The sequence below is a fragment of the Amblyraja radiata genome, chromosome 14, assembly GCF_010909765.2.
Source record: "Amblyraja radiata isolate CabotCenter1 chromosome 14, sAmbRad1.1.pri, whole genome shotgun sequence".
NCBI lineage: Eukaryota > Metazoa > Chordata > Chondrichthyes > Rajiformes > Rajidae > Amblyraja > Amblyraja radiata.
In genome coordinates, this window is record NC_045969.1 from 11,972,584 (window position 1) to 12,116,762 (window position 144,179).

The window sequence follows — 144,179 nt, forward strand, 5'->3', positions numbered from 1 at the left end:
AAAATGTCACCCATCCTTTTTCTCCTTAGACACTACCTGACCCAGCATGTTGCGTTTATCCCAAGGTTCGGATGTTCCTTATACCTTAGACAAAGAAGTCACCTATTTTTGACTCTTATAATGTAGGAATAAGAAACTCCCAATTGTACAGAGCAAGCACCCACAAGCTGTTATCTGATAATGGGCAGATAATCATGCTTAGGGTTTTAACAGAAGGATAAATACTAGCCCCATGAAGCACTTAGAGTCAGAGGAAGCACTTAGACAGAGGAAGCTTGGCCTTTGACCTGCTCTTGCAGAGTGACACAGTCATAGAGTAATTCAGCATGGAATCAGGGCCTTCAGCCCAACTTGCCCACATCGACCAACGTGCCCCATCTACACTAGTCCCACTTACCTGCGTTTGGCCCATATCCCGCTAAACCTGCCTTATCCATGTAGCTGACCAAATGTTTCTTAAATGTTGCAATAGTACTTGCCTCAACTACCTCCTCCGGCAGCTTGTTCCATACACCCACCACCCTTTGTGTAAAAAAGCTACCCCTCACGTTCCTATTAAATCCTTACCCCCTTCCTTGCTGATCTTATAAAGTGGAAACCGATGGATATTTGAATCTACCTGACAGAGCAGCCCGACAATTCCTCAGATTGCCGTCAAGGCAGCACATGCAACAGTGCAAACTCGCTTCGGACTTTACTAGATTTCTCCTCTCAAGCCTCTTGGCATGAAAAGCCAATCATCAGCCCCTCCACATAAAGTTAAGCATTCTGTACAAAAGGGCCACGGCTGCCACAACATAGCAAGCAGATAAACGAGGGGAGCACAACGAAAAGTGAAAGGGGGTGAGAAGTTTTAAACTCTGGGCCGGGCCATTAATGAGGACAATGATGAGAAAGAACCCAGCCTAGATGGGACAGGGTGGCATGAGGTGTGGGTTACGAAGAGTGAGAATGAAATGGCAAGTTACACCAAGATGGCACCAAGGGAAGCATCGATACTTACCCAGTAAATGACTGATTCCTTATACGTGTTGTAATTTCCGGCTGGAAATTGACATTTGCATTAACTAATCCTTTATGATCTAAGGCAGCAGGTGTATGTCACAATGGGAAATTGAGGTCAGGTGGCCAGTGCTACCTTCAATCCCCACTCGCTGCTTCAACTCAAGCGTGAGTCCCGTCAATGTAACTAGGCTGAGGTCACGAGGTCTTAGTTCAGAGGTGATAGGAGCAGAATTAGGCCATTCGGCCCATTGTCTACTCTGCCATTCACTCACGGCTGATCTATCTCTCCCTCCTAACCCAATTTTTCCTGCCTTGTCCCCATAAACCCTGACAAGAATCTATCTATCTCTGCCTTACAAATATCCACTGACTCGGCCTTCATTAATAGCACATTAATGACAGCAACTTCAATGATGACAACTCCCGAGGCACAGTGCCCACCTGGAAGGCTCGGCAGCCAATGGGACCTCACCTGAAGGCTCGTCGGTCGACGGGACGGGAGGGAGCTGGAGAGATCGGGCACTAGGATTGCGCCCGCAGGCAGGGTGAACCTGGCTAATGCCCACCAGCGCTTTCAAGGCCGGCTGCAGGAGGTGCCCCCGGGCCACAAAGATGGTCGGACAAAGCGAGTTGAGGGACGTTTGTTCGCAGGAACTGCTACCGTACATCGAGCGCGCGGGCTGACCGGACTTTGGACTTTGAATAACGGGGGTGCCAGCTTATGTTTTATATATGCAAAATGAATTTCACTGTGTAGTTGCATCTGTGACAAATAAAGCGCCATTGAACCATTGAACTGACTAAGCTTTAAAAAATGACATTTACTGAACTTTATCTTGCACTAAATGTTATTCCCTTTATCCTGTATCTGTACACAGTGGAAGGCTTGATGGTAATCATGTACAGTCTTTCCGCTGACTGAATAGCACGCAACAAGATAGCTTTTCACTGTACCTCAGTACACATGACAATGAAAAATAAAATAATCTATGATTTTTTTCTTCTTTATCTGTGAAAACCAAGGAATATCAGGAGTATTTTGAAAAAAAAGAGGAAATTATTTTCCACCCATTCTAATTACCAACCGATTGTCAGCATTAACTAGGTTTTATATAAATGGGGTGATTTATATAGAAGATAGACACAAAAGGCTGGAGTAACTGAGCGGGTGTTGCAGCATCTCTGGAGAGAAGGAATGGGTGACGTTTCAGGTCGAGACCCTTCATCAGGCTAGTCAGGAGAAAGGGAAACAAGAGATATAGAGAATGATGTAGAGAGATATAGAACAAACAAATGTAAAACATGGTCGGAGAGCAGGAGGAAGCACAGAGGGGGAGCACTGAGAGATGATGTTGCAGAATTCTCGTCGGAGAGAGCAGGAGAACGTCTTCAAAGTAGGCACACCTTGAGGGGATTTTGCAGTGGAGCAGACGAAATGTGTAGGAAGGAACTGCAGATGCTGGCTTAAACCGAAGATATACGTCCTTTACGATCCCAAGGTACATTAAAGTGCTTTGCTACCAAAGTGCTTTTGAAATGCTACTAAGCAGCAGGCAATTTGCAAACAACAAGCTGCCACAAACAACAATGAGATGATAGGATAATTGCTCGGAAATGCAATTACATAATCCAGTCTTTTTGGAATTGGAGGTAGACACAAAATACTGGAGTAACTCAGCAGCATCTCTGGAGAGAAGGAATGGGTGACGTTTCGGGTCGAGACCCTTCTTTGGTACTGGTTTATCATTACCACGGCTACAGAGATACAATGAAACACTTTGTTTTGCATGCTGTTCAGGTAAATCATACAATACATGAACACAATGAAACTATGTATGAGTACAATATCAGAAAGGAACAAGAGTGCAAATTAGAGTGGTACCGCTGTAGAGAAAGTGCAGGTATAAAAGAAAGTAGAGGCTGACAATGAGGTAGATTGGAAGATGCTTAGTTTATGAGAGGTCCATTAATGTGTCTGATAACAGCAGGGAAGAAGCCGTTCTTGAATCTGGCGGTGCGTGCTTTCAAGCATTAGTATCTTCTACCCAACCAGAGAGGAGGAGAAGAGGGAACGGCCAGGGTGTGACTGGTCCGTGATTATGCCTGCTGCTTTCCCGAAGCAGTGTGAAGTGTAGATGGAGTCGCTGTGGGGAGGGGGAGGAAGTGGTTCGTGTGATGGACCGGGCTACATCCACAACATTCTGCAGTTTCTTCAAAGCAGACAAACCATTGAGGAGATTTCGCAGTGGAGAATTCCGCAGTTTCTTGTGCTCCTTGGACAGAACAGCTGCCAAACCAAGCTGTGATGCCTCAGAATGAAAGGATGTTCCTTTAAGAAGGAGATGAGAATTATTTTTTTAATCAGATGGTGGTGAATCTGTGGAATTCTTTGCCATGGAAGGCTGTGGGGGCCAGGTCAATGGATATTTTTAAAGCAGAGAAAGATAGATTCTTGATTTGTACGGGTGTCAGGGGTTATGGGGAGAAGGCAGGAGAATGGGGTTAGGAGGGAGAGATGGATTAGCCATGATTGAATGGTGGAGTATACTTGATGGGCAGATTGGCCTAACTCTGCTCTTATCATTTATGACCTTATGATCCCGATAAGATGTTTGCCATGGTGCTTCTTAAGGCATTGGTAAGAATTATTGGAAACATGCCGAATTTCCGTAGACTTCTGAGAAAGTAGTATACTTCTGAGAATCGGTATACTTCCGTAGCCTTCTGAGAATCGGTATACTTTCTTAACCAGAGCATCAATGTACTGGGAGATATTTACTGCTCGGAACTTGACGCTTTCAACCATCTCCACTTCAGCACCATTGTTTCTGTGTTATGTAATTGAGAGAAATACAACAGCAAACATTCCCAGATTATTCTGCTTCACTTGAAATGTATTTGACTATTTCTAAGAATGAGTTCATAAATTCGTAAGTTCATAAATTATAGGAGAGAATTAGGCCATTCGGCCCGTCAAGTCTACTCCGCCAGTTAATCATGGCTGATGCTGGATCATGGCTGATCTATCTTTCCCTTTTAATCCCATTCCCCTGCCTTTTCCCCATAAAACCACCAGGGGGCGCCGCACGATAGCAGTCTCACCAACAGTCTGTCTATCTTTTTGTCTTTTTTTGGTTAATTTTAACGTGTTTAAAAAGTTTGTGTTAATGTTCTCTGGTTTGTTTTATGTGGGGGGTGGGGGAGGGGGGAGGGGGAAACTTTTTTCAATCTCTTACCTTGCCGAAGATGCGATTGTTTTCCGGATCGTATCTCCGGTCGCTCTGCGGCCTAACATCAAGGAGCTGGAGGCCTTGCTCGGGACTGACTTTGAGCCCCATCACAGGGACGTGGACTTACCATCGGTGCCTGTGATCCCTTGCCTGGAGCTCGCAGTCTCGGGTAGAGACCGATGTCGGGAAGTTCCAAACAACGCAGAAGGTTTTGACCAGCCCCGACTTGGGGTCAGATCACCCGGCTCGGGGGAGCTGAGATTCCCCCCCAATGCAGGAGCATGATCGCCCTGACGCGAGGGCCCAAACGCTGTCAGCTACACGAGCCAAGATCATCCTGTCAACGGAAGACTCGATGCCCCTGACCGCGGGAGAACAAAGAAGGGAAGAGATTTAACTTTTTTTTCACCTTCCATCACAGCGAGGAATGTGGGAGAGTCACTGTGGTGGATGTTTATGTTGAAATGTATTTTGTGCATTCTGTTGCCTTTTTATTGGTATGAAGAATGGTGGAGTAGACTTGATGGGCACATATGAAGAAATTATATAAAAACACTCGCTGGGAGCAAGTTTGGATCAGAAATATTGCTTTCTGCTTTGAATTTCCTGCTATTGAATTGCGCACTCCCATCAAATTTAAAATGAGTTGTTTTGTTGTGTTATTTTAGCGGCCACACCTTTCGATAATATACCCGATGGTGTTCCAGTGTCCTGAGAAACTAGTTCTATTGGAATATATTTAACAATGAGACATTGTCTGGACATGTTGAAGTAGGCTCGGCGTAATTAGAAGGGAGATTTCAGTGTGATTGCATTGCTGCCATTGACATTTTACATTACAAAGTACAGCACAACTTGCTCCAACTAATCCTTGCATGAACTAAACTGGGTGAAGCGTCGACACTGTGTTTATTTTTGGTGTTGTTAATCTCTCCCCTTGTTACCATTCCCATTTCCCTGGAGACTCCAAACTCACACTGACTGACGAAATAGACACAAAGTACTGGAGTATTTTGTGTCCATGGATGGATGGCATTTCGGGAGGGAACCTTTCTTCAGACTTTGAGCTTTACAAGTAACGTAAGTCTGAAGAACGTAGTTCACTAATACCCTTTTGCAGAGCAGATCTAATGTCTTGTCCCAATTTAGTCCACAAATGTAACCAAGTTGTTGACTCTTAATTGCCCTTCAACAATTTAGTTAAGTTTAGTTTATTGTCATATGTACCGAGGTACGGTGAAAAGTTTTTGTTGCGTGCTAACCAGTCAGCGGAAAGACAATACATTACAATTGAGCCATTTACAGCGTGTAGAGACAAGATAGGGGAAGAATGTTTAGTGCAAGGTAAAGCCAGCAAAGTCTGATCTTGGATAGTCCAAGAGTCACCAGTGAAGTAGATTGAAGTTCAGGACTGCTCTCCGGTTGTGGTAGGATGATTCAGTTGCCTGTTAACAGCTGGGAAGAAACTGTACCCGAATCTGGAGGTGTGCTTTTCACACTTGTATACCTTTTGCCTGATGGGAGAGGGGGGAAGAGGGAGTGACTTTGATGTGACTTGACCTTGATTATGCCGCTGGCCTTGCCGAGGCAGCGTGAGGTATAAATTGAGTCAATAGAAGGGAGGTTGGTTTGTGACAGTCTGGGCTACGTCCACAATTTGCTGCAATTTCTTGGATGGAAGTGTTCCCAAACCAAGCTGTGATGCATCCTGTACAATACTTTCTATGGTGCATCTGTAGAAGTTGCTGAGAGTTGTTGGAGATAGCCTGCCTTCTTGCTGAAGGCTCGCGATGCCGTTTTCAGATCTGGTGACGCTGAGGGATACAGCTCATCCAGGGCCAACCTGAAAAAGGGAATCAGGAGCGCAAAACACAAACACAAGCTGCAGATCGAGGAGCATTCTCAAAACAACTCCGACCCCAGATGCATGTGGCAAGGCATCAAGTCCATCACGGACTACAAAGTTAACACCCGCCCACCCCCCCAGCCAACGACGCCCCCCTTCCTGACGAGCTAAACTATTTCTATGTTTGTTTTGACCGTGACAATAAAACACCAGCCAACAAAGCTGCCCCACCCCCAAATGAACAGCCCCTCAGTCTCTCCACCTCTGCTGTACAAGGCGCACTGAGCAAGGTGAATGAGCACAAAGCTGTCGGCCCTGATGGCATCCCCGGGCATGTGCTCAGGGCATGTGCTGGACAACTATCCCTGGTCTTCACCGACATCTTCAATCTGTCACTGGCCCAGGGTGTCGTCCCTACATGACTCAAGACCACAACCATCGTGCCAGTGCCCAAACAGTCTACTTCAGGGAGTCTCAACGACTTCCGCCAGGTGGCACTCACCCCCATCATCGCGAAGTGCTTCGAGAGACTGATCCTGGCTCACCTCAAATCCAGCCTCCCTCCCACTCTGGACCCCCATCAGTTTGCCTATCGGCCCAACAGGTCAACAGAGGATGCCATATCAGCGGCTCTTCACTCTGCCCTGACCCACCTGGACAATAACAACTCCTACATCAGGTTGTTATTCATTGACTTCAGCTCTGCATTTAATACTGTCATCCCCACCAGTCTGATCACCAAACTCAGCGGCCTTGGCATCAACACCTCCCTCTGCAACTGGACACTGGATTTCCTCACTAACAGACCCCAGTCTGTTAGGATTAACAACCTCACCTCCTCCACTTTGACATTGAACACTGGCGTGCCACAGGGCTGTGTGCTCAGCCCTCTCCTCTACTCCCTCTTCACCTACGACTGCGTCCCTATGCATGGCTCCAACGCCATCATAAAATTCGCTGATGACACCACAGTGGTAGGACTGATCAGGGACAGTAACGAATCAGCTACAGGGAGGAGGTCCAGCACCTGGCAGCTTGGTGTACCAACAACAACCTTGTCCTCAACACACAGAAGACGAAGGAAATCATTGTGGACTACCGGAAGACCAGAGGCGGCAGACACACCCCCATCCACATAAACGGGACTGAGGTGGAGCGCGTCTCCAACTTCAAATTCCTCGGGGTACACATCTCTGAGGATCTGTCCTGGTCCCTCAACACCGCCAAACTGATTAAAAAGGCGCAGAGGCTTAAGAAAGTTCACCTGTCCCCCCAGATCCTGCCCAACTTCTACCGCTGTACCATAGAAAGCATCCTGACCACCTGCTTCACGGTGTGGTACAGCAGCTGCACCACAGCTGACAGGAAGGCACTGCAACGGGTGGTGAAAACCGCACATAACATCATCGGTGCCCCGCTCCCTGCCATGGCTGTCCTTCACCGCACACGGTGTCTGAGACGGGCTGGGAAAGTCATTAAGGACCCCTCACACCCCAATCATGGACTGTTTGCTCTCCTCCCATCAGGGAGGCGGTACAGGAGCCTCAGGTCTCGCACCAGCAGGCTAAGAAACAGCTTCTTCCCCAACACCATTACCCTGCTGAACTCACAGGCCCGGCGCTTGCCCCCCCCCCTTCTCATCAATATTATTTATAGTTTATATCATTTATAGTTAAGCTCTTATTCACCAGAATATAGCACATGCCAGTCTTTTGCCCCTTAACAACTATCTGTATATATGCACATGCCTATGTACATACACCGATATATCCTCATTTGTATATATATTGTCTTAATCAACACTTTACTACTTTGCACCCCGGTTAGATGCAAAACTGCATTTTGTTGTACTGTACTTGTACTATGTGCAATGACAATAAAGTTGAATCTAATCTAATCTAAAAAAATAAGCCAAACCAAACATTGACCTCAAAGGATAACTAAGGTTGACCATTGAAGCTTGCTAGTGAATAAGTGAAAAATAACTTGACTTCTGATGTTAGGTTAAGCCAAATGTTTTAACCTACCTTTATGTTTCAGTTGAATGACTAACCCATTGTCTGTTTACGGTATGGTGCACTGCTGATTTCCAGTATTTGCAAATTTATCATTTATCTTTGCAGTTTTCTCAGATCAGATTGTGAAACCAGATATAAGCCATAACACATCTGAACACCTTGATGCCCACGGTGTTATGCTTGCAACTGATAGTGAGGATTTAGACAAACTTGTCATCGCATACATACCATGGATGCTGAAAATTTGAAATAAAAACAGAAAGTGGCAAAGATCATCAGACAGCAGGTTAGGCTAGTATATAGTCACAGAGCAGATCTCCCAAACATTTTAACTCTCCTTTTCATTCCCACACTGACCTCTCTGTCCTGGGCCTCCTCCACTGCCAGAGTGAGGCCCAGCGCAAATTGGAGGAACAGCACCTCATATTTTGGTTGGGCAGCTTATACCTCAGCGCCATGAACGTTGACACCCCTAATTTCAAGTAATTCTTGCATCCCCTGCCCTTCACCTCAAACCCCTCACCCTTCCCCACCCCCCTTAGTCATCTTACCAGTTCCGCTGTTCACATCCTTGTATCCATCTTGTCATCACATCTTCCCCAGCCAACATTGGACCATTGTGGGCTCCACCCTTCCTGAGATCATCTGTTGCCAGCCCTGATTTGTTCTGGCCTTTTGTCATCTCCAGTTTAACCCCCCCCCCCCCACTCTACTTTCAGCCTGAAGAGGAGTTGCAACATGAAACATCACTTATTCCTTCTCTCCAGAGATGCTGCCTGACCCGCTGAGTTACTCCAGCATTTTGAGTCTATAAACCAGCATCTGCAGTTCCTTCCTCCACATAAACAGTTAATGACTGTCAGACCTATGCAGAGAGAAGCCCATTTACATTTTAGATAAAAGACTATTTTGGGTTTTCACTGGAAAACTGGTAATTGAGAATGAAGAAAGGAAAAGTGAAATAGAAAATCACCTTTATTAAGTGAAAAGTGAGTGAAAAAAAAAATGCAGATGCGGGAAATTTTAGTTTTAGTTTTAGAGATACAGCGCGGAAACAGACCCTTCGGCCCATCGAGTCCGCACTGACCAGCAATCCCTGCACATTAACACTATCCTACACTCGGGACAATTTTCACATTTATACCAATTCCAAACCAATTAATCTACAGTGCTGTACGTCCTTGGAGTGTGGGAGGTAAAAGATTCTCGGAAAAAACCCGCGCAGGTCACGGGGAGAATGTACAAACTCTGTACAGAGAAGCGCCTATAGCCAGAATCAAACCCGGGTCTCTGGCGCTGTAAGCGCTGCAAGGCAGTGACTCTACCGCTGCGCCACCGTACCACCCTAAAACGAAAATAGAAAATGCTGAAAATACTCAGCATGTCAGGCCGCATGCATGAGAAGAGAAACATATCAATAGCTCTTTGTCAGAATTGAAATAAAGTGGAATTAGATTGCTGCATCGTAGGGAGAGATTCAGCTCTCGAGGTTAAAGAAGGGAGAGATCAGGCAGAGATTTGGAGACACAAGGAAAGACAGTTGCAGGAATCTTGAGGAAAACACAAAGTACTGGAGTATCTGAGCGCGTCAGTCAGCATCTATGGAGGGAATGGACAGGCGACGTTTCAGGTTGGGATCCTTCTTCAGACTGATTGGAGGATGAGCGGAACGCTGGAAAAGAGGTGGAGGGGAGTCAAAGCCTGGCGAGTTTAGGGAAACAGCATGGAAACAGGTCCTTTGGCCTGCCGAGTCCACGCCGACCATCGATCACCCGTTCACACTAGTTCCATGTAAATCCACTCGCATCCATTCCCTGCACACTTAGGTCTATATACAGAGGCCAATGAACCTACATACCTGCATGTCTCTGGGATGTGGGAAGAAACCAGAGCACCCGGAGAACGTGAAAACTCCACAAATACAGCACTCAAGGTCAGGAGCGACCCCAGGCCTCTACCATGTGCATGAAAGAACTGCAGACGCTGGTTTAAATCGAAGATAGACACAAAATGCTGGACCGGCAGCATCTCTGGAGAGAAGGAATGGGCAACGTTTCGGGTCAAGACCTTCCTTCAGTCTGAAGAAAGGTCTCGACACGAAAGGGTCTGACGAAGAGTCTCGACACGACACGTCACCCATTCCTTCTCTCCAGAGATGCTGTCTGTCCCCTCCTGCCTGACCTGCCTGAAGCTAGAGAGAGAGAGAGACAGAGACAGAGACTGAGACAGAGAAGACTCCTCCATAACTGCTTGGTTCACTCACCCTTTCCCACCCAAACCACCCCCTCCTCAGGTACCTTCACACCTGTACCTACACCTCCTCTCTCACACCCATCCAGGCACCCGAGCAGCTCCTCCAGATAAGTCCAACGTTTCCCGAGCATCTCCTCTAACCTCATCTACGGCATTGTGCTTCGCTGCTGATGTAAGTTAATGTTATAGTGTCATTGTCATACATCAGGGAAACAGGCCACCTTCAGACAGAAAAGTGCTGGAGTAACTCAATGGACCAAGTAGCTTCTCTGGAGAATGTGGATAGGCAACATTTCAGGTTGGGACCCTGCTCAGACTGCCCCATCTAAGATAGCACTATTTGCCCACTTTTTGCCCACTTTTGTCCCTCTAAACCTTTCATATCCATGTTAATGACAGAGCCCTGTTCATTTATGTTTCACAATCATTTAACTCATTTACTACATCAACAAAGGTGCATATATAAAATGGATGAGGATGGATGTGAATGTATTGTGCTCCCAGTTTGGCAAGCATGGACAAGTCATTCTCTTTCTGTGTGTGTGTGTGTGTGTTGTGACAGTTGCTACAGCGCTGACGACACATTCTTGATGGGGAGATATGCGGAGGACAAAAAGCTCTTGTCAGTGGGTGGACCTGCCACCTGGACACACAGTCGCACATGTGTGCTGCTCGACACGCCCTTTGGCTATTCCGCCTGGGTTCAGTAAGTGCACTCTGCAACTGAAGTGCAGTGATCATCAAAGAGGACTCCTTTCAGAAACAGGCAAACTCTTTGCTTCAGTGGTGCCAAATCCAGGGTCTCTGTTGATGTGTGTAGGAAGGAACTGTAGATGCTGGTTTACACCGAAGGTGGACACATAATGCTGGAGTAACTCAGCGGGTCAGGCAGCATCTCTGGAGAAAAGGAATAGGTGACGTTTCGGGTCAAAATCCTTTTTCCTTTTACCCGAAACATTGCCTATTCCTTTTCTCCAGAGGAAGAAGGAATTCGACTCGAAACATCACCTATTCCTTTTGACGTGTTTGAATCAGGTTAAAAAAAATGGAACAAGGTGTTTGTATATTACATAATGAAGCCAAGTGTGTTTCTTACACATTCATAAGTAATTATCAAATTACATTAAAGACTTAAGATTCTTCAAGCTGTTGGATAGTGTTAGCGTGCGGAGATTACTTGTCGAGACGGACTCGGTGGGGTCGAAGGGCCCATTTCTGCACTGTATCTCTAAACTAAACTAAAACTAATAAGTCTTTGCCTTCCATCACAGCGAGGAGGAGATGCGCTGTGATGGATGTTTGTGTAAATTGTGTTGTGTCTTGGTTCTTTCTTGTGTGTATGACTGCAGAAACAACATTTTGTTTGAACCTCAATGGGGTTCAAATGACAAATAAATTGTATTGTATTGTATTGTATTGTATTGTATACTAAACATGGATGAACTTGGTGAAGGCAGTTGATTGATTTATTCAGCCAAAATGGAACTACAAAAGGCTTTTATCAGTATGATTCTTGCTCCAGGATATGACCTGCAAATGAGTGTGATGGTATCACTCATTGTGCCAGGGCTTTCCATCTCCTTCAACCACATTTTACACAGAGACACAATGAATAGAGTCCATTATAGGGCCTCATACCCATCCTGAGGAGATCAAATGTGGTTTTATTGGCCAAAAGGATGTCTTTGCTATTTAAATCGGGCGTTGCTGTTTGAGAGGCACGGTGGCGCAGCGGTAGAGTTGCTGCCTCACAGTGCCAGAGATCTGGGTTCAATCCTGACTACGGATGTTGTATGTATGGAGTTTTTACGTTCTCCCCACGACCGTGTGGGTTTCCTCCGGGTGCTCCGGTTTCCTCCCACACTCCGAAGGCACACAGGTGTGTAGGTTGGTTGACTATGGTAAGTTGTAAAATTGTGTGTGTAGCTGCATGTATGGGGTGGTCGTTGGTCGGCACGGACTCGGTAGGCCGAAGAGCCTGTTTCTGCGCCGTATCACGGAAGTCTAAAGAATAGCAAAGCCACTATCCGCCAATGAAATTCCCCACTTAGTTGGCCTTTTATTTTGTTTGTGCACTTAAGGACTTTTAGTTCTACAGACTTAATGACAGCATGTACAGTAATAAGTACTTAGCATGCAGTAGACAAAAAGAAAACTGGACTATCAACTTTCTACAAAAGATTGAACCGATTGATACGATCAGCTGGAGCCACGATTGAAAACTTTGCTGAAACAAAGCTCTATTCAAATCTCATTGCAAAGGATTTAATTACCCTGAAGGCATCATGCTAAAAATAGGGTATTGGCTTTAACATTGTACTACAACAATAAGATTCATGATGTGCAATTTGCAATGTAGAGCTTGTGGTGCAGAAATTCTTATTCACATTTTCCTCAACATTCATTAATGAAAAAAAAAATTATATGTCATCATTGCCTGTCTAGTTGTAAAACATTTTTGTTGGGACCCGAGACGATGGATGCTGGATTTACTTTAGTTTAGTTTAGAGATTCAGCGCAGAAACAGGCCCTTTGGCCCACCAAGTCTGTGCCGACCAGCGATCCCCGCACATTAAAACTATCCTACATCCACTAGGGACAATTTTTACATTTACCAAGCCAATTTACCTACAAACCTGTACGTCTTTGGAGTGTGGGAAGATCTTGGAGAAAACACACGCAGGTCATGGGGAGAACGTACAAATTCCGTACAGACAGCACCCGTAGTCGGGATCGAACCCGGGTGTCCGACGCTGCATTCGCTGTAAGGCTGCAACTCTACCGCTGCGCCACCATGACCACCGGATGCTGGCAACAAAAAAAACTGTTGGTGGAACTCGGGTCGGGCAGCATCCGTGGTGGGAATGATCAGACTTTATTGGCTCTACCTTGAACTAAACGTTATTCCCTTAAGAAGATAGACACAAAATGCTGGAGTAACTCAGCAGGACAGGCAGCACATCTGGAGAGAAGGAATGGGTGACATTACAGGTCAAGATCCGTTTGCAGACCTGAGAAGGGTTTCAACCCAAATCTATGGAGAGAAGACGGGTACAGGACACTGAGTTGGATGATCAGCCATGATCATATTGAATGGCGGTGCAGGCTCGAAGGGCCAAATGGCCTACTCCTGCACCTAATTTCTATGTTTCTATGTTTCTATTACCCATTCCTTCTCTCCAGAGATGCTGCCTGTCCCGCTGAGTTACTCCAGCTTTTTGTGTCTATCTTCAGTTTAAACCAGCATCTGCAGTTCCTTCCTAACACCTTCCTTTAACATGTATCTATACAATGTAAATGTCTCGATTGTAATCATGTATCATCTTTCCACTGACTGGTTAGCATAGAACAAAAGCTTGTCAGTGTACCTCGGCTCACAATAAACTAAACTGAAAGGCATTGTCAACCATTCCCTGAGCTATAAATCACAATCACCTTTATATAAATGGAAAATGGTGGCATTAACAATACACAATAGATAATAGACAATAGGTGCAGGAGTAGGCCATTCGGCCCTTCGAGCCAGCACTTTGCAATTCAATGTGATCATGGCTGATCATCCCCAATCAGTACCCCGTTCCTGCCTTCTCCCCATATCCCCTGACTCCACTGATTATTCCCTGAATCTCTGCCATATCCCCTGACTCCCTGATTATCCTAGATATGCGGCCAGCGGCAGATAACCTGGAACTTCAAAACACATAACATAAAACACGTGCCAACGGGTGATCGATGGTTGGCGTGGACTTGGTGGGTTGAAGGTCCTGTATCCATGCTGTATCACTAAAACTAAACTAATTTGCTGACATGCAATGTTTCACTACTCACGGAGAGAATGCAATCATTTGAAGCCAACTCCAGCAGAACAATGAGCTGCTAGTATGCATTGATAGACACAAAGTGCTGGAGTAACTCAGCGGGTCAGGCCACATCACTGGAGGAAGTGGATGGGTGACGTTTCGGGTTGGGACCCTTCTTCAGACTGAGAATAGGAGGTTGGTGGGGCGGTTGGGGTGAAGAGGACAAATGTTGAGTGCCGACTCCAGCACTTTGTGTCTATCCTTAATCGAACATGAACCGCAGTTAGTAATTACTTGCTAACTTTCCTGGATTCTTTAATTATTTTGTGTTCCTTGATTCTTTAATTATTTTGTGTTCCTTGATTCTTTAATTCTTCACTTTGGAGATTATCTTTCTAATACTCTGATATGTGAGGTCTGGAACTGCAGCAAACTGTGTATTAACTAGAAGATAGACACAAAATGTTGGAATAACTTTTGGTAGGCCAGGCAACATCTCTGGAGAAAAGGAATAGGTGACGTTTTGGGTCGAGACCCTTCTTCAGACTGAGAGTCAGGTGAGAGGGAAACGAGGGACATGGAAAGGCACAAAGAAGAAATGAATGAAGAATATGCAAAAAGACAAATCAAAACCAGTAATAATGAGACTCAGTTCAATTCTTTCAGTGACACATTAGCCTACAAAAGAAATTAGTGTGAACATGTGGAAATGAGTTGTGGCCCTGAATTCATTGGAACATGTTATATTTCTGGTCAGAGTTTGCCTAACCTTGTACAAATACTTTTCTCGCACCTTGTCGGAGGCTAGAGGCCGTCTCCTACCAGAGACAGGGACACAGAGACTCACAGGTGGGATAAAACCTTGATCCTCGACTTCCTCATTGACAGACCTCAATCAGTGTGGGCCATTGACAACATCTCTTCCACATTGGCCACCAATGTGGGTGCACCTCAGTCATCCCCTGCTCAACTCTCTTTATACCCATGTCGGTGTGGCTTGGCACAGCTCCAATACCATCTAGAAATTTGCTGACCACCCCTCTGGGGTTTTAGTTTTCGATTTTTTAATTTTAAGGGATACCGCGAAGAAACAAGCCCTGCGGTCCAGAGTCGGCACCGACCAGCGATCCCCATACACTAGCACTATCCTGCACACTAGGGACAATTTACAATTCTTACCCAAGCCAATTAACCTACAAACCCGTACGTCTTTGGAATGTGGGAGGAAAACGGAGAAAACCCACGCGGTCATGGGGAGAATGTACAAATTCCGTACAGACAGCGCCCGTGGTCGGGGTTGAACCCGGGTCTCTGGCGCTGTAACCCTGGCGCTGCAAAAGGCTTCGCCACCGTGCTGCCCGATGGTGATGAGTCAGCATCCAGGCGATAGATAGAACATCTAGTTGAGTAGTGCTGCAACAATAATCCCTCGCTCACTGCCAACAAGTCAAGGAAACCGATTGTTAACTTTGCGAGCGGCAAGGTGGAGCAGCGGTAGAGTTGCTGCCTGACAGAGCCAGAGACGCAAGTCCGATCCTGACTACAGCTGGTGCTGCCTGTACCGAATTTGCATATTCTCCCTGTGACCACTTGAGTTTTCTCCGGTGCTCCGGTTTTCCTCCCACAGTCTAAAGACGTACAGGTTTGTAGGTTAATTGGCTACCGTAAAATTGTCCCTAGTGATAGTGTTAGTGTATTGCTGATCGATGTGGACTCAATGGGCCAAAGGGCCCTGTTTACATGCTGTATCTCTAACATCTAAAGTCTAAAGAAAGGGAAATTGGAAGAACATGTTTTTATAGGTGGGATGGGTGCGTGGAGAGAGTTAACAGCTGCAAATATCTAGGCGTTGTATCTCAGGTGACGTGCCTGGACCCAGCACAGTGATGCAATCACAAAGAAGGCAACTGTACACTCATAGAATTTTAAAGAGATTTGGCATGGCTCTGAATACACAACCAACATTTACAGGCATACTGTTGAAGGTACCCTGACTGGGGTGATTTTACACAACAATGCAAGGGCCTGCAGAGTGATAAACAAAGCCCGGTCCATCATGGGCACAGCCCTCCCCTCCATCAACATGTTGAGATAGAGGGATATGGGCCAAATGCAGGCAGGTGGAACTAGTGTAGATGGGGCTTGTTGGTCATTGGGTCAAGTTGGACCGAAGGGCCTGTTTCCATGCTTTATGACTATGTCAAGATAGAAAACGGCAAGTAGCTAAAAAAGCCATGGAGTTTTTGATTATAATTCCAGCGACAATCGTTTCCATGCATTGTGAAACCAAACTCAGGTTTTCATCTCTGTCCGGGCCTGGATAGAGTGGATGTGGGGAGAGTCTAGGACCAGAGGTCATAGCGTCAGAATTAAAGGACGTTCCTTTCGCAAGGAGATAAGGAGAAATGTCTTTAGTCAGAAGGTGGTGAACCTGTGGAGTTTATTGTCAATGGATAGTTTAAAGAGAGATATATAGATTCTTGATTAGTATGGGTATCAGGGGTTAATGGGGAGAAGGCAGGAGAATGGGGTTAAGAGGGAGAGATAGATCAGCCGTGATTGAATGGCAGGGTAGACGATGGGCCGAACGGTCTAATTCTGCTCCTATCACGAATGACCTTATGAACATCTGATCTAACATCCAGATCTGAGAAAACCAGAGAGTAAATCTACAGTAGACCCAGGCCCAGCATCCCAGTGAGCATTGCCGACCATTTATTTAAGGTACAACTCAGCCTTCTTGTGCTGTCTTCCTAGAATCTATATGAAAATTGAGTAGCCTTAGAATTTTTACAAATTGGAAATTCTGGTTCAGTGATCCACGAGCCTTGTATACAATTAACTAACAGATTCCCTTTCTCAAGACGAATTACTTAATTTCAGAATTAAAAGTTTCCAGAGAAAAATATGCAAATACACTGTTGAAAAAAACAGCATGAACATGTCAGTTAATGTCAATATATTCCCTCACTGCAGTTGTTTTCATCTCAGCACAGTGAAGGCATTGTACTTCAGAAAATAAAAAGAAACTTAATGGGCTATTCCTTCTACAAAGTCACAGATAATACAACATCAATTCACTGTATAGATTCCCATTGGGAATCCTAGTGGGAGAGTCTAGGAGCAGAGATCAGAGCCGCAGAATGAAAGGGCGCTCTTTTAGAAATGAGATGAGGAGGAACTTCTTTAGTCAGAGTGTAGTTAATCTGTGGCACTCATTGCCCCAGAGGGCTATGGAGGCCGTCAGTGGATATTTTTAAGGCAAAGATAGACAAATTCTTGATTAGAACGGGCGTCAAGGGTCATGGGGAGAAGGCAGGAAAATGTGATTAAGAGGCGGAGATCAGCCATGATTGAATGTCGGAGTGGACTAGATGGGCCGAATGGCCTAATTGTACTATACTTGTGAACTATTCATTTTAAGACCAGTATTTCTTTGTGACCGAGGCACATTTGATCTTTGTGCACAGCAACATATTAAAGATCGGCACTTTGAAGGGAGGCAAATATATTCAAATGCTGATGTAAAACAGCATGTGTTTATGTACAATGTTGAACAAGAAAGTAGATACAAACCAGTGTGGCACAGCGCACATTTACTACAGTTGCCGCCTCACAGCTCCACCAATCAATGTACACTGCTAACCTCCACTGTTGCCCGTGTGGAGTTTGCACGTTCTTGCTGTCACCACATAGGTTTCCTCTGGGTGCTTCGGTTTCATCCCACATTTAAAGAACGTGAAAGTTGATACATTAATAGGCCACTGCAAATTGCCCTCAGTGTGCAGGTGAGTAAAACAACCTGGAAGGAGTTGCTGGGAATATTTTTAGTTGAGTTTCGAGATACAGCGCGGAAACAGGCCCTTCGCCCCCACCGAGTCCACACCGACCAGCGATCCCCGCACATTTACACTATCCTACACTAGGGACAACACTATTGTCCCACACTAGGGACAATTTACTATGATACCAAGCCAATTAACCTACAAATCTGGACATCTTTGGAGTGTGGGAGGAAACCGGAGATCCCGGGAAAAACCTACGCAGGTCACGGGGAGAACGTACAAACTTCTGTGGGGAGGATAACATGTGATTAGTGTAGGAAGGAGCTGCAGATGCTGGTTGAAACCAAAGATAGACACTTCTTCTGGATAAGGGTCGTGACCCGAAATGTCACCTATGCGTTTTCTCCAGAGATGCTGCCTGACCCGCTGAGTTACTCCAGCTTTTTGTATCTGGATTAGTGTAGATGGATATTTGATTTTAGGCCAAAGGATCTGTTTCGATGCTGAATGACTCGATGCGTTAAATTTGCATACATGGAATATTAAATCACAAGAAAATACTTTAGATGAAAGTGAAAAATAGAAACCACTGAATTTGTTGCGGCATCTGCAAAGAGAGAGCTGGTGATTAAGGACCATGACCTATCATCATTGAGTTAATGTTTAAGAAGGAACTGCAGATGCTGGAAAATTGAAGGTAGACAAAAATACTGGAGAAACTCAGCGGGTGAGGCAGCATCTATGGAGCGAAGGAAATAGGTGACGTTTATAGTCGAGACCCTTCTTCAGACGGGTACTGATAGTATTATAGCTTTAAGGTAACACAGAAGTACAAGTTTATTGCAATATCCCTCAGCGTTACAATAAACTGATTTTGCATATCAACTGCAGAGAACAAAGGTCAAGCAAAACAATAACAATTGATTCAGATAACAAGGGGAATATCAGATTCAGGAAGGTGAAGTTATTTTTAAGAGCCCTATCTAGCTCTCTCTTGAAAGCATCCAGAGATCCTGCCTCCACCTGTTATGAAGAGTTATGATGTCTTTGACCTTTGGCTAAGTACATATTTGGATGTCCACAGCTTCACCAGCACTCAAGAAGCAACAGCCAAGACAATCGGTCCACTTGATTAAAACCCCATTCAACGTTCACAGCCTCCATCCTCGGCAAGAGAAGCTGGCACAGGATTGAGTACCCAGGGCACTATGATACCACCTCGCAAACCTGTTGCCTGGTACCAGCAAAGGTATCACGTGAATCGAGGCATCACCAACTGTGGAGAGCTCTCCAATCGTATACCATCCTGATTTGGATCTAGCTATTCCATCATTGTCTCTGGGTATAAATCCTGGAACTCCCTTATCTCAAGAGTACCCAAAAGCAGAAGGTCTCCAACGATTCAAAATGGGAGGTCACTACCAATGGCGATGACAATGGGGAAAAATGTATTGTCCTTTGCAGAAGCATCCATATCCTGCACAAGAATAAAATAAACCACCCTGTGAACACATCCCACTCCCCAGTCCAGTGGATCAATGTAGGAAGGAACTGCAGATGCTGGTATATGCCGAAGATAGACAAAAACTGTTGGAGTAACTCAGCGGGTCAGGCAGCATCCCTGGTGAATAATAAGTGACGTTTCGGGTCAGAACCCTTCCTCAGGGGTGGGGGGAGGGGGTAAATAAACTGCAGTTGACAAAGACCCAAAACAAATATGGGGCTGCTCAGTGGTGCAACGGTAGAGTTGTTACCTTACAGCACCAGAGGCTTGGTTTCGATCCCATCTATGGGTGCTCTCTGTATGGTGTTTGTACATTCTCCCAGTGACCTGCGTGGGTTTTCTCCGGGTGCAACCAGACTCCAAAGACGTACAGGTTTGTAGGCTAATTGACCTCTGTAAATTGTCCCTAGCATGCAGGATAGTATTAGCGTACGGGGATCTCTGGTTGCCATGGAGTCGGTGGGCCGAAAGGCCTGTTTCCATGCTGTATCTCTAAACTAAAATCAATCAGGGTCAGCAACCGATGACCTCAGGAAGGGTGGAACCCTTAATGGTGCTGCTCCTCCAATTTGCGTCTGGCCTCCTCTGACAGCGGAGGAGGCTAAGGGCAGAAAGGGAATGGGAAGGGGATTTTAAAAGTTTGGCAGCCGGGAGATTGCATAGGCCAAGGCAGACTGATCGCAAGTGTTCAGCGAAACTTCACCCATTCTTTTTCTGCAGAGATGCTGCCTGACCCCCTCAGTTACTCTGGCATTTTGTGTTTATCCAGTGGATCATGAGAGCAGTTGCAGTGTCCGAATGGAAAACTAGATTAATTCAGCTAGTTCACCCTGCGTTTCACTCTCCATGTTATCGGGGTTGTATTGATTGCTCAATGCAAATTTAAAAAGCATTACGAGACATAGGCGGGGTGGTGCAGCAGTAGAGTTGCTGCCTTACAGCGCCGGAGACCCGGGTTCGATCCCAACCATGGGCGCTGTCTGTTACGGTGTTTGTAGGTTCTCCCCGTGACCTGCTTGGGTTGTCTCCGAGATCTTCGGTTTCCACCCACTCCAAAGACGTACAGGTTTGTAGGTTAATTGGCTTTCTACAAATATAAATTGGCCCAAGTGTGTGCAGGATAGTGTTAGTGTGTGGCGATCGCTGGTCGGCGCAGACTCGATGGGCTTTAGGGCCTGTTTCCGCACCGTATCTCTAAACTGAAGGGCCTGTCCCACTTTCACAACCTCTGTCGAGATTGCCGTTGACTCATACTTGCAGCATGGTCGTCACGTAGGTAGGTTGTGATGCTAGTCGTAGGTACTCGTGGCATCAAGTAGGTCGGGGGCGTTTTTCTCGCATGATGAAAAATGTCCACAAGTAAAAAAGGTCGTGAATTAGGTTGTGAAAGTGGGACAGGCCGCTTAAACTAAACAATAATGAGAAACAAGTGTAATTAATTTTGTTTTATTAGTAGTCTTAATGAAATAACAAAGTTAGTTACACTGAAGACAACTAGCAGTCTATTACAGTAGAAAGCAAAACACTGCCTCTAAAATGTACTAAAGCGTACATATTTACATTAATCGCATAGCAATTAAGATAACTGAGAATTTAAAAGAAAAAAAAAATTAACACCACCTGAAATACTTTAAAATATGATACATAATGGCCCAAATAATGATGCATTCGCAGTTTACACCCCCAATAAAGTACCCTGCTCCTGCTCAGTAAATCTCCATCTACACGTCTTAGAGTGAAATAGAAAATGTAACTTTGTATTGTATCAGAACTTCAGTTTCTGTATCAAACATCTGGAGCGGGGGGGGGGAAGTATTCCAAATGATCAGCCAAGCAGGAGATATGGACCACTACAAAGGGAGATACAAATGGTAGCGATGCTGCCTCAGTGCCAGATTCAATCCTGACAACGGGTGCTGTCTGTACATTCTCACTTTGATCACGTGGGTTTCCTCCCACACACCAAAGGCTTACAGGTTTGTTGGTTAATTGGCTTTGGTCAAAAAAAAAAAAATTGTAAATTGTCTCTAGTGTGTAGGATAGTGCTAGTGTATGGGGTGGTCGCTGGTCTACGCGGACTCGGTGCGCCAAAGGGCCCGTTTCCACGCTGTATTTCTAAAGTCTAAAGTCCAAAGAAAAGATTATTGTCATTTGGGCTGGTTAATGCAAGGTTGTAGTGAATTACAATAGCTCAGTTGGAAACATTCGGGCTAAGGTTCAGGCACAGACATTCCTTCAGTAGGTTTCTTGGAAGTGATCAACTTCTTGATTTATTTCCCCCTGCTCCAACATTCTTTTCAACAGACCGGCTTTAAACCCTGTTCCTTATTGTCTTATATTTCTTGGTTGTGATTTCCTGGAGCCACTTCCTTTACGACTTTATTGTCTTATAGGTATGAACATTTCAAAGGTTAATTGATGGAACAAGTACGGAGATGCCTGACATTAACTCTAGATAAGAAGCAATAAGCGGTGAATTTTCTCTTAAGTTTATTTAAACTTCTTCCGAGGAAGTTTATAGTTGCACAAGTTTCATATTGTGATCAGTTTTGTTTTAAAAACAAATGACTAGTCTTTACAGCAAAGTTAATGGCAGCAGGTTTTGAGTCCAAGACTATTTGGTCTCCAACATTTAAACATTTACTTGCAAGGTCACGGCCAAATACTTCGACCCAACACATTACTCCCTTTTCCTTTGGTTCTGAGAAGAAACACAGAAACCTCATTGCAGTTACAGATAAAAAAAATCATAGAGGCCCCTTAATGCACTGCGATTTTATATAAATTTTCATTTAAAATGGCCTTCATAGTAACGATGTAACAAGGAAAAAAGCCTGTCTATTCAGATAGTATTACCCAGATTTACATAGGGTTCCCGCTTTAGAATTATTTTCCTTTATAACACTTATTAAATATAAAATTCCTGAAAAATGTATTCCATGAAGCAAAAATGTCCTTCAAAAATGAACACAATAGGAAAAAATTGGATTGAAGTATAATTGTACACAATCATAAAGGTTAATACAGAACGAGCAATATGGCATTTCATTCACTCCACCTGGCAATAATGTAGATTATACAGTCGAAAGGCTTTCAATACAATAGATTTGTTTGCTACACTCATCCTATGCATGCTACCAATTTACTTATTGTTCAAAAGGAAAAAAAGAAATCTATTATTGGTTACATTCAGTGAAACATCTGATCGACCACAACAATGTTATAACCAACGATAAAACAAGTAAATGTATGCAAGCAGAAGGCAAGGAACTGCAGATGCTGGTATAACAAAAAAGACACCAAGTGTTGGAGTAACTCAGCGGGTCAGGCAGCATCTCTGGAGAACATGCATGGGTGATGTTTTGGGTCACGTCACTAGCCATGTGACCGGAATGTCACCAATCCATGTTCTCCAGAGATGCTGCCTGACCCACTGAGTAACTCCAGCAAATTTACAAAGACACAGAGTGCTGCAGTAACTCAGTGGGCCAGAGAATATCTCAGGAGAAAATCGATAGGTGACATTTTGGGATCGGACCCTTCTTCAGGAGTCAGAAGAAGGCTCCCAGCCCAAAACATCATCTATCCATGTTCTCCAGGGATGCTACCTGACATGTGGTACTAGAGCACATGGTGTTTTCTTTCGTAAACCAGCATCTGCAGTTCCTGGTTTCTACTATGCAGATGCAGGGAAGGACAAAATGGGTTACCCTATTTAATGTGCATCTTCCATGTAACATGTGAAAGCTCATGATCAAGTGCTGCTTTTCATTTCTGCTTTGATAAGAGTCGGAGATAATCTCCTCATTTAAGTGTGGAATAGTAGTTATCCATTGAGTTAAATTGTGGATCCCATCCATGACCCTAATCCAATTCTGAAACGTATCTCTCGACCAGTCTCATCAATACATTTCAGAATTGGATTAGGATCGTGAATGGGATGAGAAGGCAGAGATCAGCTATGATTGAATGATGGAGTAGACTCGATGGACCGAATGGCCTAATTCTACTCCCATAACTTGTGAAGAATTGACAGCCTATTTTGATTGTCGTGCTGTCAACTCAGCAATTAAATAGTTTGAGGTTTCAAAATGGGGTTGTCCATTGACTAAAGCTCCCAATGGATTGTGTTTGGACAGCGCAGAATAGTTGCGCAAAGCTTTGGCCCACGGCCATTCCTCTTGACTTTGTCCTCCGCCATCTCGATGCACTGGTGGCAATTCCCCAGGTGTCTTCCTGTCGAAGCCCGTTAAATGGGCAGTTGCATTAAATGGGAGTTCTTCCACTGTTTAAGCAGTCCTCCCATCTCGGGTAACCCAGCGTAGTAACTCAACAGGGTTGGAGGTTCAGTTCTGTCGCCGACGTTCCTGATCCTTGGTCATCTCACAACCCTTCGACGTCCAAGTCTGTCAGCGCATCGTTGAGGAAGTTGCTCCCATCTTCTTCTACGAGACTCAATGGCGGCGCCTGAATCATTGTCCCGTGCAACGTAGTATCAGCCCCGTGAGCGAGGAGGATGTCGACAGATAGGGGGTGTCCAGACCGCAGTGCTAAGCGCAGGGGTGTAAGCCCTTCGTCATCTGTAGCGTTTATGTTTGCCGTGCTGCTGAGCAGCCACCTCACCACCTCGCCGTGACCGTTATCTGCGGCTAAGTGGAGAGCCGTCCTCTGGAGGCGGCCCAGGACCTCGATGCCCGCCTTCTCTTCCAGCAGCATCTTGATGGTTGGCAGGTGGCCGCGGCCGGAGGCCAGGTGGAGAGAGGTCCACCCCTCCGCCGTGGTTGCGTCCAGATCCACGCCGTGCTTGATCAGGAGCCGCGAGGTGCTGGTGTGGCCGTTTTCGGCCGCCAGGTGAAGAGGCGTCTGGCATCTCAAGGTCTTCCTGCTCACGTCGGCATTGGACTCCAGGAGAATGCGGGCCGCCCGGTACTGACCTCTCTGGGCCGCCAGGTGGAGAGGGGTTCTCCCGTCCGCTGTCGCCCCTTCCTTGTCCGCCCTGGCCTGCTTGATGAGAAGCTTGGTGATGGTGTGATGTCCCTGCCAGGCAGCAAAGTGCAAAGGTGTCCAGTTGTCCTTCCCTTTGGCCTGCACGTTGGCCCCCCGGCTCAACAGGACGCGGACCACGTTCTCGTGGCTGTGCTGGCAAGCTACGTGGAGCGCTGTCCGGCCCTCAAAGTCCACCTCACTCGTTGAAGCGCTCCTGTCCAGCAGCAGCCGAGACAGGGTCTCTTCCCCACTCTGCGCGGCAAAGTGGAGGGGGGTCCACAGGTCTTCGTCCTTGGCATTGACGTTGGCCTTCTTCCCCAGGAGCAGCTCGGCGATGACGTTGAGGTTCTTCTCCGCAGCCAGGTGCAGCGGCGTGGAGCCTCGTTTGTTGCCGATGTTCGGGTTGGCGTTGTACAGGAGCAGCAGACGGACGGCTTCCTCGTTGTCCAGCTGAACCGCATAGTGGAGCAGGCTCATGCCATCGTCCAAGACCATGTCTACGTCTTGAGGCTGCAGGAGTTTCATCAACTTTCCCACATCTCCAGACACGATGGCCTCATACAGTTTCTTCTTTGGTATATTGGAGACAGATTGCTCTGGAAGTACATGAGATCAACGATTACACCTCAAGCTGGAATTTTCAAATCAGTACACGACAAACATACAATTTTCAAAGGTGCCATAAAGGCGTAAAGCCCACCAAGCCCGCGCCGACCAGCGATCACCCCGTACACTAGCACTATCCTACACACTAGGGACAATTTACAATTTTACTGAAGCCAATTAACCTACAAACCTGTACGTCTTTGGAGTGTGGGAGGAAACCGGAGAACCTGGAGAAAACCCACGCTATTACAGGGAGAATGTACAAACTCCGTACATACTGCACCCGTAGTTAGGATCGAACCCAGTCTCCAACGCAGTAAGGCAGCAGCTCTAATGCTGTTCCACCGTGCCACCATTGTTATGAAACATGCTTTTTAGTCCACGTTTACCAATGTGCCTTCCTGAGCCAATCCATTTGCCTGCATTTGGCCAATATCTCTTTAAACCCTCCCTATGTATGAACCCTTTAAAACATTGTAAACATTGTGATTTTATCCACCTCTACCACTACTTCTGGGCCTATGTATCAGATACCCACCAACCAGTGTGTGGAGAGCTTGACTCTCAGACCTACCATATACCTTTCCCCTCTCACTTTCAACCTTTGCACTCTAATTGTAGAATCCATTACCCCATGGGAAGAGATTGTAGCCATCTATGTATCAACGCCCTCATCAATAAATCTCTACAGTCACTCATCGATCTGTTCACTCCAGTCTCTTCCCGTATCTCAAGCCCACCAGACTCAGCAACATCCTTCCGATATTTTTCTTCACCATCTTCAGCTTCATCACACCCTTCTGATAGTATGGGCGGCACGGTGGAGCAGCGGTAGAGTTGCTGCCTTACAGCGCCGGAGTTCCGGGTTCGATCCGGACTACGGGTGCTGTCTATATGGAGTCTGTATGCTCTCCCAGTGTCCTGCTTGGGTTTTCTCTGAGATCTTCGGCTTCCTCCCACACTCCAAAGATGTACTGGTTTGTAGGTTAATTGGCTTGGTTAATTGGATACGTGTAAATTGTCCCTGGTGTGTGTAGGATAGTGTTAGTGTCTGGGGATCGCTGGTCGGTGCGGACTCGGTGGGCCGAAGGGCCTGCTTCGCTAAACTAAACTAAACCAGAACGCGACAAAGTATTCCAGGTGCAGTCTCACCAAAGTACAAAGTGGAAGGCAGAAAAGATGGCAAGGAGATAAATGTCCCATATATAGCCAATGAATGAGACGCAAATCTCATACAATTGCCTTGAAGGGTTATTTAGTTTAGAGATACAGCGCGGAAACAGGCCCTTTGGCCCACTGAGTCCATGCCGACCAGCAACCCCCTCACATTAACACTATCCTACACAAGGGACAATTTTGTTTTTACATTTATACCAAGCCAATTAACCTACAAACCTGTACATCTTTGAAGTGTTGGAGGAAACCGAAGTTCTCAGAGAAACCCCACGCAGGTCACGGGGAGAACATACAAACTCCATACAGACGGTACCCGTAGTTGGGATCGAACCCCGGTCTCTGGCGCTATAAAGCAGCAACTCTGCCATTACCCCACCGTGCCATTTATATGCAGCAAAAATACTGTAAACATTAAACTTCCCAGACTAGCTATTGAATTATATGACCAAGAATTTTAACTGATAATGAATTTGGAAAAACACAGCAACTTAACATTCCACAGCTATTTCAAATGGCAGGAGCCCATAGGGTTTCAGGGTCAGAGTTTAACATCGATTGTTGCTATGACAAAACAATCAATAACGGCAATCTAAAAAACATTTTAAACTGCACGGTGCAAAGTGCCAGACGTTCCCTTGCAAAGTCACATTGAATGTTACCCTTTGGCTCGATGCCCACACTATGAATTGTACAAAGACATTTGCAAGGCACGGTGGAGCTGCTGCCTTAGAGCGCCAGAGACCCGAGTTTGATCCAGACTACGGATGCTGTATTTACGGGAGCACGTACGTTCTCCTTGTGACTTGCGTGGGTTTTATCCAGCTGCTTCGGTTTCTTCCCGCACTTCAAAGACCAGCAGGTTTACAGGTTAATTGGAGTCTATCAACTGCCCCAAGAGCGTAAGATAGAACTAGTGTATGGGCGATGGTTGGTCAACATGGACTCAGTGGGCCCAATGCCATGCTGCATACCTAAACTAAACTCAATTTCCATCAACTACCCTCTCATCCAGGGACAAACTTAAGCCTCAAGGTTTACGGTCAACCAATGGTGAATACTACAATAGGTAACTCATGGATAGGCTAGCCACTCTATACATGTCATAAGTTATAGGAGCAGAATAAGGCCATTCAGTCCATCAAGTCTACTCTGCCATTCAATCATGGCTGATCTATCTTTCCCTCTCCATTCTCCTCCTCCCCATAACCCCTGGCAACCTTACACACACTTACCAATTCCTCCGGCTTCCTTCCCAAAAGATAACGATAAGGATCCCTGGGATGAGAATGCAGAGTCGATGGACGAGATTCCCGACAGGCGCTTCTTGCTGTCCGCCATCTCCCTGCTCGAAGGACATTCATTGCCAGCTGACTCAAAGTCATGGGAGATACCAGAGTCCAACTGGGAAAGCAGCTGGGAAAGGCTGCATTCCTCACTGTCGAACGCCCGCTTGGACAGTCCCTTCTGAGCTGGCTGCTCGACAGCTACTGTGGGATCCTGCAATTAAAATAACAACCAGCTCATTTCAAGCACGTCTGTGTCTTTCCACCGCTGTCTGCAAATGATTACACCGAATAGGGCATTCCTCGACCATCGTGACAATATCAAAGTGGAGAAACAAGGAAGTGCAGATTCTGGTTTACACCAAAGATAGACACATGGTGCTGGACTAACTCAGCAGGTCAGGCAGCATCTCTGATATATGGATAGGTGACGTTTCGGGTTGGGACCCTTCGTCAGGCACTTTGTGCTTGGCTGTTGGGCAAGCCTTGCAACAAATTATACATTAATTCTTGGGGTGCAAGGGGGGGGGTGTATATGGATAACAATGTACATGACTGTATGTGTGTGCGTGTGCATGTGTGTGCATGCGTGTGTGTGCTCACATGGCCCCAACAACAAAGACAATCAAACATGAAGAAACAAACAACTGCAGGTGCTGGTTTGTACTAAAACTATACACAAGGTGCTGGAGTAACTTTGCGGGTCAGGCAGCATCTCTGGAGAAAAAGGATGGGTGATATTTTGGATCGGGACGGTGAATTTGAAGAAGGGTCCTGACCTGAAACGTCACCCAAATTCCATGATGGAGTGTGGAGAAATTGCTAGTCTCTCCAATTATGACCGTTCATGGAGGTTTATGCTAGATGGGGATAGATTAGTTCTTGGATACTGCCCGTGAGTATGTGTGTTACTGGATGGTGTGCCCTGCAGGCATTTAATTCCGCCAAGTTCAATGGGGTCAAGAGTACAATTAACAACTCACTCTCATGCAAATTAGTGCGAGTGACATGAGACGCGTTTCACACCCGAGGTAACATTGTTCAAAGACAAAGCAATTTTTCCCTTTGTTAACTCTGAATGACCTGTTGTGGCGCTGCAGATTTTGACCGTAACATCTATGCATTTGCAGATACTAACTTGATTATTAAACGCCCACGTTACTAAGGTTGTTTACTCTGCGTGCAGTAATAATAATGTTCCCGCCCTAAGCTTTACTTAATTGATCTTGACACAAGTGTGGATCTGTCCAGGTTAGGAGAGGATACTTAGCCAAACAATACAAGAGTGAAGGGCGGATATTCAAGTAAGGAGAGAACATTGGGAATGAGCAATACTGCTAATTGTTCCCATAAAGCCTCGTGAAGTCAGGCAGTCAATGATGGTCTCAAATATGAATTAATTAATTACTCATGACATACAAACCACCTCCCATCTCTTTAACCAGGTTAATTCCTGGGATGGCTGAACTGACATATGATGAAAGAATGGATCGACTGGGCTTATATTCACTGGAATTTAGAAGGATGAGCGGGTATTTTATAGAAACATGTAAAATTCTTCAGGAATCTTCAGGATGTTCCCAATGTTGGGGGAGTCCAGAACCAGGGGTCACAGTTTAAGACTAAGAGGTAAGCCATTTAGGACTGAGATGAGGAAAAATCTTTTAACCCAGAGAGTTGTGAATCTGTGGAATTCTCTGCCACAGAAGGCAGTGGAGGCCAATTCATTGGATGTATTCAAGAGAGAATTAGATATAGCTAAAGATAGACACAAAAAGCAGGAGTAACTCAGCGGGCCAGGCAGCTTCTCTGGAGAGAAGGAATGGGTGACTTTTCGGGTCGAGACCCTTTTTCAGACAAAGCTCTTATGGCTAACGGAATCAAGGGATATGGAGAGAAAGTAGGAATGGGGTACTGATTTTGGACGATCAGCCATGACCATATTGAATGGCGGTGCTGGCTCGAAGAGCCGAATGGCCTACTCCTGCACCTATTTTCTATGTTTCTAGTTCAGAAGGATGAGGAGACCTCACTGAAACTCACCGAACAGTGAAAGGCCTGGATAGAGTGAATGGGGAAAGGATGTTTCCAGTGGGAGCCTAGAACCAGAGGGGATAGCCTCAGAATAAAGGACGCACCTTTAGAAAATAAATGGAGGAATTTCTTTAGTCAGAGGGTGGTGAATCTATGGAATTCATGGCCACAGACAGTTGTCGATCCAACTCATTGGGTATTTTTAAGGCGGAGATTGACAGATTCTTGGTCAGTTAGGGTGTCAAGGGTTATGGTGAGAAGGCGGGAGAATGAGGTTCAGGGGGAAAGATAGATTGGCCATATTTGAACGGTAGAGTTGACTCAATGGGCCGAATGGCCGAATTCAGCTGCTATGACTTATGAACTCTTGTCTACAAGAAATAGCATTTTCCAGCCTTGATTGCTATCAGCTTCCACCAACAATTTTGTGATCAAGACCTGAAGAAATCAATCTCAGAATCCACTTTTATGAGACATTCTAGCTGGTTTCAAAAGCTCAATTTAAAGCAGAGTTTAAGTCAACTTTACCTTTTTGGTTGCTTCACGAGTTTGTCTGGAATGGAAAGACTGTTTCTCCTGTGCGGTTTCTTGTGGCTTGGTGCTGAGTTCTTCAGTTTCTGCCGTGATTTCTTTTAAGATAAAAATGAATTGCATTTTTGGCCTCGTTACAACGTTGAATCTTTAACCACTTCGTTAAAAATGTTTATTAACTATATTAATGGGGTTTTCGAAGGAGAAATCAAAGGGTTGATTCCAGGTGGTAGAATGGGACAATGCATCAGGTTAAAGGCTAGCATCACTGTGCCACAGTGGTAGAGTTGCTGCCTCACAGCCCCAGAGACCCGTGTTTGTGCGTTCTCCCCGTGACCTGCATGGGTTTTCTCCAGGATCTCCGGTTTCCTCCCACACTCCAAAGACATACAGGTTTGTAGGTTAATTGGCTTGGTATAAATGTAAATTGTCCCTAGTGTGTAGGGTAGTGTTGGTGTGTGGGGAACGCTGGTTGGCACAGACTCGATGGGCCGGAGGGCCTGTTTTCACGCTGTATCTCTAAACTAAATTAAACTAATCACAATATACTCCATGGCTGGGTAAATTACTGGGAACACACCAGCAAGCACTAATCAGTTGCATGTTCTGTTTGGTACAAGTGCACAATGCACTGGTAACTTTAGAAAGGAGATGAGGAAGGATTTCTTTAGTCTGTGGAATTCATTGCCACAGACGGCTGTGGAGGCCAAGTCGTTGGGTATTTTGAAGGCGGAGATTGACAGATATTTAATTAGTAAAGATGTCAAAGATTACAGGGAGAAGGCAGGAGAATGGGGTTGCGAGGAGAAGATGGATCCGCCATGATTGAATGGCGGAGAAGACTTGATGGGCCGAATGGCCTAATACTGCTATCATTTATGAACCTTGCTCAAATACACAAGATGCATTCTGGGAATGAGAGCACTAAAGTAATCAGGGCTAACGTAATCATGACCGCACTAGAGGAGAAAAAGAGAGAGAGAGAGAGACACACACACAGTACAGACAACACTACTGTGTTGAGAAATCCCTGTGGCTGCATGCAATTGTGCCAGAGAGTTTGGGGCAAACGAGCTGCCTCTGAGTCAGGTGCGGCAAGCAGTGTGGACACTCAGCTAACCCTGACTGGCACTGGGAGTGCTTGCCATCACTGGGGACTGGCAGCACCTTCTCCATGTTGCACCACTCCCTCAATCACCCACTCCATCAAATTCACCCACTCCCTCCCTCCGCCCACCAACTCCCTCCTCACCCACTTCCACCCCCACCCACTCCCTCCCCCACTCACTCCCTCCCCCACCCACTCTTCCACTCCACCCAAACCCCACCCCACACTACCCAGACCCACCCCACTCAAACACAACCCCACATCACTCAAACCCACTCCCCTCCACCCAGTCCCACCCAGCAGCATTTATGGTGTCCATTCCCTGTACTATTTTCCCACTGCATTCGTTGTACGCCTGTGAAGGCATCAAGTACGTATCTGAAAGCAGGCTTACCTTGAAAGGTTGGACGCTCACTGGGAGCTTCCTTCCAGCACTGCTGCATTAGCTTTAGGAGTCTCTTGCACGCTGGTGGCCTGGGCTTTGGAATTGCCGACAGCTCGGGGCGAAATCCACTGACTACTTTGACCATGATGTGCAGAATGTTGGTTTCAGCTGAAAATTGAAAAGCAATATGAGCAAACTGGCACAAAATGTTGCAGATGAGAGTTATCCAAAATAAATAAAGAATATGCTAGTCACATAGAAACATAGAAAATAGGTGCAGGAGTAGGCCATTCGGCCCTTCGAGCCTGCACCGCCATTCAATATGATCATGGCTGATCATCCAACTCAGTATCCTGTACCTGCCTTCTCTCCATACCCCCTGATCCCTTTAGCCACAAGGGCCACATCTATCTCCCTCTTAAATATAGCCAATGAACTGGCCTCAACTACCTTCTGTGACAGAGAAAGTGTCAGACGTATCAGAACTGGGGAAAGTTCAAGATAGAACAAGTTTTAAGAGCCAGAAGGGAGGAAATTAAAAAAAAATATTTTAAAACATTGATCAAAGAAGTGATAATGAAAGATAAAGGGGATGATAAAGGATGAGTAAAGAAATAACATGTATCTGACAACTTTACTATGAGACTTTACATATACAAGGTGGAAATAAGCCCTTCGGCCACTGGCCAGCCTCAGTGAGTGAGCGGATGAGTCTGCTCAGTATTCCAGCTCTGCTCAGCTCCTGACTATCGCAACTCGAGAGGGAGAGGGGATTGAAGGCTTTTTGGCAAAGTTTGCGGATAATACGAAAATAGATGGAAGGGCAGGTAGTGTAGAGAAAGCAGGGATGCTGCAGAAGGACTTGGACAGGTTGGGAGAGTGGACAGAGAAGTGGCAGATGGAATATAATGTAGCAAAGTGTGGAGTCATGCATTTTGGTATTAGGAATAAAGGCGTAGACTATTATCTACATGGGGAGAGAATCCAGAACTCAGAGGTGCAAAGGGACTTGGGGGTGCTGGTGCAAGATTCCAAAAAGGTTAATCAGCTAGTCGAATCGGTAGTAAGGAAAGCAAACTCAATGCCAGCATTTATTTCAAGATGGCTTGTATGCACAAAGCAGAGATGTAATGCAGAGGCTCTATAATGCGCTGGTAAGGCCGCATATGGAATATCGTGAGCAATTTTGGGCACCCTATTTGAGGATGTGCTGGCTCTGGAGAGGGTCCAGAGGAGGTTTACAAGAATGATCCCAGGAATGAGTAGGTTAACCCATGATGAGTGTTTGTCGGCACTGGGCCTGTACTCGCTGGAGTTTAGAAGACTGAGGGGGCACCTCATTGAAACATACAGTGAAAGGCTTGGATAGAGTGGATGTGGAGAGGATGTTTCCACTAGTGGGAGAGGCTTAGACGAGAGGCCATAGCCTCAGAATTAAAGGATGTTCTTTTCAGAAGGAGATGAGGAGAATTTTATTTAGTCAGAGGGTGGTGAATCTGTGGAATTCTTTGCCACAGAAGGCTGTGGAGGCCAAGTCAGTGAATATTTTTAAGGCAGAGATAAATAGATTCTTGATTAGTACAGGTGTCAGTGGTTATGGGGGAAGGCAGGAGAATGGGGTTAGGAGGGAGAGATAGATCAGCCATGATGGAATGGCGGAGTTGACTTGATGGACCGAATGGCCTAATTCGACCACCTCATCCTCCTGACAGAAGGTGCCTACAGCCACACAGCAGCCAGCAAATTAATCCCCACCCATCTATAAAGTTCAACGTTGGCAATCTGCCTTCATAAGACATTGTATAATACGGTTTATTGAATTATCAGTATTTTTTTTAAAGTGGATCTGTGGGAATGAAAGGCTCTTTTATAATTAAAGGTAACCATGGTGATAGGAACCTCCACAATACATACCTGCAAAGGGCTTCTTCTGTGTCAAGATTCCCCAGATGACAATTGAAAAACTGCAACAGGAAAAAAAAAGATTGGAGAACTGTTGGAATAGCTTAGAACTGTCTAAGAAGCACCTAGCATTTACAAGCATCAAGGAGAGTTAATATTTGACCAGGTCAATGTATTTTTTACAACAAACATTGCCATGTCATTGTGCACAAGCTGGGCAAGTGTCCAATATTTAAATTTCACTTATCCATAAGGCAGTAAATATCCACAATGTTTTACCCAGGTAAAGTGTAGGTGACTGGGTAATTCCCCGCAACAAATCAACATTAGCAACTGCACCACTATAAGCGACAAAGATTAATTAAAAACATGGGCGGCACAGTGGTGCAGCAGGTAGAGCTGCTGCCTCACAACGTCAGAGACCCAGGTTCATTCCAGACCTCGGGTGCTGCCTGTGTGGAGTCTGCACGTTCTCCCTGTGACCACATCGGTTTCCTCCGGTGATCTGATTCCCTCCCGCATCCTAAAGACGTGCAGTTTCGTAGAGTTATTGACCTCTGTAGAAATTGTCCGCAGAGTACAGGAAGTAGATGCAAAAGTGGGATAACATAGAAATAGAGCGATCGGGTGATTGATGGACACAGTGAGCCGAAGGCAATAGGATCAGACAGATAGGATCTTAATAGAAAAGATAGGATCTTTCAATTCACATAATTTACAGGAAGTCCCCAGGTTACGAGCAGAGAACTATTCGTAATCCAAACTGTCGGTAAGTCAGAAAGAACCAAAACAATGCTTGGGAGAGGATGACAGAAACAGCTGTGGCAGGAAAGTGAGCGAGTGGGAGAGCGGCCACAAAGTCGGCCTCACGGACTCATTGATTGAGCGACGAGTCTGCTCAACTCCACCCAACTCCCTCGAGAGGGAGGAGCGGGGTGGGGAGAGAAGCCATGTGGAAATGCCCTGTTCTCTCTTGATAGAAGATGCCTGCAGCCCAACAACAGTGGGCAAATCAACCCCCATCTATCTCGTTGGTCACTCCAATGCTTGCTCCAATGTAAATAGAGTCCATAGATCAGGTGTTCCTAACCCAGGGAGAAATTGTACTTGTAACAATTAATCGAGTGCTTTTTCTGCGGAAATGAGTCTGCGTCTATAGAAAGGAATCGCTGCAGCATATCTTTTTCCCATTCTTTACGTAGACCTTATTCAGTGACTATATTGACCTCCTATTTGATGCAAGTCATATAATCCGTCCCACGTCTAACTGTCGCCAATTTATAATCTCAAGCTAAAATATCATCTCCCAAACAATCAATCATGACTCCATAAACTGTTGAAAATAAGTTTCTGGACATTTATGCTGAAATTCATTAATGATCATTGACAGACCAGTTTAGAGATACAGTGTGGAAATGGGCACTTCAGTCCATTGGGTACACGCCAACCAGTGATCACCCATACACCAGCTCTATCCTACACACTAGGGGACAATTTACAGAAGCCAATTAGCCTACAAACCTGCACGTCTTTGGAATGTGTGAGGAAACCGGAGCACCCGGAGAAAACCCACGCGGTCACAGGAAGAACGTGCAAACTCCGTACAGTCAGCAGCCATAGACAGGATCGAACCCGTGCCTCTGGCGCTGTGAGGCAGCAGCTCCGCCATTGTGCCGAATTAATGAATTATCTGAATAGCCTTTTCTTTGCAGAAGCCCTGGAGAGGAGGTGAGTGTGGAATAAGCATTCAGATCACCCAACACCAGGACTAAAAGATGAATCTGACACTGTGCCAAAGCTGACATCCATTGTTTAATAGCCACAGGTTTTACGCATGTTTCTATTAAGAGCAAAAGGAAAGAGTCTAACCTATATACGTCATGCTTAATGTCGGAAATCCTCTTCTGCCTTAGACGTTCGGGGGGAAGGTACGCGATTGTACCGCAGAAACCGTCTATGCTGATGTCTTGCGAGTTGGACAATCCATTCCATCTTGCCAAGCCAAAGTCTGAGATCTATGCAGAGAAAGAGTTTCATGAACTGCAAAGCAAAATATCTGCTGATTTCATAAACAGTGAATGAAATGCATGACAACCCTTCATCAGAGCTCGTGAAGAAGGGTCTCAACCCGAAAAGTCACCCGTTCCTTTTCTCCAGAGATGCTGCCTGACCCGCTGATTTACTCCAGCTTTTTGTGTCTAACCTATAATAAAAGTCAATGTGGAATGACAAATAGTATATGATTATCATTAAGAAGCCATTCCCAAAATACAAGAACTTTGGTTTATTCTCTAGATCGCGAAACCAAAATTTACTCTTTGGTCTAAATTCTTTTGATACGCATTTGTTAAACAAACGTTCTACAAAATATTAACTTGCAGCGACCCAATTATCATTGCTTAGTGTATTATGTCACAAAATAGTGTGTGTGTTGACCCACAATTGTGTTCCCCACTCCTCAAATAATCAATAAAGCAGCACTCATTATCCATGCAGGTAAATGAGGGACAGCACGGTGGCGCAGTGGTAATAGTTGTTGTCTTACAGCGCCAGAGACCCTGGTTCAATCCTGGCTACAGCTGCTTGTCTGTGCAGAGTTTGCACGTTCTCCCCGTGACCTGCGTGGGTTTTCTCAGAGAACTTCGGTTTCCTCCCACACTCCAAAGACGTACAGGTTTGTAGGTTAATTGGCTTGGTATCAATCGTGCCTATTGTGTGTAGATTATGTTAATGTGTGGGGATCGCTGGTCGTTGCGGACCCGGTGGGTCGAAGGGTCTGATTCCGCACTGTAACTCTAAACTAAACTAAATAACGTGCTTCCTCTTAACGAACCCCTCTAAAAGTAGTCAACCTTAGGTTTCTGGGAAATGCCCAGCAAATAATTCTAGGGTCTGGCAAGGCTGGTCACTGGTTAATGGGACATTATTGTCACAAGTGCCGTCAAACGCTCATCATATGTTAACGCACTCATTCCTGGGATCATTCTTGGAAACCTCTTCTGGACCCTCTCCAGACCCAGCACATCCTTCCTCAGATATGGTGCCAAAAATTGCTCACAATGCTACAAATGTGGCCTGACCAGCGCCTTAAAGAGCCTCAGCATTACATCCCTGTTTTAGTATTCTAGACCTCTAGCGTGGGTTTCCTCCCTCACTCCAAAGATGTTCACTAAAGCAGACATAGAAGGCCCTGTCTGAGATAGCAATGAAACTTAGCAAGTTCACAAGGATTTGGATTGAGAAGTAATATTTTGGAGATGTTTGTGGAAAAAACAGGGAAACAAGTCTAATAGGGCGGCCACGCTAAAGAGTAGGTGCAGTCAAAAAGGACTGCTTGGCTTTAACATTCGATTTCATACAAAGCATGTTCTCAAACTCAGCCTGGGTCACTGAGACAACATTAAGGATAGGCCCACTGATCCACTTGGTAGACCCATCACAATGCCAATACTGGCACGTTAACTAGTTAGACATCAACCCCTGATGAATGACGACTGGGATCAGGTTATAGATTCATAGAGTCATACAGCGTGGAAACAGGCCCTCATTGACATACCAAACAGATTTGCTATGTCAAAGAGGATTCTCTTGAACTTCTACAAGCGCACAGTAGAGAGCATATTGACCAGTTGCATCATGGCCTGGTTCGGCAACTTGAACGTCCATGAGCGGAAAAGACTGCAAAAAGTTGTGAACACTGCCCAGGTCAAAAAGGCAGCCAACATCATCAGAGACCCATCCTGCCCACACACTCATCTCACCACTGCCATCGGGAAGAAGGTGCAGGAGCCTGAGAACTGTAACATCCAGATTCAGGAACAGCTTCTTCCCTGCAGCCAGCAGGCTATTAAACACTAAAACTTCATAAGCTCTGAATTACAATATACTATTATTATTATTGTACTGTTATTGTTTGTTTTTTTAGTATGTGTGTAATATATATATATATATACACACACACACACACACACACTGAACTGTTTTTTCTCTCTCTCGTTTATCATATTGTTTACAGTGTACTATGTTTACATATTCTGTTGTGCTGCAGCAAGCAATAATTTTATTGTTCTATCTGGGACATGACAATAAAACACTCTTGACTCTTGACTTGCCCACACCGACCAACATGTCCAATCTACACTATTCCCAGCTGCCTGCGTTTAGCCCATATCCTACTAAACCTATCCTATCCATGTACCTGTCTAAATGTTTCTAAAATGTAGCGATAATACCTGCCTCAACTACCTCTGCCAGCATCTCATTCCTTACACCCACCACCCTTTGTGTAAAAAAGTTACCACTCGGGTTCCTATTAAATCTTCCCTTTAAACCTATGTCCTCTGATTCGCGATTCCTCTACTCTAGCTGAAAGACTGAGTATTTACCCCATGTATTCCTCTCATGGCTTTTGCACACCTCTCTAAGATCACCCCACATCCTCCTGAGCTCCAAGGAATAGAGTCCCAGCCTGCTCAACCTCTCCCTATGGCTCAGGCCTTCGAGTCCTGGCAACGTTCTCGTAGATCTTCTCGGCACCCTTGACAACCTCTTTCCAGGAACACGGTGATCAAAACTGAACTCAGTGCAAGTCACCCAGAAAGAGCCAGTGAATGGCAAACAAAGGGATAAAAGCAATTGACAATAGACAATAGGTGCAGGAGTCAGCCTTTCGGCCCTTCGAGCCAGCACCGCCATTCAATGTGATCATGGCTGATCATCCACAATCAGTACCCCGTTCCTGCCTTCTCCCCATATCCCCTGACTCCGTTATCTTTAATAGCCCTATCAAGCTCTCTATTGAAAGCAGAAGTGAACAAGCCAATCCGATCTGACAGGGTTTCCTCACTGACCTTGACATGGTGATGTGCGTCCAGCAGTATGTTTGCAGGCTTCAAATCCAGGTGCAATAGAGGTGGGGACATACAGTGAAGGAAATTCATGCCCACCGCTGTCTCGTGAATGATACGGAAACGTAGTTCCCATGGTAATATTTCCGAGGCCAGCAATTTTTCCAGTGAACCGGTCTCCATGTACTCCATGACGAGCCCCACTGGATCCTTGCAGATCCCATACACTGGGAGAACATAGCGAAACTTTGCCAGTTCCATCTTCTTCGCTTCCTCCAGCAGTTCTGCATTCTCCCTACAAAAGCAGAGAAGAGAATAAAAAGCTACAGTTTTGCTCTCGAAGGGAGAAGGTTGAAACACCACACCATAGAGACAAATGACCAGTTTTGGACAAAGCATGTAAATCTGTTTGGGTTCCGACAAAGAAGTCACCTATTTGTTTTCTCTAGAGATGCTGCCTGACCCACTGAGTTTAGTTTAGTTGAGAAATACAGTACGGAAACAGGCCCTTCGGCCCACTGAATCTGCGCCGACCAACAATTCCGTACATTAGCAATATTCTACACCCTAGGGACAATTTACAATCTTTACCAAAGCCAATTAACCTACAAACCTATACGTCTTTGGAGTGCGGGAGGAAACTGGAGCACCCGGGGTAAACCCACAAGGCCACGGGTAAACGTACAGACTCCGTACAGACAGCACCCATAGTCGGTATCTCTGCCGCTGTAAGGCAGCAACTCTTCCGCTGCGCCACAGCGCCGCCCGTCCATCTCTGCCGCTGTAAGGCAGCAAGTCTTCCGCTGCGCCACAGCGCCGCCCGTCCAGAGTTACTCCAGCATTTTGTGTCAATCTGCGATGTAAAATTCAAAGTTCCTAAACTAATGCAAACTAATTATTTTATTTTAGCTGGTTTTGGTCAGTTTGGATTTAAGTGTAATTTAGGCAGTGCCATTCAATAGAGCATCCCACAGGATGTACTGACCCTAAGGATGGTGTGACCAAGATTGTCCAGAAAGTCAAAACAGGGAAGGATAGGTCTCAAACATTTTGATCTATTCGATGTGTTTAAGATGATGATGTGACTAAAGAAGGATAAATAAAGACAAACTAGTTCATCTGGTAAAACAAGGAAGAACAATAATACGATCGAGGCAAGACTTCAGGGGTGAGGTCAGATCACAGGAAGCATCTCTAGAGAAAGGAATAGGTGACTTTTCAGGTCGGAACTCTTCTTCAGATTGAAAGTAGAGGGGAGGGGGAAACGGACTCCTACCCACCACTCCCACCCATCTCTACTTCAGTCTAAAGAAGGGCTCCGACCCAAAATGTCGCCTATTCCTTTTCTCCAGAGATGCTGCCTGACCCGCAGATTTACTCCAGCATTTTGAGTCTATCTTCAGTATAAACCAGCATCTGCAGTTCCTCCCTACATGCAAGGTCAGATATCCTCTGTGGAGATAGGGACACATCTGTCCCGAGCTTCTCTTGCTCACTACAATTTTGCAACACAGAAGGAGGTCATATGAACAATCAAGTCCACATCAGCTCCCAACAGAGCAATTCCATATATTGTCTTCTTATTTCCCCAACTCCATGCAACCTCTTCCCTCTTTAATGCCTCTACCTCTTCAGCTGTTTGCTTACTGTAAGAGTTTAACCTACAGTAGCAAATCAAGCTACTTTGCAATGACTACTTATTAATAGATGTTAAGAAAATTGAGGGAATAATTTAATTCAAAAGGTGTTAACAAGGTCAAGGTTGTAGGAAGGAACTGCAGATGCTGGTTTAAACTGAAGATAGACAAAAAGCTGGAGTAACTCAGCGGGACAGGCAGCATCTCTGGATGGAAGGAATGGGTGATGTTTCGAGTCGGGTCTGAAGAAGGGTCTCGACCCGAAACGTCATCCATTCCTTCTCTCCAGACATGCTGCCTGCCCTGCGGAGTTACTCCAGCTTTTTGCTTCTGTCTCCTCTTATACTTCTCCGCCAAATTCCACAGCAAGGAACACGTTACTCTCTACCTTACTGTTCACCTTGGAACATTGAACTAAACATTCCGGCACTAAACGTTATTCCCTTTATCATCCATCATCCATCTGCACACTGTGGATGGCTCGATTGTAATCACGTATTGTCTTTCCCCTGACTGGTCAGCACGCAACAACACTAGTTGATGTTTCCACTAGTGGGAGAGTTTAGGACTAGAGGTCCTAGCTTCAGAATTAAAGGACATTCCTTTAGGAAGGAGATGAGGAGGAATTTCTTCAGTCCGAGAGTGGTGAATCTGTGGAATTAATTGCCACAGAAGGCTGTGAAGACCAAGTCAATGGATATTATTAAAGCAGAGATAGATAGAAGGGTTTCGGCCCGAAACGTCGCCTATTTCCTTCGCTCCATAGATGCTGCTGCACCCGCTGAGTTTCCCCAGCAATTTTGTGTACCTATAGATAGATTCTTGATGAGTCAGGGGTTATGGAGAGGCAGCAGGAGAATGGGGTTGGGAGAGATAGGTCAGCCATGAATGAATGGTGGAGTAGACCAGATGGGCTGAATGGCCTAATTCTGCTCCTATCACCTTATGAAAAGCTTTTCACTGTATCACAGTACACATGACAAGAAACGAAACTCAAACTCAGAACAGTGCAGCACAGGAACAGGTCCTTTAGCCCACAATGCCCTTGCCAAATATGACACCAAGTTAAACTAATCTACGCCGTGGAGGGTCCATGTCAAAAGAATAGAAGCTGAACGGATTTACTGAGGTCAGTATTAGTTTGAACTTTGGATGGTGTAAACATTTCTTAGCGATGACATAAGTAAGCAGTGTCTCGCTGGGCAAGTATATTAAACCATGCAGAGCAGTGCATCTCCTATTCTACACTGGCCTATATGGGAATATTGACTGCTGAGTCACCACTGACACTAGTACCACAGTCAGAAGGGTCCCAACCCAAAACATCACTATGTCCTTCTTAGTAAACCAGCATCTGCAGTTCAGTTTTTTCAACATTGTGTCTATTACCATTGACCATAGGGCTGACAAAAGCCACAAAGATCCAAATGACCATCATGTAATCCCTACTGCTGCTCAGTTATATCTTAGGGAAGGTTACAATTGGACTTTGCCCATAATATCCATTTGGGATTGGAAACCAGGAATGGTTCTTGAGTGTAACATAATACAGAACGATTTGAAGCCATGGACATGTAAGGACCTGATCCAGTGGATGGAGAAACATCTGTGGAAATACAGAGCTGCTTAATCTCTCCCAGAAATACAAAGGGAGGGATCTGTTTTTGGTCGCCAGTGATAAATGTGTGGGAGATTATCAACCACTTACCTCTCTGTATTCAATTCCACGCAGCACAGGGGAGTAAATTCAAATAGATTACTACTTAATATAAAGTAGAAATAAAAAGCACTGGATACATTCAGCGGGTTAGGCAGCAACGCCACATGGTTTTCAGCCGAAAACTATTTGGTTTAGTTTAGATAGACACTAAATGCTGGAGTAACTCAACGGGACAGGCAGCATCTCTGGAGAGAAGGAATGGGTGAAGTTTCGGGTCAAGACCCTTCTTCAGACCAACAAGATGAACAGGGGAGAGGAATTTATGGAGATAAGGAAGTGTAAGATGTCAAATGAGATGCGGATCAAGGAAAATGTACAAAAGACCATTGTTAGCTAGGAGAAGGGTGAGCAAACACCTTCACCTTCTAGCAATGGTCTATTCTACATTTTCCTTGATTTGCATCTATTTTGATCTCTTTCACTCCCTTATCTCTGTAACTCCCTCTCACCTGATGCTCAGTCTGAGGAAGGGTCTCGACCTGAAACGTCACCCATTCCTTTTCTCCAGAGATGCTGCCTGACCTGTTGAGTTACTCCAGCATTGTGTGTTTATCTTCGGTGTAAACCAACATCTGCAGTTCCTTCCTACACCACAGTTAGAGCATCAAAACAGACCCTTTGATCCACTGGGTACATGTTGACCATCGATCACCCGTTCACATTAGTTCTATGTTATTCCACTTTCTCTTCCACTCTCTATGCATTAGGGGCAATTTCAAAGAGGTAATTAGCCTACACACCAGCATGTATTTTGGGATGTGGCAGGATTGATTGTATGGAAAAGAATTTCACTGTGTTGTCACTTTACACACGTGACCATGAAAGCACATTAGACCATTGAAATCAGAGTACCGTGGGGAAACCACGCGGTCACAGGGAGGACGTGCAAACTCCACAGAGAGCACTCGGGGCCTGGGTTGAATCTGGATCTCTGGCGCTGTGAGGCAGCAGCTCTACCCGCTGCACCACTGTGCCCCCAATTCTTTGGCTTGGAACATTAACTTTGCTTCTCTTTCCACAGAAGCTGCCTGACTTGCTGTGTGTTACCAGCGCTTTTTTTAAATTTCAGATTTCCAGCATCTGCAGGTTGTTTTTTTAAAATCTTCATTCACGGCCCTATTTGTGTGTTTAAAACACACATTCCTCTCATAACAAAAAACAAGGAAATAAAACAACAAAACCAAAACCTTTGACTGAAGTAAAAAACAATGCAGGGAGACTATCTGGAAACAGAGAGAGGAGTGTAAAACCTTGAAGACATTGCTATCACATTCATCTAAAAGATAGATACAAAATGTTGGAGTAACTCAGCAGGACAGGCAGCATTTCTGGATAGAAGGATTGGGTGACGTTTTGGGTTGAGACCCTTCTTCAGTCTGCTTCAGACCCTTCTACAGACTTCAAACTCATGACTGAAGAGGGGTCTCAACCCGAGACGTCACCCATTGGAGGGCCGAATGGCCTAATTCTACTCCTATTCCTTATGACCATTCCTTCTCTCCAGAGATACTGCAAGTCCCGCTGAGCTACTTCAGCTTTTTGTGTCTATCTCCGGTTTAAACCAGCATCCGCAGTTCCTTCCTACACATTAATCTAAAATATTTGTAGCAACTGCAGCTCAGGATCAAAGACAGTCTAATAAACTCCTTTCATCATTACTGGGTGTGTCAGCGTAAGAAATCTGTACATCATCAGCATCTTGCACTCAAACCTGTTCAGCGAGATTAATAAAGCTATTCACTTCAAGAAATAAAAAGGGAATGTGGACAAAGTCATTGCCTACCTGCATGAACAGTGTGGTTTCCTGTAACTCATACAATTTATAGTAATGAAAGTGCTACGTATCTATTACGAAAAATCAGGGCCTCCAACTCAGTCTTACTTCATCAATACTTCAGTTGCCTCTAAACAAGGCCCCTGAATAGTCTTCCTAATAAAATAAAAGGCAATCCAAAACTCTGCTGGAACGGTGGTACAGCTGTCAGAGTCGATGACTCACAGCGCCGGAGACCCAGGTTCAATCCCAACCTCGAGTGCTGTCTGTGTGGAGTTTGCACGTTCTCCATGTGACCGCCTGGTTTCCCTCCGGGTGCTCCGGTTTCCTCCCACACCCAAACGTCGTGCAGGTTAATTGGCCTCTGTAAAATTCCCCGTGATGTGCGGGGAGTGGAAGTAAAAATGGAATAACAAAGAACCAGGGTGAACGGGTGATCAATGATCGGCGCGGGCTCAGTGGCCAAATGGCCTGTCTCCATGCTATACATCTCCAAAAACTAAAACCACTCACGCCAAGTTTAGTTTAGTTTCACTTTAGTTCAGGTAACCAGTGTGGAAACAGGTCCTTTGGCCCACAGAGTCAACGTCGACCATCAATTACCCATACACTAGTTCTATGCTTTTCCACTTTCACATCCTACACACTGGGGCAATTTACAGAAGTCAATGAACCTACAAACCTACATGTCTTTAGAATGTGGGAGGAAGCAGTAGCACCCTGAGAAAACCCACGGAATGTACAAACTCCACACAGAGAGCACCCATAGTCAGGGTCGAACCTGGATCTCTGGCACTGTGAGGCAGCAGGACTACCAGCTGCACCGTTGTGCCACCCCTATCTCCTCCACCCCCTTAACCTCCGAGCTTGCTGGAATATCTGGAGTACCTGCCCCAGTTAAGCAAAGCCTTAGTTGTAAACTCAACAATTTTCAAGTTTATCGGCGGCTTTGCTCCTCCCCGTTTCCACATCTTGTGAACTATCAACAAATTCTCTAATCCTGCCCCCTTGATCATCCCACTAGCTCATTGCTCCACCATTGGCAGCTGTGCCTTCTGAATTACCTCCCTAGACGTCACTACCCATAAAACCTACCCTATAGAAAAAGATTTTAGCCTGCAAATGGCATCGTATGTTAGAGCATAGAAGAAAAAAATAACAGGTGCAGGAGTAGGTCATTCGGCCCTTTGAACCAGCACCGCCATTCAATATGATCATGGCTGATCATCTAAATTCAGTACCCCATTCCTGCTTTTCCCCCCATATCCCTGGATTCCTTCAACCCTATGAGCTAAATCTAACTCTCTTGAATCATACTACAGTGAATGGCTTTGGGACTTCATTAAAGGTATTAAAGGTGCTACCTAAATACCTGTTAGACCCATAGTGGGGGTAGAGCTCGGTGGTAGAGTACTCGAGGTCATGGTTGAGGTGGCGCAGCGGTACAGTTTTACAGCCGTACAGCGCCAGAAACCCATGTTCAATCCCGACTACAGGAGCTGTTTGGATGGACTTTCTACGTTTTCCCCATGAAGTGCGTGGGTTTTCTCCAGTTTCCTCCCGTTTCCTCCCACACTTCAAAGACGTTCAGGTTTGTCGGCTAATTGGCTTGGTAAAATTGTAAATTGTCCCTAGTATGAGTGGGATATTGTCAGTGGGATCGCTGCTCAGCGTGGACACGGTGGGCAGAAAGGCCTGTTTCCACACTGTATCTCTAAACTAAACCCACAAATTTAGTCTGAAGAAGGGTCCCGATGTAAATTGCCACCTACCCATCTTTTTCAGAGATGGTGCCTGGCCCATTGAGTTTTGTTTGACCCAGGACCCTTGTGTTATATGGAAAGTGACCAGAATTATATTTATTTTCAACAATTTTTAAATTGGTCAAAATTACACAATATCTCCGTTTCCAACACCGAAACCTTGGAAGGTAAAGCTATGATTAACCTTTCCCTTTTAATGCCAAAGGTGAAAACCTCAGCATATTAAGATAATATTATAGGAACATCCTTAGCTTATTTAATCCCTCGAGTTCATGGCTGATCAGATCACATATCTGGCTTTGTTGAATATTGCTCAAGATATTCTTGTCCTTGTTTTCATATTCTTCTGTGGCCTTGCCCTTGCTAAACTCCAACCTTCCCCTCAAGCTGACGAGCCCATGGCACGCATTATGAATCAGAGCTGACTAGTGAGGTACATTAGTACCTTCCCCAGTGAGGTATATCAGATCACCAAGAATGCTTTTTGCTCGGCTTAGAATACATACAGTCACCAAGTTAATGAATAACATCCTTCTGAGGCCAACAACCTTTTATGTGTCTCCTCAACGGTGAATCACCAGGGTCAAAATAATTAACCAAATCTTAAATTGTTATGAATACAAGATGCATCTCTTCCTTGTTTTGATCTGGTAGCTGCATTAAGTGGATCCACTTACCAACTGGCCAGTGATCTTTTCAACACAGTTCCCTTGCGCATGAGAATGGACACCCCTCACGGCACGGACGACTTTTATGCTTCGCTTTGCAGTCAATTATTGTTACACAAATTCCAATCAAACATTTATTCTGGACGATAGACATAAAAAGCTGGAGTAACTCAACGGGTCAGAAGGCATCTTTGGAGAAACGGCATAGGTGACGCTTCGGCTCGAGACCCTTCTTCAGACTCTGGATGTACAAATTCTGGACGTGCGGGTATACTGATCATTTATAGGCAACCAGAAAGATCTATTCTTCAAATTTTCAAGAAGATTTATGTTGCATGGACTTGAGGGCCTGAGTTATAGGGAGAGGTTGCAAAGACTTTATTCCTTGGAGCACAGGAGACTAAGGGGTGATCTTCCAGAGGTGTATACAATCATGTGGGGATTTGATAGGGTGAATGCAGAGTCTTTTTCCCAGTTATGGGGAATCAGGAACCTGAGGACATAAGTGTAAGGTGAGAGGGGAAAGATGTAATAGAAACCTGAGGGGCAAGTATTTCACTCAGAAAGTGGTGATTATGTGGAATGAGCTGCTAGAGGAGGTAGTTGAGGCAAGTATAACAACATTTAAAAGACACCTGAACAGGTACATTAATAGGAAAGGTTTAAAAGAGTATAGGCCAAATGCGGACAAATGGGACAAGTTTAGATGGGGCATCTTGGTTGGCATGGATGAGTTGGGCTGAAGGGCCTGCTTCCGTGCTTCTTGACTATGGCCCTAAATTACATTTCAAAGTTGCAGAGGGCAAGGAGAGAAGTTCAAAGTTTAGCTTGTTGGGCCAGGTGAGGAGCCTACAGGAGTGATGAGGAGAACACACCACAAGGAATGACCTGACAGGCTGCCTGAGGCCGTGGAGACAGAGCCACTTGGAGTTGTTTATTAAAAGATCATGATTTAAAATGAAGGCAGGCAGCCTCAATTTTTAAACAGCAGCTCACTTTCTGATAGCACATTGGAACCCTTTGCCCTGCCTCTGTTCAAACTGGAAGTGGATGTGTTCGGGTCCTTTAGTTTGGTTCAGAGATACAGCGCGGTAACAGGCCCTTCAGCCCATCGAGTCCGCGCCGACCAGCGATCCCCGCACACTAACACTACCCTACACACACACTAGGGACAATTTATATTTACAGAATACCAATTAACCTACAAACCTGTACGTCTTTAGAGTGTGGGAGGAAAGCGAGGTTCTCGGAGAAAACCCACGCAGGTCATGGGGAGAACGTACAAACTTCGTACAGACAGCGCCTGTAGTCGGGATCGAACCAGGGTCTCCGGTGCTGAAAGCGCTGTAAGGCAGCAACTCTACCGCTGCGCCACCTTGCCATCCTAGTCCTATTTCAGACTAGAACCTTAACCCACCACTTTTGGGAGTCAAGTATCCCCGCCCAAACCCTAATCTTTGTCAACAGACATGTGGAAACAGGATCGCCTCAGGAGGAAAAGAATTAATCCCTGAACAAACATCACCAGATGGTGGCCCCACCATTATCCTTCCATTTATGGGGACTCCCAAATGCACGATTGGGCAGCTATGTTTTTGTCAACGCAATAAGTGCTTTGAGACTTGCTAAGACTTGCGAAAGACAGGTGACAAATGCAATTTATCTTTAAATGACATATAATTTGGAAGCATTTCAATTCGTTCAAATACTGACAGCATTAAGCTGTACTCAAGAAAACAGAAAATGCAGAGTGGAACTCCAAAGATACATATTTTAATACTTAAAATTATATATATGTTAGTATGGAGTTGTTGAAAATTATTTGACACAATACTAACACTTTGTTGGGGAAGTCCAGAACAAGGGGTCACAGTTTAAGGATAAGGGGGAAATCTTTTAGGACCAAGATGAGAAAATCATTTTTTACACAGAGAGTGGTGAATCTGTGGAATTCTCTGCCACAGAAGGTAGTTGAGGCCAGTTCATTGGCTATATTTAAGAGGGAGTTAGATTTGGCCCTTGTGGCTAAAGGGATCAGGGGGTATGGAGAGAAGGCAGGTATGGGATACTGAGTTGGATGATCAGCCATGATCATATTGAATGGCGGTGCAGGCTCGAAGGGCCGAATGGCCTACTCCTGCACCTAATTTCTATGTTTCTATGTTTTGGTCATTTGAGTTAAGGATCAACTGATTTGTGCCATGGTTTGGAGCCAGAGTTAAATGCATTACAACCTATGGAATCCTGAGAGGAATAGATCGGGTAGATGCCCAAAGTAGGGGAAACGAGGACCAAAGGACATAGGTTCAAGGTGAAGGGGAAAAGATTTAATAAGAATCTGAGGGGTAACCTTTTCCCACAGAGGGTGGTGGGTGTATGGAACAAGCTGCCAGAGGAGGTAGTTGAGGCAGGGACTATCCCAACGTTTAAGAAACATTTAGACAGGTACATGGATTGGGCATGTTTGGACCAAATGTGGGCAGGTGGGACTAGGGTAGCTGGGACATGTTGGCCGGTGTGGGCAAGCTGGGCCGAAGGGGCAGTTTCCACACTGTATCACTCTATGACCCCATATAATGTGGAAGGTGAGAAGCAGTACAGCCACTAACCATCTAGTCAACCCCACCCTATCCATCTAACAACCATTGCCCAAAGCTCCTGCTCAAGATGGGTGTCTATCCACCATTCCAGTGACTATCCTTGTTTAGTTTATTAGCAGATGTACCGAGGTAGTGAAGAGCTTTTGTTTGCATGCTATCCAGTCAAAGTAAAGACTATACATGATTACAATCAACCCATCTTCAGAATGCAGATACCAGATAAAGGGTACAACATTTAATGGAAGATAAAGTCCAATAAAGCCTGATTAATGATCGCTCAAAGGTCTCTCATGAGGTAATGGGAGGTTAGGACCGCTCTCTAGCTGGTGAGAGCTGGGAAGAAACTGTCCCTGAAGGTGTGCGTTTTCATACTTCTGTACCTCGTGCCTGATGGGAGAGGGGAGAAGAGGGAGTTACCGGGGTGAGGCTGGTCCTTGATTATGCTGGTGGCCTTGCCGAGGCAGCGTGAAGTGTAGATGGAGTCAATGGAAGGGAGGATGTTTGGCATGGTGATCTGGGCTACATGCACAACTCTCTGCAGTTTCTTGCAGTCTTGGATGGAGCTGTTCGCAAACCTGGTTGCGATGCATCCCGATAAAATGCTTTCTGTGGCACATCTGTAGACGTTGAGGGTTGCTGGGGCTTGCATTCATCTCCCATAGCCTCACTACTGGCTGCCTTGAATATCCTGAGGTGGAAAGGACTCAAGCAAGTGTCTAGGCCCTGGGCAAGGCACACCAACACCTCGACTTCACTGAGGAAATTCGGCATGTCTCCAATGACTCTGACAAATGTTTAGAGAGGAGCCATAGAAACATACTGCCGGGCTACATCACTGCTTGGTTTGGGAACATGTCTACCCCAATACGGACATGGGACTTTGTCTCTGGAACTGGTCCACCATACTACTGAGAAATAAATTCTGCACTCTGTATCTTTCCCTTTGCTCCACCTATTGTACTCAAGTTTGGCTTGATTGTATTTATGCCCAGTTTAGTTTTAGAGAGACAGCGCAGAAACAGGCCCTTCGGCCCACCGAGTCCGCACCGACCAGAGATCACCCCGCACATCAACGCTATCCGACACACACTGGGGACAATTGACACATACACCAAGCCAATTAACCTACAAATCTGCGTGGTGGCGCAGTGGTTGAGTTGCTGCCTTACAGCACCAGAGACCCAGGTTCAACATTGCAAATTCCTTCCACATTCCAAAGACTTGCTAGTCTGTGGCCTAAATGGCGTTCGAGAAATTGTAAATTGTCCCTGGTGTGCAGGAGAGAGCTAGTGTATGGGGTGATCGCTGGTCAGCGAGGACAAGGTGGGCCGAAGGGCCCATTTCCATACTGCATCATTCTCTCTACAGGTCAGGAAGTAGTGACCTCTACAGAGCCACCTAGTGAAGTCCAATACAATTTTCCCATATTTCCACTGTTGTTCTCAAGGGGCAGTAACCGCGTACCTGCCAACCTCAAAATACGCTGTTCGATCCACTGCCAGTCATAGCGAGTGGCATTGTGCGGTGCATAGACTCTTAACCGCAAGCGCATGCACTGTATAACGCACAATATCAGCATCATGCAACTCAGCGGGTCAGGCAGCATCTCTGGAGAAAAGGCTTGGGTGACGTTTTGGGTCGGCACCCTTCTTCCAACTGAAAGTAGAGGGGAGGGAACTGGAGGTAAGAAATGGGGTCCCACACAGAGGCCTAGAAATACCACCCTGAGCCAATCCAGCTCCAAATCCCCCAGATATGCTGCTGTTTGATCAAAGTTTTGGTCACAAGTTGTCTCTGCATGGCTCTATTAGATTCTGCCCGTTCACATTCTACTAGGGTGGCACAGTGGCGCAGCGGTAGAGACCTGGGTTCGATTCCGACTACGGAGTTTGTACGTTCTCCCCGTGACCCAAATGGGTTTTCTCCGAGATCTTCGGTTTCCTCCCACACTCCAAAGACATACAGGTTTGTAGGTTAAGTCAAGTCAAGTCAAGTCAAGTCAAGTCAAGTTTATTTGTCACATACACATGCGAGATGTGCAGTGAAATGAAAAATGGCAATGCTCGCGGACTTTGTGCAAAAAGACAAACAAACAAACAACCAAACAAACTACAAACAGAATGTAACAGAATCACATATTCTTTTTCATATTAAATATTGTGGGCGGAAGGAAAAAGGGAAAAAACAGCTATTTTAAAAAAAAGCAGTAGTAGTAGTGTAAAGTACAAATGTACATTGTCCGTAGTGCGTGTAGGATAGCGTTAATGTGCGGGGATTGCGGTGTGACTCTAAAACTAAAACATTCCTGAAAAGTGCTTCATTGCATATTGTTACATTAAAGCAACTGCCAGCTGCAACAAAAACGTTGACTCTTCTCAAACAGGGCAGACTGCAGCAAACCCTCGATCGCCCGTAAGCTGGTGTTGCACAAACACCTTCCCATTACAAAAGAACACCGGCTACACGCATTCCGCCCACGCACGACTGTTGCCACGGGCAGGTCAGGAGTGTTGCAGAATCTGATGCAACCGCTTCTAAGTAACAAGCTAATACGGCGATCAACAATAGTCACGCACACTCGGGTGCATTTCCTGCCCCAACTTGCCCACTCTATCATTCATTCCCCATTAAAGGCTGGCGGCTGCTCCTTGACTCAGCATGGGTGGGGCACTAGCTCACCACAACCAGGGACTTGGTGACGAGGTGGGATGTACTCATGGTATTACTCCATGCTGGTCCATTCCCCACCACACCTTTGCCCCCCATCTCCAGAACCATCTGCCTCTTGATCTGGAGGTCCAAGCTCCAAGTATCCATGGGGACACACATCAAAGTTGGGGGAAGAGTTTCCATTGAGGGAAGAGGGTGTCAGGGGTTTTGGGGAGAAGTCTGGAGAATGGGGTTAGGAGGGAGAGATAGATCAGCCATGATTGAATGGCCGAGTAGACTTGATGGGCCGAATGGCTTAATTCTGCTTCTATTACTTATGACCTTATGACATTTAATCTGTGCTTGCGAGATACAACGGGGGTAACAAGCCCTTCGGCCCTCCGAGTCTTTGCCGACCAATGATCACCCTGTACACTAGCACTATGCTACATGCTGAGAACAATTTACAATTTTTACCAAAGCCAATTAACCTACAAATCTGCAAGCCTTTGGAGAAAACCCACGTGGTCACAGGGAGAACATACACACTCCGTACAGACAGTACCCATAATCAGGATCGAACCCGGGACTCTGGCGCTGTAAGGCAGCAACTCTGGCGCTGTAAGGCAGCAACTCTACCGCTGCTCCACTGTGCCACCCCTGTTGCTCGAATCTTCATGGTGATCTTTGAGCATGTGTGTGTCTCCATTTCAGGATTGCATACAACCCTGCTATTCAAAAGGAACATCTTGCTGTGCTTTGAGAATCTACTTGTCACACACTCTAAAACAAAGTCCTGGGTTTGACCAGTCTCACCACATCCTGGGAAGCTGGACAATACCTCCTGACCTGTCCAAAGTGAGGCATTCAAAGAGATGAATCCCTTCAACACAAAGCCATCAGGTAACAGTCAGTCCAAGTCCTGCTAAGAACCCTTAGAAGAGAGGGTAAACCCACTTGCCTTTCTCCCAACCAGGTGGTCATTGCTGTGTTGTAAAGCATCTCATTGCTAAAACTGTTGAACAGGTAAAAGGATAACACTGCCCTGTCCGTGAGAGGTACCGACCTCCCCACCTTCAAAGGGATCCTTAAGAGGAGCTGTCTCAGAAATGCAGCCAGCATCATCAAGGATCCACACCAGCCTGGCCACACTCCCATCTAACTCCTGCTATCAGGAAGAATGTATACTGTAATAGACACAAAAAGCTGGCGTAACTCAGCGGGTCAGGCAGCATCTCTGGAGAAAAGGGATTGGTACAATCTGAAGAAGGGTGTCGACCCGAAACATCGCATATTCCTTTTCGCCAGAGATATTGTCGGACCCGCTGTTACTCCAGCTTTTTGTGTCTATTTTCGGTTTAAACCAGCATTTCATTCCATCACAGAATGTATACTGTAATGTTCAGGTTCAGGAATAGCTTCTTCCTAACAATCATCAGACTACTTAACACTTTGAACCCCAACTAAACTCCACATTACCACCTGTCTGGGTTGGACGAGGGACTTTGGCCTTAAATTTGACTTTGCACAAAATTGTGTTTTTTTTTAAAATTATTGAACTTTTTTCTTGTTTACTTATGATATTATCTATTTAGAATTGCGTTTACAAAGCCAGTTGCACTGCAGCTGAAAGAAATAATTTCATTGTTCTCTTTTGGTACATTTGACAATTAAACACTGCTGACTTGACTTGAGCTTTAGCGATACAGCATGGAACCAGGTCCTTTAGCCCACAGAGTCCAGGCTGACCAGCAATCACCCGTACATTATTTCTTGTCGTACACACTAGGGGACAATTTACAGAAAGTCATGTAGACTCTTGTCTAGGATGTAGCATGGACTGTGCCAAGTATATTCTGCACTCTGTATCTGTACCCTTTGCTCTATCTATTATAGTTGAGATTGACTTGATTGTATTTATGTATAGTATTATTCGATGTGTTTTTGATAGTTTGCAAATCAAAGCTTTTTGCTGTGCCTCGGCACACGTGACAATAATAGACCTGCACATAAAACTAACCCTAACGATCGGCCCTCTCCGTGCATTCTTCCCACACTCTCAGCCTCACACTGCCGACTGCCCTCAAGGCTGAGAGAGGGTAGAAGCCAGGGCAGTCTGTTGGTCAGGGGCAAACACTGACCAGGACAGTGGGGATTACTCCTCTGCTTTTGCCAAGTAGTGGCAAGGGATTTACTTAGCAAACTTTTGAAGAAAACAGAAATGGGCATCCTCTCAGTGGCTTATTGGAGTAACAGGTTGAGATTTTTCTACTTGAATCGGGCGTGAGATCTGAATTTACAACCTACCACTCTAAAGCCATACCTTTGTTTTTTTAATGTGTAGGAAGGAACTGCAGATGCTGGTTTAAACCGAAGATAGACACAACAAGCTGAAGTAATTCAGCGGGGCAGGCAGCATCTCAGGAGTGAAGGAATGGGTAACGCTTCAGGTTGAGACCCTTCTCCCCAGAAATGCTGCCTGTCACGCTGAGTTACTCGAGCTTTTTGTGTCCATCTTTGTTTTTAAACTGTTCACAGCAGTCATTGGCAGGCCCAGCATTTATTATTTCTGTTTTAGTTTAGTTTAGAGGTACAGTGGAACCAGCAATTGGGGGAAACAGACCCTTTGGTCCACAGAGTCCGCGCCGACCAGCGATCCCAGCACATTAACACTATCCGACACACTAGGGACAATTTACAATTTACCAAAGCCAATTAACCTACAAACCTGCACGTCTATGGAGTGTGTGAGGAAACTGGAGCTGCCGGAGAAAACCCACGCAGGTCACGGGGAGAACGTAAATAAATTCCAGACAGACAAGCACCCGTAGTCAGGAAAGAGCCCGGGTCTCAACGTTGTAAGGCAGCAACTCTACCGCTGCACCACTGTGGAGCCCGGTCCTTGAAAAAGTGTCCTTGAAAAGCTGATACTGTAACCATCGTCATGAACCTGTGATGGAAAAATATTTGCAGTGTGCTGCTACATTGGAGTGCTAAGATTGTGAGACGGCGTGATATTTTCCTAAGCCGGGGAAGCGTGAGCGTGGGTGTTACGAGGCCAGAGTCTATGCTGATTTTTCTTGGAGGTGAAGGTTGCAACTTTGAGAGGTTCTGTCATAGAACACATAGTGAGTAGGTGCCATTTCTCTCCAGAGATGAATAGTTCAGTTACAGAGTCATAGAGTCTCACAGCGAGGAAACGGGCCCTTTGGTAAACTTTCCCACACCGGCCAACATGTCCCACCTACACTAGTCCCACCTGCCAGCGTTTGCCCCATATCCCACTAAACCTGTCCTATACATGAACTAAATGTTTCTTAAACGTTGCAATCGTACCTGCCTCAACCACCTCTTCCAGCAGCTCATTCCATACACCTACCACCCTTTGTGTGAAAAAGTTACCCCTCAGGATCATATTAAATCTCCCCCCTCACCTTAAGCTTATATCCACTGGTTCTCGAATCGCCTACTCTGGGCAAGAGAATCTGTGCGTCTACCCAATCTATTCCTCATGATTTTGTACACCTCTATAAGATCACCGCTCATCCTACCTATGCTGCAAGGAATAGAGTCCTAGCCTGCTCAACCTCTCGCTATAGTTCAGGCCCTCGAGTCCTGGCAACCTCCTCGTAAATCTTCTCTGCGCCCTTTCCAGTCTTGGTAAGGAGTAAGTGAAGAGGCACAAAAGACTGTAGGTGTTGGAACCCAGAGCAAATAATAAACTGCTGGAAGAACTCAGGCAGTCAAGCATTATTGGGCGATGGACCTCTTCTTTCCACATATAGTCATGGTGACCAGGCTGAACAACAGACTGACTTTCCCTCTTGCCTGCCCATTCACCCACTGAGGTCATCAGCACACTCGAGTCATCGTTTGCCGTCAGTAGATTTATAATAACTCCTCCACGATTCACTCACATGAAATATGGCATTACAAGCCTGACTATTAGAGCTGCTGCCTCACAGCACCACAGACTCTGGCTCAATCCTGACCTCTTTGTGGAGTCTGTACGTTCTCCAGGTGGCTTGGTGCTTCTGCCTGGTGCATCTACCACATCCCAAAGACGTGCAGGTTTGTAGGTTAATTGGCCTCTGCAAACTTCCCCTAGTGTGTAGGGAGCAGATGCAAATGTGGGATAAGATAGAACTAGTTTGAACAGGTGATTGATGGTCATAGTGAACTCAGTGGGCCAAAGGGCCTGTATCTTTCAATCAAAGTATAATCAAAAGTATGGACAAAATTAAGACCCTACGTACATTTCAGCTTAAAAATTCCATCTCTCTTCCTTTTGGTGTACACCATTGTTGAGGCGTGCATCTTCCACACCATATACTGCAACAACTCGTTAATATATTTTTGGTGTTGCCTCTAAAAGCCCCTATCCGCTCTGCCTAGATTACATCAAATGCACTGCTCCATAACAGTGTTCACCAAAGTGAATAGGTGCACATGCATTTCAGGCAAAAATTAGACGCTGCCTTGATGTCCACCTTTTTACAAACTGTATGTCAACAATCACAGTTTAGATGCACTGTCAGGGATGGCCATGTGGAGAATACAACAAAGCAGCATTGCCTACAGGAAAGGTAGACACAAAAGGCTGGAGTAACTCAGCAGGACAGGCAGCATCTCTGGAGAGAGGCTCTTTTAGAAAGGAGGTGAGGTGGAACTTCTTTAGTCAGAGGGTAGTTAATCTGTGGAACTCATTGACCAAGTCAGTGGATATTTTTAAGGCAGAGTTAGACAAATTCTTGATTAGAATGGGTGTCAAGGGTTAAGGGGAGAAGGCATGAAAATGGGATTAGGAGGTAAAGATCAGCCATGATTGAATGGCGGAGTAGATTCGATGGGACAAATGGTCCTACTCCTACTGTATAACTTGTGAACTTGGAAATTCGATCATGCCAAACTCAAATACAATAGTTAGAGCAAAGGGGAAAATACACAGAGCAGAATATAGTTCTCAGCATTGTAGTGTGTCAGTTCCATAGACTAAGTCCAATATCCGCAATTTGATAGAGATGAGTAGGAAGGAACTGCAGATGCTGGTCTACACCGAATATAGACACTAACTGCAGGAATAACTCAGCGGAACAGGCAGCATCTCTGGATAGAAGGAATGGGTGATGTTTCGGGTCAAGACCCTTCTTTGGATGAATTGGACAGGACTTATGGAAGGACCGTTTATGTGCCTGATAACTGAGGGGAAGAAGCTGTTCCTGAGTCTGGTGGTGCTTCTCTACCAGCCTCATCTTTCACTGCTTGAAGAAAAGAGGATCCGAAGATCAGGTTACCAAACCCAATACACCTAAGACCAAATGTATGCTGGAGATTGATACTACCTACATATGTATGTTGGAGATTTGGACTACAGTTTCCAGGCACTGCAAAACAAAACCTCAATGATGTCTCCACAAAATAATCCGCCAAATCTACTGGAAGGATCAGAAAACCACTTCCATGCCAACTTCCCTGTCAGCTCCAGTGGGCAAAAAAAAATATTGTTCCCATTCCCATCACCTGATGCCCGAAACACAAGAGGAGACTGACTGAGAAAAACATACAAGGATGTGCTCAAAGTCTCTTTGAATGAGTGCAACTTTTCCATCGACAGCAGCATGGCAGAGTTGTTGCCTTACAGCGCCTGAGACCACGGGTGCAATCATGACCACGGGTGCGGTCTGTACGGAGTTTGTACGTTCTCCCTGGGACTGCGTGGGTTTTCTCCGGGTGCTTCGGTTCCCTCCCACACTCCAAAGACGAACAAGTTTGTAGGTTAGGTACACAAAAATGCTGGAGAAACTCAGCGGGTGCAGCAGCATCTATGGAGCGAAGGAAATAGGCAACGTTTCGGGCTGAAACGTTGCCTATTTCCTTCGCTCCATAGATGCTGCTGCACCCACTGAGTTTCTCCAGCATTTTTGTGTACCTAACCTACAAACTTGTTCGATTTTCCAGCATCTGCAGTTCCTTCTTAAACAAAAAGTTTGTAGGTTAATTTGGCCGGTAAAAAGTGTGAAATTGCCCCTGGTGTGTAGGATAGTGTGAGTGTATCGGGATCGCTGGTCAGGGTGGGCTCAGTGGGCCGAAGGGCCTGTTTCTGTGGCTGTATCTCTAAAGTCTAAAATAAAGAGTGGAACTGGAGAGTTTGCAAATAGAGGAACAGGAATGTTGATGCACTTCCTTCCTTGCTGCTATTTTAACTTGGATGCAAATCGGGGTTTTTGATTTCACCGATAACCCCAATTCAAGTGAAAGTCAATGGAAATACACATGTTAATTTTATGTTAATTTCCAAGGGTCAAGACTCGAATGTTAACTGTCACATGTCTACGGAACAATGAAATTCATACCAGACAGGCTCGTAAACACAATAACATAATGACTGGACTTTACTGGCTTTATCTTGCACTAAACTTTATTCACATTTTTCCCTTTTTATCATGTATCTGTACACTGTGGACAGCTTGATTGTAATCGTGTATTGTCTTGCTGCTGGCTGGTTAGTAGGCAACAAAAGCTTTTCACTATACCTCGGTACACGTGACAATAAACTAAACTCAAAATGCTGGAATAACTCCACGGGTCATGCAGCATCTGTGAAGAGCATGGATAGGTGACGTTTCAGGTTGGGACCCTTCTTCACACCCCAAGTCTGAAGTGCCGTAAGTAAATAGAAGCAGATGAGGCCAGTCAGCACCTCAAGCCTACCCTGCCATTCAATGTGATTTTAGGAAATCTCACTCATGGTTCAATCCCTCTTCATAAATTGGTTATAGGAGTTGAATTTGGCCATTCCACCCATTAAGTGATGGATAGATGGATTCTTGATTAGTACGTGTGTCAGGGGTTATGGGGAAAAGGCAGGAGAATGTGGTTAGGAGGGAGAGATCGATCAGCCATGATTAAATGGCGGAGTAGACTTGATGGGCCAAATGGCCTAATTCTACACCTAATCCTGTGACCTTATGAGTGTACTCAAAGTGTACCAGGGGATATGGGGAGAAGGCAGGAACGGGGTACTGATTGGGGATGATCAGCCATGATCACATTGAATGGTGGTGCTGGCTCGAAGGGCCAAATGGCCTACTCCTGCACCTATTGTCTATTGTCATGTCTGCTCTGGATTATACATGTTTCAGTTAGATCTCTCCTCAATATTCCAAACTCCAAAGAACATACATTAACTTCGCTTTACAAGCCTCTTATCCCAGAAATTGACCTGGTAAGACTACTTTGGCCTGTCATTAACACCAGTATATCTTTACTTAAACATGGTGGCCAAACCTGTGCTGAAATACTCCAGATATATGCTAAAAGTACCTATGCGTAAACGTAACCTTCTTAAAATAAAGGACAATATAGCATTTGCCTTCCCGATAACTTTGCTGCAGCTGACTGCTAACTTTTTCCAACGTATGCGCCAAAATATCCAGGTCGCTGTGAACTTTGCTCATCTACAATCTCTCTACGTTTAGATAACAGTCTGCCTTTGGATTCTGTAGGAAGGAACTGCAGATGCTGATTTTCCACCGAATATCAACACAAAATGCTGGAGTAACTCAGCAGGACGGGCAGCATCTCGGGAGGGAAGGAATGGGTAATATTTCGGGTCACGAACCGAAACGTCACCCATTCCTTCTATCCTGAGATGCTGCCTGTCCCACCGAGTTGCTCCAGCATTTTGTGCCTTTGGACTGCATTGCATGACCTCACCCTTCCCTAATAAACTCTAATTGTTTACGTTTTTGCCCATTCACTCAACCCATCTTTATCCAGAGTCTATAAAGAGTCCATATATATTTAGCACAGCATGTCATCGTTTTGCAGAACACCTTCATTCAGCTCGCCTGAACCTACCTGATCTCCCGGTTGCTTTAATTCTCCTTCCCATTCCCACAGAGATCTTTCTAGGTCTCCTCCATTGTCAGTGACGCTAAATGCAAATTGCAGATTTCTGTCACCAGTTAGCCGCAGCATTCCCTCTCTCTCTATCCCTCTCCCATCCCAAGTTGCACCAGCTTCTCATTTTCACCCAACAAACAGCTAACAATGGCCTGTTTCCTTTATCATTGTTACTTTTTCAAAGGTTCAAAGGTAATTTTATTGGTCACACACCTAGGTGTAGTGAAATGCTTCTTACCAATGCAGCACATAAAGAAAGAATACAGACATAACAGTAATAAAGACATTTAAACATAAAAACATTTTTGCATATCTTTCATTCATTGTTCTTTATCTCTCCACATCACCGGCTATCTCTCGTTTCCCTTATCCCTCAACAGTCTGAAGAAGGGTCTCGACCCGAAACGTTCCTTCTCTCCAGAGGTGCTGCCTGTCCCGCTGAGTTACTCCAGCTTTTTGTGTCTAGCATGTCATCTTATTTTGTTTCATGTCATAGGCAAGCTTGCATTCTCTTCACCCTAGACTGGCTGTCCCAGCTTTGTGTTTATTCCAAATCTCTGCTTTCTATGTAATTGGCCATCTTCAGCTCCCCCAACACCCAGTTGCTCATGTTGTGCGTCAAGCCTTTGATGTGTCATCTTGTGAAATGGCTTCTGTAAACTCCAAATAAATTACATGCACTAGGTAAATTCTTTCAACTCTTGCTTGTTTTATCCTTGGGGCATTTCAACATGCATGTTAAATGAATGGGAAGATGAAGGGGAAAGAGTGAATATATGGCAATGAGAAAGCTCTGTTTTGCTTATCATTGTAATACAAGTCATTCTCAGTCTATTAGGGCTTTGGGGCAATTAGCACTGAAATCTACTGAAGGAAGCTGGAAGTGAGGAGGGACAGGACAATGCCTGGCAAATAACAGTGTTTAAGAAGGACCTGCAGATGCTGGAAAATCGAAGGTAACAAAAGTGCTGGAGAAACTCAGCGGGTGCGGCAGCATCTATGGAGTGAAGGAAAAAGGCAATGTTTCGGGCAGAAACCCTTCTTCAGATTGATGTAGGGTGGGGGGGGGGGGAGAAGCCATTTGACCCTATATGTCTATCGGGCCAATTGGCCTACTCCTGCACCTATTGCTTATGTATCTATGTGTGAGAAAGAAATGATAAGAGAGTTGCAAATTGTGAAGCTAGAAGAAGGAATGTAGGTGGAAGGCAAGGGGGAGGGGAGCAGGTGGGTCATTGGGGGAGTGGGGAGGGGGGGGGGGGGGAGGGTTAAGTAGCTATAGAAAATTAGAGGATTCAAAATTCATACCATTGGGTTATAATAAGCATCCCTAGTAGAATATGAGGTGTTGTTCCTCCAGTTTGCATGTGACCTTACTCCGGCAATGGTGGAGGCCCAAGACAGGAAGATCAGTACGGGAATGAGGAGAGGAATTAAAATGGAGAGCAACTGGGAGCTCCTGTGGGCCTTGGCAGATTCTTTGCCAGCTCTCAATCAATCCTCCACCACGTCTCCCCATTTATGACAGCACTTATCTTCAATACTTGGCTCCTCCAATGTTCCAAGAATATGCTCAGCGTCCATTGGAATTTTTGACAACAATCTCCACTTCCTGCCAGGCCCTCAGAAGGCCTAATGTTACGGTAATATTCTGAAAGGAACAGCTTGGATGCCTTTATTGTCAGATATGTGTGAATGCTTGAAGCACTTGTTTAATACATTTTAATGTCGGTTTTTAAATTAGGTGTTTCTCGTTTTTTTTTTATGAATCAACTTGTCCATTAAAAAGAAATTTAAAATAAAATTATGAGATTAAAAAAAATAGGGTAGACAGCCAGACCCTTTTTTCCCCCCAGAGTATAAATATCAAAGACTAGTGGGTATGGCTTTAAGGTGAGAAGGGCGAGAGATATCGATTATGCCTCTACTATCCAAGATAGACACAAAATGTTGGAGTAACTCAACAGGACTGGCAGCATCTCTGGAGAGATGGAATGGGTAACATTTCAGGTCGAGACACTTCTTCAGACTCATTTTAATGTCTCTACTAACATAGGCGCCTCTACTATCAGTCTGAAGAAGGGTCCCGACCCAAAGTAACCTATCCTTTTTCTCCGAGATTCTGCCTGACCCATTGAATTACTCCAACACTTTGTGTCCATCTTCAGAGATTAGCTTAATTTGGCATCATGTTCCGCATGAACAGTGAGGGCCGAATGGCCTGTTGCTGTGGTGGATTGTTCTATGTTCTATAAAGTTAAAGCAAATATTTAACGATTCATGTGTCCAAAAAAGTTGCTCAGCAATCTAACCACCCTCTCCCCTGACATCAGTCTGATGAAGGGTCTCGACCCGAAACGTCACCCATTCATTCTCTACAGAGATGCTGCCTGTCCCGCTGAGTTACTCCAGCAATTTGTGTCTACCTTAGATTTGAACCAGCATCCACAGTTCTTTCCTACACAAATCTTTAGGAACAACTGTTTCATAACAAGATGGACTGTTTGAGAGCAGAGGTCGAGAAGAAAATATTTGCATTAATATTTGAATACGCAACCCAGTTAGCCCTGACATCCCCAGTCTCCACAGTCGATGAGGTAATCCTGAACTGATGGCAGGCTTCTAATTTAGGAAACAGAACAGCCTGTTTGGGAACAACAAGCCCCAACAATTGGCAACGTGTTAATGACCAAATAATCTGATTTATTGATGTTTATTGAAGGATAAATATTGGCTGGGATACCAACAATGCCTATTCTGTTTTTTTAAATATCATAGAAACATAGAACTAAGAAAAAATAAGTGCAGGAGTAGGCCATTCAGCCCTTCGAACCATGGCTGATCATCTAAAATCAGTACCCGTTCCTGCTTTTCCCCTCATATCCCTTGATTCCTTTAGCCCTAAGAGCTAAATCTAACCATCTTTTGAGTTAAGGCCTCAGTCTAACAGCCCATTTGAAAGACGGGACGGTGACAATGCTGACCTTGTTCAGTTTTCTGTTCTAAAGTCTGGAGTACAACTTGAAGTTATCACCTTTTCCTTCCAAAGTGAGAATCATTGAAGATAGACACAAAAAGCTGGAGTAACTCAGCGGAACAGTCAGCATCTCTGAAGAGAAGGAATGGGTAACGTTTCGGGTCCAATGTTAACACTGCATCGTGGATCATTGACAAAAGTATCCATTCGTAAAACATTCCTTTTTGAGTTCCCCTGCCTTACAAACCCCCTATTGGCTAAGCAGCCCTTCCTTATTTGCTGAATCATCATTCTTAATCCTTCCAAGCTCGGTAATCCTGAATAGGATTCTTGACCTACAGTAAATGGATCCTGACCCGAATAAATCACCTATTCCTTTTCTCCAGATAGGCTGTCTGCCCCGCTGAGTTACTCCAGCGTTTTGTGTCCATCTTCAGTTTAAACCAGCATCTACAGTTCCTTCCTACACATTCCGCTTGATTGTAATCACATAGTCTTTTTACTGACTGGATAGCACGCAACAAAGAAGCTTTTCATTGTACCTTCGTACACGTGACAATAGTAACAAACTAAACTAAGTCACAGAAAATAACCTCATCCATGCAATGTAGATGTGAACAAATTGATACCAATTAGCATGCACCAACTTTGGCTTTTATCCCCATAACCAATGAGAAGAATGTGTCAAAACTGACTGAGAACAAACTCTGTTTATAACTAAAGGTCACTCATTGAAGATGGCAATTAGGCAAAACCTTTCTCTTGGGGTTGTAAGTCTTTGGAACTCTCAACCTCAAAGGGAGCAGAGCGTTCTTCTGCAGTTGTGTAGGGCTCTGGTGAGACCACATCTGGAGTATTACGTACAGTTTTGGTCTCCTAATTTGAGGAAGGACATCCTTGTGATTGAGGCAGTGCAGCGTAGGTTCACGAGATTGGCCCCTGGGATGGCGGGACTGTCATATGAGGAAAGATTGAAAAGACTAGGCTTGTATTCACTGGAGTTTAGAAGGATGAGGGGATATCTTATAGAAACATATAAAATTATAAAGGGACTGGACAAGCTAGATGCAGGAAAAATGTTCCCAATGTTGGGCGAGTCCAGAACTAGAGGCCACAGTCTTAGAATAAAGGGAGGTCATATAAGACTGAGGTGAGAAAACACTTTTTCACCCAGAGAGTTGTGAATTTATGGAATTCCCTGCCACAGAGGGCAGTGGAGGCCAAGTCACTGGATGGATTTAAGAGAGAGTTGGATAGAGCTCTTGGGGCTAGTGGAGTCAAGGGATGTGGGGAGAGGGCAGGCACAGGTTGTTGATAGGGGACGGTCAGCCATGATCGCAATGAATGGCGGTGCTGGCTCGAAGGGCCTCCTCCTGCACCTATTTTCTATGTTTCTATGTCTATGTTTCTATGTTTGTAAGACAGAGGTACATAGATTCTTGACAGGAGGAGGAGTGGGGCCAAAAGGTTACCAAGGTACAGTAGATAAAATGCCTAATGTAGGAAACAAAACAGATCCACCAAGGTCTTTGTGAAGACAGGGATAGTTTGAAAGTTTGTGTTGTCTACTCTTAATTTCTATGCTCATGTGGGGAGTAACTCCATCCAATAATAGATGTACGGTATCTGAGCTTGGCTGGGTTTAGAATCAGCATTTACTTTTGATAATACAGAGACACGCAAGGATCAAATATACTCATAAGAAAGCACGGCGTTTAACAATCACGTGTAGTTATATAGCACCTTTCATAGTCAGATAATCAAACTTCAGCAGAAGGTTATCAAGCAGACTTTTAGAATGAGCTGCACACAGCAATATTAACATAGGCAAACAAGAGCTTACTCAATGAAATAAAGCATAATGGACTTCATATAAGCAGGAGAGGAGGAGGTAGAGTCATCGAGTGATACAGTGTGGAAACAGGCCTTTCGACCGAACTTGCCCACACCGGCCAACATGTCCCAGCTACACTAGTCCCGCCTGCCCGTGTTTGGTCCATATCCCTCCAAACCTGTCCTACCCATGAAAGCAGATAGAGAGGGTGAGAAGTTTAGAAGCAGAATTCCAGATTTAGATGAAGGTCTGGCTGAAAATTGGGAGGTGCACAAGAAGTAAATTCCAGACATTTCAGAGGGTTGTCGGGCAGGAGGAGATTGCATTTTGAAAACAAAGGATAAGAGGTTTTTTTTAAATCAGTGAATAAGTGAATTGAAATGACTTGGGGATGTTTCAATTCAACAACACTGGAAAAAAGGACCATTTCGCGGTACATTAAACAGAGTCTCCTAAAGCGTCGTCTAGTGATATCAATGGGGACCAAGCCTCAATGACTCAAGGCTCCTTGTGGGATTCTATCACAACAGGAGGCAATGACTTACAGAGGGAAGGCAAAATTACTTTCATAAAACGTACATCATCATTTTTAAGAATCTTTAACAGAATGAGTCTCTAGAAAATTAATTTGTAGTAGACTTTACACACATTTATAATTTAGGAAAATATTGCTGCATATTCCCATATTCACAGACATCTCACATTTGTTATAGATTTGCAATGGATGCAAGTTATATGAATCCCCATCAATTGCATGTTCTCAGGCATTCTTCTGGATTTGTGGAATTAATTCCAAAGTTTAGATTGCCCGATGGCTGACAATACAGTCACTGGTGCTGGGATCAAAGAAGTAAAATGGGTGTAGAAATGGTTCTTTACTATAAAGACTGTAGGAAGGAATTACAAATGCTGGTTTACACCAAATGTTGGAATAACTCAGCGGGAATAAGGCAGCATCTCTAGAAAGACGATGTTTCGGGTCAAGGTAGAAGGGTCTCAACCCGAAATGTTACCCATACCTTCTCTCCAGAGATGCTGTCTGTCCCACTGAGTTACTCCAGCATTTTGTGCCTATCTTTAACTATAAAGATAGTGACTGAGGTCCCAGTAAAACAGGGAACAAAAGATGAAAGAAACATAGAAAATAGGTGCAGCAGTAGGCCATTCAGCCCTTCGAGCCAGCACCACCATTCAATATGGCCTTGGTTGATCATCCAAAATCAGTACCCTCCTTCCTGTCTTTTCCCCATATCCCTTGATTCCGTTAGCCTCAAGAGCTAAATCTAACTCTCTCTTGAAACCGTCCAGTGAATTGGCCTCCCCGGCCTCCGTGGCAGAGAATTCCACAGACTCTCACCTCTCTGGGTGGAAGAGTTTTTCCTCATCTCAGTCCTAAATGGCCGAACCCTTATTCTTAAATTGTGACCCCTGGTTCTGGACTCCCCCAACATGGTGAACATTTTTCCTTTATCTAGCCTGTCCAATCCCTTATGAATTTTACATGTTTCTATAGGATGCCCTCTCATCCTTCTAAATTCCTGTGAATACAAGCCCAGTCGACCCATTCTTTCATCATGTCAGTCCCGACATCTCAGGAATTAACCTGGTGAACCTACGCTGCACTCCCTCAATAGCAAGTATGCCCTTCCTAAAATTAGACCAGAACTGCACACAATAATCCAGGTGCGGTCTCACCATGGCCCTGTACAACTGCAATAGGACCTCCTTGCTCCTAATTATTATTGGTCTTGGGAACTGCTGTAAGGTTTCTACTGAGACATAATCGTGTTTAACTATAGAAGTCATGGGTTGGGGGTCTCCAAGCAAGGTTTTGGTAGGAACAGAGGTAGAAATCAAAATAAACCATAGGTATTCAACATGGAGCTCCAGGGCAGGGAGGCTTCTACATTTCAATCATGTCTCTCTGTCCAGATCTCCATGACAATGCAAGTTTGCAGTAAATCACTTCTGTCTCACACTGCCTGTATTTAACAAATTAAAAGGGCTGTTATCTGTAAACCCACGGGAGTCTAATCTGATTGAGGCAATACTCATCTGCGGGACATTCTACTCTATGTCTCAGTTTTGCATTAAGTGGCTCCCCTCCCCAAAGCAGTAACACTTACTCATGGGGCAGAGTCAAAATAATGTTACGGGAAGAAGGCAGGAGAATGGAGCTGAGAGGGAAAATAGATCAGCCATAAATACATAATAGGAGCAGAATTGGGCCATTCGGCCCATGAAGTCTACTCCACCATTCATAGAATGATAGAGTGATACAGTACAGAAACAGGCCCTTCAGCCCATCTTGCCCACACCTGCCAACATGCCCCAGCTACACTTGGCCCGCCTGCCCGCATTTGGTCCATATCCCTCCAAACCTGCCCTATCCATGTACCTATCTAACTGTTTCTTAAATGTTGGGGTAGTCCCTGGCTCAACTACTTCCTCTGGAAGCTTGTTCCATACACCCACCACCCCACCCTTTGTGTGAAAAATTGACTCCTCAGATTCCTATTAAATCTTTGCCCATTCACCTTAAATCTCTGTCCTCTTGTTGATTCACTTACTCTGGCCATGATACTTTGTGCATCTACCCAATCTATTCCTCTCATGATTTTATTCAATCATGGCTGACTATCTCTCGCTGCTAGCCCCATTCTTCTGCCTTCTCCCCATAACCCTGATTGAAGGTTGTACTTGATTCGATGGGCTGAATGGCCTAATTCTGCTACAATGTCTTATGGTCCATGGTCTGATGGCAAGACCACAAAACAAGGCAGGCAGGGAGCAGTTTAAATGGCCAGGTGAATTAAAAGAGGCAAGAGAGACTGCTGGTGCTAGAATCTTGAACAAAACACAAAGTGCTGGAGAGACTCAACGGATCGGACATGATCTGTGGAGGGAATGGATAATAGACGTTTCAGGTTGGGACCTTTTTTCAGACTGAGAAACGTCCCTATCTGAAACATAACCTGTCCATTTGTTAAATACAGGCGGTGTGAGACCTGTCCATCACAGATGCTGCCTTACCCGCTGTGAATTAAAGGACTTACAAAAGCCACAATATGCATTTATATTGCACAAATGCCACAGTGAAATGTCTAAAATTGCCTTGCAGAAGCAGAATCAGATAAATACCGGCACGTTGAGGGCATCATAGACAAGAATATTAGCAAAGTGGTCACACTGAAGGCACAGGCGGGAAGTAGCTGGGTGACCACCAGGAAAGGTAAAAGGAGCAGGCAAAGAGTGCAGGAATCCACACAAAGAACAGTCCAAGAACTACACAGCATGGAAACAGGACCTTCGGCCCAACTTGTCCATACCAACCATGTTGTCATTCTGGGCTATCCCATTTGCATGCATCCCTCTAAACCCGATTCCCTCTGACCGGCCTATAGATCCCACTATTCTGCTTTGCTCCCTTCTCATGCAGCGGGGCAATGATGGCAATTTTTTAATCAACTGAGACCTCTAATGATTCTTGAAATATCACGGCCTATTCCTCCACAATCTCTAATGCCAACTTTCAGAACCCCAGGGTGCAGTCCTTCCGGCCCAGGTGACATCCTCCTTCAGCCCTTTCAACTTCCCAAGCACCTTCTCCCTAGTGATAGCCACTCCACTAACTTCCACTGCCTGACTCTCTTGAATTTCAGGCACGTTGCTGGTGTCTTCCACTTTGAAGACTGATGCAAAAAAACCTATTCAATTCCTTTACTCCCCATTATCACTTCTCCTGCATCATTTTCCAGCGGTCCAACGTCCACTCTTGCCTCTTTCTTACTCTTTGTATAACTGTAGAAAGTCTTGCTATCCTCTTTTATATTATTGGCTAGCTTACCTTCATATTTTATCTTTTCTAACACGCATTGCCTTTTTAGTTGCCTTCTGTTATTCTTTAAAATCTTCCCAATCCTCTGGCTTCCCACTAATCTTTGCTATGTTATACGCCTTCTCTTATAATTTGATACCCCTTGTCAGTCATGGTCACCTCTTTCACCCCCCCCCCCCCCCCCGAATCTTTCTTCCCACTTGGAATGAAAAAGTCCTGCATCTTCTGGATTAGTCCCAGAAATTCCTGGATTATTCCCAGAAGGAACTGCAGATGCGGGCTTATACCAAAGATAGACACAAAGTGCTGGAGTAACTCAGTGGGTCACGCAGCATCTCTGGAGAAAAATGATAGATTTTTCCTCCTTTTTCTCCAGAGATGCTGCCTGGCCCGCCGGATTACTCCTGATGCCACCTGCTAGTGAGGGTGGGAATAGGAAGATAGGGCAGAGGATTTGATGCACAGGACAGGGATTCAGAAAACTGGAACATTTGATCTCCATTTGGAGTAGAAGTGCCCTTTACAAGAGGGACGGGTTGCACTTGAACTGGAGCAGGATTAATATCAAAGCGGGCAGGTTTGCTCGCGCTCCTAGATTGGTTGGGAGGTGGGATCCAAAGCAGCAGTGAGGCAGATGAGAGGCTGCACTTAAATACAGAAGTCAATTACACCAAGTTCAGTAGATAAGACAGGTGGAGGACAGGGAGCACGGAACGACTGTTAAATTAAATTGCATTTATTTCAATGCAAGAGACCTTACGAGTAAGGCAGAGAAACTTGGGGCAAGAATACATGGGACTTGGATATATGTGGTCTTACAGAAAGGTAGACCAGGGTACAGATGCTACAGGTGCCAGAGGTGGAAGAAAAAGTGGGTAGTAGGGTGGGGGGGAAGCACAAGAATCATCTTCGATTAAGGAGAATCTCACGTCAGTAGTCCGATAAGACATTACTGAGGGATCATCCAGTGGGGACGTTATGGTGGAGCTGAGAAATAAGAAGGCAATGACCATCTTGCGTAGGAAACAACTGCAGATGCTGGTTTAAATCCAAGGTCGACACAAAATGCTGGAGTAACTCAGCGGGACAGACAGCATCTCTGGAGAGAAGGAATGGGTGACATTTCCGGTCGCCATCAGTCTGAAGAAGGGTCTCGACCCGGAACGTCACCCCTTCTTTCTCTCCAGAGATGTTGCCTGTCCCGCTGAGTTACTCCAGCATTTTGTGCCTACCTTGGATGACCACCTTGTAGGGATTGTGCTGGAGGCTCACAAACAGTCAACAGAAATTAGAAGAACAAATATGCATGGGGAATGTGGAGATTTGCAAGAATAACAAGTTGTCATACAAGGGGACTTTAACTTTCCCAATATAGACTGTGACTGTCATAGTGCTAAGGGCTTAGACGGGGGTGGAATTTGTTAAGTGTGTTCAGGAATGTTTCCTCAGGCGATGTATAGTCAAGTCAAGACAAGTCGAGTTTATTGTCATATGCACAAGGACGGTGAGGTACAGGTACAATACAAATCTTGTTTGCAGCCACGTAAACAATACAAGAATACTTCATTAGCCAAGTATGTTATGCAACATACAAAGAATTTAATTTGCCAAGTCAGTCATACAAATAAAAAGCAACAGAGGCACAAAATACATTTGAGCATAAACACCCACCACAGTGACTCCTCCACATTCCTCACTGTGATGGAAGGCAAAAACAAAAGTTGAATCTCTTCCCTTCTACTCAGACAGCACACTCAAACATAAATTACAGAGGAGTGGGAGAAGCTTGACTTATTCTTGGGAAATCAGGAAGTCAAGCGAGTGAGGTGTCAGTGGGGTGGGTGGGTCAGTTAGGGACTAGTGGCTATTAGTTTTAGATTATTATTATGGAAAGGACAGAACTGGTCCACATGTTAAAGTTCCAAACTTGGGCAAGATAAATTTTGGCAGGATTAGACAGCTACTTGCAAAAGTTGACCGGAGTAGGTTGTTTGTTAGCAAAGAAATGGCCGTCATGTGAGAGATTTTTTAAAGTGAGACCGGGAGAGTTCAAGGTCTGCGTGGTTATGTGGGAAGAATTGAAGGCAAGGCCAGGCAGGAGGAGGAGGATGACAAGTGATATTGAGGTTCTGGTCAGAAAAAAAGGTGTGGGTCAGGTACAGGCAGCGATAATCAAGTGAATCCCTGAAGAAGTACAGGGAATTAAGGTGTATACTTAAGAAGGAAATTGGGAGAGCTAAGTGGTGCATATGATAGCTTTGGCGGAGAAGATTTTCAGGAAAATTCACAGAGATTTTATAATTATATTTAAAAAGATATATTAACAAGGGAGGGAGGACAGCTCAAAGAGTAAAGTGGAAATCTATGTGTAGAACCATAGGAGACGGGCAAATTAATATTTCATTGTTCCCAATGAATATTTCTCCTGTGTTTTTAGTGAGGAGAAAGACATGAAGGCTAGGGAACTCAGGAAAGTTAATGGGAGAGTCTTGGGCAAAGTACTAACGTCATGTTGTATAACCAAGAACACTGCAGGAGGCTGGAAAATAAATTGGCGAGAGTCCTGGATGAGATATACGCACCATCGTTACTATGAAGAATTCTGAATAATGGACATAAATTGCTGGAGTAACTCAGCGGGACAGGCAGCATCACTGAGGAAGGAACGGGTGATGTTTCAGGTCGAGACCCTCCTTCAGACTAATGTACCTGCATTTGGAAAGTTAGGGGCAGAGTAGGGATAGTCAGCATGGCTCTGTGTGTGGGAAATCATGTCTCATACATTTGGTGAAGGTTTTTGAAGAAGTAACCTGGAAGGACGACGAGGGCAGGGCAATGTCTACATGGACTTCAGCAACGTCTTTGGTAAGATTCCGCTTGGTAGATTATTCTGGAAAGTTAGATTTGCTGGGATCGAAGGAATGTTGGCTAGTTGGATACATAATTGGCTTGATATTAGAAAGCAAAGGGCGAGGGATGTTTGCCATCGACAACAATTTCAATGAGAATGTACAAAGCATGTTTAGTAAGTTTGCAGACTACACTAAAATAGGCGATATTGTAGGCAGTGAAGAAGGTTATCAAGGATTAGAGGTTTCTTGATCAGCTGGACCTAGGAATGGCAAATGCAGTTTAATTCAGATAAGCACGAGGCGTTTCATTTTGGGAAGTCATACCAGAGTGTGAAAAAGTTGTCCCTCAGGTTCGTATTAAATCTTTTTCCTCTCACCTTAAAACTACGATCTCATGATTCTCTACACTGGGTAAAAGATTCTGCATTTGCCGTTTCAATTTCCCTCATCATCTATTCGCCTTTATAAGATCACCTCTAAGCCTTCGGCATTCCAAGAAATAAACCCCAAGCCTCCCCAACCTCTCCCTATAGCTCAGGCCCTCGAGTCCTGTCAACATCTTGTGGAATTTCTCTGCATGCTCTCCAACTTGATGATATATTTCCTATAGCAGGGTGACCAAACCTAAACACAATGTTACAAATGCGGCTGCATCAAAGTGTTGAACCATTGCAAAATAACATCGCAGCTTCGACATTCAATACCCTGACTGTTGAAGGACAATTTATGAAAAGCCTACCTGACCAACCTATCTACCTGTCACACTATTTTCATAAGATCATGAGAAAATAAGTGATAAGAGCAGAATTAGGCCATCCGGCCCATCAAGTCTACTCCGCCATTCAATCATGGCTGATCTATCTCTCCCTCCTAACCCCATTCTCCTGCCTTCTCCCCATAACCTCTAACACCCGTAACAGGAAAACACCAATTTTCAGGGAATCATGTACCTGTACTCTTACGCCCCTCTGCTCCACAACACTCCTCAGGGCTCTCTCATTCACTGTGATGGTCTTACCCTGATTTGACTCGCCAAACAAAATGCCACACCTAGCACTTATCTGCATTAAACCCCATTAGTTATCCCACAGCCCACTTGAGCAGCTGATCAAGATCCTGCTGGCATTTGAGTCTTTTTCCCCCAGGAATCACGGTTTAAAGTGAGAGAGGGAAGATTTAATGTCTGAAGAAGGGTCTCGACCCAAAACGCCACCCATTCCTTCTCTCCAGAGATGCTGCCTGTCCTGCTGAGTTACTCCAGCTTTTTGTGTCTACCCAAAATTTAATAAGACCCTGAAGGGCAACTTCTTCACACAAAAATGTAAATGGAACTATTGTTAGAAGAAGTAGTTGAAGCAGGCACAACTACAACAGTTTTAAAAGTCTTTGGTGTAGAAAAGGTTTAGAGGGATATGGGTCAAACACAGACAAATGGAACTAGCTTGGATGAGCATGGATGCTCCCTTTTCTCCAGAGATGTTGCCTGATCCACTGAGTTACTCCAGCACTTTGTGTCTATCTCGGACATGGATGAGTTGGGCCGAAGGGCCTTTTCCCATGTTGTTCAAACTCTATGACTGTAAGACTAAGCCACATGAAGAAAAATGTAGACAATATGGAGGATGAATAAAACTTTCGCCAAAGGAGTAAGTTTGGAGACAAGTTTTATGTCCCCAAAGGAAAGAGAAAGATGGGGAAGACTTGCCCGCTGAAGTAAAAAATTTGGAAATTAATCATGACCACCGGGAATGGCCAAGAGTCCAGTGGAAGCGGAACACCGGAAACTCGGAGGAATGTGGAAGGTTGCAGAGATACATTGACCAATAAAGTAAAACAGATAGAAAGGTCCAGACCCAATAGGTCACCCATCCTTTTTCTCCGGAGATGCTGCCTGACCCACTGAGTTACTCCAGCACTTTGTGTCTATCTTCGGTATATACCAGCATCTGCAGTTCCTTTCTACACTATAAAGTTAAGCCTTGTATGCAGGGTGATCCAAGTCCACAAGGTGAGAATTGGAAGAAGGATGTTTTCTTTTTTTTTTTGCGTTTGAGCCACCATTCAATAAAGTAAGACAGTACTGCAGATGCTGGTTTAAACCGAAGTTAGACACACAAAAAAAGCTGGAGTAACTCAGTGGGACAGGCAGCATCTCTGGAGAGAAGGAATGGGTGACGTTTCGGGTCGAGACCCTTGTTCAGACTGGTCAAAGTCAATAAAGGCTGGTTGATCCTCTGTGGACCCTCCTCTCCCCAGTTTCTGAGAGTATCCAGGTGTCTCTCGATCCTGTCTGGAAATATACGAGCCTGAAGGTACCGTGGGAAAGTCAGCTCGGGCTCCACAGTGGCTGGCTCCAGCTATGAGTATAGCCCAGGGTGGGACAGGAGTGGGCTTGCCTGCGAGCCCCCTCCGCGGCTGAACATTTGATCGACACTCATTGCCTGAGCTTGTGCACAGTTCGACGGCCAAAAAAACTACTTGAAATCTTATCTGAGTAGGAGGCAGCGCTTTTGGGAGGGGTGGGGGTTGTTTACAGGTGTGGGAACCGATCCAGCAATCTCTAATGGGAACTACTTCAAAGTCACTCTGTGCGAGACGAATCCCACGGGAAATCCAAACCCCCTCGTTGAACTTCAGACCTAGATAGCGTTGCACCACACACAGACGTGCAGGAGATAAAAAAAACTTAGCCTATATATATATATAGCCTATATACACACACATAAATACATCATCAGGTGAGCGCGGATTAAACCAGGGGCCATGTTCCACAATATCTTGAAGATAGACACAAAAAGCTGGAGTAAACTCAGCGGGACAGACAGTCTGAAGAAGGGTCTCGACCCGAAACGTCACCCATTCCTTCTCTCCAGAGATGCTGCCTGTCCCGCTGAGTTACTCCAGCTTTCTGTGTCTATCTTCGGTTTAAACCAGCATCTGCAGTTCCTTCTTACACATTCCACAATACCTGCATCTTTCCACAATACCCTCTCACTTCTTACTGCGAGGACGATGTACAACAACAAGGATTGTGTCCACCGCTATACTTTATAACACTTTATAATAAAGGTGCGCACCTTTCACCAGATTTTAATTTCTTAGCCGTTCAACATTTTTTACATCACATTTGCACTAAGGAATTGCAACTTACTTCTCATCCACATGGAGACTTGGAGGGCACTTGATGGCAAGCCATGTTTTCCAGTTAACGTGTCGGATTTTGTAAACCTGTCCAAAACCACCCGATCCAACTTTCTCCCAGCTCATAAACTCGTCAGAATCAAAGGTCTTTAGCAGTCCCATTCCCCGGGAGAACTGCTCCTGTTTCTCCATCGTGTTCGATGTCTCTTTTACGTTTCCCAAACAAACAAAACTTCTTCTCTTCCTTTTTTTCCCGACGTGTGTGTGTGTACGTCTGCTCCACGATCTGTCTGGTCAGGTGTTCAAGGTGTGTTCATTTACTCAACACTGACATCATTTCCTATTGCAACATAGAGGTTAACCACCCCTTCAGGAATGTGCAGACTTTTTTCACTGTTCTTTAAAGCCTGCCTTTTCACTCTACCCAATATTAGCACACGAAATGCTGGAGTAACTCAGCGGGACGGGCAGCAACATTGGAGAGAAGGAATGGGTGACGTTTCGGGTCGAGACTCTTCTCCAGTGAATACCTGCGTCGATATAACCACATATAACAATGACAGCACGGAAACAGGCCAACTCGGCCCTTCTAGTCCGCGCCGAACACTTATTCTCCCCCAGTCCCATCTACCTGCACTCAGACCATAACCCTCCATTCCTTTCCCGTCCATATACCTATCCAATTTATTTTTAAATGATAAAATCGAACCTGCCTCCACCACTTCCACTGGAAGCTCATTCCACACAGCTACCACTCTCTGAGTAAAGAAGTTCCCCCTCATGTTACCCCAAAACTTCTGTCCCTTAATTCTCAAGTCATGTCCTCTTGTTTGAATCTTCCCTACTCTGACTAACAGATTTGTACAAAAATCATGATTTGATCAGGTGGGCACACAGTCTCTTGCAAAGAGTAGAGGACATCGGGGGACAGAAGACATAGGTTTAAAGTGAAGGGGAAAATATTTAACAGGAATCTGAGAGGTATCTTTTTCACACAAAGGATGTTGGGCGTATGGATTGAGCTGCCAGAGTAGTTGGGATAGGGACTATCCCAATGTTTAAGAAACAGACCGGTACATGGATAGAACAGGCTTGGAGGGATATGGACCAAATGCAGGCAGGTGAACTTGTGTAGCTGGGACATGTTGACTGGTGTGGGCAGGTTGGGCCTGTTTCCACACTGCATCACTCTGACTCTATGACAACGCACACACTACATGCGCCAAAGTGACTAAAAGATTTGTATAAAATCATGAGAGGAATGGATCAGGTTGATGCACAGAGTGTGTCTTGCCCAGAGCTGGGGAATCAAGGATCTAAAGACATACGTTTAAGGTGAAGGGGAAAAGATTTAACAGGTATCTGAGGGGTATCTTTTAACTATTTAAACTATTCCATCAGGGACTGGATTGTTTTTAGTGTTATTATGTGTGAAATGTTTTAAATTTCATGTGCGATGCTCCGGTATTCCCTGGTAAACGTCTTTTCATTTTGCACTGTACAACTGTTGCTTGCAAGGTGACAATAAAGGTTGATTGATTGATTGATTGATTAATCTGAGATGACTGGGTGGCTGTGTGAACTGTGAGGAGGATGCTATAAGGATGCAGGGTGACTTGGACAGGTCGGGTGAGTGGGCAGATGCATGGCACATGCAGTTTAATGTGGATAAATGGGAGGCCCGTTTCCACACTGCAAGTGCTGGAGTAAATCAGCGGGTCAGGCAGCATTTCCGGAGAACATGGATAGGTAACGTTTTGGGTTAGGACCCTTCTTCTAAATGACAAACATTTAAAAAAATTTCAAAATAGACTTTATTTGAGAATTAAATATATACAATACATGATCCTTACAAAATTCCATCTGACATTCTCAGAGACTATACATACATACAATACAGTTTCCCCAAATCACAAATTTATACCGCCACCCTTGCCAATCATGTGGCCCACTGGCATGGAATCCCTTCCCTTACTTTCAGGGGCGTCTTCACCACACCCTGCCCCCCATGTCCAGCAGCGGAAGGAGCCTAGACCGTGGTCCTCCCCCACCGAGCCTTGGCGTTGGCTGCACCGAGCTTCAGTGCGTCCCTCAGCACGTACTCCTGCAGTTTGCAGCGGGCCAGTTGGCAACATTCCCCGATGGACATCTCGCTCCGCTGGGTGGTCAACAACGCTCGGGCAGACAAACATTGTATCAAGCACTGAAAATAGTCCAGTACAAATAAACCATCCAAACAGCTCCCATTAGAAGCTTTTTATTTAGGAACATTTTAGCTGATGGCATTACTACTTCTGAGAGAAAGAAACAAAAGGCACAGCACCTTTTATTTGTCTTTCAGGACATTCTAAAACACTTTAAAGGTGGTTAAGTACTTTAAAGCTGATTAAGCAGCTTAAAGATGTAATCATTTGTGTAATGCAGCCAATTTACACCTTGCGAGTTCCCACAAGTGGCCATAAGATAAAGACCAGACAATGTATTTTCAGGTTTGTTGAATGTCGAATCAACATTTGCAGTAACTCTGCTTTTCCACTTCCAAATAATGACAATAATCTTTTACATCCACCTGCAAGTGTAGTGAAATGGAGACACAAGAGAGTGCAAATGATGCAATTTGGAGCACAAATAATCTGCTGGATGAAACCTGCAGGTCAAGTAGCAAAATGTAGACACAAGGAACTGCAGATGCAGGTTTACCAAAACGATTCACAAAGAGCTGAAGAAATTCTGTGGATCAGGCTGCCTCTTTAAAAAACATGGATAGGCAATGTCTTGGGTTGGGACCCTTCCTCAGACTGATTGCAGTGGAGGTGGGGGGTTGGGGATGGGGCAACGCCTTGCAAATGATAGGTGCATACCACAAAGAGGCAGTGGCAGGTGAGGTTGAACATCTTTTCCACCCAGGAGAGGAGATGGTGCCTCAGCTGACTACTTCTTCTCAGAGGTAATGTGGCATTCTAGCGTAAAATTGACGGAGTACCACTGTATGTAAACAAAATATGCTGGAGAAACTCAGCGGGTGAGGCAGCATCTATGAAGCGAAGGAAATAGGCGACGTTTCGGGTCAAGACCCTTCTTCCGACTACTGTATACTGCCTTTTAGAAGTGTAGCACTCTTTAGACTTTAGAGATAAAGCGCAGAAAAAGGCCCTTCGGCCCACCGCACCAACCACCAACACCCGTACACCAGCACTGTCCTACTCACTGGGGACAAGTTACAGAATCCAATTAACCGACAAACCTGTACGGTACAGACAGCACCCGTTGTCAGGATTGAACCCCAGGTCTCTGGCACTGCAACGCAGCGACTCTACCACTGCTCCATCCCACTCCTTTAATTCTACACTGTAGCACCAGCCAAGGGTTTGTACTGTAATCTCTGGCCAGGACCAAATTTGGTGACAGGAAAGCAGACGACTTGGGCCTCTCAAAGTATCCAACTCTGTATAACTAAGGCCTCTGCATTGGGGATATTGGCCAGGAAGAGCACACACCATTTGAGTATCTTTCCATCGCTGCGAGGTGCACGCTGCAATTGTCACAACCTTCAGAAACATAGAGGCCAGAGACTCTTATCGACTGGAACAAAAGTTTTGTGCCAGGATTGCCAGTGACTTTAACATTTAAACTCACTTGTCCTAATTTGATCAAAGGCTCTGCTGGCCATTTGAAGCCTCTGAATCTCTATAATTGTAGGGCGATGTAATGGGGACAGGTTGGTTGAGGACCTTTATCTTGCCAATGTTGTTTGCGATGTCACGCTCTCATGTGCTTCAATGTATGTTAACAATTACATGGGACCCAGGGTGGGGAGGCAAATTTGGATCTAAAATTGGCTTGGCAGTAGAAGAGAGGGTGGTAGCGGAGGGCTGCTTTTGAGGTTGGAGGCCTGAGACCAGCAGTGTGCTGTAGGGATTCATGCTAGGTCCCCTGTTGTTTGTCAGCTATGTTAAAGATTTGGATTAAAATGTGGATGACATAGGAAGTAAATTATCGGATGACACCAAAATTGCTGTTGTCATGGACAGTGAAGAAGCTGCTCGAAAATTATAACAGGGCCTAGATCAAGTGGGAAAGAGGACCAAAGAATGGCAATTTAACTTGGGCAAATGTGCAGTGTTGCCTTTTGTTAAGTTAATCCAGCGCAGGTCTTTTCTTGTATATAGGAGGGGTCTGGAGAATGTTGTCGAACAGGGAAACAGAAGTACAAGTACATCGTTTGTTGAATGTGGTGATACAGGTAGACAGGGTGACGAGGGAGGAGTTTGGTATGCTTGCCTACATAAAATCAAGGCAATGAGTATTAGAGTTGAGGTTATGATGTTACAACTGTGCAAGATGTTGGCGAGACCACACTTGGGAGTATTGCATGCGGTGGTAGCTGAGCTATAGAGAGGATGTCATTAATAGCTATAGAGAGTTGCTGCCTTACAGCACCGGAGACCCAGGTTCGATCCAGACTACGTGTGCTGTCTGTTCGGAGTTTGTATGTTCTCCCTATGACCGCGTGAGTTTTCACCGGGCGTTCCGGTTTTCTCCCACATTCCAAAAACATGCAGGTTTGTAGGTTGAAGGTAGACAACAAAATGCTGGTGTAACTCAGCGGGACAAGCAGTGACTGGAGAGAAGGAATGGGTGACGTTTCGTGTCGAGACCCTTCTTCAGTCTGAAGAACCATTAAACCAGCATCTGCAGTTCTTTCCTACACAGTTTCTTATAATCTTGGTTCTGGTGGTGGGTAATTGCTATGGGTTGAACAGCTTCACATGAGTTCTGAGGATTAGCCTGTGGGAAGATTATTAGAGGCGAGGAGCAACAATGCGGCATGAAATATTGAGATTATGGGGAAGAGGAGATGGTGGGTCGGGAGGCAAAATTGCAGCAGGTTTGAGAGACAATAATGATTTTAAAGATGATGAGAACATCAGAATTGTTGGAGAGGATGCGATTACCAACTGCACCAATCGCCATGATGGATTGCAGTCTAGGCTTGATAATTAGGAATACAAAAGAACAGAAGTTGCAGTCCTGAAAGAGATTTTCCATTCCGTAACTGAATGTAGAAAAAAGTGGACAAAGTGCTGGAGTAACTCAATGGGTCAGATAGCATCTTTGAAGGACATGGATAGGTGATATCCATATCCATCAGAGACTCACTGCCTTACCCGCTGAGTTACGCCAGCACAAGATTTCAGCTTCTGCAGTTTCTTGTCTCTGTAGACCGAAATGGATTTGGAAGAGGAAGAAAGATAGTAAGCGAGGGAAGGAAACGATGACCGATTACCCTATGAATGCTTGTTATTTGACCCTTGTTATTTATCCTTGTGATTTGGATGATCAGCCATGATCATATTGAATTGTGGTGCTGTCTCGAAGGGCTGAATGGCCTACTCCTGCATTTAATTTCTACATTTCTATCCTGATCCCGGCCTACATTTATTCTCCACAATTGCTTCAAAACTGTAAAAAGCGGTGTTGTTTTTCTCCTCAAATGTATTAATGCTATTATCTTCATTAACACCTTGTGAAAATGTTTTCCCTCCCACTCTCTAGTCACAGAGCTTTCTCCTGAATCCCCTTTTGGATTTTGATTGTGACACGAAACTGGTGAAGTCTGGTAAAACTGGTGTGAGGAGTATAATAGACCACAAAAGGACATAGAAAGGGCATTTAAATTGGAAGATAAATAGCAGATAATGCTTATTATGAAGTGTGAATATCTTTAGCAGAAGGCAAAGAAAGGAAATAATAATGGGCAGTTATAAAGGACATGGAGGATTAGATAACCCAAGTGTAAATCTTTGCAGTTCGTGTTGAGAGCAAGGTTAATTAAGTCCAAAAGATTCTGGACTTCAGAAACAGAAATAGAAAATCACGGATAATTTGATCATTCTGTAGAAAACACGTGCAAGGTAGAAAATGGAGTAACACATCGTATTTTGGTTACCATAATTTAGGAAGGCTTAGGTCCTGTAAAGAATTCATAGAAGCTCTATGGGAATGTGATTCCATGATCACAATGGTGGTGCTGGCTCGAAGGGCCGAATGACTCCTGCACCTATTGTCTATTGAAATAGAGAAAAGAGTACGATAAGGAAAGACTATTACTTTACTCATGTAAGAATGGTAGAAACATTGCTAAATATGGTTTTCAAAAAGGAACTGGTTAGGTGTTTGAGGGAAATATTTTGCAGAGCTGTAGGGGAAAAAAACATCACAGGAATAGAACTACCCAAATTGCTCTACAAATGACTCAGCATAAATTCAATAACTGCTTCATAACAATTCTGTTACATAATTTATTAACACTGAACACTTTGTAAATATTTGTGTGGAAGAAGAGATCAGAATTCACAATCATCCACAACAGTTGTTTAGTCACTGAAATTAAAGTACATTTTAATTTTGCCTCAGTAGTGCACGAGCAGGTGACATGTCCACGCAACAAAATCAGCTCCAGAATAAGTCCTAGAAGTAACTCCACAATGCACCAAAGCCAACCTTCACTCAGGCTAGACAGGGGTTGCAAGAAAATACCTGGGAAGCATAAAGTTGGATTTAAATCAGGGTTTAAGCACACTGGTGATATAACTGCATTTTGTGACATAATTCACACAATGCTCATAGAACATTTCAAAATGAAATACTTAAAGGCACTGTAGAGATGTGCTTTCTGCTAAAACTGAATAGGGTGAGTACTTTAGAAACACACACCATTTTGGAAAGCAATATGGAGATCCTTCTAAGTGTGCAATGATATATTTGGAATCAGCTGGAGAATATATATTCAATGTGTGGATGTTTCTCACTTGGAATGATTATTAACATGCCAGTGGAGTGCATCTACAGCCTAACTCGATGCTCAAATCGGACAGGCCACATATGCTTTTGAATAATTTTCCGTAATGTCAGTGGCGGATGCCTTTAAAATTTGCTAGATTCACGTTGCAAAATGAAATTTACAATTACAAAGGGTACATAATAACACTTATTGCAAGGGTGAGATGTTATTTTCTTACTTGCAGTGAGTTCTCTAATTTCTGGATGGCTCCCAAATAAACTCCTAAAGTCTCATTAAAAATACAATACATCCTAGCAAGGGAAGAAGTGGTGGGAAGAGTCTGGGTTATTCCATACGAAAATAATCTTTTCACTTAAATTTGTCGGAACATATATAGCCTATCACCATCTCGTTCAAATCAAATGGTTTTCAACAAGGAAATAGTAGTTGGCAATGGACTTATTGCTATTGTTCAAAAACACTCTTATATTTTACTGAGCAGTCGCTCAAAACAGGATTGGGGAGGTATAATATTGCATTACAAAAAATCAAAAGTACTTTTGTTCCCAGTATAATGATTGCTCTTTAAAAAAAACATTGGCCTGGTGATTTAAATAGGCATAGAGTAATCAGCTTTATTTTTATTTGTTCCTGGAACACATCATTCATCCAGGGTTTATTGCCCATCCCTATTGCCCAGGAGACAGAGGCAGCGAGTTTAACATGGACATTACTTGTTTACTTCCTCTTTGGAACCGGGAGGGACATGGATGGAGGCATAAAGTATGCCAGACAAACTTGAAACAACTGCAAAGTACTGCTCAATAAGAAACCTTGATTTAACAAACTCGGACAGAGCAAAAATGTCAAGCTACAGAGACATCAAAACAGTGTTATACAAAGTCTATTGCATACATAAACATTAACAAGTCTGCACTCGCTGGGCTGAATGGGATGGTGCTCCTTGTAGGCGAGGCTCCCTCTGGGAGCATGTGCTCATAAAAATGCACTCCCACTTCAGTCAGCGTGAGGTGAATCATGTTTACAACACTATCAACAGCATCCTGGCAGAACCCAGTACAAAACATAGCAACAAAATCATATTGAAACCAGAACATCGTAAACGGCTTGTAACTGTACTGGAAACATTTTTAATTGTTCCAACGATACTAGTTACTAGTGCGAGCCTTTACAATATCAGCAACATCATATTGCCATTGCACACACTGTTTATAATATCAAATTCAATTAAAATACTGGGTGGTTTCCACAGCTAAAGAGGAAAAATCAAAAAAACTGTGGAGGCTGGAAATATAATTAAAAACTTTAAACTACCATTATAAATAACGTACCACAATCTGAGCAACAACAGTTTACAACGTATTCATTTAACAGGATATCAAGTTAAAACAAACACTCAAACGCATTTCACATTGCGGGAAATGTTCTACTTAATGGAAAATATCACTTATTCGTTACCGTTGACTTTTTTTACACACAGCAGTGTACGCAAGGCAGTAGTAAGGAATGGAAACTGGACCCGTATGTTGGGCGATGTCGGAAATGGCTCTGCCATTTTGTTCCGTTCATAACCAGATAGTTTTCACACCTCGATGACCTATCCATAAATGTTATAAATCTAAAAATCATTAAAAATTAAAAATAGAATTCTGTGCTTTCCCAAGCAATTGCGTCCTATTCTGCCATTTTGATGCATCTTATGCCGTTGTGGCAGTGATGGCAATCTAAGTTTTATAAAAAAGGCTGGGATCTTATTGCCTGTTCCAGCCACCTGCTGCAGTTTTTTGGAACGAGGCAACAACCTCCCTTGCCCTTATGCTCAAAATTACACTACTGTTCTAAGGATTCTGCTGTTTCATTAAGGCAACATGCACGGGAGAAATACACATATGTGTGTCAATTTGATGATGGCTTCATAAATAAATTTTAAGGAAGATTTGTGCCCAGTCCTGATGTAACTAATCTCTTGTTATCCATGTATATCGAGACAAAGTAGATAGGAGAGACTTATAAGTGTAAAACATCAGTGTTATCAACACTGCACGTCAGGATGAATTAACCAGCCTTGTTGCTCTTTGAGATAGAGTAATTTGTTGAGATTTCAGTCATCGCAGAACCACAATATGATAGAATTGCACTGATCCTCATTCATTTTGACACTAGTGTATGGGTAAAACTAGCAAGACTGGCAGTAATTGTCCAACTTTAGGGGATCCAACAAATTTGCTAGGCCACATGAACAAGCTCTTGAGGGTGAACTATAATGGTATAGAATGGAAGTCGATATAAGCCAGACAAGTTAGATTTAGAGTTTTCCATCATTCAAACTGCACTGCTGCTGGTAATTAGTTTCCATCAATGGTATTATGATGGAGCCACTATTACAAATCGGCAGCAATCTAAGTGTCACAATACAAAGCAGATAACTCCTGCCTGACAGTTTAGTTTGCTCATCAGTCGGTTTTGAGAACTACTGCAATTTACAAAACAATCTCAAAAACATAAAGGCTTTTATAAGCCCAATAACTCCTTTGGTTTCATTTAATGACTGTGTAATTATAAGTTACACACCTTGCTAGAAAAGGTGGAAACCGTCATAAAATCTTCATAAAAATTCAATTAAAACACATTCATTGCTAAAAGGCGGAGGGTGGACAAATTTGGGTTGCTTTCTCTGGAGTGTCAGAGGTGGAGGATAAACCTGATTCAAGTTTGTAAAATTATGAGAGGCATAGATTGGGTAGTCGGTCAGACCAGAGCGCATAGCTTTAAGGTGAAAGGGCCAAAGTTTAAAGGAGATATGCAGGACGAGTATTTCTTCCACAGAGGATGGAGGTGCCTGTAACATGCTGCCAGGAGGGTGGTGGTGGCAGATACGATAGTGGTGTTTAAGAGGCTTTTAAATGGGCACATGCATGGAATGGAAGGGTATGGATGACATGCAAGTAAATGAGATTACTTTAGCTAGGCATCATTTTCAGCAAAGACAATATGGGCATAGGGGCGTGATCCTGTGCTTTTCTTTTCTATGTTCTGTGTTAGCCAGTCAGGGAGCACCTGTGGAAAGAGAACCCAGTTAACGTATTGGGTTAGCAACAGTTCCTCAGAACAGTTGCCCCCAGAAGTTTGCCCTGAGCAATGGGCTATCATCACCTAAACCACTAATGTCATCCCATCAGCATCAACATAAAGACCAAATCTCTTCCCAACAAGAAGGGCTGAGAAAACGATCTATAGTTTATCAGCAATTTGCCCATTTCAAAGCACAAAGATGCTTTTTTGTTGGTTACCAAAACATCATGTACATGTAGGAAATTAATGAATGTCAGTGCATGCAGTAAGTATTAACGAGTGACTTTGTTCCTCAAAGACTCCATCCAACTCCAGTCTACATGCCTATCCCAACTTTGTGCAATGCGATAAAGGAAATGGAGAGAAGAAAATTACCAGGCAATATCCTCATCATGAACACCATATCTTCTCTAATATAATCCTTTCACTTCCCAATACAATCCTACAAATATGTGGCCTCTTCTCACTTGTTTCATTGGTTTTACTAAGCCTCGCAAGCCTATAATGAAAACTCAGGCCATCCTCCCAAGCTCAGAGGCAAAGAAACTACAGCACTGTGAGACAGAAGGAAAAATATGTTGATGTTTATCTAAAGCACGAGACACAGCAAAAAGTAGCCACTTATTCCTGATAATGTTGAGTCCACAGGATCCCATTAACTATAACTCCACCTGCTCACTTTCATTATTTAGGTAACGTTTTTTGAGAAAAGTTGGTGACCAAGGCTTTACTGCTTCACCAACTTGAATGATGACTACCCAATAATCTGAATCCCAAGCCCTTGTGCTATTTTCTCCAGTGTTTCCACGGGGTCTAGGGAGGAACTGTCGTCGTTCCTCTCATGGGCAGCAGCAGGTTTAGGTGTTGTTTGGGCTACATTTCTGAGGACACAATGGATAGGAAAGTCTCTTCCAGAAAGTCCTACATCCAGCTCACCCACTTCTGGTGCTTCTGAAGAGTCACAGTACTTTGGCTGCAAGTTTTTGTGCATGGGTTTGGCTGGTGGTTTAGTTTCCTGCTGCCTATCACATCTTAATGGAGCAGCTGGGGCAAGGTAGTCATCTTCCCTTGTTGCTTTCCCAGGTGGAGGTTTCCTGGAGAGAACCTTATGACAGGAGTCCAGTGCTGGTAGACATGTATCCAGTGCTTTTCTTCGGCGGCCTCGTCTCTTCTCTAGGTCCTTGATGATTTGCTGTGTCAGCTCAATGGTTTCATAGCGGACCATATGCAGCTGTAAGTATCCATCTGCATGCTCTTTGTACCTACATAGTTAACGCAAAAAAGTCAGTTCTTGTGTGATTTTTGTTTTACATTAAAATTTAATATTTTGCATTTGAGAATGAAGAATGTGGGAGGTTTAATGGGTGCCGTAATAAAATCCTGCCTTGAAATGTTTTTAGAATGTGCCAAAGTGCTTCACAGTCAATGAAGTGCTATGAAACATAGTCACTCCTACAACATAGAAATAGTAGAGAGAGATTTTATAAGGACTGGGCTTAAATCTAACTAAAGTTACCGGGACAGCCGCTTGCCTATTGACATCCTAATGCAAAGTGATTGTGCTGGCTCTCCATGTTTATACTTAAACAAATCGTCCTAAAATCAAAACTACAATGTCCATTAGATATACTTTGAGCACAGCCGATCCTTCTGGACATGATGCACCAAGTGAATTGGGTTACCTGTTACAACCTGCAATGTAACAGAATGACAAATGGAAATCAAACTGGAGAAATTAGGCAATTTATTTGGGCACTAAATGTCAGAGTATAGAATGATGTGGAAAAAGAGACAGAGTGCATTTCCTAGGTCTCTTAAAAGATGGCAATTAAGGTTCATAATATGGTTAAAAAATACATAGATTTATTAATCTAGGCACAAGGTGGTTTTGCTGTAGGTATATAAAACATTATTTTGCAGCACAGATTGAATACTGAGTACAGTTCTGTTCTTAACTATAAAAGATTTATTGTGCCAGAAAAGATGTGGATGGGGATATACACGGATGCTGCCAGCATTGGAAATGATCAAATTAGTTTACAAATTTTCTTTGGGACTGATGAATATAAGGAAAGACATAAGAGGTATAAAATTATGATGGGCCCAGCTGGAATAATAGGATGGACATTTTACCTGTTCAAAAGCCAAGAGGCATAAATTTAATATAATGGGTAGAGGTATTAGAGGGAAGAAATAAGCTAGCTGATCCTTTCACCCAGAGGGCGTGGGCCTGGAACTTTCTCTCTGCAGGGGTAATATAGCCTGCAGAAATATGCAGCATCAGCAATAATCAGGCTGATAATCTTGCCCACCTGAATCGTGCATGCCCAGATGGCCACTTCAACTGATGCATCTTGCGGAGGTGCATTGTTAGAGTATAGGCCCACGAAAAACATTTGGCACAGATATGGCACTTGTATCGAGGCTTTGTTTCCCCCTGGAAAGAAAACAGACAATAATAGCACATCAAATCAATAAGGTGAAATCTTTTTTTGAAAACAAAATGCAATGTCCCTTTTCCTATTCAAGGACGATTGGATAAACACTTTAAAAGGCCATCGTGTTCTGCAGGGGTTTTCTTCCACAAGATGGCAGGCAAGTTAAAAGATCCAATGCAAGGTCAGATTTAAATGTGGGACTTATTCCAATTGTTACATTGTATGTGCTTCAAGGTCAGCAGCACCTGAACAGATCTCCAGTTCTGGTTACAGATTTTGCGTGATGTCTTTGGGAATTCATGTAGTGGGAGGACATGTACAGTAAGTGGCACAGCGTGAAGGGATGTTGATGAACAGAGACCTCTAGAGGATCCACATCTACAGTTCCCTGAAAGTGACAACACAGGTGGATAGAATGTGAAGAAGACATAGAGCATGCTTGGCTTCATTAGACAAGGCATAAAATATAAGTGTTGGGACTTAATGTTGCAACTTTAAAATACTAGTTTGATAATGCTTGGAGTATTGTGCGCAGTTTTAGTGGTCACATTATAGGAAGGATGTAGACAAAAGTGCTGGAGAAACTCAGCGGTTAAGACAGCATCTATGGAGCGAAGGAAATAGGCAATGTTTCGGGTCGAAGCCCATCATCAGACTGATGTAGGGTGGAGGGGGGGGTGGGAAGAAGAAAGGAAGAGGAGGAGCCAGAGGGCTGAGGGAGAGCTGAGAGGGGGAGGAGACAGCAAGGGCTACAGGAAATTGGAGAAGTCAATGTTCAAGCCGCTGGGGTGCAGACTGCCCAAGCAGAATATGAGGTGCTGCTCCTCCAATTTCCGATGGTGCTCACTCTGGCCATGGAGGAGGCCCTGGACAGAAAGGTCGGATTCGGAATGGGAGGGGGAGTTGAAGTGCTGAGCCACAGGGAGATCAGGTTGGTTAATGCGGACCGAGCGGAGGTGTTTGGCGAAATGATCGCCTAAGCCTGCGCTTGGTCTCAACGATGTAGATCAGCTGGCATCTAGAGCAGCGGATGCAATAGATGAGGCAATAGAAGGATGTAGATGCTTGAGAAAAATGCGAGGCATCAAGAAGCAATAGGCAATAGACAATAGGTGCAGGAGTAGGCCATTTGGCCCTTCGAGCCAGCACCGTTATTCAATGTGATCATGGCTGATCATCCCCAATCAGTACCCCGTTCCTGCCTTCTCCCCATATCCCCTGACTCCGCTATTTTTAAGAGCCCTATCTAGCTCTCTCTTGAAAGCATCTAGAGAACCTGCCTCCACCGCTCTCTGAGGCAGAGAACTCCACAGACTCACCACTCTCTGTGAGAAAAAGTGTTTCCTCATCTCCGTTCTAAATGGCTTACTCCCTATTCTTAAACTGTGGCCCCTGGTTCTGGACTCCCCCAACATCGGGAACATGTTTCCTGCCTCTAGTGTGTCCAAGCCCTTAACAATCTTATATATTTCAATGAGATATCCTCTCATCCTTCTAAACTCCAGAGTGTACAAGCCCAGCTGCACCATTCTCTCAGGATATGACAGTCCCGCCATCCCGGGAATGAACCTTGTAAACCTACGCTGCACTCCCTCAATAGCAAGAATGTCCTTCCTCAAATTAGGGGACCAAAATTGCACACAACACTCCAGGTGTGGTCTCACTAGGGCTCTGTACAACTGCAGAGGGACCTCTTTGCGCCTATATTCGATTCCTCTTGTTATAAAAGCCAACATGCCATTCGCTTTCTTCACTGCCTGCTGTACCTGCTTTTGTTTTTGACTGAAGGACTTTAGTTATGAGCAGAGATTGGAAAGGCTGGACTTATTTTCCTTGGAAACAAAGGAGGCTAAGAGTTGATCTGTTAGAAAGAGCAATATGATGGGAGGCACAGGTAGGATAAGACATACAAAATCATTTCTCCATGGTTGGAGCACCAAAAACAAACAAGCATAGGTTTAATGTGATAGGAAGGAGGTTTCAAAGGAATCTGAGGATCAAGTTTGTTTGACTTTTCTTTAAAGCAAAAGACAGTGGTTGATATTCACAATGCCCTGCCAGAGGACACTTCGGAGTCAGATATAATTACAACTTTTAATAGGCATTTAGGCAGGTGCTTAAATAATCAAGCCATATAAGGATATTATCTTAATGTAGGCAAATAGGATTAGTATAGATGGGTAAAAAGGTTGGCATAAAAGTGCTGTACAACTCTATGATGTACAATCGAGCAACAGGAAACCCACAGTGTGCACGAACTATCATTAATAGTTAGTGGGGGACAAAAACAAGAAAGAAAAAGATTAAGAGTTGGATCCCAAAATCTGAAGTGACTTCAAATTCAGTACTCCGAAGTGCACATAATTTCACAGTAATTCGTAGAGCATTCATCACTGGGTCACTCACTTCATGTATTCTTCTGTAGTGCTGTTTAAGTGTTTGCAAACTGCGAGCACTAAAGTTACACCCATCAGAGCTGCAGTGGTATGTGGGCTCATCATTGTGTGTCTCAATGTGTTTCCTTAGGTCGTACAAATTCTTAAAACTGAAATTTAAAGACAAATATGGATTACACACCCTTTGACGGAAGGAATTTTAGAGAAATATCATTGGACTCCGAGCCTATATGTTACATTAATCACTGCGATCTATCATCTCATCACACACCTTAAAGCCATAATATTTTCAGAATTTATAGTTTGAATTTTCATTCTCCAAAACTACTTTAATATACACATTCTAATGGTTTATTTAAAGATACCAACATTTTCAGCTTTGTACCGCAGCCATAAATTTAATCCAAATAGTCAAAGAAATAAAGATAACACCCGAGAGACTGCAGATGACAGAATCTTGAGCAAAATACAAAGTACTGGAGAAGTTCTGCAGATTGAGCAGCATCTGTGGAGGGAAATGATGGCGTTTCAGGTCAGGACTAAAACATCTGAACAAGCGATCTGACCCGAAATGTTGTCTGTCCATTTCCTTCCAATGATGCTGCCTGGCCTGATGAGTTCCTCCAGCACCATGTATTTTGTTAAAGAAATAAATCAGTCACTTATGTGTAAGATAGTCACAGTGTTACACAGTCTAACTGTTAAATTATGAGGAAAAAAGTTAATTGAATGCCTCTATCGTTAAAAGTAATGATCAGAGTTTGTATTACCAATGAATCAACATGATCGGTTCCCAGAATTCCCTCAACTTAATGCCTGATTTCAAGATAAACCACCATGGCCATTGTTTATCGGAAGAGCTACTATTCAGGAAACATTATCCATCAATTCAAAGAAGAACAGTGAAGTTGAAGTTTTTAAATCGCTCTGAGGTTTTTGATGGGATATTATATTAAATATTCTTATCAGGTGCAACAGATGAACTCTTTGCCTTGTCACTTCATACTGTAAACAAGCCACAGCTTGTTATGTTGCACTACACTTTGGCAATACAGATAACCGAGAAAGTTTCAAAACAAATTCCTTTCCTCAACTGAGTCATCATTGCTATGCAGAACTAGTTCTAAAGAATGCAAGTCAGTTGTAGATGGTTTTGCTTTGTAGTTTGACCAAAAGCCACTTGGTAAAACTACAAAACAGCTTTCCTTCACAGCAAACAGTCTAAAATACAATCCCCAGGATACTTTCAGGTAACATAAGCCAAGAAGATTCTAGGTTCAAGCTGTGATCTGTGGGCATGTTAGTTTCTTAATATTCCTGGATGGGCACCATAAACATGTAACCTGATATAGTAATCATGGCAACAAAATAATACAACAGTGTTACAAGTTTTAGAGGTACAGCGTTGAAACAGGCCCACCGAGTCTGTGCCGATCAACGATCAACTGTACACTAGTTCTATCCTAGACATGAGGGACAACTTACAGAAGCCAATTAACGTACAAACTTGCATGTCTGAAATGAATGGAGGAAACAGAAACACTGAGAGAAAACCCACGCAGTCACAGGGAGAACATACAAATCCCGTACAGACAGCACCCGTAGTCAGCATCGAACCCGGGTCCCTGGTGCTGTGGGGCAGCAACTCTACCACTGCACCACCCTTTAAAAGATTTAGAAAAATAAAAGATTTGGGTTATTTCATGCTTTGAAAGGTTTGGGAATATAAATGGAAATTTTAGAAGTAATTCTAAATCAGTTGGTCAGTAGGTCAGTTGGACTGCCTGCAATTTCTTAATACATAGTGAGCAAAAATTGTACTTTTGGACTTCCGGTGGCGCCATGCTGGACTAGCAGTCGCAACTTTTAGCTCCGCTGCTGTAAAATCGCGATATTTCGCGTTAAAATCGGGTCTGGAGGTCGGGACCGATTCAAAAACTCACCGGAGCCCCGGGACGTCGCGCTGATGACGTCATCAGTAAGCGCTGCGATTTAAAACGGAGGATAAAGGATTTTAAATGAAAAAACCGTCTTCAGCTCAGAGCCCTCAGAGAACAATCTCAAAACTGCTGAAAACACAGAAAACTGAAGAACAGACCTCTGAAGTGGATCCTGGAATGGCTACAAGGCCCAAGACTGAGATGGCTACTAAGGAGAAAAATGAAATGGAGGAGATAAAGAACTCGGTAAGAGAACTGAGAAAGGATATTGAGGCTGGAAACTGAAAAATGATGGAAAATATTAATGTTAAATTGATGGAAAATATGTTGAACATCAATGCTGGTAATCAAAAAGTTATTGACTACATTGGCATTATACAAAAACGAATTGAGGATGTGCATGAAGAGCTAATGGGGAGAATTAATAAAGGGGAAGAAGAATCTAAGAAGAAGTTTGAGGCTGTGCATGTAATTGTTTCTTCACAAGTAACTGCAATGAAAGACATGGAACAGTTGTTGATCAAATGGCTGAAGATATGCAGGGAATGAAGTTAGAGCTAGACAGCCTCAAGAGTCAATTGGCGAAAGTCTCAGATAAATGTCTTGATCTCGAAGCTCGCTCATGGCGCCAAATTTTACGAATACTGGGAGTAACTGAAGGAGCAGAGGGAAATAACGCCCGTGAGTTCACTGCCAACTTAATCAAAAAGGTACTCAATTCACCTGTGGAACCGGAAATTGAAGTGGCACATCGAATACCTAGATTTAAGCCAAGATCACAAGCAGATCCAGCCCACCCACGACAGATCATAGTCAAACTTCGGGACATTTCAGCACTGGAAGAGCTGATGAAAAAAATCAAATATGGAGTGAAGATGACCTTTGGAAACGACACTATCAAACTCCTCTGGGATTATCCCTATGAGATCGTGCAAAAGAGAAGAAAGTTTGCACAGACAAGACAGATTCTCCATGGAGTTAAAGATGTCAGATGTGGCGTTTTTTTATCTGGCCAGGATGCGCATTACTTTCAAGGGAAAAGAGAAAACTTTCACTAATTCGGACGCATCTTATAAATATGCCCAAGAGATTGTGGCAGAAACAGAAGATTAATTAAGGCAGCGGGACAATATGGACAATTTCTTTCCTTTTATTACTTCACAGAGAACACCTGAAGATAAGGGAAGAAACACTATTCTCTAAAAGTTTAAAATGGAAGAGCATTTCCACGTGCGCCGGTCTAGACACCTTATCTCCTTTGGATGCTTTGGAATTCAACTCAAGGACATTCTTTGTTCAAAATGAAGGAAAGACTGATAAGCAACGCAGAGACGAACAGCAGAGCCGAATGTGGAAAACATCACAAGGACAAATGGCGGTTTAAGATCTTAAAACAGCTTTACAAAATATAGAGAATTAACAATAATTAACAATACTAATATAGAAATATAAATGGAAACTAACCTGAACTATATAATGGGCAAAATGTAATAATGTGCTAAAAAGACTGACTAGCGCGTATATAGAGATAACAAATTTTAGAATTAAAGTAGATAATACTGAATGTTTAAGTGTTGTGTAGTTTGTGTGGGGAAGGGAGGAGACTCAGGCACCTGGCATAATTCCAGGAGCCTGTTTCTGGTTAACCCTTACAGCTAACAGCTTACTATTATCAAAAGTATAACTAATTATAAATAATTAGTAGATGAAAGTGTTAGATAAATAAATTTCACAGTAGCTGAACACAGATCTGATAAGTCTGAATGAAATATATATATATAGTGTAATTGGGTGAAATATAATTGATTTTGAAATGGTACCGCCCTCCTAGGTTTAGAGTAATGAAAGGAGCGGAGCTAATTGTACAACATCAACTTCGTAAATTGAATAGATGTCGAATCCCAGACGCGTGGGACACGCACTACAGTGTCGAATACTACAGACACTGTAATTTTACTTGTTCAATTTTTTTTTAAATCACAATATGTCACTACTATGTGTTTCTTTTTCAAGGAAAATCGCAAAAGGGATCTACCAAAGAAGTTAGTAATATAGAAACATAGAAATTAGGTGCAGGAGTAGGCCATTCGGCCCTTCGAGCCTGCACCGCCATTCAATATGATCATGGCTGATCATCCAACTCAGTATCCCAGTATAAACGCCCCCCAAATATCCAGAGTCCTGAGGTATGGATGCACCGTAATAAATAAGGGTATTAAAATCAGAGAAAATGCAAGATGATAAACAAAAGAAAATGGGAGGAATCACATTGTGTAGCTGGAATATAAGGGGTATTAATGAACCAATTAGAAGGGGCAAAATACTAGCTCAGTTGAAATCATATAACACGGACATTACTTTTCTACAAGAAACGCACCTTAAACATCAAGATCAGATGAAATTGAGGGCGAATTGGATAGGCGAAACATTTCACTCCTCATATATTTCGAAATCCAGAGGCACCGCAATCATTATTCGCAAAGGAATACCATTCAATTCAAAGAACATTATATCAGATAAGGAAGGGAGATATCTTATAGTTACAGGAGAGATCCATGCTACGCCAATCATCTTGGTAAACATATATGCGCCCAATTTTGATAATCCTCAATTTTTAAATAAAATCCTGAATACAATCGCAGAATTTAACTACCAAAATGTTATAATTGGAGGAGACTTCAACTGTGTTTTAGATCCGTACTTAGATAAATCGATGCAAAAACAAAGAGGTAATATGAAATCTAAAACTAGTGAACTCTTAAATACATATATAAAAAATACAAATATAGCAGACGTCTGGAGGACCGCGAATCCGACTGGAAGGGAATACTCGTTTTATTCAATGGTACACAAAACATACTCACGTATAGACTACTTCCTAGTGGATACAAAACTAATCCCTTATACTATGAACCCTAAATATCACACCAATACGATTTCAGATCACTCCCCGCTAACTTTCGTTCTAAAATTAGAAGGAATGTCTACGAACAAATCGTTCTGGAGGTTTAACTCGCAAATTTTGAAAGACCCACAAGGGAGTATATATCTAAAAAAACAGATGGACCTATTTTTTGAGACAAACGATACACCAGATATATCGCCCACTTTATTATGGGAATCCTTCAAAGCATTTATTAGAGGAGTCATTATCTCGTATCAAGCTTTTCAAAACAAAAAGAACAAGAATGAACAAAGACAATTAGAAGAACAAATCAGACAACTAGATATAGATAATGCTAAAGATCCAACTATGGATAAACATAATAAAATTTTAATACTGAAATTTAAGCTAAATAAATTATTATCAGAGAAGGTTATAAGATTATTCCAAATTACAAAACAAGAACATTTCGAATTTGGGGATAAACCCCATAAACCTTTGGCACGCCAACTGAAAAAACAGGAAAAAGATCATGCAATTTTAAAGATTAAATCAGATAGAGGGGAATTATTAACACTACCTAATGATATCAATAAAAGATTTGCTCAATTTTACAAGAATTTATACACATCAAAAACGCTAATAGACAATAATAAAGTTTCAGAATTTTTGGACAATTGTAACCTTCCAAAACTAGAACTGAAGGAACAAGAGGAACTGGGAGCACAAATTACATCTAAGGAAATAGAAGACACAATAAACACACTTAAGAATGGAAAAACACCAGGACCAAACGGATTCAGTAATTAATTTTATAAATGTTTTTACGACATAGTTACACGTCTACAAAATATGTATACATACGCTTTTAAAGAACAAATCTTACCTGAAACACTAGCAGAATCAACGATCACATTAATACTTAAAAAAGATAAAGATATAGAAGAACCAGGCTCATATAGAGCTATTGCTTTGTTAAATACGGATCAAAAAATATTAGCGAAAACACTAGCTAGAAGACTAAGTCAATATGTTAGTAAATTAATAAATGAGGATCGAACGGGATTTATACCTAAGAGACTCATTTAATAACCTGAGACATCTGCTTAACATAATGCACTCTCACAAACCTCAAGAACAAGAGTTATCTATCATTTCATTGGATGCAGAAAAAGTGTTTGATCAAGTAGAATGGGATTATATGATTAAAGTATTGCAAAAATTTCAAATGGGAGAGAACTTCATCGCATGGATAAAATTATTATATAACAAACCCACGGCTAGAATATTAACTAATAATATACTATCTACGAAATTCCAATTAACAAGGGGCAATAGACAAGGATGTTCATTATCACCGCTGTTATTCGCTCTGGTAATTGAACCTTTAGCTGAAAAAATTAGAACACACCCGGATATTTACGGTTATAATACAAAATATTCAAATAACAAAATATCCTTATATGCAGACGATGTATTACTGTATATCACAAAACCCCAAATCAGTATACCAAACATATTAAATCTAATTGAGGACTTTGGATCTTTCTCAGGATACAGAATAAACTGGAAAAGTGAAATTATGTCGATAAAACCGAAAGACTCAACACATCTCTTGAAATTCCCCTTTAAAATAGCCACAGAAAAATTTAAATATTTAGGAATTGAAATCACTAGAAACTATCATGCTATGTTTAACGGCAATTATAGCCCCTTACTTAAGAAACTAAATAGTCTAATCAAATTCTGGAAAACGCTCCCGATATCTTTAATAGGTCGAATAAATGCTATAAAAATGACCTTTTTACCACAAATCCTATATTTATTTCAATCAATTTCAATATATCTTCCAAAAAAGTTTTTCAAAAAACTAGACTCAGACATTACAAATTTTATATGGGATTATAAATCCCACAGAATACAAAGAGCACACCTTAGTAACCCAAAAGAGATGGGTGGTCTAGCGCTCCCTAACTTTATGTACTATAATTGGGCAGTAAATATTAAAAATATGATTCACCTGCTGGACAACTCTGCCCAGCAGGTGGACTGGATTGTAATGGAGAGAGAGGACTGCTCTCCGTGTAATATAGGAGTGACTCTCCTCTCACCAATGAATCTGAATAACAAAAATTATAATAAAAATCCAATGATACATAGCACAATTAGAACTTGGAAACAAATAAAACAGAATCTAAAATTAAGAAATCTATCTCTTTTAATGCCAATAGTCAATAACCCGTCGTTTAAACCTTCAATTATAGATAAATCATTTACACAATGTGAAAGAATGGGAATCAAAACGCTCGGAGACTTGTATGAATTAGGAAAGTTATTATCATTTCAACAATTACAACTGAAATATAATTTGAAAAATAATCAATATTTTAAATATCTTCAAATCCGTGACTATCTGAAAAAATACACAAAAGACTATCATAACATGTCCCCAGACTTATTGGATGAAGCCATGAAGACAAAGGCTGAATCAGCAAATCTAATATCATACTTATACAACATTATTTTAAATATAGAAATACCTACAACCGATGGTATTAGAAGAGACTGGGAACAAGAACTAGCTATAAAAATTTCAAAAGAGAGCTGGGATAAACACTTACTATATGTGCATAAATGCTCGATCAACGTACGACATACTCTAATTCAATATAAAACATTACATAGACTATATTATTCAAAAACTAAAATAAATAAACTTTTCCCCAATGTCTCACCCATTTGTGATAAATGTCAGTCACAAGAAGCTACCATAGCGCACTCTTTTGTTTTTTGTATAAAAATCCAAAAATTCTGGAATGAAATATTTGAAATCTTCACAAAATTATTTAAAATAAAACTTGTACCAAAAGCAGAATGGATCATTTTTGGAATATCGGAAGGTAACCCCGAATTAAACGTGTTTCAAAAGAACTTACTTAATTACGGGCTAATAATGGGGAAAAAAGCTTAAACTCAAATTTTGGAAAAATGCTCCAATACCAACAATAAAAATGTGGATTTCAAACATGTTCGAAACACTACACTTGGAAGAGATGAGACTCCTCCTAGCAGGCAAAGCAGACCACTTCCAAAAGACGTGGTCTGCATTTATGGAACTATTACAAGCATAAGGTGCAATAGTAATTTAAAATATAAATGGTACCAGGATCTGGTAACGGGGGGTATAAAATATATATTTTTTTAAAACACGGTTGGTACAATACAATACAATACAATTCAATTTATTGTCATTTGGACCCCTTGAGGTCCAAACGAAATGTCGTTTCTGCAGCCATACATTACAAAACAAAAAGACCCGAGACACAACACAGTTTACACAAACATCCATCACATCGTTGTGATGGAAGGCAAAAAAAAACGTATCTCTCCACTGCACTCTCCCCCCCGATGTCAGAGTCAGAGTCAAAGTCAAAGCCCCCGGCTGGCGATGGCGATTGTCCCGCGGCCATTAAAGCCACGCCGGGTGATGCAAGGTCGCGCACCGGGTCTTGGTGTTAGAGCCCCCGGCGTGCGCTCGCAAGGTCCCGCGGCCATTCCAAGCCGCGCGGGGCGATGATGTAAGGCCCCGCTCAGGTGCTCTTCAACCCCGCAACTCGGGCGGGAGAAATCGCCGTTGCGGAAGCCCCGAAAAGCGGTCACCCAGCAGGGACCCGTGGGCTCCCGGTGCCGCCGTCCGCCAAACCCGCAGTTGCAGCCTCTGAATCTCCGGAGGTCGGGTGGCAGCAGCGCTCCACCACAGCTCCACCCGCTCCGGACTCGGCCAGCCCCGTGACGGTGAGTAGTCGGCAGCTCCGCAGCTGGAACCCCAGGTCGTTCCTGTTGGAGGCCGCTCCACGTTGCAGCCCCAACGACAACGGAGACCCGACAAAGAAAAGGTCGGGTCTCCCGTGCAGGGGAAAGATTTTAAAGTTACCCCCTCCCCCCCACACACATACCCCAACAAAAAAAAACAAAAACAAAAACAAAGAAATAAATAAATAAATAACAAAAACTACATAAAAACGAGACAAAAAATAATAAAACACAGACGGACTGCAGAGGCCGCTGCTGACGAGAGTCGCGCCGCCCACCGATATCCTTTTTTGCGAGTTTTGTATTACAATAGAGCGATTGTTTTTCCTTTTTTTTCTTCTTTTCTTTCTAGGGTCTTATTTCCTTTCTTTACTTCTTTCTCTAACTTCTTACCTAAGGGGCTTTCTTTTCCCAACACTTTCCTGCACCTTCACGATTCTTGCTCACTTTCCTTACTTCTTTTATTTCTATCTTTTTTAAAGCTCGAAAAAAGAAAAAAAAAGAAATAAAATAAAAATAAAATTGTGCTTTTGTGAAAAAAGAAACATTTATAGTGCCACCTACAGAGGAGGCCTGGAAGGAAACCTCAACAATCAATCTTTTGGTAAGCTGGGGTGAAGAAGACTTGTCTCATGAATGAAGCCATGCGAGTATATCATATGCAGAAAAGTTATTCTTTATCCACACCATGAAGAAGCTCTTCCATTTAGATATCGCTTTTTAATATTCCCAAGATCACTAAAGGTACTTCACAGGGATTTCTTCCCAAATCAAAAACTGACACCAGGCCATAAAAGGAAACATTAGATCTCTGACATGTGTCCTACAGGAGAGAGGTTGTAGTCGTGGGTACAGGCCTTGGACCTGATATTTTCAGAACTTAGCAATCCTTGGCAAAATATATTTAAATACCATCAAAGGTGACATTACAATATCTTCCACATTCATTAAAAGGACTAGCAAACCCAGATCAGTGTACTCTCACAGACTAACTTTGTCTGCATTAAGATTCTAGTTACTCAATCAGCTACAATCGACAGGTCATGTCATTCACCTGTCTGACATACTGCTGCACTCTACTCTGAAGAGATTACCAGATGAACAAAGGAAAAGAACCAAGGATGTGCGCAAGCTGTCCTTGAAGAAATACACCATTCTTTTGAGTCAGGAGTGCTTAATTGTCACGTGTACCAGCAACGAACGGTACACGGTACAAGGAAATTCCTACTTGACAGGTTGTTATGGGGAAAAGGCAGGAAAATGGGGTTAGGAGGGAGAGATAGATTAGTCATGATTGAATGGCAGAGTAGACTTGGTGGGACGAATGGCCTAAATCTGCTCCTATCACATGATCAGGCTCATTAACACAGTAACACACAAATATACACTTATTAACAATACAATAAATTAATAATCAATAATACCAGGCAATCAGACCAGAGAATATTCTGACTGGCTCCTGGAAATCTCTGGCCCACAACTACTCAAAGCAAAGAAAGAACGTGCAGATTGGTATTGAGAATTACCAGACAAGCACACAGTAAATAGTGGACCACCTTACAAACTATCCGCCTTCCTGTCCAGTTGGAAACAATCTGCCGCATCTGTGAAGGAATCTGTGGGTTCAACAATGGGTTCTCATTCGCCCCCTCAGAATCCACAAAACTGGAATGGAAATAAATCACCCATTCTCAATCCTGAGAAACTGCCCAAGACGAAGAATTACAGGTAGTTCTGCTAAAACACCATAGTTGCACCCCAAAGAAACTGCATGTTACAGAAAATAATGTTATAATAAAGACAAATGTGCCAATGGGGGAAAGAGTGTTAAGATCTGGAGCATTTCAAACCCTCAATAATAGTGATTTTACCTGCAGAAGTTTCAATACAAAAAAGGTCTTCAATAGTAATATGTTTATTTTTGTTTATACAAGCTATAAATACCAAAGGCTGTATGATAAATTGGTTAATAGAGCATTGTCAATAGAAGCAATTGCTTGTCAATTTCTATGGCCACCGAAGATGCAGTGAGAATATATGATTACTGCGGGGAGGTTGCAAATAAATGATTCATTTCTCCCCCCCCCCCCCCCCCCCCATAATGTTTAAATCCAAGACCGTATATATTTTTGCATGTCAATTTTCAAAATAACTTTTAAGTGGCTCTCTAGTTCCCGATGGAAAACATGTTAGCGGCTGTTGGTACGAGGTAAGGTTAGTTTCACTTGCGAATAAGCAGCTGAGAGGAGCAATGTTGGAGATTATAAAAAGCTGCTGTTAGTATCTGACAGTGACTGCCCCAAGTGGTGTATAAAAGGATGGCAGGCATTAGCACAGCAACCGTTTTGTCAGGATCCAGGACGTCTCTGAGTGGTTGCTGAACATTCTCAAGGGGGAGAAGTTCATTTAATTTTAGTATAGTATAAATCTGGGCACTTTGCCTTCCAGCTCTATATCCAAATATTTCAAATACAGTGAGCAAGGAACAGACACAGCCATGTGGAACATCACAATCCATTTCAAACCACTAAGAAGCTGCTCTGAATTTCTCTCTTTTCTAAGAATCTTCCCAGATCCAAGTTGTTTTCTCTTTTCCCTCACTTATAAACGCTTTGGGATCTTTTTCAATTGATCTGTGCAGCATGTTTCTGAAAATTCAAGCCCAATATGTCCACAATATTTATCTCTCAGGAGTTTTGTCAGTGGTCATTCTTGGCCTTGTGTACAGCTTCCAGGGTTGGGATGGACATGATGATGACCATTGTAGATTAGTTCCATATTGGAGCGAGCCGGAGAATCACAGGACTTTCATATTTCCCAGGATCACTCCAACTTTAATCACCAAGCTCCATCGAGCTTGCAGAGGTGCATGACCAGTAGGCTAGCTCCAAATCATTGTTGATTCTTTGGACAGAACACTGGCACAGCTGTTAGAGTTAATGCTTCACAGCTCTGGCAATCTCTGACCAATCCTGACCTTGAATGTTCTCCATGATCCCATGGGTGTCCTCAGGAAGCTCCATAGATGTGCTAATTGGTAGCTTCATATGCTATTAAGTTGTCTCTGGTATGGTAGATGGCAGCAGAATCAAGAGGGGGGTGCGGGAGTGAAGATGATGGGGATTAGAGGGGGAAAATTGGGTTCGTGAAGATAGGTATACAGAAGCATTGGGCAAAAAGCCTATTTCCATGCTGGACGGATATATATCCATGATTGAAGCTAAGTGGGGGGGGGGGGGGGGGGAGATTTGGGGTGGGCTTATATTTAAGATCCACAAACCTACCGCCCCCCTCCCCACCTCTGAAATTCGCCGATGCTTTTAAAACACCAGGACGTCATTCATATTGTTATCACAGAGAAGGCGTGAAATTGGGCAGAAGAAACTACTCTATGATGCCCTAAAAATAACCTGGAAAACCTAGAGCAACTGTTGGAAGATCCTGAGCCGTAACTGCTGAAATCTATCAAAGAATAAGTGAGATAACTTGAGAGCCCAGAGTCCCATTGTCAGTATGTAGATGCTCAGCGCAAACGATTGAAATAATGCACCACCTCCAAACACTGCCATCTGAGCATCTTGTTAAGCACCTTCAGGCAGATTCTGCTGGTGACACAATTGGTTAGCCATCTGAGCACCCCAAAAAATACAATGGAAACCAGCTGTTCTTGACCTCGAGGAGCTGCCTCAGAGGATAGAACTCTTTGCACTACTTATAATGTGAAAATTGCATACTGGTTTAGGATACAATACAGATCGGATATAATAATGAAGAACACAAGACGATTGGAGGAGTCTAGCTCACCATTCAAGTCTAGCCCAGTGTTCAATATGATCCTGGCTGATCTACGGTTCTCTCAACTCCTCTTCCATGCTATTCCCACATAACCTGCAATTCCTCGATTTTTCAGATATTTATTTTGCTCTACCATAAATATATACCTAATGATCTGGCCTCCGCCATCCCAAAAATTCTATACCCTCATCTTAAATGATCTGCCCCTTATTCTGTACGTACATCACCATTTTTCACCATTGGGAAAGTCACAAACATCTGGAAATTTGGATCAGTCCTTTACTCCACTAAATCAATATACTAAAAATACTGATAAATTCTGAACAACTACCACAACAGTTACCTGTTCTCACAGAAGTCACACCCATATGGCCTCTCATCACAGTGACGAAACTTGATATGAGTCCTTAATGAGGAGAAAGTAGTGCAGGTCATATCACAGAGTGGGCATTTAAACTGGTTCACTAGTAAAGAAAAACATAGATTAAACTACTGAATCAACACAATCTTACTCTCCATTTGCTTTAATTCATTTTAAGCTATTTTTGCCTTTTTCCATTCTATAGTGTGAATGTATCTAACTCGAAGTATGTGATACAAATGTATTCCCTCGGTGGTAGATGCTTAGGACAGTGTAGGTTTGGCGATTCTCCATCACTGATGCATTCAGAACAACGTTTGTATTGGAAACAAAACTGCTAATGGTCACTATCAGGGCAGCGCGGTGGCGCAATGGTAGAGTTGCTGCCTCATAGCACCAGAGACCTGGGTTTGTTCCTGACGACGGGTGGTGTCTGTACAGAGTTTGTACATTCTCCCCGTGACTGCGTCGGTTTTCTCCGGGTGCTCGGATTCCTCCCACATTCCAAAGATGTGCAGGTTTGTAGGTTAATTGGCTTCTATTTTTTTTTAAATGGCCATAGTGTGCGGGATGCAAAAGTAGGGTAACATAGAACTAGTGTACGGGTGATCGATGGTTGGCGTGGATTCGGTGGGCTGAGCAGGCCTTTTTCACACTGTATCTCGGCGAAAAACTTTATCTGCTGTCCATTGCCATCAAAGATAATCATAGACTATAGCGTGGAAAGCGTCTGAAGAAGGGTTTCGGCCCGAAACATTGCCTATTTCCTTCGCTCCATAGATGCGGCCGCACCCGCTGAGTTTCTCCAGCACTTTTGTCTATCATAGACTATAGGATGATTTTGACCAAATGGTAAAATGGGTAGCTATGACAGATGGAATTTAATCCTGACAAGAGCAATGCGGTGCATTTTGGGAGTACCAGTAAGGATAGGGCATGCACAATGAATGGTAGGGTCCTAGGGAGTACTAGGGAACAAAGAGACCTTGGTGTACAAATCCAAATATTCATGAACGTAGCAGTATATCTGTGTTGCATAACTATGACTGCATGAAATACAAAACATTTTTTTAAGAATTGGTGCCTCTCATTTTGTAGAAAAAGCCAAGAGCTAATTTTCATAAAAATCCCACAAACAGAAATCAAATATACATTCTCTATAACTTTTACTTTGATTGAAGAGCATTCATAGTCAGATTGATAAAATTCTCAGTTCTACAAATACTATACAGAGATCGTTTCAGCCAATTAACTGGGTAGATTAAAAAAAAACAAAAAACCCCCACCTGACAAAATATTCCCTCCCGTGTCCTTCAACAGCACTTTACTCAATTACCAGCCTTGGTTAAGCACATGAGCATTTACTTCTACACTCTAGTACTTGGATTCTTCTGCCCATCATCACTCACGCCTCCTCAGTCCACCTATCATCTACTGGCCCCTGTATCACTCCTCTCCCTCTCCTCTTTATACCAACCAACCTCCCTCCCCACTCATAGCCCAGATACATTGACACAAAATATTGGCAATTCCCTTGCCCTTCCAGAGATGCTGCTCAAGTCACTGAATTCCTCCAGCAGTTTTTTGCTGCTTGATATGGAGTCAGCGTAGATATTTTCTACAGGACTGTATACTGTGCCAAATCTGCAAATTACACTACCTCATAGAACCGATAAGGTGGAACTGCATGATTAGGACAACTGTCAGGAGAGAGTTCTTAAGGAGAGAACTTGATAATGTTAATCCACTCAATCATGCAATTGCATTTGCAACATACCATGATTTCGCACGTGGTCCCGGAGCAGCCTTTCATTCGCAAACTGCTTGTCACAGTGCCGACAGGGAAAGGTTTTCTCTAACATAAAATAAATAATGAATTACGTTCCGAAAATCAGAGTGAACGTCAAAGATCATCCTTTTAATATTCTGTAATTTGCTCTCTGCTCTACTTTGTCAAAGGAGGCTGACCATTTTTATGGAAAGAAACATTTCCACTTATGCAAAACTAGAGAGAATAAACAATAATAATCAATAAAAAATTCAGGATTTTATTTTAACCGTGAGAGTCATTGGAGCGTGGAACTGGCTGGTATGTGTAACAGCAGAGGTACATGGCAGACACATTCAGTGATAGCTATTTAAGTATATGAAAAAGGAAATAAGTTACACTCATATTTCAAAACAAAGTCAAATGGGAAGGACACATATATGAAGTGTAAAAATTGGCACGGACTAGTTCGGTCAAAAGGCCATTTTTATGTTATGAATTCTACGTAGTAATACAAAATGCAATAGGATGCTGTAGATGTTAGACTAAATGACAAGGTAATTTTTTGCATCTTTTCTTACTGACTAAAGGGGGAACCTATTGTCATACAAAAGGCAAGATCATTTTCACAACAGCTTTATGCCCACATTTAGGAGTTGAGGTCTTGGGCAGATCACCCAATTTCACAATGAATTCTGGATCAGACTTCAGGGCTCAGGTGGCCCACTCCTGGCCCCTATTTTTTTGTGTAATTCCCATTTGTATACACATTTTATAGAACACCATATCTACTTAATTCAAGGCCAATCCTACTAAGGTTCTCAACAAACACAAGGATCTACATGTACAAGGATTAGCAATGGCAATTTGTGGTATTTAGTTATTTCACCATTCGAAAACATTAAAACATCAGGAACAGCATGCTCACTCTTTCAGATTCTCCAAAGAAAATGCATCAGCCAAGCTGCATAATCAGACAAGGTCTATTGATGACCAATCAATTTATATCCCACTCCGTTTGGTGGGAAGGAGCGCATAGTTAAGGAGGCATTTGCTTAACATTCTGTGCACTCTTTGTCCTGATTACAAATATATATTAAATTTTTGGAGTTAGAGGATGTTTAATTACAATGGGAAAGTCCTAATCTCAACTGTGTCAGACTGTTGCATGGAAAGCATGCTCATCATTGAACATCATGTTACTTAAATTCCACCGGGCTATGAGGCTAAATCAAGCAAAGCACATTAGCAAAAAACAAATATATGAAGCGGTCACGTACTCTCATTCGAGGTCTGCCGGCGAACATGATCATAAAACTTGGTATTGTTGGAAAACATTCCTCCACAGTTGGGGCAGGAGGCAACCTTCTCCTGGGTGTGACTCCGCAGATGCTCCCGAAGTTTAAACTTAATTTTAAATGTAGCGCCACATCCTGGAACATTCATGGAATATAAATACATGTTTTATTCACTAATTCGTGGTAGCCAGTGATCGAACAAATACATTCTTATAAGTGTTCACATAATTAAAGAAAATTGATGACGGAGATGACCGTTTGAGTCATTGTGTCTGAGACACATTTAAAAGAGCTACCTTACTGAATTCCATCTTTCAGCAAAAGGACCATAATCTGCAGGTCAGCACTTCTATTACTGTACGTGGTCAGTATTATTTTAATATAATGAGAGTTTCTGTCCCAATCATTGTTTCAGGCAATGATTTCTCAGCCATAACATTTTTATTCCCCTCATCTCCTTGCTAATCCTTCCACTGATTCCCCCAGTCTCCTGTGATCCAGGGAAAACAACCCTATTTTATTCTATCTTTTTCATAGCGACAATTTTCAGGTCCTGGCAACATCTACATTAATCTCTTCAGCACTCATCTGAATACAATCATATCTTTCCTGTAATGTGCTGACTAGATTTGTAAACAGTGCTCAAGCTGTTACCTAACTTGAATTACATACAATCCTAGCAAATCCTTCCTGCTCTTAGAGGGCACATTTCAGGTCTGAAAAAAATGCATACATGTGGCTTTTTAACAACCTTATTGGTCTGTCGCGCCACCCTTATGGACCTGTGCACATACATTCCAATATTACACCATTCCTGCAGTTTTTAATATCCCAGCATTCACATGTATTGTTTTAAAGGACAGTTGTGGGCCATTTATTACAATTGGAAGAAAGTGTGTGGGGCCAGATGAGATAGTGACGTTGGTTGATAAACATATGAAACCTTCTTCACTGTAATTTGGAAAAGCAAACAATTATGGTGACCATGAAATTACTGATTTTCAGAAAAACCCTCTCCAGAGATGCTGTGGACCTGCTAAGTTACTCCAGCTTTTTGTGTCTATCTTTGGTTTAAACCAGCAACTGCAGTACCTTCCTACACATCCCTTTTCCGAAATGCAATCACAATTATAATGTAGGAAACATAACAATAATCTAATAAATTAAAGATAATCTGCTTTTCTTTCCAAGATGTCGCTCAAGTCTGTATACTCGGAAGCACTCTGTCTGCTCTCTGCAAAAGAATGCAATGAATGATTTGAAAGTTAACATTAAGTAAATGGTTTAAACTACAACCTACACAGACCTTTAACCTAGAATTACTTGTTCAAGGCTACAAAGAAAAGGCAAGTTGCAGACCGAATGTGATAGTTGTGGTAGGGTTGGCCTCCATATCACTGCAAATGCTCAAAGCATATGCACTTGAAATTCAGCAATGTCTCTCAGCAGCAGACAGCAGCAGACAGCATCAGTCCATGGCTGCTGTTGCAGTTTCTATGATCCTGGATGGAGAGGCACTGGTAGACGTGTCAACCTGATCTTGGCTGCAATAACAAGGCTGCCCTTCTAGATTTAAAACCAAGCAGTTGTTTCAGATCCCACAAGGCCACAGACTTGCATATAAGAGCGTCCAAAGGAATAGCAGAATTAAAATGTCACTCTTACTACTTGCTTTATCCATTTGTATCTTCAGATTACCTTTCCAGCAGCATGAAATTACTTCACTTTTGTTTGGAAGGATTTCCTTATCTGTGCATTGTCCGTGCATATCTACATGTCGGTAAAACCATTCTGGATTGTCAAATGTACTCTGGGGGCAAAGAGAGAAATCAATTCACTGGTAAAATATTTCAAATTGATATCTTGGAAGCAATGATGTTGCAGATCACATGTCTGCATAGTCATAATTCTTTGACAGCTCAAGCTTCACTAATTTTTCATGATATAGAAATTTATTAAATTAAGAATTAGCATAAAAGGTTATTTTTACCACAATATCTTAATAAAACATCTCAAAGCAATACACATAGTGCAAAATTAAGATACCAATCAGTATCTACCACCATTTTGATTCAGAAAGTTATTGGTATAAGTCCCAATCTAGAGACACAACTACAAAGGTTTGAATGAGATTCTAGTAGTACTGAGAAATTGCTGTCCTGCTCACATGCAAAAAATCCCATGAAAATTTCTCCACAACGAGCTGGGAGTTTTCCCACGCTGTCCCGCTCACACACATGCCTCAAACAACAGTACCAAGAAAATTATCGATCATCAACACGAAAGACATTTACATATCATTGTAAAAATTCCCAATGGCACTTTGCATAAACGTTATCAAACAAGATATGAGGCCTAGAAATATAATAATTTAACTTTTAATAAGTGTTCAAATAATTTGCTTTCTGGGACTTCAGAGTTTCAATTTCTCTGGGCTTCAGAAGTTAAAGATATCTCAGGAACACAAATCTTACCTTTTTAATGCCCACAGTTTTATATATCAGTTGAACTCGCTGAATCTATTTTAACAGTGCAAATGCATTCATTTTTTTAGCTCACAGGGAAGTTGAAGACAGATTACTTTTTTTTTAAATTTACTAAGCTTGTAGTGAGGCATTATAAATGGTCCAGTGACATGTGGCAATTCATTTAGAATACAACTTTTGCTTGTCACAAATTGGTGTTCCATTTTTTTAAGCTATACAAATCATTTTATGCACATTTTAAATCACAAAATTTCCAGGCAATTTATGAGCTAGCCTCCATTTTTCCTTTTAAACTATTAGGCATTAAAGGGTCAAGGTCTATACTCACATCACAATGCTCCCATTGGCAGGTGAAACTTTCTGCAATCTCTGGGATTAGATTTTGGTTCTGGCCGTCCAGAGAACATTCTGGCAAATCAGGACGCAGTCTTTGCAGCTCTGAACCAAAGTACTTCAGTTTGGCATGATAGCTATGGAAGTTGACATGTACCACCAGCTCATTGGGCCCTTCCACTGCCAAGAAACCACAACCTCGCCAGAGGCACTGGAACTCATCTGAGAGGAGAATTTAAGAAAAATATTAATACAACGTTATATCTTAATGAGCCTGGACAACATGTTTTATTGTTGGGTCTCACTCTTTCTTCCTCTGCAAAATGTGGTAGGAAGGAATTACAGATGCAGCATCTCTGGAGAGAAGGAATGGGTGACGTTTCGGGTCAAGGCCCTTCTTCAGACTTCACCCAGTCCTTCTCTACAGAGATGCTGGACAACATGGGGATCATGGGGAACAAGGATATGGCGGACCAATTGAATAACTACTTTGGTTCCGTCTTCACTAAGGAAGACATAAATAATCTGCCGGAAATAGCAGGGGACCGCGGGTCAAAGGAGTTGGAGGAATTGAGTGAAATCCAGGTTAGCCGGGAAGTGTTGTTGGGTAAATTAAATGGATTAAAGGCCGATAAATCCCCAGGGCCAGATAGGCTGCATCCCAGAGTACTTAAGGAAGTAGCTCCAGAAATAGTGGATGCATTAGTAATAATCTTTCAAAACTCTTTAGGTTCTGGAGTAGTTCCTGAGGATTGGCGGGTAGCAAACGTAACCCCACTTTTTAAGAAGGGAGGGAGAGAGAAAACGGGGAATTACAGACCAGTTAGTCTAACATCGGTAGTGGGGAAACTGCTAGAGTCAGTTATTAAAGATGGGATAGCAGCACATTTGGAAAGTGGTGAAATCATTGGACAAAGTCAGCATGGATTTACAAAAGGTAAATCATGTCTGACGAATCTTATAGAATTTTTCGAGGATGTAACTAGTAGCGTGGATAGGGGAGAACCAGTGGATGTGGTGTATCTGGACTTCCAGAAGGCTTTCGACAAGGTCCCACATAAGAGATTAGTTTACAAACTTAAAGCACACGGCATTGGGGGTTCAGTATTGATGTGGATAGAGAACTGGTTGGCAAACAGGAAGCAAAGAGTAGGAGTAAACGGGTCCTTTTCACAATGGCAGGCAGTGACTAGTGGGGTACCGCAAGGCTCAGTGCTGGGACCCCAGCTATTTACAATATATATTAATTATCTGGATGAGGGAATTGAAGGCAATATCTCCAAGTTTGCGGATGACACTAAGCTGGGGGGCAGTGTTAGCTGTGAGGAGGATGCTAGGAGACTGCAAGGTGACTTGGATAGGCTGGGTGAGTGGGCAAATGTTTGGCAGATGCAGTATAATGTGGATAAATGTGAGGTTATCCATTTTGGTGGCAAAAACAGGAAAGCAGACTATTATCTAAATGGTGGCCGACTAGGAAAAGGGGAGATGCAGCGAGACCTGGGTGTCATGGTACACCAGTCATTGAAAGTGGGCATGCAGGTGCAGCAGGCAGTGAAGAAAGCGAATGGTATGTTAGCTTTCATAGCAAAAGGATTTGAGTATAGGAGCAGGGAGGTTCTACTGCAGTTGTACAGGGTCTTGGTGAGACCACACCTGGAGTATTGCGTACAGTTTTGGTCTCCAAATCTGAGGAAGGACATTATTGCCATAGAGGGAGTGCAGAGAAGGTTCACCAGACTGATTCCTGGGATGTCAGGACTGTCTTATGAAGAAAGACTGGATAGACTTGGTTTATACTCTCTAGAATTTAGGAGATTGAGAGGGGATCTTATAGAAACTTACAAAATTCTTAAGGGGTTGGACAGGCTAGATGCAGGAAGATTGCTCCCGATGTTGGGGAAGTCCAGGACAAGGGGTCACAGCTTAAGGATAAGGGGGAAATCCTTTAAAACCGAGATGAGAAGAACTTTTTTCACACAGAGAGTGGTGAATCTCTGGAACTCCCTGCCACAGAGGGTAGTCGAGGCCAGTTCATTGGCTATATTTAAGAGGGAGTTAGATGTGGCCCTTGTGGCTAAGGGGATCAGAGGGTATGGAGAGAAGGCAGGTACGGGATACTGAGTTGGATGATCAGCCATGATCATATTGAATGGCGGTGCAGGCTCGAAGGGCCGAATGGCCTACTCCTGCACCTAATTTCTATGTTTCTATGCTGCCTGTCCCACTGAGTTACTCCAGCATTTTGTGTCTATCCCTGAAAAATGTAGTTGTGGACACTTCAAAACTTACTGGTGAAATGTTTCATGAGAGAAAACTAAAGAACAGTGTACAGCCAGAGTAATACACTACAGAAACAGGCCATAAAGCCCACAAAACTAATGCCAATCATCAATTATTCATTTACATTAATCCCTCCCATTTACTACCATTTGGTCCTTAGCCTTTTATTCCCTGGCAATTCAAATGCTCATCTAGATATTTAATGTTATGAGAACACTCCCATTACACCCTACTTAAACAAATTCCATAGGTTGTATTAATGTCGTTTGCAACACTTCAGACTAGCTCAGTATGCAAAAGTTCAATTTCTTTACATAAAGATTGAATAAGCAATGAGGTATAGGGTGAACAGGATGGTACAAATTGAGACATAGAGAGCAATTTAAGACCTTCAAAATTTACGTAGAGCAAGGGAGGCAGATCAAGAAGACGTCGTTACATATAAACATGTCCATTCCAAAGTCATGTAAGGGAGCTTTAACAGGAGAGGGAGAAACTGGCAATTTTACAACAATGGAAATAAACAGCTCTAATGCTATATCTGTTACAAAACTAATCCTAGATTTTAATATAACATTAAAGCTGCAAACCGCTTTATTTATTCCCAGATGTCATTGGAGAGGGAGATGGGTAAGAGTTAATGGGTAAGGAATGCAGTCTGTGAAGGAACCAAAGACAATGGCTTTGAACATCCCAAACCCTGACATTTTGCCCAAAGCCTAGCACCTAACCTGCTCAAAACAATTTGATTGGAAAATGACTCTCCAATTCCTCTTCCGTAAATACTTCATGGAAACAACCAAGCCACGCTTCATGAATCTTCCAAACTCAAAATTATTCACAGGTATAATAATCAAATGTCAAAACATCAATGCAATTCCAACAACCTTGACCCACCATCATTGCAGGATACTACAAACTGACAGACTACACGTGGGAAGCTTAAACAGGATACTTGGGAAAGAGGAGAAAAAGGTGAGTCAAAGGGAAAATATGAAAAATGGTCGGTAATAGTAAATGTGTAAGAAGGAACTTCAGATGCTGGTTTATACCGAAGATAGACACAAACTGCTGGAGTAACTCAGTGGGTCAGGCAGCATCTCTGGAGAAAAGGAATAGGTTACGTTTCGGGTCAACATAGAAATTAGGTGCAGGAGTAGGCCATTCGGCCCTTCGAGCCTGCACCGCCATTCAATATGATCATGGCTGATCATCCAACTCAGTATCCCGTACCTGCCTTCTCTCCATACCCTCTGATCCCCTTAGCCACAAGGGCCACATCTAACTCCCTCTTAAATATAGCCAATGAACTGGCCTCAACTACCCTCTGTGGCAGAGAGTTCCAGAGATTCACCACTCTCTGTGTGAAAAAAGTTTTTCTCATCTCGGTTTTAAAGGATTTCCCCCTTATCCTTAAGCTGTGACCCCTTGTCCTGGACATCCCCAACATCGGGAACAATCTTCCTGCATCTAGCCTGTCCAACCCCTTAAGAATTTTGTAAGTTTCTATAAGATCCCCTCTCAATCTCCTAAATTCTAGAGAGTATAAACCAAGTCTATCCAGTCTTTCTTCATAAGACAGTCCTGACATCCCAGGAATCAGTCTGGTGAACCTTCTCTGCACTCCCTCTATGGCAATAATGTCCTTCCTCAGATTTGGAGACCAAAACTGTACGCAATACTCCAGGTGTGGTCTCACCAAGACCCTGTACAACTGCAGTAGAACCTCCCTGCTCCTATACTCAAATCCTTTTGCTATGAAAGCTAACCTTCATCAGACTGCGATAGTAAATGTTAGATACCTAATTCTCCAAAACTGTCATATTCATTAAGATGTTCTTTTAAGTGTGCAGCAATGTGATCACAGAATTCCTCCATCGTCTTCCCAACAAAGCCGCAATCTGCCCATTCACACGGCAGGACCAGCTCCAAGTACTTGATGCTCTTTCCTGGGGCCATTTTCTGATTGAAATTCACTGGAATCATGCCTCCATTTTTCACCAACACCTGGTTTCCACTGTACAAGAGGGAAAAGTGAACAAATTGAAGTCTTGTTAAAATCATTACAATTAAACAAAAAAAAAAAATGTAGCATCACATAATATTAAAAGCAATCATTTTCCTTTACACAAAATGTGCATTTGCATGTTTGACTGGAATACATTCCTGTGAAAGCAGGATTATTTAGATATGGAGACATAAATTTCCAGAATATTGGGAATAACATTGGAAAGAAACTTCAAAACTCTACAAGAAACATCTGGGGGAGTTCTGCTACATTAAAGGAATTGCTGGATTGTAAATTAGTACGCACAAGATCCTACTTTAGGACTAAATTCAAATCCAAGTAATGAGATGTTCAAAATGTCCTAAGTTATAGAATGCCGCAAATGTTTTTTGCAGTGGTTCAGCAACAATCTTCTGCAAGCTACCATCATCTGTATCCACATATCACTTGCCAGTCTTTGCCCCACCTGTGCCTCCTTTTCCAGCTTTCATCCCCCCTACATCAGTCCGAAAAATGGTCCATTCCCTCCACAGATGCTGCCTGACCTGCCGAGTTCCTCAGCACTTTGAGATTCCTGCATCTGCAGTTTCTTGCATCTCCAAATTGCCATGTGAATTATTCAGAGCCTTTCAATGCGTTTTGATGATGAAATAAACTACCAATTAAATTGAATCATTTTAATATCCATCCCAGTATGTTTGTGTGACCTTGTCAAAATCAGAACTGTGTCGGAAGCTGTACACCACAGAATCACGTCAGGGTCTATTGAACTGACAATGTTCAATACTTTATTGAACAAGATCACTTCATCCAAAAACTGGGAAATAGCAAAGAGGAAATAAACAGCAAAGAGAACAAAAAATAACAGACCATAGCTGAAATAAACACAGAAAAACACAACTGGCTAATGAGTTTCTATAGATAAAGCAGCTATTGTGGCACGTTGATCCTTCATTGATGAGATAAACAATTAGTAAACAAAAAGGGAAGATGGCTTATTGAGTAATTTACAAATTTCAATGTTATTGAACAGAAACATAGATTTAAATGGAAAACTAAAGCTGCAGATGAACAAAGGCCTAAAAACTGGGGGGGAAATCCTGTAAGTTGATGTTATCAAATTTTTGCTTGAAGACCTCCAGTGAACTAGCTTCCATAATCCTCTGGGATAGATGAACACAGACCCTCTCGTTTGGATTCTGTAATAGGATAACCATGATATTCCTTTGCTTCTATTTAAGATTTCCAACATTTGCAGTAATTTACTTTTGGATGGATCAAATGGTTTATTTTCGGTACTGTAACTTTCTGTGCGAGAAAGCGACTCTTCATTGTACTAAATAGAGCAGAAAATCAGTGAGGATTAAACTCACCATCTGAGGCTCAGGAACCACCGAATGGTGTCAATTCAAACTACATGGAGATCCTGCTACAACCACTTGCAGGGCAATTTATATTTCAAATGAAAAGCATGAAAAAACTGAAAAGACAAATACACAAATGATGTTAATTTTCAGACGGGCAGCACCTGTGGAAAAATGAACAGAGTTCATGATTCTTTACTGATGAAAGGTTTTTGACCCGAAACGTTTACTGCTTCTCTTTAAACAAATGCTGCCTGACCTGTTAAATGTTTCCTGCATTTATGACATATACACATTATATTTTTTTTAAATCAGCAACTTGCTTCTTTCAAACTACGGATTGGTAATAAAACAAAAAAATACTTTTAAAGATGCAGCAAGGAAGCAGACCCGTTGGTCTATGTTGACCATCATCTGTTCTGTTATCTCACTTTCCCATCCACTCCCTCCTGCACACTAGGGTCAATTTTACAGAGGCCAATTAACCTACAAAAACACACATCTTTGTGATGTGGGAGGAAACTGGAGCACCGGGAGGTCACCCACACGGTCACAGGAAGAATGTGCAAACTCCACACACACAGCACGCAAGGTCAGAATAAAATTCGGTTCTCAGGTGCTGTGAGGCAGCAGCTCCACCCGATGCACCACTATAACACCCTAAATGGGAACAAGGGGTATTATGTACAATTGAGAATGACCAAGGGACAGGCTGATGCTCAGAAAGGGTATGCTCTCAACACAAGAAGTGATTTTTATTTCCAAAAAGGAACGTACTGTAAATGCTGGAGATACAAGGAACTACAGATGTTCACCAAACAAAAAAGACAGTGCTGGAATAACTCAGCAGGTCAGGCAGCATCTCTGGAGAACATGGATAGATGATGTTGTGTGCCACTGGCAGAAGCTGTAAAACAGAACTGTGAAGAGATCTGACAAGTGCTCTCTCTTCACACTGTGTTTTTGATTTTCTGTTTTTGGATTGAATTCTGTTTTTAATTTGTGTCTCTGTGATGTCTTTATTACTTGTTATATTCCGATTATATGTTATTCCGATTACTATGTAAGGTGTCCTTGAGATGTCTGAAAGGCGCCCATTAAATAAAATTTATTATTATTATTATTAAGTGAACTCCGCTTCTTTCGCCACAGATGCTGCTTAACCTGCTATTTCCAGCATTTTCTGCTTTCATTTCAGATCACAGGCTCCTGTACATTATTTAAATTATTTTTTTTCAATTGAGTATAGAAGTTGGGAGGTCATGTTGCAGTTGTACAAGACGTTGGTGCACTCACTTCTAGGGTATTGTCTTTAGTTCTGGGCACCGTGTTATAGGAAAGATTTTGTCGAATTGGTATGGGTGCAGAGAAGATTTACAAAGATACAAGATACAAGATACATTTAGTTGTCACATGTACGAATTGGTACAGGGAAATGTGTGGTCGCCATACAGCCATACGAATAATAGAGAGCACAGAACACGATAGACTTTAACACAGACATCCCCACACAGCGGGATCAAAGTTTCCCACTGTGAGGGAAGGCTCCAAAATTCAGTCATCCTCCTCTGTTGTCCTCCCGAACACCTCACTGTCGCCGCTACAGGCGGCCCGATGTTCAGGCTTGCCGGGGTGATGGAAGTCCGACGTCGGGACTGGAGGGCATCCTCAGCCGCTTGGACATCCGAATCGGCCACCTCCAACCGGAGTCCGTGGCTCCCGAAGTCCACAGGCCACGCTGGGCGGAGATTCAATGCTGGCGGCCCTCGGCAAAGGGCCCCAGGACTCCGCGATGTTGGTCAGCGCCGCCCGCGCTGGAAGCTCTACGAACCACAGCTCCGATGTTAAAGCAGCAGGCCCAACACTCCGGAGCTTCAGCGGCGATCCAGGTAAGCAATCGCCCGCTCCGCGATGTATCCAGCGCTGCGCCGCCGCTGCTGAAGCTCTGGTCTGGGTCCCCGGCAGGAAAGGCCGCTCCAATCCAGATGGTAGGCCGTGAGGAGGGGGGCGAGGACGCGACTCGGAGAATAGTCGCGTCCTCGCCAGGAAGTGACTGGGAAACGATTTCCCCCTTACCCTACCCCCCTCCCCAACATAGAAATGCTAAAGAAATCTCCAAAACAAACTTAAAATAAAAATTAAAAAAAGACAGAAAAACAGACTGTAGGCTGCCATCAATGTGGCGCCCCTAGTGGCCCTGGATGTTGCCAGGACTAGTGTCTGAACTATAGGCAGTGGTTGAGTAGGCTGGGACTCCATTCCCTGGAGTGCAGGAGGATGAGGGGTGATCCTACAGAGGTGCATAAGAGGAATATATCGGGTAAACCTATGTCCTTTGGTTCTCGATTCACCTACTCTTGCCCAGAGTAGGTAAATCGAGGACCAAAGGACATAGGTTTAAGGTGAAAAGATTTAATAGGAATCTGAGGAGTAACTTTTTCACACAAAGGGTGGTTGACGTATGGAACGAGTTGCCAGAGGTAGTTGAGGCAGGGGCTATCCCAACATTTAAGAAGCAGTTAGACAGGTACACGGATAGGACAGGTTTGGAGGGATATTGTCCAAATGCTGGCAGGTGGGATGTGTAGATGGGACATGTTGGCCGGTGTGGGCAAGTTGGGCCGAAAGGCCTGTTACCATACTATATCACTCTACTGAGTGAGATGATGTGCGCCGGTGATGTTAGTCTCATACACGACTTTAAGCTCTAAAATGACAGCCCCCCTCAAGCCCATTTGTAACCCAAATCACAAGGGTCAAGCGCCAAAGGCCCCCGCCATCGACGATCACAGCCCCAGCGCGAAAACCTTTCAACCTGACACGCTATCATAAAATGAAGGTAAACACAAAATGCTGGAATAACTCAGCAGGAAAGGCAGCATCCCCAGCAAGAAGGAATGGGTGACGTTTCGGTTCGAGAACCTTCTTTGGACTGAGTCAGGGGAGAGGGGAGACTGGAGCTACATGAGGTGTGAAAACGACAGATCAAAGCAGGCGTTGATCAAGGAAATGTACTATGGTTCATTGTTAGATGAGTGGGAGATGACAAATAGTAAAATTAATCTGGAGCACAGTGAAACTAGTTGGAGAACTAGGATGAGGAGGGATGGTGAGAGAGGGAAAGCTAGGGTTACTTGGAGTTTGAGAAATCAAAGAGTCATAGAGTGATACAGTGTGAAAACAGGCCCTTCGGCCCAACTCGCCCACAAGGTCCCAGCTACACTAGTCCCACTTGCCAGCGCTTGGTCCATATCCCTCCAAACCTGTCTATCCATGTACTTGTCTAACTGTTTCTTAAATGATGGGATTGAAATTGGATTGGCCACCTGCAATTCCGTTTGCCAGACTTTTTGCAAGGTTTCAAGTTTAGTTTTAGTTAGACAGAAAATGCTGGAGTAACTCACTGCCGGGACAGGCAGCATCTCTGGAGAGAAGGAATGGGTGACGTTTCGGGTCGAGACCCTTCTTCAGACTGAGAGTCAGTGGAGCGGGAAACGAGTATGGGAAGGGGAGTTAAAGTGTTTGGCAACTGGGAGATCGCGTAGACGAAACTTCAGGACCGGCCCGCGACAGAGGGAGAGAGGGAAGGGGAGAGGGAGGGAGAGAGAAGTGGATGGAGAGGGAGGGAGTGAGGGGAGAGGAAGGGACGGAGAGAGAGAGAGAGGGGGGGAGATAGAGGGAGGCAGAGAGATGGAGAGGGGAGGAACTCACCGCGCCCGTCCCGCCCGCATTCCCGCTCTCCGCCCGCACCGTTGTCAGGACAACCGGAGCGCCCGCGCGAGCTCCCCGCCCGCACCACAACCAGGGAACCCTCCGCCCGCACCGTTGCCAGGACAACCAGGGAACCCTCCGCCCGTATGAGAGCCCCTCCCCCCTCTGTCTGTGTCTGTCTCTCCCCCGTCCGCGTCCGCGCCGCTCACACCTCGCATTTGCCGCCTTGCCAGACGTCACGCGTCCCCCCGGCAATCCCATTGGTCAGCCTCCGTTCCCGGCGCGCTGATAGGCCGGCGTTCGGCGAGTAAAAGCGCCACGCTCACCCAATGGGAAGCGGAGGCGGCGGCGTTTCGCAGCCAATGAGAAACGGAGGCGGTGGCGGCGGCCAGGCGCAGCCATTGGACGCGGTGGGTGGGTTCAGCGGCAAGACCCGCCATCTTTGTTAGGGGCAAAACTACAGCCACAAGTTGGGTACCCATTATTACCCATCATTTGACACACTATTTCCAAATGATGTACATATTGCCACTCCACCCTTTCTCCTTTCCTACATACTACCTTTTCCAAATATTTACTAAATTCCCTGCTTTACAACTTTATTTTTTTACATTGGCAATTAATTTAGAATGAATAAATTTAACAATGAATCTAGACTCGTATGCTTTGTCATGCACCTTTTGCTTTAACTAATTATTTTCAATATTACATTGTGTGTGTTGGAAATATTGATATTTAGTCAATTTCCTCAGTCTGAAGAAGGATCGCGACCTGAAACGTCACCCATTCCTCCTCTCCAGGGATGCTGTCTGTCCCCCTGAGTTACTCCAGCATTTTGTCTATATTTAGTTGTTCCGTTGTCTAAATGAGTAATCATTTTAAACACTGCTGTTATCAGGCAACTAAACCATCCTACCAATCCTCAGGAACGGCCCTGAGCTACCAGCCACCTCATTGAAGACTCCCAGACTATCTCTAATCGGACTTTACCTGGCACTAAACGTTATTCCATTTATCATGTACCTGTACACTGTGGATGGCTCGATTGTAATCATGTATTGTTTTTCCGATTACTAAACTAAAACTATATAGTTGAAATGCACTCTGAAGCAGCTGGACTAGGATTGAATCTTGTACATATTATATGGCCAGGATCCTCCATCATAGCCTGTTGGCTTTTATATTTTTTAAACTAGTTTTTCTCATCCCCAAAGACTTGCATATTAAGTTAATGACATGTGCCATCACTTTTCAGCAAATGGAACCGTGCCCTTCAGTCTATGGCCATATCTTTCTGCTTATAACACTGCCTGTTTTGTGAATTAAAAATGCACAGCAAATTTCAAAATTGTGCCTTGTATCCAAAGTACAAAATAATAATGTAACTGAGAATCATGTGCTGCTAATGGTGACTGCCACTATATACTTTACATTCATATATAGTTATTTGCAAGAATTGCCTTACAGGGGAATAGTTTCATCAATTAAATAATACCATTTTTGTTATTTGCAGGACATAGCACTGTACAAATTGATTTGAAAAGTGGTTCAACTTGTTCCTTGTCCCATGTTGTAAGATATTCGGGGCAAACTGAGCAGTTTGATGGGGGGGGGAGAACAAAGGGGGTACTGGCGCTGGGGGGGGGGGGGGGGGGTTTTTTAACTTTGTAAGCACCCTTTATGGCCGACTATTTGCATGCCTTGGGTATGCAAGTAAAAAATTTCATTGTGACTTGTCACATGTGACAATAAAGTATTCAATTCAACATGTCACCGTTAAACTTTATCCCTCTGATCTTAGGGCATTGCTGTCTAGTATTTGACATTTCCACCCGGGGAAAAAGATTCTGTCTGTCTACCTTACCTATGCCTCTCCTAATTTTATATATTACTATCAGGTCTCCAGTCAGCCTCTGACACACCAGAGAAAACAATGCAAATTAGTTCAACCTCTCCTCATAGCTAATACCCTTTTAATACAGGCAGCATCCTGAAAGTGCCTAGAATTGCACACAATACTGCAAATGCAGCCGAACCAAGATTTTATTAAGATGCAACATCTACATCTACATGGATACATCTACTTTCCCACTCTACTTGTGATGCTATTTTCAGGGAGGTATGTACTTGGACCCCAAGATCTCTGTATACATCAATGCTATTGAGGGTCCTGCCATTAAATGCATATTTTGTCCTTACATTTGACCTCCCAAAGTGCAACACCTCCGGGTTATCTGGATAATACTCCATTGCCATTTCCTCCACCCATATCTGCAGCAAATCTATATCCCACTGACTCATTTAACAGCTTTCTTCACTATCTGTAACATCAGCAATTTCTGTGTCATCTACATATTCATCCAAGTCATTTATATATATATCACAAACCATAGGCATCCCAACACCGATCCCTGCAAAACACTATGTGTCACAGACATCCAGCCACAATGACACCCTTTCGCCACTATCCTTTGTCTTTTATGGTACGCCAGTTCTGTGTCCACACTACCAGGTCATCGTGGATCCCATGCATCTTAACCTTCTTGAGCAACCTACCATGAGGGAACCTTGTCAATGCCCTACTAAAGTCCATTTCAACAACATCCACTACCTTACGCTCATGAAACATCTTTCTCATCTTCTCAAAAAATTCTCAAAAAGAGACATGCCGTGCCCTGCGCACAGCAATGATGGCTGTCCCTAATTAGTCCATTCTCTTTCAAATGTGAATAAACCCTACCCCCACTGGAGACTATCTCTGAATTGGATTTTACTGGACTTTATCTTGCACTAAACGTTATTCACATTATTCCCTTTATAATCTATCTGTACACTGTGGATAGCTCGATTGTATAGTCTTTCTGCTGATTGATTAGAATGCAACAAAAGCTTTTCACTGTACCTCGGCACACGTGACAATAAACTAAACTCAACCCTTAAAGATCTTCTCCAAGAGCTTCCCTAATATTCATGCGAGGTGCACAGGCCTCTTATATCCTTTGTTTCCTTAAACAAAGGAGCAACCTTGGCTGTGCTCCAGCCCTCCAGAACCTCATCTGTAGCTAGGGAGGATGCAAAAGCCTCAGCAATCACCTCTCTTGCTTCTCTCATTAACTTGGGTTAGATCCCACCAGGCTCTGGGACTTATCCTCCATAATACCCTTCTATGGACCCAATGCCAGCTGCTTCTTGATCTCACGTGCTGGTGAGGCACTCTGTACACGCCAACCTGCAAAACAGATTGTCCACAATTCAATACTAAGTAGGATGAACTCAGTCAAATCCATTGTCCTTCGTGACCATGGGCGAGTATCAAACAGCATTATTTTCACTATTTCCTCCTTTCTATCCATGATGGAAGCTGCCCGATTATATGCAATAGTTGAGAAAAAGACAGTGGAAGGAACAGATAGATTAGCCAACACTCTTTACCTGGACTCACAAGGAGAAACAGCCATTTGAAGCAAAATGGTACTGACACAACAAGTTAAATAAATAATGCGTTTACTTCCATCACTATTTTTTTTACCACACAGTCCTGATAAGTAAAATGCACATGTGCTGATCAGGTCTCCCTCGGTATTGAAAGTTCATGGCCGATGGTGTCTAACATACTGTCGTCATTGGCGGGTGTGGCTGGCACATAGTATTTGTCACTTATTGCGCTGACCAGCATCTTTCAGTGGCTGAAAAGCCTGGTTCTAGCTCTAAGGTCGTAACTCAGATGCGAGTTAATCTAGGGGAAGGAATGTGAAATACATACAACTTCATGTGGTTTACGGGGTGCTGTGGAGAACGAGGTTATCCGATCACCTTTGTTAACGCTTGTTTTAAAAGGGATGAGTGCGGCTCTAAAACCCTTCTGATAAAAAGAGTCCAGATTACAGAACGAGAGATAGAATGCACTGAACAGGTAAACCAACACACGCACACTCACACATACAGCCAGATACGCAGAACCATACACACGCAGTCCCACACACATGCAGTCTCATTCACAGTCGCAATAAAACAGAGCTAGATATTTAGCAGCTCAACTACTTCACAATTCCAACACGTTTTAACTCATGTTATGAACTGTCGCAGAATCGTTTATACATTAATTTTGCAAAATTGTGCTCTTCACTTCAAGCCAAATTTTGTTTTCTTCTTTTAATTAAAAAAAACCGTTTGTTTCAAACTGCTAAAAGTACACTCATCACGCCGTGTTCACCTCGAATCTACAAATCCAAGCTGGGAAGCCTGTGGAAACATGGAGGTGGTGCGCGTGTGGATTGAATGCAGAAGATGGTTGGCACAGTACTGTAGAGGCACAAAGGGCTGGAGCTAACGTCACTAACCAAGAGAGGACTGAAGAAGGGTCTCGACCCAAAACTTCACCCCTTCCTTCTCTCCAGAGATACTGCCTGTCCTGCTGAGTTACTCCAGCATTTTGTGTCCATCTTCGAGGACTGTTTTGTTCTGCTCTGTAAAGCAGCAGAGTGCCTTTTGCAGTTTATCCAGCTTTGGGTGTTCACAAAGTCCAGGGTGAGGGGTAGAGGGGGGAGGGGCTATGTTGTCCATATTGTGGCGGGGAAGGAAAGGGGTGAGGGGGGGTATTCATTAATAGCTGTACATCTGTTGTTGGGGCTGCTGGGTTTGCTGGGCCTGGACCTGAACCTGTTGCTGCTGCAGTTGAGGCGCTGGCTCTGGTGAGGTTACCGTTGGCTGCTGAAGCTGCAGGATGTGGTGAGTGGGGTCCGTGGCATGCGGCACAGCTCTCCATGTCATGATGTGCTGCTGCTGCTGCTGCTCGGCCAGAGGGCTCTCAACAGGGGCGATAGAGTTGACGAAGGTGGTCAAGTTCATGGACTGCGGCAAGGAGTGGGCCTGGGGAGCAGAGGAGGGCTGCGCCTCGATCTGGATCTCCATCGGCCGGCTGTGCACCACGGTGGAGCCGCTGATGGAGTCGAAGCTGACCGTCAGGATGGAGTCGAGCTGCATCTGCCGGTCCTGTAGTGTCAGGTTGGTCACGGTGATGGGCTGCAGGTTGGTGAACTGCGTCCCGGCCACCGTGCTGATGTTGGAGGAAACCGCAATGTTTGTCAGTCCGGCGGAACTTGTCGCTGTGGTACCGTTTGAATCTCTGAGCGTCACAACCACCTAAAGCAAAGTAAGAGAGTCATGAATGTCATACATCTCAGGCAGAACTGCAGATGCTGGTTAAAACCAAATATAGACACAAAAAGCTGGAGTCATCTGCGGGGTAACAGGTTGAGGCAGGGATTATTACAAAAATTAAGAAACAATTAGACAGGTACATGGATGGGACAGGTTTGGAGAGATATGGGATAAATGCAGGCAGGTAGGACGAGTGTAGATGGGATATGTTAATCAGTGTGGGTATGTTGAGCCAAATAAATATATATATTTCGACCAGAAACGTCGCCCATTCCTACTACCAGAGATGCTGTCTCACCCGCTGAGTTATTCCAACATTTTGTGTCTACCTATGAACCAATTTAAACTTCTCTCCTCTGATCCATATCACTCCATTCCCTGCACATCCATGAACCCAACCAAAAGCCTCTTAAACGCCACGATTGTATCTACCCAGGCAGCTTTTCGGGAATCTACCACTATGTAAAAACATTTTTGCATCGCACATCCCCTTTAAGCTTTGACTCTCTCATCTCTAAGCCTTTCACATTTGAACTTTGGGGAAAAAGAATTCACCTGTCGACCATCAGGGTTTAATATATATTTCTCAACGTAAATAAGATTATAGAAAGGTTATTGGGTCTTTATGACATTACTGTTGGCGGGAGCCTGCTGTGTGTCAATGGGTTACTCAATTTATACCTGATTACTGTGCCTACATTGAAAAGTAATTCACTGGCTGGGGAATGCTTAAGAACGTCTTCATAAGTTCATAAAATTCATAAGTGAAAGGAACAGAATTAAGCCATCAATTCTACTCCGCCATTCAATCATGGCTGATCTACCTTTCCCTATCTTAACCCCATTCGCCTGCCTTCTCCTCATAACCACCAACATCCATACTAATAAAGAATCTTCCTTAAAAATATCCATTGACTTGGTCTCCACGGCCTTCTGAATTCCACAGATTCACCACCCTCTGACTAGAGAAAGGTGGTTTCCTTTCGAAACGAACATCCTTTAATTTGGAGGTAATGTGTCTTGAGGTAGTGAAAGTGGCTATAAATACTAGATTTACTTTTTTGATGATCATGAGGACATACACAGATCTTCATCTAATTCTGCTTCAATACTGCACTGACCTGACTCATGTTTTGCACTGCTGAATCTGTCTCATCCTCAACCGTTGCTGTAAATTCAGTCTCTTTGTCTGTGTAGGAATACATAGCAGCCTCTTCGGGAGCTGTTGCTGATTCATCATCATCTTCTTCATCCTCATCTTCGTCTTCATCTTCTTCCTCCTCCTCGTCATCCTCCTCCTCTTCCACTTTCCGCTTCTTCCTTTGTGCTCGTTTTGATCTCTTCACCTGTCCCAGTTCAGCCAGCTCGGTCTCATGCAAGCTTATGTCCTGCTGTAACAAAATAGTAAAACCTGATCAATCATCATGACGGGGTTGGCAACCGAGCGTTAAATCTCTCCCACATCTGCGTCTGGGAGTGTCTCATGGACTCATAGAGTGATGCAGTGTGGAAACAGGTCCTTCGGCCCAACCTGCCCACACGTCCCAACTACACCAGTCCCACCTGCCTGCGTTTGGTCCATATCCCTCCAAACCTGTTCTATCCATGTACATGTCTACCTGTTTTTTGAATGTTGGGATAATTCCTGCCTCAACTAACCTCCTCTGGCAGCTTGTTCCATACATCTGCCACCCTTTGTGTGAAAAAGTTATCCCTCAGATTCCTATTAAATCTTTTCCCCTTCACCTTAACCCTATGTCCTCTGGTTCTCGATTAATCTATTCTGGGCAAGTGACTGTGCATCTACCCGTTCTATCTCTCTCTCTCACTTACACAAACATTCCAACACCGGACACAGCCTGCAATGGTGGCGCTGAGGCGGGGGACACCAGCAGCTACGCTTGACCAGGCCGACCCAGCAATGCCGCCAGGGCAATGGGCCTTCATGGTCAAGTCAAGAACCTTGCACTTACAAACTGGGACTTGAAAGTGGCACCAAACTGGCGACTCTGTATGCTGTCTCAGTGTACTACTGCTATACACTTGTACCGTATCTGAGATGCTTACCCAAGGTGTATCTAAGTGCCTACATATAGTGATACTTGTACTGAACTGTATACAAAAATGAATTTCACTTTACCTCTGTACATGTGACAAATAAAGTGCCATTGAATCATTAATGTGTACAAGAAACAGGCAGCAAACATTTCTACTGACAGTCATTTAAATGTTGGAGCACAGGAGAAAATTTGTCTTATCCTGCATCAATATTTGCAAATTATTATAGATAATTAGAGTACAAATATGGGAATTGATAATAGTTATGGGAAGTTCTGTTGACAAAGTCGTCTGACAGATCCCCTCTTAACCCTCTCTGCTAAGAGCGGCGGCACAGCGGTAGAGTTGCTGCCTTACAGTGCCAGAGATCCGGGTTCGATTCCAACTACGGGTGCTGTCTGTACGGAGTTTGTACGTTCTCCCCGTGATCACGTGGGTTGTCTCCGAGATCTTTGGTTTTCTCCCACACACCAAAGATGTATTGGAGGAAATACATCTGCATCTGGAAGTGTCTAATGGACCCATAGAGTGATGTAGGTTAATTGGCTTGCTATAGAAACATAGAAAATAGGTGCAGGAGTAGGCCATTTGGCCCTTCGAGCCTGCACCGCCATTCAATATCATCATGGCTGATCATCCAACTCAGTATCCTGTACCTGCCTTCTCTCCATACCCCCTGATCCCTTTAGCCACAAGGGCCACATCTAACTCCCTCTTAAATATAGCCAATGAACTGGCCTCAACTACCTTCTGTGGCAGAGAATTCCAGAAATTCACCACTCTCTGTGTGAAAAATGTTTTCCTCATCTCGGTCCTAAAAGATTTCCCCCTTATCCTTAAACTGTGTCCCCTTGTTCTGGACTTCCCCAACATCGGGAACAATCTTCCTGCATCTAGCCTGTCCAACCCCTTAAGAATTTTGTAAGTTTCTATAAGATCCCCCCTCAATCTTCTAAATTCTATAAATGTAAATTGTCCCTAGTGTGTCTAGGATAGTGAAAGTGTGCGGGGATCGCTGGTCGGCGAGGACTCGGTGGGCTGAAGTGCCTGTTTCTGCACTGTATGTCAAAACTAAACAAAACTAAAATGAAGCAGCTCAGTGTCTCTGAATCCACTCCTTTCAAATATTCCCCATAAAATTATAGCTTGTACTGTTCTAAAGTGCAAGAAACTTCCTCCCCTCTCACCACTGTAGCTGAAGAATTGCCAACAGTAGTGGTCTTTCACAGCTACTTCTATCCGATCAAACTGCAGTTTAATCTGCAATCAGTTTGACTATTCTGCACAGAGTTATTCCGAGTGTCATGACGCCACAAGGAGTTCATGTAGAAAATGTTTCAGCTGGGTTGTCATCATTTGCCAGTCTGTAAAACATGGTACATGGATAGGAAAGCTTTGGAGGGATATGGGCCAAGCACGGGCAAGTTTAGATGAGGCACCATGGCTGGCATGGATGAGTTGGGCCAAAGGGCCTGTTTCCATGCTGTATAAATCTAGACCTCTAAAACCTTTGTCTTTCCTCCTCTCCCCACGAATGGGAGATCATTCAGAAGCCATTATTTCACCAAAATACCCTGGTAGCCAGACTCTCCTGAGTTCGTAAGGTTCTGGATTAGTAAGGGTGTCAAAAGGTTACGTGGAGAAGGCAGGAGAATGGGGTTGAGAGGGAAAAACAGATCAGTCATGATTGAATGGTGGAGCAGACTCGATGGGCCAAATTGCCAAATTCCCATGCCTGATTGAAACACTGATAGTGAAAGGCCCTGGATAGAGTGGATGTAGAGAGGATGTTTCCACTAGTGGGGGAGTCTACGACCAAAGATCATTGCCTCAGAATAAAAGGATGTCCTTTCGGAAGGAGATGAGGAGGAATTTCTTTAGTCAGAGGATGGTGAACCTGTGAAATTCATTAGCCACGGAAGACTGCAGAGGCCAAGTCAACGGATATTTTAAAGGCAGAGGTAGATAGATTCTTGATTTGTACAGGTGTCAGGGGTTATGGGGAGAAGGCAGGAGAATGTGGTTAAGAGGGAATGATAGATCAGCCACGATTGAATGGCTGAGTAGACTTGATGGGCCAAATGGTCTAATTCTACTATCACATATGAACTTGTGCCTTATTAAAACCTGAAAACCTCTCACGTCAGGATGCTTGCGTCTCATGTGCCTGTTCATCGAAGCCCGTGTTGAAACCTTCGTGCCGCACAGGTGGCAGTTCTGGGCTTCCACCTTCTTGTGAGTCAGCTGGATGTGCTTGAAGAGCATGTACTCAGTAACAAATTTCTTCTCACAGACACTGCAGGGCCACTGCTTTCCAACTGAGACCAGGAGAGTTGGCCAAGAGAGGCAGAGTCAAAAAATAGAAAGGATTTAAAAGTTAGATTGGTGGCTACCAGAAAAGAATGGCATCAGAAAACTAAATGGAATGAAATCTTAACAGACAATAAAATCTGGTATGTTGGGATTATTATATGGCGCCATTTGTTAAAATCAAGGCTGTATATTCAAGGTAAACAATATAGATGACTTATCTGATTCAAATTAATTCTGCTTGCAATTTCCTCCAATGTAGTGCTATGATCGGCTCATGACATAGTATCTGTACATGAGTTAAACTCCAGCCTGTAAATCACTCATTTATACATTTTCCTTCATTTACTTAGAATCATAGTAGTTTGGAGACCATTCTGACCAACATGCACATGCCATCTCTTTGAAAAAGTTCCCAAACAAAAGTGTGGCACAGCAGTAAAGCTGCTGATTTACAGCGCCAGAGACTCGGGTTCAATCCCCACTACATGCGCTGTCGGTACCGAGTTTGTACGTTCTCCCAGTGACTGCGTGGGTTTTCCCCGGGTGCTCCGGTTTCCTCCCACACTCCAAAGTCATACAGGTTTATAGGTTAATTGTCGTCGGTAAAAAAAAAATTGACAAATTGTCCCTAGCGTGTAGGATAGTGTTAGTGCATGGCGATCGCTGGTTGGCAGCGACACGGTGGGCAGAAGGGCCTGTTTCCGCTCTGTGTCACTAAACAAAATTGGAACTAATGTTCAGCTTTCCCCCAAAGCTCCGCAATGTTTTTTTCCCTCCTTATTTGTTCGTAGCACAGTATAGTTTCCACTGAAAAATTATTTCCCCTCTGGAAGGTGATGTTGGTTTTATTAGTGCCTGCTGTAAACCTGGTCCTTGCTAGAACAAGATTAATTTAGTTTGGCATCACACCTGTGTGTAGAAGTTTATGGTTCTCCATGCTGTTCCTCTCACTGAAAGTCTTCCCACACAGTTCACACATAAAATCCTTCACACCTGCAGAGGATAAGAAAAAGCACACAATGAGTATAATAATAATAATAAGTGTGCAATGCACACTTGCTGTCTGCAGCCTTTACACCAAGTCACAATAGTCCAACTGCAAGTCACAATAGTCCAACTGCCACAGATAGAAAACAGTGTCCTCTTTAAATACAAATAAGTTCATTACAATGATGTATACCTTTTTGGCTATCTCTCACACTGAATTATAAAATTATTTTCATCCTTATTTTTGATTACCTCCATGGTCTCACCACCATCTACCTCTAACACGTTCCAGGCCTGGGACCCTCTGATTTTTGTGTCCTTATAATTCAAGGCATTTGAAAGTCCTTGATAATTCTTTGCTCTATAACTGATGCTTACATCTTAGGGTCTGGCATTTCTTTCCAAAATCTTTGTGCCGTACTCTTCAAGATGTTCACTAGTGACTTGATCGCATCGATCAATTAGATCTCATTGACCAATCCTTTGGTGAATTGGTGTCAGTACTTGCTTGATAACTCCCCTGTGAAGGGCCTTAGAATGATGTTGACTACACTATAGAAATAGAAGTTCAAGACCTTCACAGGGGGCATAGCTTTAGGATGAGAGGGACAAAGTTTAAAGGAGATGTCTGTGGCAATTTTTTTTTTACACAGTGTGGTTAAGTGGCGGGAAAGAGCTGCCAGGGGTGGTGGCAGAGGCAGATTCAACAGCGACATTCAAGAAGCCTTTAGATAGGCACATTGATGAGCAGGGAATAGACAATAGACAATAGGTGCAGGAGTAGGCCCTTCTAGCCAGCACTGCCATTCACTGTGATCATGGCTGATCATCCACAATCATTACCCCATTCCTGCCTTCTCCCCATATCCCTTGACTCCGCTACCTTTAAGAGCTCTATCTAACTCTCTCTTGAAAGCCTCCAGAGAATTGGCCTCCACTGCCTTCTGAGGCCGAGAATTCCACAGATTCACAACTCTCTGTGTAAAAAAGGTTGTGAAGGGAGGGGTATGGATCATGTGCAGGCTGTGACAATTAGTTTAACCTGACATCATGTCAGCATGGACATTCTGGGCTGAAAGGCCTGTTCCTGTGCTGTACTGTTCCAGTATTTGTTTTCAGTTGTCAACTTGTTCCCTGAAGTGTAGCCATCTTTAACATGCACATAACCAGTACTTCAGTCATATTAAAGAATAAGTCCCATCACAAAATACTTATTCCCCTGAAAACAAGGTGTGATGGACATGCAGAAGCTAACCGAACATTTACTGCCATCTTCTAATTTCAAAGTATTTTTTAACACATTTCTATCATTAAATAAACTGCTTCTAATTACAAAGTGACTCTTCACTTTCTCAAATGAACACCAAATGCTGGAGGAACACAGCGGGTAGGGTAGCATTGCCGACGAAAATGGATAGTCTGGACCTTTCTTCAGATTGATTGTAAGGGGGAGGAACTTGAATGCCTTGCTGGTGTCATCGTTTGCCAGCGCTGATTTGCCCTGATCTTTCCTTTTTATCACTTCACCTTCTCAGGATGATTGTCTCAAAATAAAACATTTAAATTTGAGCCAAAATGCTGACAAGAATATAAATAGAATATAAACAGTATTGAGAAAGTGAATGTAGACACAAAATGCTGAAGTAACTCAGCGGGACAGGCAGCATCTCCGGAGAGAAGGAATGAGTGACGTTTTGGGTCGAGACCCTTCTTCAGACTGAGAGTCAGGTGAGAGGCAGACTAGAGATATGGAAGAGTGAGGTGTGAAAAGGAACCTTTTTGCTCTGAACCTTTTCATACCTCCTGTTTTCCTCTCCCTTGACTCTCAGTCTGAAGAAGGGTCACGACTCGAAATATCACCTATTCCTTCTCTCCAGAGATGCTGCCTGTCCTGCTGAGTCACTCCAGCATTTTGTGTCTATCTTCGGTGTAAACTAGCATCTGCGGATCCATCCTAGACATTGAGAGAGTGAATGGTCTGCTGCAGCTACTGAGAACAGGCATCTTTAAATAGTTACCCGTGTGCCTCTTGTAATGCTTCAGCATGTTGACCTTCTGGGCAAACTTCCGATGGCACTCCTTGCACTCGTATTCTTTGATCCCCTTGTGCAGCTTCATGTGATGCCTCAGGGCATGCTTGGTTTTCATCCCTGGGCGTGGAAAAGCAAAGCAGACATTATTACAATAAGAACAAACCTTGGGCAAGGCTGGAGATCAGAATTCCCACCCTACACGTGAATAGCGGAACATCTAATCCAGAAAAAAAACGATCAGCATCACTGCTCCTTTATCAAGAGTCCTGGAGGGCTGTCAACAAATTTATTCCAGTCACTTGGGATTTAGGAAAAGATTACAACGATCTTGAGAGGGGATGGCCAGGAGCGGGAAGAGAATAGTTGAAGGAGTTATGCATAGGTTGGGTTGGACAAGTGCTTCATGTCCGTAATGACCTTTCAATTTCTAGGCTCTCTTCTCAATCAAAATTCACATACAAAGTCGATCCATTTTAAAAAAGTTTTTCAACAGTGAGCACAACAAGCTAAAAAAAGATGACAATTACGGATAGAGAGGAAGAAGAGTTATTGTGAACAACAGGGAGTACAACAGAAACAAGACATAGAATGGCATTAGACAGCTGGAATGTGATGCTTGCGGGATGTGGGAGGTCAAGGACACCGCTGGTGCCTCTGGCTGCTACAAATGTGAGAAGTGCATTCAGGTACAGCTCCTGAAGGACCGTGTAGGGGAACTGGGGAAGCAAGTGAAGCAAGGTAGTGATCATAATATGATTAGTTTAATCTGAAATTTGAGAAGCAGAAGGTTAAATCGGAAGTGCAGCGATGCAGTTGAACAAAGGGGATTGTGAAGGCATGAGAGGGGAGCTGGCCAAGGTAGACTGGAAAGGGATCCTAGCAGGGATGACGGTGGAACAGCAATGGCTGGAATATTTGGGCATAATCCGGAAGACGCAGGATCATTTCATTCCAAAAAGGAAGAAAGATTCTAAGGGGAGTAGGAGGCAACCGTGGCTGACAAGAGAAGTTAGGGATACAATAAAACTAAAAGAAAAGATGTATAACACAGCAAAGAGTAGCCGGAAGCCAGAGGATTGGGAAACTTTCATAGGACAACAGAAGGAAACAAAACGGGCAAAAAAGATGAAGTACGAAGGGAAGCTGGCCAGGAACATAAAGAAGGACAGTAAAAGCTTCTTTAGATATGTTAAGGGAAAAAGAGTAGCAAAGTCAAATGTGGGTCCCTTGAAGGCAGACACAGGTGAAACTATTATGGGGAACAAGGAAATGGCAGAAGAGTTGAACAGGTACTTCATGTCTGTCTTCACCAAGGAAGACACAAACAATCTCCCAGAAATACTGGAGGACAGAGGATCAAAGGGGGTCGAGGAAATGAAATAAATTTTCATTCGGCGAGAAATAGTATTGGGTAGGCTAATGGGACTGAAGGATGATAAATCCCCGGGGCCTGATGGAATGCATCCCAGGGTCCTCATGGAGGTGGCTCTAGAAATAGTGGACGCATTGGTAATCATTTTCCAATGTTCAATGCTGTGAGGAGGATGCTAGGAGGCTGCAAGGTGACTTGGATAGGTTGGGTGAGTGGGCAAATGTATGGCAGATGCAGTATAATGTGGATAAATGTCAGGTTATCCACTTTGGTGGCAAAAACAGGAAAGTAGACTATTATCTGAATGGTGGCCGATTAGGAAAAGGGGAGATGCAACGAGACCTGGGTGTCATGGTACACCAGTCATTGAAAGTAGGAATGCAGGTGCAGCAGGCAGTGAAGAAAGCAAATGGTATGTTAGCATTCATAGCAAAAGGATTTGAGTATAAGAGCAGGGAGGTTCTACTGCAGTTGTACAGGGTCTTGGTGAGACCACACCTGGAGTATTGCGTACAGTTTTGGTCTCCTAATCTGAGGAAAGACATTCTTGCCATAGAGGGAGTACAGAGAAGGTTCACCAGACTGATTCCTGGGATGGCAGGACTTTCATATGAAGAAAGACTGGATAGACTCGGCTTGTACATGCTGGAATTCAGAAGATTGAGGGGGGATCTTATAGAAACTTACAAAATTCTTAAGGGGTTGGACAGGCTAGATGCAGGAAGATTATTCCCGATGCTGGGGAAGTCCAGAACTAGGGGTCAGTTTAAGTATAAGAGGGAAGTCTTTTAGGACCGAGATGAGAAAATCATTTTTTACACAGAGAGTGGTGAATCTGTGGAATTCTCTGCCACAGAAGGTAGTTGTGGCCAGTTTATTGGCTATATTTAAGAGGGAGTTAGATGTGGCCCTTGTGGCTAAAGGGATCAGGGGGTATGGAGAGAAGGCAGGGATGGGATACTGAGTTGGATGATCAGCCATGATCATATCGAATGGCGGCGCAGGCTCGAAGGGCTGAATGGCCTACTCCTGCACCTATTTTCTATGTTTCTATGTAATAGATTCAGGATCAGTACCTGTGGATTGGAGGATAGCTAATGTTATCCCACTTTTTAAGAAAGGAGCGAGAGAGAAAACAGTGAATTACAGACCAGTTAGCCTGACTTCGGTGGTGGGAAAGATGCTGGAGTCAATTATTAAAGAGGTAATAATGGGGCATTTGGATAGCAGTAAAAGGATTGGTCCAAGTCAGCATGGATTTATGAAATGAAAATCATGCTTGACTAATCTTCTGGAATTTTTTGAGGATGTGACAAGTAAAATGGATGAAGGGGAGCCAGTGGATGTAGTGTATCTAGACTTTCAAAAAGTCTTTGATAAGGTCGGTGCTCCGTAGGACAAGTTTGGAGGGATATGGACCAAATGCAAGCAGGTGGGACTAGTGTAGACATGCTGGCCAGTGTGGGCAAGTTGGACTCTTGTGACTACATCCCAGATCCACCTGACCTTGCTCACCTTTGCCACATTCAGCACACAGGTAGTCCCGGACATTGTCATGCACCCTCATGTGTTCCTTCAGCATGTCCCTCCGGGCAAAGGACTTCCCACACTTCTCACAAGTGTGGCTCTTCACTCCTACACAGTCAGATACAAGATTAAAACACCACCTGCACTTCAGAGAGCATCAAAATCTGTGCAGGAAGGAACTGCAGAACCAAAGATAGACACAAAATGCTGGAGTAACTCAGCAGGTCGGGTAGGCTCTCAGTCTGAAGAAGGGTCTCCACCCAAAACATCACCTTTACATTTTCTCCAGAGATACTGCCTGATCCACTGAGTTACTCCAGCATTTTGTGTTACTTCAGCATCAGAAGCTTCTCTGCATTGACTGTTAACGAGCAGTGATTTGGAATCAAATGATCCGCACACTTTCATAGACTTTATTCACAACACCTGAGGCAGCAGAGTGGGGCCGCAGTAGAGTTGCTGCCTTACAGTGCCAGAGACCCGGGTTCAACCCGGGTAGAACTTACAAACTCCGAACAGACAGCACCCGTAGTCAGGATCGAACCCGGGTCTCTGGCGCAATGAGGCAGCAACTCTTCCGCTGCTCCACTGTGCTGTCCTATATACACTGGTGTGGCGCCACCTGGTGGTAGGCCACGGGTAGAGCAAACCCTCGGATCTGGAGGGAGGAGTTAGGTGTCTTGGTGTGGGAGGCGCAGGTCACGGGGTTGACCCGTAGGGGTATTTAAGGACAGGCGACTCCCGTGCCATTTGAGGAGTAGGGAGCTGTATCGTACCGAATAAAACACGTCTCGAGCACACTTGTGTCCGCTTAGCTTTTGGCTGGACTCCTGCGAGTCCCCCGCTATACTGGTGACCCCGACGTGACACAACACTGGCACAATACTCCAGAGTTATACAGGGAGAGATTTGTACCCGCAAGCAGTGTATCCTTCGGATAGACTTCAACAGACGTATACCCAACAATGCTGTACCCCAGGGTTAAACAGTAACGGACCTCTATCTATGAGTTCTGTATCTCGTTGTTAAACAGCGAATACTGTACCCACCAATAATGTACCTGTAATACAGTCGCAGACTTTACCTCACTAGTACTATACCCATGGCATACAGCAAGACATGTACTTAACAGTATGGACCTAACCACCAGAAGAAGTCAAGTGTCCCATTGAGAACATTTAGGCAAGTTCAAATTATGGTTCTCGGCAATTAGGACTAACGTTTCAACTGATGCTAATTTGGAATCCAGCAAATATTTCGCGCTAGTTGATGGGACACAAAATGCTGCAGATACTCAGCGGGTCAGGGAGCATCTCTGGGCAGAAGTTCTTCAGAACTCCCTTAAGTTTCCTCCAGAACTTTGAGAGAGAAGAACTCAGGATTACGATAAATTAAATCAAAAGTCAAATGTAAATCCAGACAAAGGTTTGGATAATTTGGAGTAATAAAACTGAGCCGTGTTTACCTGTGTGAATTATTTTGTGACGCTCCAAGTTCCCTGTACTGTTAAATATCCTTCCACAAACATCGCAGGGGTGGATATATCTGGTATGAAAATACAATTGGACAGGTCCAGAGACAAATTAGATTAGATTAGCACGATATTTGGAAAGTCATCGGACAATCGAGATGGCACAACGGTAGAGTTGCTGCTTTACAGCGCCGGAGACCTGGGTTCGATCCTGACCATGGGTGCTGTCTGTATGGAGTTTGTACGTTCTCACCATGAATGCGTGGGTTTTCTCTGGGTGTTCCAGTTTCCTCCCACATTCCAAAGACTTGTAGGTTTGTTGGTTGGTGTGGACTCGGTGGGCCGAAGAGCCCGTTTTCGTGCTGTATCTCTAAACTAGTGGTGTGTGTGTGTGTGTGTGTGTGTGTGTGTGCGCAGGTCTGTCTTTGTGAGTGTGTCTTTGTGCCTGCCTGTGCTTTTGTGTGTGTGTGTGTGTGTGTGTGTGTGTGTGTGTGTGCTTGTGCTTGTGTGTGTGCGTGTGCGTGTATGTGTGTGTGTGTGTGTGTGCATGTCTTGTGCTCGTGCTTATGCACTTACGAGTAGTGGAATTGCCTCTGTTACAACCAGGGGGATAAGGACGCAAAGTAATTTACCATCACCTACTTTTGCACGTTGGGGTCAGAGTCGGGCAGCTCCTCCCGGTGAATGACCATGTGGGCGTGATAGGTGGCCTTTAGCGCAAAGCGACGATTGCAGATTGTGCACCCGTAGCCCTTCTCCTTGTGAATCTCCATCAGATGCTTCAAGTACTGACTCCCCTTGGCAAACGTGGCCTGCAGAAGGAACAAAACACTTCTCTCTGAATATCTCAACATCGGACAGGACCTGCTTTCTGAATCTTTACTTAACCAAAAAAAAAAGTTTACACAAACAAGTTGTATATTAGAAAGGGCAGGAGAGTTAACAGGTCTACGCTTAACAGGTGTTACCTGAGATGTACGAAAGCTGATGCAACATCAGAAATATTAAAGGGGCAGGAAGAAAACTGCTGAACATTTGTAAAAATAGTAATTGATGAGATATCATAAAAAAAGGAACATACACAGCAAACACTCAGTTTGTACCAGAAGAGGTCATTTGAAGCAGGCACTAACATTTAAAGACATTTGGACGGATACATGGGCATGGACAGGTTTAGAAGGATATGGGCCAAACATGGGCAGGTGGGACTAATGCAGATGAGGCATCTTGGCTGGCATGGGCAAGTTGGACTGAGGGCCCATTTCTGTGCTGTATATAACATCAGCCAGTCTAGCACACTGACACGTGAGGTTCATTGGCTTGCTGCTAGTTGTACAGAGGCCCACAATTAAATGAGCCCAATCTCATCTGCCTGTACATGATCCAACTCCTTCCATTCCCTGCATATCCGTGTGTCTATTAAAAAGCCTCTTAAATGCTACTATCGTATCTGCCTCCACTACCACTACTGCCAGTGTGTTCGAAACAGCCATAACCTTCTGTGCAAAAAAAACGTTACTCCTCTCACCTGAAAGCTGTGCCCTCTAGTCTAACTTTGACAAAACATTTTCTTGGCTTAAAAGCAAAAGCATATGGGAAGGGTGGATGGCACACTTGTTTCATCTTACTCTAGAGTATCAGGGCAATAGGTTACAGGGAAGCAGTTCACCCAGAGTTCACAATGACAGGAATAAAGTAAGGCTTACTTGGCATTTCTTGCAGCTGTACTTATGAGGAACAGGATCACCTGGTTCGTCCGACACATCTTCCGTTTCCTCTGCTGTGATCCCAAGTTTGCTGATGAACTGTTCTCGCTGCTGCTCGTTCATCAGTGGAATATCCTAGGGACGCAAGAGAAAGAAGGGCATTACGTGGAGCAATTCAACCCAATTGGGTTAACATATGATGGGCGTTTGACAGCACTGGGCCTGTACTCGCTGGAGTTTAGAAGGTCGAGGAGGGACTTCATTGAAGCTTACCGAATACTTAAAGGCCTGGATGGAGAGGATGTTTCTACAAGTGGGAGAGGTGAGGAACAGAGGCCATAGCCTTAGAATAAATGGACCTATCTATAGAAAGGAGGATTTTTTTCAGCCAGAGGGTGGTGAATCTGTGGAATTCATTGCAACAAACAGTAGGCTGTGGAGGCCAAGTCAATGGATATTTTTAAGGCAGAAATTGATAGATTCTTGACTAGTACTGGTGTTGGGTTATGGTGAGAAGGCAGGAGATTGGTTTGGAGAGGGAAAGATAGATTCGCCATGATTGATTGGCAGAGTACGCTTGATGGGCCGAATGGCCTAATTTTTCTCCGATAACTGATGAACAACGTAAATTAAAAGTGACATTCCTGAATGCCGTATGACCACTGTAACAATCCATTCACATTGCTTCCACTTTTGCTCAAAACACTGTTTCCGTTTTTTAAGTTTTGTTCCTGGCAGTGAGATACTGTACCATGAATCAAAGTTTATATCTTCACCACCAGGCACCTGCTAGAATAATCCAGGTATTCCAGTGCCAACTAGCGACACCCGCACAAATACCGGACATCAGTTCTGCAGCAACTGCATTGTATGGCAATCATTACCAGGAAAGGTGCAAATATTGGCTGTGGGGAAACTGCATTCATAAACTGGATGTTAGGGAAGTTGTGTGTAATCAGCTCACCTGGCAAGAAAAGCAGCACACTCACTTTAAAGATAATTGCATGTTTGTGGTCAGTTCATTTTCGATTTTCATTTTCTCTCTCTAAGTGGAACTTAAATTCCAAAATCTTCTGATTTAGATATGGTCATGCCACCAACTAATCCAAAATTACTCTTCTACAGAAAATGTTTTGGCCCATATCCCTCTAAACGTATCCTATCCATATACCAACCTAAATGTTTCTTAAATGTTGCAATAGTACCTGCCCCAACCACCTCCTCTGGCAGCTCGTTCCATGCACCCATCACCCTTTGTGCAAAAAAGGTTACCCCTCAGGTTCCCATAAATACTTTACCCCCTCACCTTAAACCTATGTCCCCTAGTTCTCGATTCCACAATTCTGTGCCAAGACAAAGTATGTTTCTGAAAAAAAGTACCTTAAAATGAACGTGAGTGTGATCCCTCAGGACATCGACTCGATAAAACTTGCGTCCACAGATCTCACATGTGTACTTCTTATCTCCGTGCGTCAACAAGTGTTTGTTCATGTTGCTTCGACAGGAGAAAACCTGGCGACAAAATGCAAATCAGGAAACAGGAAGATGACAAATACTCTCTTCCATTATTCACGGAGTTTTTCCAAAGAGATAACAAAATTGAGGTCAGTGAAGCTAAGATAATCCACACGGGCGACCTTTGAACTATCTTTAATCAGACTTTATCTTGCACTAAATGTTGTAATCGCTATCCTTTACCTGTGCACTGTGGACAGCTTGATTGTAATCACGTATAGTCTTTTCTTTGGATAGCACGCAAACTAAAGATGTTCCTTGTACCTCGCCTCGGTACACACGACAATAATAAGATAAACTAAACTGCATCACGGTGGCGCATCGGTAGAGTTTCCGCCTTACAACGCCAGAGACCCGGGTTCGATCCTGACTACAGGTGCGGTCTGTACGTTCTCCCCGTGACTTGCGTGGGTTTTCTCCGGTAAAATTGTAAATTGTCCCTAGTGTGTGTAGGATAGTGTTATTGTGTGGGGATCACTGGTCAGCGCGTAGTCGGTGGGGCCGAAAGTCCTGGTTTCGCGCTGTGTCTCCAAAGTAAATGTCAGTAAGGCCTTTGACAAGATCTCACATGGGAGTCATCCAAAAGTTTGGAACCTTTGCAATCCAAGGCAAGTTGTCAAATTGGACAAAAAAGTAGCTCAATAATAGGAAGCAATGGGTGATGGTGCAGGGTTGTTTTGTAATTGGAAGCCTGTGATCACCAGAATCATTGCTGGGTCCCTTACTGTTTGTTATATACATTAATAGAATAGATATGAACATAGGAGGTATTAAGTACAAAAATGACACGAAAATTGGTAACGCTGTTAATGGTGGAGAATAGTCATTAGGATCATGGATCAGCTGATCAGGTGGGCAGAACATTGACAACTAGAATTTAATCCTGATAACTGCAAGGTTAGGGAGGACGAGTAAGGATAGGGCATTCACAGTAAATGGTAAGAAACATGGGAGTACCAAGAGACTTTGATGCACAAATGCAAGGCTTCCTGAAGGTGGCAGCACAGGTAGGTTAAGAGGTGGTGAAGTAAGGATATGAGAGTGAAACAAAATTCTGAAAGCTCAGCGGGTCAAGCAGTATCTCTGGAGAAAAGGAGTAGGTGGCGTTTCAAGTCGAGAGCCTTCTTCAGACTGAGAGTCAGGGGAGAGAAACTAAATGCTGGAGTAACTCAGGGCTGCAGTTCCCTACACATCCCAAGGCTAGAGTTCTGTCCACAGTTCTTGTGACCACACTGTGGGAGGGATGTGATTGCACTGGAGAGGGTACAGTGGAGATTAATTCAGGCATCTACCATTCTTGTGTGAAAAAACTTGACTCGCAAGCCTCCTTTGATTCATCTCCCCTCATGTTAAATCTGTGAGCTCTAGTATCTGACATTTCCACCCTACGAAAAAGGCCCTAACTATGCCTATCATTATTTTTATAAACTTCTATCAAGCCCTCGGTTTCCGAAGCTTCACGATGTGCACAATGGCCTTCAAGTGCCATCACTGCTCACACCTTTCCACAGACAGGGCATGCCGATGGTTCCTTTTTGTTCTTCACTATTCCATTGCTCACACTTCCATCTTTTTTCACACGTTTTCCACCTGGTTAAAAATAGATAAAACATTACTGGAAAATATAATGACGAAACCCCAAATTACCACACACCAGGTACTAATAATCCTGTACAGAGCCCAAGTACGGAGCGGTGAAATCCAATGATAGATTATAACTAGTAGCTGGAACGGTGACAAGGGTACATTCTAACATTAGGGCTAACAGAATCAAGGGATATGGGGGAAAAGCAGTAACGGGGTAACTGATTTTGGATGATCAGCCATGATCATATTGATCATATTGAATGGCGGTGCACGCTCGAAGGGCCAAATGGCCTACTCCTGCACCTATTTTTTTCCCACGTTGCATAGATTTGGTTAAAACACGGCAGTAAAACAGCTCAAAAATGCCACACTTTACAAATCGGCAGCTGCATGGTGTGGTCAGAAAGTAGGCGCGTTTAGGAGATGTAATCAAAAGAATAGTTTAGTTTAGTTTAAAGTTACAGTGCGGAAACAGCCCCTTTGGCCAACCGAGTCCACGCCGACCAGCGATCCCCGTAGACTATTAATACTGTCCGAGACACTAGGGACAATTTACTATTTTTATGAAAACCAAATTAACCAGAAATCTGCACGTCTTTGGAGTGTGGGAGGAAACCGAAGCACCTGGCCGAATACCCACGCTGTCACGGGGAAAACATAGACTCCATACAGACAGCACCCGCAGTCAGGATCAAACCCGGTCTCTGGCGCTGTAAGGCAGCAACTTTACCGCCGTGCCACCGTGCCGCTGGTATTTTATTTAAATAACATGTTTAATCAATGTTTTATTATTAATGTCGAATGTTTTATGTGTCATTCCTAACTGTCACTGGATGTCATGTTGTCACTTGTGGGCGGATCACCAGGGCAAATTCCTTGTATGTGAATACTTGGCCAATAAACTTATTCATTCATTCATTCATTCATTCTTAGTGTATAGTGTAGCTAAATTACATGATGAGAGTTATGGCAGACCTGAAACATGGGCACAAATAACTTACCACACCCAATGCCTCCACTAATTACCCATTCAGTACCATGGGGTCGCTCTTTGGAAAGAACGTCACGGCCTTACCAATAAGTCACAACCATTAGAGTCATACAGCATGGAAACAGGCCCTTCTGCCCAAGTTGCCCAAGCCAACCAGCATGTCCCATCTGCACTAGAAACATAGAAAATAGGTGCAGGAGTAGGCCATTCGGCCCTTCGAGCCTGCACCGCCATTCAATATGATCATGGCTGATCATCCAACTCAGTATCCTGTACCTGCCTTCTCTCCATACCCCCTGATCCCTTTAGCCACAAGGGCCACATCTAACTCCCTCTTAAATATAGCCAATGAACTGGCCTCAACTAACTTCTGCGGGAGAGAATTCCACAGATTCACCACTCTCTGTGTGAAAAAAGTTTTCCTCATCTCGGTCCTAAAAGATTTCCCCTTTATCCTTAAACTGTGACCCCTTGTTCTGGACTTCCCCAACATCGGGAACAATCTTCCTGCATCTAGCCTGTCCAACCCCTTAAGAATTTTGTACGTTTCTATAAGATCCCCCCTCAATCTTCTAAATTCTAGCGAGTACAAACCGAGTCTATCCAGTCTTTCTTCATATGAAAGTCCTGACATCCCAGGAATCAGTCTGGTGAACCTTCTCTGTACTCCCTCTATGGCAAGAATGTCTTTCCTCAGATTAGGAGACCAAAACTGTACGCAATACTCCAGGTGTGGTCTCACCAAGACCCTGTACAAATGCAGTAGAACCTCCCTGCTCCTATACTCAAATCCTTTTGCTATGAATGCTAACATACCATTCGCCTTCTTCACTGCCTGCTGCACCTGCATGCCTACTTTTAATGACTGGTGTACCATGACACCCAAGTCTCGTTGCATCTCCCCATTTCCTAATTGGCCACCATTCAGATAATAATCTACTTTCCTGTTTTTGCCACCAAAGTGGATAACCTCACATTTATCCACATTATACTGCATCTGCCATGCATTTGCCCACTCACCCAGCCTATCCAAGTCACCTTACAGCCTCCTAGCATCCTCCTCACAGCTAACACTGCCCCCCAGCTTCGTGTCATCCGCAAACTTGGAGATGTTGCATTCAATTCCCTCGTCCAAATCATTAATATATATCGTAACTAGTCCCACCTGCTTGTATTAGGCCCATATCGCTCAAAACCTATTAAACGAATTAGTCTTAAAGGGTCAATACAGGGAATTTACTTTCTCGGAGTACATAAAATCAAGTGAGAAAACCAGGAAGAAAATCAAGAGACACTTTTTCATGCAAAAGCTTTTAAAAAAGTAATTGGAATTTCCAAAAAGGTTTATTGATATTCTTGCAAAATAATTAGATTTTCAAACAATAGTTGATAAGATTATTATTGGATGAGGTCAGTAACAGATTTTAATTGAAGATAAGCCAATGATTGACCCATTCCTGCTCCTATGTTTGAGTCCCACAATATACAGGACAACACAAAGTGCTGGAGTAACTCAGCGGTTCAGGCAGCATCTTTGGAGAACGTGGATAGGAGGCGTTTCGGGTGCGACACGTCACCCATCCATGTTCTCCAGAGATACCGCCTGACCCGCTGAGTTACTCCAGCACATTGGGGGGTTTTTTTTTTTTTAAACCCAGCATCTGCAGTTCCTCGTTTCCAGAGTAAAGGAGAATGCTTAGAATCAATCTATTGATTAGTGAGCACAGGAATTTATCAGAAGACTTCACTACTTGTGTGAACATTTGGCGGCAGGGTGGCGGTGAGAGAGGGCTCCTGCCTTACAGCGCCAGAGAACCCGATTCGATCCCGACTACGGGTGCTTGTCTGTACTGAGTTTGTACGTTCTCCTCGTGACCAGCGTGGGTTTTCTCTGAGATCTTCAGTTTCCTCCTGCACTTGAAAGACGGTTAATTGGCTTGGTATAAATGTTAAAAATTGGCCCTAGAGTGTGTAGGATAATGTGTAGTAATGTTGCAGGGATCGCTGGTCGGTGCGGACTCGGTGGGCCGAAGGGCCTGTTTCTACACTGTTTCTCTAAACTAAACTAAAAAGTAGCGTGCAACTTCATAAGTTTCCTGTTGAACAAAGCAACTTTCCTGCCTCAGAAGCCAAAGGGATCTATTAGGGAGATTTGTTTTGTCTTAAAACGTTGCAACGTGCCTTCGGTGTGCCGTCTCTGGTGGTCCAACATCACGTCCTTCCGGTAGAACATTTTCCCGCAGGTATCGCAGGAGAACTTCTTGTCGCCATGTTTCTTCTTGTGCTTCGATAGGTTGCTGTTCGTCGAGAAGAATCTGAAGCACATATCGCACTGGAATGTTTTGTCGTCTAGAAAATAAACACATCACATGCAAAATGCAGGAAGGGGAAAGATTTGGCAGCAAGGAAGATTGCAGCACTGTTATTAACTGTCCATAATTACAGAGTCACAGAAAAGCATGGCCCATAGACATCACTTCACCCTACTATGTCTAGGGTAGTAGATTCAGATTCAGATTCAACTTTAATTGTCATTGTCAGTGTACAGTACAGAGACAACGAAATGCAGTTAGCATCTCCCTGGAAGAGCGACATAGAATATGATTTCAATAAATAAATCTATTTACATGCATACAGTCATAGTGTTTTTCCTGTGGGAGGAGTGTCCGGGGGGGGGGGGGGGGGGGGGTGATTGGCAGTCACCGAGGTACAGTGTTGAGTAGTGTGACAGCCGCAGGGAAGAAGCTGTTCCTGGACCTGCTGGTCCGGCAACGGAGAGACCTGTAGCGCCTCCCGGATGGTAGGAGGGTAAACAGTCTGTGGTTGGGGTGAGAGCAGTCCTTGGCGATGCTGAGCGCCCTCCGCAGACAACGCTTGCTTTGGACAGACTCAATGGAGGGGAGCGAGGAACCGGTGATGCGTTGGGCAATTTTCACCACCCTCTGCAGTACTTTCCGGTCGGAGACAGAGCAGTTGCCATACCATACTGTGATACAGTTGGTAAGGATGCTCTCGATGGTGCAGCGGTAGAAGTTCACCAGAATCTGAGGGGACAGATGGACCTTCTTCAGTGTCCTCAGGAAGAAGAGATGCTGGTGAGCCTTCTTGACCAGATTTGAGGTATTGCGGGTCCAAGAGAGGTCATCGGAGATGTTGACCCCCGGGAACCTGAAGCTGGAAACACGTTCCACCTCCGTCCTGTTGATGTGGATGGGGGTCCGACCCTGATTTTCCGGCACGCCTGGGTCCAGAGGCTTTCTGGATAATCCGTTTTTCCGGACCAACAGAGGTCACGGCCTCCGGGAGGAGTCCAACAGTAACGGAACTGTCTGTCCGGGCAGCTGAGGAGCCGAGATGTCGTCTCGCAAACTCGGCTTTGGAGGTTAGTTATGGGAATGGATCTTCCGGCTCTGACCGGGCCGGAGCTCCAGAGTCCCGGCCGCAGAGGGCAAATTCGACCTGCCGATCCACCGCGGAACTGCCACTGAGGTCGAAATTATCCGCCGCACCCGACCTAGGCGCCATATTTTCGGGGGAATATCTGCGGGGGGATTTCAAGTGTGATCTCGTAATTTTGGCTGGATTAAAGGGGGTGCCGGAAAATCGGAGGTGGACTTGCACACTGGAAGAGCTGCACAATTACTGCCACATCTTTTCTCCAAAGCCCTGTAACTTCAGGAACTTATCGAGCTACATTAATTCTAGAGTAACCCACGGTTTAGTTTTATTAAGTCAGAGAGAGATACTGCACAGAAACAGACCGATCCCACACTGTATTCCCATTTTGCTAGATTATTCGGATCATTTTATGCTATCTTATGTCTTTTTCTTTATTGCTCTGTAGTAATTTATTTATAATTCGTTATTTCCTTGGTAATTTTAGCATTTCTTCTTGAGTGCATTATTTTTCCAGCTTCTTCTTGCATGTTGTCTCAGTCAATGAGATTCTATCTTTTATGTGTAATCAATGCTGTTTTCACTTCGGGCAACGCAACTTCTTTTTTTACAACGATGAATTTAATTAAGCATCAATCAACTCAAGTGGTTCGATTGGCAAGATCTTGCCAACACAGAACCATCTAACATGCAGTTGAGCGGAGAGGTCCTCTTCAAAAACAGAAAGGACCTTTGCAGGAGTTTAGTTTTGCATGTTGTCAGGTGTACCGAGGTACATAAGATCATGTGATACGAGCAGAATTAGGCCATTCGGCCCAGCCAGTTTTCTCCGCCATTCAATCATGGCTGATCTATCTCTCCCTCTGAACTCCATTCTCCTGCCTCTTTCCCATAACTTCTGACACTCGTACTAGTCAAGGATCTATCGATCTCTGCCGTAAAAATATCTACTTGTCCTCCGCAGCCTTCTCTGGCAAAAAATTCAACAGATTCACTAAAGAAATTCCTCCTCGTCTCCTTCCTAAAAGAAGGGCCTTTAATTCTGAGGCTATGACCTCTCGTCCAAGACACTCCCACTAGTGGAAACATCCTCTCCACATCCACTCTATCCAAGCTTTTTACTATTCTGTGAAAACCTTTTTTGTTGCATGCTAACCAGTCAGCGGAAAGACTATACATGATTACAATCAAGCTGTCTACAGTGTACAGATGCAGAATAAAGGGAATAACATCTCCTGTGAATATGTGCAAAAGATGCAAAAGTGGGCATGTTTTCTTCATAGGATATATCCAAGTTTTAAACCTTACTGTAACATTAAGAATCCTGACTAGCAAAATCCCAACTTGTGTTAGTCACAGTGATACAGTGTGGAAACAGGCCCTTCGACCCAACTCACCCACACCAGCCAACATGTCCCAGCTACACTAGTCCCACCTGCCTGCGCTTGGTCCATATCCCTCCAAACCTGTCCTATCCATGTGCCTGTCTAACTTTTTTTTAAACCTTGGGATAGTCCCAGCCTCAACTACCACCTCTGGCAGCTTGTACCATACATCCTTCACCCTTTGTATGAAAATGTTACCCCTCAGATTTCTATTAAATCTTTTCCCCTTCACCTTAAACAAGTGTCATCTGGTCCTCAATTCACCT

At 43.8% G+C, this 144,179-nt stretch overlaps 4 protein-coding genes across 11 annotated transcripts in view; all 4 read right to left on the minus strand.

Moving 5' to 3' along the window:
- Positions 1-1,673, minus strand: part of tmprss2 (transmembrane serine protease 2) — a 66,849-nt gene extending 65,176 nt beyond the window's left edge. Inside the window, exon 1 of the mRNA XM_033033494.1 lies at positions 1,478-1,673. Coding sequence (XP_032889385.1) covers positions 1,478-1,673 — 196 coding nt within the window. The remainder of the gene's footprint in view (positions 1-1,477) is intronic.
- A 21,331-nt stretch (positions 1,674-23,004) lies between these two features.
- Positions 23,005-73,969, minus strand: ripk4 (receptor interacting serine/threonine kinase 4). Its single transcript, XM_033032524.1, has 8 exons — positions 73,668-73,969; positions 38,303-38,594; positions 35,322-35,467; positions 33,465-33,514; positions 31,560-31,718; positions 30,055-30,155; positions 27,442-27,706; positions 23,005-25,023 (listed from the first exon to the last, which is right to left on the minus strand). Exons 1-8 carry the CDS (start codon positions 73,847-73,849, stop codon positions 23,825-23,827), a joined length of 2,394 nt encoding a protein of 797 aa, XP_032888415.1. The 5' UTR covers positions 73,850-73,969; the 3' UTR covers positions 23,005-23,824.
- Positions 73,970-81,050: 7,081 nt separating this feature from the next.
- LOC116980374 (histone H4 transcription factor-like) lies at positions 81,051-116,653 on the minus strand. 3 transcript variants are annotated; one of them, XM_033032534.1, is made up of 11 exons: positions 116,413-116,551; positions 112,711-112,817; positions 111,132-111,346; positions 107,042-107,268; positions 105,926-106,037; positions 104,210-104,362; positions 102,939-103,016; positions 101,144-101,264; positions 88,379-88,517; positions 85,847-85,971; positions 81,051-84,796 (listed from the first exon to the last, which is right to left on the minus strand). In XM_033032534.1, exons 3-11 carry the CDS (start codon positions 111,313-111,315, stop codon positions 84,289-84,291), a joined length of 1,647 nt encoding a protein of 548 aa, XP_032888425.1. In that variant the 5' UTR covers positions 111,316-111,346; positions 112,711-112,817; positions 116,413-116,551; the 3' UTR covers positions 81,051-84,288. The 3 variants fall into 3 exon arrangements, with proteins under 3 accessions (XP_032888425.1, XP_032888424.1, XP_032888423.1); XM_033032533.1 differs by lacking the exons at positions 112,711-112,817; positions 116,413-116,551 and adding an exon at positions 116,624-116,653; XM_033032532.1 differs by lacking the exon at positions 112,711-112,817 and having other exon boundaries at positions 116,413-116,435.
- Positions 116,654-119,899: 3,246 nt separating this feature from the next.
- Positions 119,900-144,179, minus strand: part of prdm15 (PR/SET domain 15) — a 53,617-nt gene continuing 29,337 nt past the window's right edge. For 5 of the 6 annotated variants that reach the window (XM_033032526.1, XM_033032529.1, XM_033032527.1 and 2 more), the window contains 12 exons: positions 141,314-141,481; positions 138,056-138,144; positions 136,420-136,551; positions 135,040-135,174; positions 133,976-134,145; positions 133,328-133,407; positions 131,851-131,970; positions 128,949-129,080; positions 126,853-126,936; positions 125,773-125,948; positions 122,694-122,963; positions 119,900-121,554 (listed from right to left, as the gene is read on the minus strand). In XM_033032526.1, coding sequence (XP_032888417.1) covers positions 121,015-121,554; positions 122,694-122,963; positions 125,773-125,948; positions 126,853-126,936; positions 128,949-129,080; positions 131,851-131,970; positions 133,328-133,407; positions 133,976-134,145; positions 135,040-135,174; positions 136,420-136,551; positions 138,056-138,144; positions 141,314-141,481 — 2,096 coding nt within the window. In that variant the 3' untranslated portion in view covers positions 119,900-121,014. The remainder of the gene's footprint in view (positions 121,555-122,693; positions 122,964-125,772; positions 125,949-126,852; positions 126,937-128,948; positions 129,081-131,850; positions 131,971-133,327; positions 133,408-133,975; positions 134,146-135,039; positions 135,175-136,419; positions 136,552-138,055; positions 138,145-141,313; positions 141,482-144,179) is intronic. The other variant, XM_033032528.1, reaches the window with a different exon arrangement.

What these genes read in the sequence shown, in the direction of transcription:
- ripk4 (XM_033032524.1), bottom strand. Translation starts at nt 73,849, where the DNA reads ATGGAGAAACAGGAGCAGTTCTCCCGGGGAATGGGACTGCTAAAGACC. An exon ending in AGTCTCCATGTGGATGAGAA is followed by an intron (nt 38,595 to 73,667) that starts GTAAGTTGCAAT and finishes CTGCTTTTGTAG; the next exon opens with GGAGAATGCAGAACTGCTGG. An exon ending in CTCGTGAAGCAACCAAAAAG is followed by an intron (nt 27,707 to 30,054) that starts GTAAAGTTGACT and finishes TTTTAATTGCAG; the next exon opens with GATCCCACAGTAGCTGTCGA.
- LOC116980374 (XM_033032532.1), bottom strand. Translation starts at nt 116,432, where the DNA reads ATGCGGGCGGGACGGGCGCG. An exon ending in ATGCGGGCGGGACGGGCGCG is followed by an intron (nt 111,347 to 116,412) that starts GTGAGTTCCTCC and finishes CCTCTTGTACAG; the next exon opens with TGGAAACCAGGTGTTGGTGA. An exon ending in TGACAGTTTTGGAGAATTAG is followed by an intron (nt 107,269 to 111,131) that starts GTATCTAACATT and finishes TTCTCCTCTCAG; the next exon opens with ATGAGTTCCAGTGCCTCTGG.